Source organism: Amborella trichopoda, chromosome 1, assembly GCF_054954075.1.
Source record: "Amborella trichopoda isolate Santa Cruz 75 chromosome 1, AtrichopodaSantaCruz75HAP2 v2.0, whole genome shotgun sequence".
NCBI classification, from domain to species: domain Eukaryota; kingdom Viridiplantae; phylum Streptophyta; class Magnoliopsida; order Amborellales; family Amborellaceae; genus Amborella; species Amborella trichopoda.
Window position 1 is genome coordinate 31,742,492 of NC_142336.1, and position 131,989 is coordinate 31,874,480.

A 131,989-nucleotide genomic window follows, 5' to 3' on the forward strand; every position below is an offset into this window, starting at 1 on the left:
TGCTCATAGCACAATTTATTATGAAGTATTAGGGAAATCTAAAGTACTTCCTAGGTGTGGAAGTTGAGCATGCGAAACAATGACTGAAATTAACATAACACAAGTATGCATTGGATATGTTGAAAAATTTTGGAATGAGCAATAACAAATCATCACCAACGCCAATGGTCACTACAAAAAAATCATCTGCTAGAGATGTTAATCATGTTCAAGATTCAGAAAAGAATAGAAGTCTTGTTGGTGACCTACAGTGCCTTACATTCACTCAACCAAATATCACATATGTTATCAATCAAGTATGTCAATTTATGCATGATCCTCATAAGATGCATCTCATTACAGCCAAAAGAATTCTTCGATATGTGAAGATTACACTGGGTGATGGTCATTTCTTTTCCATTAACAGAAGATAGGTTAACCTTATCGCCTATTCTCATGCTGAATGGGCTGGAGATCCCGATATAAGAAGATCAGTATTTAGATTTTGTATTTTCTTTACCTGGTCTCTAGTTTCTTGGAGTAGTAAAAAGCAAAAGACTGTTTCACACTTAAATTCAGAAGCAGAATATCGAGCAATGCTTTCACGGCTGCTGAAATCACTTGATACCGTCACATTTTATCAGAATTTGGTATTAGAATTGAAAAATACAAATCTTTGTTGTGATAATCCGAGTGCAATAAAGCTTGCCTTTAATCCAGTTCTTCATGGACGAACCAAGCATATTGAACTGAATTATCATTTTATTCAAAAAAAATTTGAAAGTGGAGAGATTACTCAAGATTATATTTCAACTACAGAACAATTTGCTAACATTTTTACAAAAGGTCTTCCTACATAAAGGCATCGTTCGAGTGCAAATAAGCTATCCATATTTCACATTGACAATAGTTTAAGGGGGAGTAATAGGACTGATCTTGAAAGATATGATCTTGGAAAGAATTCTCATGATATATTGTAATTGTAACCTTTTTCTATATGTGTATAGATTATTCTAACCAAATACTTGATTGAGTCAATCAAGGATTCTTACCAAATATTTTGTGTGTAAAACTATTATAAATATAACCCAGATCCTTCTCTATAGGTGTGGAGAATTTCACACAAATATTGTGTCGTCTAAATTTCTTCAAGTTCGTGACTTCCCCCTATTCTTGATGTTATCAAATGTCTCCGTAATGATTTTTTAAGGAGGTCTCATCCCCTTTGATGACATTTTCTTGGCTTAGAAAGGCATAGAGTGAACACTCCCATTGCCTTAACTTATACGTCAAACCCAGTGGACCTTTGATGGATTTATTGATATGTTCACATGGGTTCTTGATACCAATGGTGATTTTAGCTCACATAACGCACATGAAGTGAAAAAATAACACTCAAGCGGCATATGAAAAAACTAAAATGTTTATGGTTAGCCTCCTAAAAGAGTAGTTAAAATGGAAAGTTTCTGAAACAACAACATATGTCACATTTGTAAGGCTGACAATACGACCCATGACCCCCTTATCCATCCCATGAAAATTTGCGAGCAGCATAATACACAATTATATTGTGGTGATTCAATACAATTACAATAGCTGGTCTAAGCATCCCAAGTCTGTTAGAAAATCTACAAATACATTCCTCGAAAAGTCACCCTTCATATGACTTTATGGGTCATTTGGCAAGAAAGAAATTACAGGTCGAAAGAAAATTGAACTTGGGAAAAAAACAAGAAAAGCATCCCTAGTACCATATTTGTTCTATGGAGGGATAAACATGAAAGAATCATTTATAGTAGATGAGGAATTAATTCCCAAACACACTTTGAGTGTATTGAGTGAGAAGATTGTTAAGATTCATGAGAGCATATATGTACAGATATTGAATAAATGAATAAATGGGGAGAGAAGAAGAGAGAACACAAAATTTATGTAGTTCAGGCCAAAGCCTTACGTCCACGAATCCAAAGCCCCAACAAGCTACATCTTCACTGATTTGTTTTAAATGTTTATATCAATAAGTACCTCTATATATAAAGGACAATCACACAATTACCAGAGACAAATATAATATGATTCTTGGATATAGAGATAAATAGTAAGAGGCCTTATCACTAAACTAACTTGATGACCAAGTAACTTTGACTTGGTCTCTTCTTATCTTCAACAATCTCCCTCAAGTTGGTGCGTGAAGTGTCCAGCTTGCCAAACTGAAACTGGAACTGGAGTCTTGAAACAAAAAAAATTGTCAAAAAACTTGCACTGTCATTGGCGCGCTTGAATAGTCTGCAAGAGCAAAGAGATGTGATCCGAGATACGTGATCACCAAACTTGGTCTAAAGACCCCTAAAAGTGCTACAAAAGCACAATAATGGCAGCTCAACGACAAATAAAGTGGCAACGAACACTGAAGATTGGTGAAAACTTCTCCTTGAAAAATCCCCTAATCATGAATATGCTCCCCCTTACGATGTCACTGCAACAATGGTGTTACGAAGTCATCTGCTACATGGCGAGGTGCTAGGAGCAAAAAACGCGCGAGACAACTGAAAAATGCCTCAATACCTACAGGAACTGATGTTTTTGTCCACATAGCAGTTACATTAGAGATGTTGACTTCATCTTTATATCTCCTATACTCTCCCCCTCAAATTAGGTTTGGATATGAAGAAACACCCAACTTGTAAAATACATTTATTTTTATTTTTTATTATTTAGTACAATGATATCAAAAAAATGCCAATGAAATTGAGCTTCTAGATAATAATAGCCCACATCATAAAAAAAAAGTACCGGCTGATATTCATTTTCTTTTTCTTTTTTTTCTGTCAGCTCAATGAGCTTAATTCAAAAGTATCTCTCTAATTTCTCTCTCTAAAAATGCAGAGCACTTTGAATTGGAGTGAGGAGAGAGATTAAGAATTATAGAGAGAGAAGGATTTTTGGAACATAACAGTTGGAAAAAAAAAACGGAGAAGCACCCAGGCAAATGGGAGACAATCAAGTGAAATCAGAGTCTCTGTACAGCAATGAAACACCAACTGTAGATCCTACAAAAATCAGATTGCTTTCCACAACATCTCTGTCCAAGCCCCTGGCTTCACTAACCTCCTCACAAAGCTACAAGGAAGTCACCATAATAAGTTTATTCAAGAGACCAAATTCAACTCAACTTCTTCTTTTACAAAAGTCAATAACAACAATATATCAAGTCTATATGTCTTGTATATCTGAACATATGATGGGGGCAAATTTCTTGTATATCTAAGCCTATGATGGGGGCGAATCAACCAATTGGTCCTAGATGGTTTCTGGTGCACCCTTTACAAAGTAAAATACTCCTCTTGAACCCTAACCTTCTCTCTTGGCTCCAGCAATGGCTTCGTCTGCTCTAAAAAACCCCTTATCCAATCTGTCGTACAAACCCTAAAAAGGTTTGTGAAGAAGCCATGGGAGATTACGGGCCCTTGTGAAGAAATCATGTTAAGATTCATGAGAGCATACATGCACAAACATTGAATGAATGGATGAATGGGGAGAGAAGAAGAGATAACACAATATTTATGTGGTTCAGGCCAAAGCCTTATGTCCACGGATCCAAAGCCCCAACGGACTACATCTTCACTGATTTTGGGTAAATGTTTACATCAATAAGTACCTCTTTATAAGAGGACAATCACACAATTACATGAGACAAATATAATATGATTCTTGGAGATAGAGATAAATAATAGGAAGCCTTATCACCCAAACTAACTTGATGACGAAGTAACTTTGAATTGGTCTCTTCTTATCTTCAACAAAGATTGTATACATAGAAGGCCCAGTTCATTCCTTTTTAATTCCACCCCCTAGACATTCCTCATACATCAATGCAACATGTGGGGTACCCGCTTAAACCTCTGGCTAACCTAGTCATGGAAAAAAAAATCAGTAGTGATCAATACCTTGAAAATTGTGAGAACTTGGGCTCCTAGATCTACTGTTGAAGAAAAACCAAAATTATTTTTAACAAATGAGGGTTCGAAAACGTTTATTTTGTCATTTTACTTGTAGATAGGCTCAAGCTCAAAATTCCTTAGATTGTTGTGATTGTCGTGAGTGTAATTTGCATACAATGATTCATCATTTTATTGTAATTTCCTTTGATACAAAGTCATTGCTCTGACTGTGCTTAAGAAAACGATTTCTTACCATGGTTGAGAAATATTCAATTCTTGGGCAACTAAGGAGTCACACTGACTTTCAAAAGAGCATGTAACTAGTTTTCCTAAAATTTAACACTATAAACATATCATATTTTGATTTAGGAATGTCCTATTCACTTAATGTCATTAAGTATCAGCAGCTACTGTGCAAAGAGTCATTATTTTTTGGAGTAGTTTGGTTGAAATCAACACTTTTTAGCCTCAAATAGCTAAGTCAAACTTTTCTTGCTTTGTCATGTAGACATAATTGTTCTCATGATATCGAAAAGAAATTTTAAATTTTGGGCGTGGTTAAGCATCGATCACATGTTTTGGCTATGGATAAGGCTTCAACAATCAGTTTAAAAATCTGTAATTTGCCTTTGTAGGATCCTATGACTAAGAAGTTCGATGTTGTTCGAGGTTGAGTTCTTCTTAAGAGTAAAGAAAGACCTTAATTTTTTTTTCTTTTTTCTTCTTAAGAAGTTCAGCATGACGGTTTGAAATTTGGACATGACGATGCAATTGAAAGCACAATAACGAATCGAGCCCAACCCTAAAGCCTAGAGAAGTTGTTTCCTTTCAAAGAATACTGCTGTCAAGTGAACCCTAAGGCCCTGTTTGGCAGATAAATTTGGATAGCAATGTTTTTCATACACCTATCTAATAGGGATAGGTGCTCCAACTTGTTTTGCCACTATTTATGAAGAATCATATTTTGTTGTCAACCTGCTTATGTCCAAAATGCGACCTAAACACCCCCGAACTCCAAAGAAAGAATAAATTTTGTTTTTTTTCTGTATCATATGAAAAGTTGGACTTCTTTGATACATGGAAAATTGTTTCATGTGGACAGGACCGCATTTCTATACATGCGGTCCATAAAATGTGAAGCATCCATCTTAAAGATGGATGCAAGTAGGTGTTCCATCTAAAAACAATGGAAACTACCTGTCCAAATGTTTTATTATTAGAATTATTATTTTTAGTTTTAAAATTTTATTTATTTATGGGAAAATTACACGTATATCCATTATATTTTGTGTTATTACGGATGTGCTGAATAGTTTTCGTTATTACATGTCTGTCCGTTTTTTACTTTTCATAACTCAAATTTTAAAAAAAGGCGACTTTACTCTTTTTCGGGTGTTGAACAACCGAATTGAAGGGTTTTTCGAATGTTCAACATCCGAAATCATTTTTGGATGTTGAACATCAAAAAATGTGACACTTTCGGATATTCAACATCTGAAAATGTAACTGCAAGGAATTTCGCAGTCACATTTTCAGATGTTGAAAATGTGACATTTTCTAAATAGCTTCCGTTATTAGATGTCTGCCCGTTTTTTACCTTTCATAACGTAAATTTAAAAAAATGCGACTTTACCCTTTTTCGGGTGTGGAACAATCGAATTAAAGGGTTTTTTGGATGTTCAGCATCCGAATTCAATGTATTTTCGGTTGTTGAACAATATCAGTCATATTTTAGAAAGCTTGCACTGCCAACATCCGAAAATATGACTGCAAAATTTCAGAAACCTTAAGGGTCAAGTCGTTTTTTTTTTTAAATTGTGTTATAAAAGATAAAAAAAAGGATAGACATGGAATAACGAAAACTATTTGGTACATCCATAATAACGTAAAGTATAACGGATAGTATATAATTTTTCTTTTATTTTTTCATATTTATAATCGCCATATTAGAGATTAAATGTCCTTAAAATTCAAATCTTAAAATCCATTTCAAAAATAGATTTATTAATAAGCCCGCATTTCTACATATGCGACCTTGGCCGCATAGAAATCGAGTACTTGATACATTGACCACTTAAGACCATTTTCATGATTGCTAGTAAAGGTAACCAACCCCTCCTTTTTATCATATTCTCTTCTTTTCCCTCGAAACAACCAAAGTCTTTGGCTTTAGGGCCTACCTCAAAGAATAGAGAATTACCCCCCATTAAAATGATTGTATCAATAAAACGTATATAAAACCTTTATATACATGCAAACAGTTATAAAACATACAACATTTTTGGTAAGGCAACAAGGAGCAGCATTCAAATAGTAGCTAGCACCTAAATAGTTAGGCCTTATTTCCCGAAAAGAAACCCAAATCTTTTTCCGATCAAAGTGTCAAACTTGTACTATAGGAGTAAGGTGCACCTCAAAACCCTCGAAAATGGTTGTTCCAACATTAAAAAACCCTGCTATTAACCATCTCGACCTCAAGCTGTTTGGATATGGAAAAAATAAAGTATTTCAAGTTTTGGAAAATGTACATCTTAAAATGTATTATCTGGATGATCTATTTTCATTATTTTCAGGTATTTGTAGATCTGCTTGATCTCCACCTTTTTTTTAACTTTGATTTTTATAATTAGGGGTGAACATATATTTTTAGACTATTGCAAGGGTTCCCAACACTGAAACTGCATTTTTCGGCAAGGCTTGAAGGTACGGTACTTCAATTATTTAAGATTGAAGCCTAATATAAATCGCATCCAGAAAAGAAAATAGGGATATTACAACGTCCACATGTACTAGAAGGGTGCATAAGCACTCTTCAACAATTCACATTAAAAGGAAAAAATGTATTGTATTTAAATTTTGATCTGGTTTTTTTTTTTTTTTACCAATTGGATTGATGTAAATGGCAAAGGAGCTTGTGCCACATTTGGGTGCGGCAAATAAAATATAAATAATAAATAAAAATAAATTAATCAAACTACTCTTAAAAATTCAAAGGCATTATGGTTAATTTATTATATACAAAATATTTTTTATTTTTTTAGTGTGACTGAGAAGGGTTCCGGACAAGCAAAATTTAAAATGAATCTAGAAAGAAATAGAAATAAAATATTACATGTAATCATGATTGTTTCTTTCTCTTTTGATAGAAAACATGACAAGGGTGCTTTGCATCCCTCAAGCATCAACACTATTAAGACAGTAAAAAAAAGCAGGTTTACCAAATATACAAAATTCAAAGGTTTTGCTCCATTTTTTCTAATACAAAGGAAAGAATAACCATGGACATTAACAAGACATTGTACAAACTGCCAATCAAAATTCACCAGTTTAAAAGAGAGGGTCTTGGTTGTTAAGGAAAAAGAATGTATTTCAAAAATTTTCGAGAAAAAGTGGTTGAATAGGAATGAGAGTAAATTACAAAAAAATAAAAAAAGAACTTTGTTAAAATATAAAAAGACTACATTTTTATGTTTCGTTTCAATTTTATCTCAAAAGAGACTGTAGAAAGCACATTTTTTCTAGAATTCCCTCAGCTTATTGGACTTTAGGGGCATGTTTGATAGAAGCTGGAAATTCTAGTTTATTATAATACTTCCTTGTCTGATAACATGAAGTGCTACAAAAAGCTGGTTTTAGGAAGTGCTATGTTCTATAAAAAATGCGAATCTCTAGCTTCCATCCCTCCCATGGAGTTTTACTTGTCTTGCTTATTAGGATATCCACCTATCGCGTTCTTTTATGCTTCATACTATCTAACTCTTTTTAAACCAATTACACCCTTTTCTCTAGCTATGCCCTATCTCTCTCTAAATCTTCCCCTTCTAACCATGCTTTTCCTATCTCTAACAAATCAACCACTCTAATTGGGCCCTTTTTCTAACTCCTCTCTCCATCTAAAAATGTGCCATTTTTCTCTTTAATGTTTCTCTTTATAAAACTCTTGCCTATATAGCCATGCCTTTTTTCTCTCTGACTCTCTCTAACCATACTCTTTTTCTCTCTAATTGTGCCACTTCTCTCTATTTCTCTCTAATTCCATTCTTTCTCAAGCAATGACCTTTATTTCTCTAATTTTTCTTTTTTTCTCCAACTCTTTTTTCTCTCTAATTGTGTCATGTCTTTCACGTATTCATGGATCTGCAGGACCTGTACCATTTTTGAACCAGGTTGAATGTTCTCATAAGTGGCCCCATTGAAAAGTTCCTCACAATCATTACCTAGCCTATGGTACTTTTTCAGCTTAATTCATAATGAAAATGCCCTTATAATGGTTGTTACAAAAATTAAAATAAACATTCATATTTCTCTCTAACTTTTCCCTTTTTATTCACATTTAGATTCACATCGCTTCCTCCGTTCCCCTTTCTCTCAGCAAAGCTCAAATCCATTTAAATCGTTAGAGAGAAACCAACAAACTTCATATATATATATATATATATAGAGAGAGAAACACTATAAGATGTCTATAGGTGAAGTTCTACCGTACTTCACCGACACCTTTATCATCAAATTTATCACTTGGTCACAGATGTCCGATAGTACTTTAATTTTTAATTTTTTTTTTTACAAATCATAATGATCAGAAATTTTGTAAGTATGTGCGCCTTAGTGAGATGCACATGAATCAAATATAAAATAAATAATTTGAATGATACAAATTACATAAAATACCCCTATAAAGTTTCAGAGGTAATTTCATCATTTTATTTTATGACTATTATTTTTTTAATATTTTATTTTTGTGCGACTTGGTCATATGTACACACACCCCAAATTTTATATAAATTTGATTAGTACCATAATTAGAAAAATTCAAATACTACCTAACAATTGTGACCATGTAATGAACTTTGAACGGTGATGAGGTGTAGATGAAGTATTGTAGAACTTCACCTATAGGTGTTTTGCTGCATCTTCCTATATATATATATATATATATGGAAAAGTCTTCCCAACTCCTATAGGCAAAAATAAATAATGATTTTGCCTACCATCGTCCAAAGTTCATCACACGGTCACGATTGTCTGGTAATGTTTCATTTTTCATTGTTTTTATTACGAATTAGAATGATCTAAAATTTGGAGCACGTGTACATCTTAGTAAGGCACACCTAATAAAAATTAAAAAAAATAATAATTCATAAAAAAAATGACCAAAATATCTTGAAACATTTCGGGGGTATTTTGGTCAATTTAGTTCATGCAAAATATATTTTTGATATGTTTTGTAGATTCATCTATTTTTTATAAACACATGCTCCAAATTTCATATCATTCTGATTTGTAGAACAAAAAATGAAAAAAAACACACTACCGGACAATCGTGACCGTGCGACGAACTTGGATGGTGATGAAGGTAGGCGAAATCATTGTTCATTTTTTCTTATAGGTGTTTTGTAGTATCTTCCAGATATATATATATATATATAATTCCATATAGGTGATGATAATAAAACACTAATGGATCAATTAATTTCCAAATTATCCAACTTAGAAATAAAAGATCCCAAACCCAAAGGAAATATTGTTATAACAGACAGCGATAGAGGAAAAACAAAAATCCCAGAGCATGATAATATGACTCTTCAGGAAGAAATAATGTTTCAAGAAAATAAAAATATTGAACCCTCAATCGCCAACACAATAACAAATATGCAAATAGCATTTTCTGAACATCATATTTCCCCAGATGCTATAAATCGAATCAATTATCAGAAAAATTGGCAACCGATAAATGCTCGACCATACTATAAGAGACCAACCCCAGTTGATATCCAATTAGAAGAAGACCTTACAAGTCATACATCCACATATACCCCAGTTGATATCCAATTAGAAGAAGACCTTACAAGTCATACATCCACATATACTGGTCGAACCATTATAGATTGGAACATTGATGGATTTTTCGATCACCGAATATTAGATACAATGAAACATATGACTATGTATGCTTCGGCATGTAAAATGGCTGATAGCCATGATCAAGAGATAGCCAAAGCCATAGTTTCAGGATTTACTGGATGGCTAAGAGGACGGTGGGATTCCTATCTCAATGATCAGACAAAACAACAAATATTAACAAATACTCGTCAATGGACAGCAAAGAATGAACACAACCAAGATATGGTATATTTTGAAAGTGATGCTGTCAATTCACTTATTTATACAATTGCTCTTCATTTCATAGGAAATACTGCTATACTTGCAGCTCGAACTGCTGATCTGTTATCTAAAATTTACGTTGTCCCACATTATCTCATTACAAATGGTATAAAGACGTTTTTTCTCTCGTTTACTTATACGAGAAGATAGTCATCTTGACCACTGGAAAGAAAAGTTCGTAGCAGAGCTACCATTTCTATTCGTCGAAAAGGTCAAAGAACGTCTAAAAAATAAAAATAGTGGTACAATCAATTATTCTCAATATACTTTAGGTGAATTATCTTCTGAAATATGTGCTGAAGGCTTAGCCCTATGCACAGATATGAAACTCAAGAAACAACTTGATAAACAAAACCTAAATGGTAAAAAAGAGTTAGGTGATTTCTGCCAACAATTTGTCTATCATATTGATAAGAATAAACCACATAAAATACATAAATTACATAAAAGGCAAAAACATCGTATTGATCGATTTGAGAAAACACACAAGTCTTTTCCAACCAAACATAAGAAATATAAGAAATTTACTAAATGTTTTACGTCTAAAAGATTCCATCAAAAAGGTAAGAAATTACCTGTTTGCTACAAATGTGGAAAAGTTGGCCATTATAAAAGCCAATGCAAAGTCAAACAAAAATTAGACTCTATTACATTAGATGAGCAAACCAGAAATAAAATATATGACATCATTCAAATATATGATTCATCAACTAGTTCAGATACAGACACTACTTCATCAAGTAGTGATACATCTTTTATAGGAACTATTCATAATGATGATTTTTATTGGTCTACAAATAGTAGTTCTGAAACAGATGAAGAAGTATGTAAATTCCCTATTACAACTTCTGATATTCATACGCTAACAAAAGAAGATAATCTTATTTTAGACTTAATAGAAATAATTTCTGACCCTGATGAAAAAAGAGAAATAATTACTCAATTTATTAATTTGACCAAAACAAAAACAAAACATATACCGTTAGTCAAACCTCCTGATAATTATAACTTTTTTGATATAATGAAACGTGTCAGTCAGCATAGAGCTGCACAAAAAGAACCTACTATTGCTGAACTCAAAGCTGAAGTAAATACAGTCAAGATAGAAGTAACTCAATTAAAAAATGGAATTCAAATTCTTGAACTCCATAATAGAACTTCCGAAATAGACCCTGATTCAGATGCCATTGAATTTTACCATTTACTCAAATCATATCATCCCAATGATTACATAAATCAATGGGAATCATCTACGAGGAAATCAGTAAATGTATTAAATAGAGTAATCACACAGAACTGGTTTGTCTTAGTAACCATTGTAATAAGTAATGAATATGAATTCCAAACTCTAGCCTTAGTCGATTCAGGTGCTGATCTTAATTGTCTCAATGAGGGATTAGTTCCTACAAAATACTTCGATAAAACTACTCAAATCCTTAACACTGCGGATGGGAGTAGACTATTTATTAAATATAAATTATCAAATGCTAAAATTTGTAATGAAAGACATTGTTTTCCTACTCCATTTATTATGGTCAAAGGACTCAGCCAGGCTGTGATCCTTGATGTACCTTTCCTCACTCTGTTATATCCAATTACTATTTCCCATACAGGTATTGAAACAAATATCCATGGTACCCCTATTAAATTTGAATTCCTTGATAAACCAAAACTCAAAGAAATTAATACTGTCAAACATAGTATCAAACAAAAAGAAGACTTTATAGGATCACTACAACTTGAAATTAAACACAAAATTGTCAGTGAAAAAATTCCAAAATAATGATATGATTCAAAAAATACAACAACTCAAAAGTCTTAATGAAAACGAAATATGTAATGATCTACCAACTGCTTTTTGGCGTAAAAAATATCGTTGGATTACCATATGAACAAAATTTTAGTGAAACAAATATACCAACAAAAGCTAGACCTATTCAAATGAATACGGAATTATTACAAACATGTCATAATGAAATTAAAGATTTACTTCACAAGAAACTCATACGTCCCAGTTTATCTCCCTAGAGTTGCTCTGCCTTTTATGTCAACAAAAACGTCGAACAAGAACAAGGAGTTCCACGATTGGTTATCAATTACAAACCCCTCAATAAGGTTTTACAATGGATTCGATATCCCATTCCAAATAAAAAAGATTTACTCGATAGACTATTGCATGCAGTCATCTTTTCCAAATTTGATTTAAAATCTGGCTTTTGGCAAATACAGATAAAAGAAGAAGATAAGTATAAAACAGCATTTAATGTCCCGTTTGGATAATATGAATGGAATGTCATGCCCTTTGGTCTTAAAAATGCTCCATCTGAATTCTAGAAAATAATGAATGATATTTTCAATCCTTTTTATAAATTCATGATAGTTTATATTGATGATGTTCTAGTATTCTCTGAATCTCTTGAACAACATTTTAAACATCTGCATACTTTCATCCATACAGTTAAAAATGCTGGATTGGTAGTTTCTGCTAAAATCTTTTCCAAACTAAAATTAGATTTTTAGGACATAATATCAATCAAGAGACAATTATCCCAATTGATAGATCTATTCTATTTGCTGATAAATTTCCTGATAAAATTTTAGATAAAACGGAATTACAAAAAATTTTAGGATGTCTAAATTATATAAGTGATTTTTACCAAAATCTAGCTCTTGATGCTAAACCCTTATATGACAGATTAAAGAAGAATCCTCCACCATGGACAAATGTCCATAAGTTGGCTGTACAACGACTTAAATTAAATGCCAAAGAATTACCATGTTTAACTTTATCTAATCCTACAGCTTTTAAAATAATTGAATGCAATGCCTCTGAATTAGGTCTTGGTGGTATATTAAAACAATCAGTTGACTCTACAGAACAACTAATATGGTTTACTTCCAAAGCCTGGAATCCTACACAAAAAAATTATTCTACTGTTAAAAATGAATTACTTGCTATTATTCACTGTGTTTGCAAATTTCAAACTGATATTCTAAACCAGCACTTTCTTATTCGCACCGATTGTAAAGCCGCAAAAGATATTCTGCAAAAAGATGTGCAAAACCTTGTTTCAAAACAAATATTTGCCCGCTTGCAGGCCATTCTATCTGCTTTTGATTTCTCTATTGAGCATCTTCATGGCTCTGCTAATTCTTTACCTGACTTTCTTACCCGTGAATTTTTGCAGGGGGGACCGTACATTACCCACACTTCCCACACTTCCTGAAGAAGATACTCTTCCATACGGTTTGCAATTATTTCTTGCCAATAAGAATACCAATATGAATAATCCTCCAAACAAAAGATGAAAACAACCCATGGACTTAGTACCTTGCAATATGCCTGGGCCTCTTATGCCCAGTTATCCCTCTTTGACTCTAATACCTATGTCACCTCTCAGTTCCACAAACATACCTGAATACTTGATACAAACTCCTCCTCAAAGTCCAATACAAGCCCCTAGTCCGGCATTCTCTCCGGCAACATACCCAAATAAGCAAACCTCCACTACTGCAGAATCAGTTTATATTGAAACAGCATTCTTGACAGATATACCTATTTCTGATAACCATACGCAAATTGACCCAAATAAACTGGCTCCCCTTTACCTTGTAAACCATTTAAATCCATCACACGGAGTTAAGACCCGTGAGTGGTATGAATCCATTCTCATGGAACAAGTTCCGTTTCTATTGTTCATTTTTATCAAGGAACCACTAAATTATATGCTTATTTTAAATTTAAAATAAAAAAACTATTTTCTTATGAAGATTGGGGCTGTAACCCCCTACAAGGGAAAAAGTTAGTAAACCCAGAATTTCAATACAAATATTATAAATATGCTGAGTATATAGAAGCCTGGCATAAGGTGTTCTCATACCAAAATCCAAATAATACCCATTCTTAGTACTTGCAATTCAAACTTCCTATTTACGAAAGATTCCCAAACTGGTTTCGCCACTGGTTCTTACTATGGGGATCCCAGACACAAATCCTACCAGACTCCTTCCAAGCCTTTCAGACTAAATTTGCACAACATAATACTTGCACTGACCTAGATGATTTTCATCTCTATTTCAAAGCCATCTACCAAATACCCTGGATCCTAAAATGGGATTATACCATTTCTGAAAATAATACGCATAATTATGAGTATATTCCTAAACTTGGCAAAACCATCAAGATTAAATGGTGGGATATCTTTAGTACTGATCCTGCCTCCTTTACTCTGAAACGAATACCTCATCAGAACAGTATACTGAATCTACAAGAACATAATACAGTCAGTCTACCCACATTCTCTACATATTTAAAAAAGATGAGACTAGCACACCCCAATGCTACTCTTGAAGAATTAGAACAAAATCTTCTCACTATTTTTGCTCCTAGTACCACAACACTTGCTACTTCAGAAGAGACTGTTCAATCTGGCAATCCACTGTTAGAAGATTTCAACCAACGACCCGACCAATAAAGTGCGACCCGATATTGCTCGACCCGACCAATAAACCAACGCATCAGCATCAGCTTTATCTTTCAGCATCAGCCTTATCTTTGATACGACTTAAAGCAGATTCCTGCTTTCACCTTTATACACGATATGACCCCAACTACAGTAACTCTCTCATCGAATGATCGTCACGTAGCCCCAACTATAGTGTCAGAGATTCTTCTGTGATGTGACTAAATATTTGTCACGTCAAAGACCGCCATCAATCCTTTGTCAACCAATAAGCAGCAACCACGTACCCGACAAATCCCGACATCCATGTGTCACAACAACATCCCTTCTTCTTTTATCGCCCACGTGTCCTTCGGCTTTCTGCTTTACATCGCATCCTTCGGCTTTACATCCCATCCTTCGACTTTACATCCTCTCACTGACGCAGCAACACCTTCCTTATCTCATAACAAGGACCAACCAATAAGAGGTGATACCTTCGGCACCAAGCTACCTCGCTCCCACTATAAATAACCCCATTTCCTGATCAAAAGACAGGCTTTCACAAGGACTTCCCACATATCAAAGAAGCTCAGCCCAGACCTCTGCTCTTTTCCCTTCCGCTCTATATATATATATATATATATATATATATATATATATATATATATATATATATATATATATATATATATATATATATATATATATATATATATATATATATATATGAGTGTAATTTCCATAAGGTTGCAACCTTAAACAATCCAAGTAAGGCGCACCTCCAAATTTTATCATAACATATAATTTTGATGTAAAATATTCTTTGGATTATCTCAAAATCTATTTTCATACTTAATTATAAAATTTTAAACTCCAAAAATAGTTAAAATCAAGTAGATCTATAAACATATGAAAAACTTGAAAATGGACGGTCTAGATAATATGTTGTAAGATGTACTATTTATGTAACTCAAAATCCATTTTTTCTTCATAGTCATAGATCTCGACGTCGAGATGATCAATTAGAGGGTTTTTCAACATTAAAATAGCATTTTTCAATAGATTTTTGAGGTGCATCCATAGTTCTACATTTTAAGGTTGCAACCTTATATAAACTTTTTCATATATATATATATATAGGGAAAGGCTGGCGTAAGCCCACTAGTTGATGGAACAAGGTCAGCCCAATGGCTCAGATTTAATATGGATTGATCCAATGATCACACCTGCATTTTATATTCAAATTTTACTTTTTTTTCTACAAATCTAAATCACTTGAAATTTAGAGTGTCTATTATTAAAAACTAAGTAAATCTAACAAAAAGATTTAAAAAATTATTTGTAAAATTTAAATAGACTAAAATACCTTTAAAATTTTTAGGTTTGTTTTGATCAATTTAAATTTTACGAATAATTTTTAAAATATTTTTATTAGGTGTATATTGATGAGAAGAATGAAGACTGCAAATTTCATGTAATTTGGATTTAAGGGACAAGAATGATTGTGACTTTTATGTATAAAAGATAAATGATCTCTTTGTAGAGAATCTCTTTTGAAAAAAAATAATATACGGATATATATTGGATTCTATTTAAAAAAATGTGCTCTTTTAAAAATCTTTTAAAAACACAATTTTTTTTAAAGGATTTCAGGAAAAATAGATACGTTTTGAAAAAATCGTATTTTTATGAGACTCGTTGATTATTATGCATAGAGTAGATATAATTTGTCCTTGTCAGCCTTTGTAGTTCACTAGGAAATAATCCGGTCATATTTTTATCAGACTCGTTGATTATTATGCATAGAATAGGAATAATTTGTCCTTGTCAGCCTTTGTAGTTCACTAGGAAAGGATCCGGTCATGTATGGTGCCTCAAACCACGTTTTGATGCTGTTGGGGTAGCATTAGGTGCCAGCCACTTCATACGTTGGTAAGGTGCACCTTCAAATTTTATCTTGGTATATAATTTTGATTTTATCTTGGTATATAATTTTGATGTAAAATGTTCTTAGGATTACCTCAAAATCTATTTTTATATCTAATTATAAAATTTTAAATTTAAAAAATGGTTAAAATCAAATAGATCTATAAACATATGAAAATCTTGAAAATAGATGGCATAGATAATATGTTGTAAAATGCATTATTTCTGAGACTTAAAATCTTTTTACTTTTCATGATCATACATCTCAATCTCGAGATGATCAATCAAAAGGGTTTTTCAACATTAAAACTGCCTTTTCCAATGAATTTTTGAAGTGCATCCGTAGTTCTGGTTGCAACTTTATATAAACTTGTTCCTTTTAGAAATACCATGCTATTTTTTAACTCTCTTTATGTACACTTTGGAATTACCATACGTGAGATAAAAAGAGAAAGGGATAGTATACTAAAACATTTATCTTTCTTACAAAGACATCACAAGTACTCCTAACTATTAGATCTCAAATTGGATGGCATATGAAATATAACACGTGGTTTGAGATTTTTTTTTTTTTTTTTTAAACTATGCATCTAATCAATGATAATGCTCACAACTAATTGCTTTAAAATCTGAAGGACAAAAGTGATGTAACCCTTTTGTATTCAAAGTAAATAGTCTCTTTTGAATACTTTTCTAAAAAGACCTGGTTTCTATACGGCCAAGCCACATATGTAGAAGCACGGGCCTCAATATAAATATATTTTTGAGATGGGGTTTAAGACTTAATTTTTAAAGACATGTAATCTCTAACATGGAGATAATGAATATGAAAAAATAAATATGTTTTAAAAACTAGAAATAATAATTCTAATAAGAAAACATTTACACCGTCAGTTTCCATTGTTTTTATTGCACCCATCTATTTTTATTGCACCCATCTTTAAGACCGCATAGGTAGAAATACGGTTCATTTTCCTTTCTAAGAAGAAAAAATACGTGTTTGATCCCAAAAGCAAAAATGCCGCCTTTAGAAAAAATTCAAACCATACATTTTCGATACGCGTGTTGCAGGCACTCAGGGTTAGCAATAATGATACAACTTCCTTGGCACATTTCTCATTTGAAAATTTTCAAACTTAAAAAGGGGTACCATTTTCTTAAGGAATTTTTTATTAAAAAAAAAAGCCCAAATAAATATTCTATATAATAGAGTAACCATCAGGAAGCTACTGAGTAAATGTATCCTCAAATAAAACTTTGGCAAACGTTTAAATAAAGTTGCAACCTTAAAATGTAGAAGTACATATGCACCTCAAAAATCCATCATAATCCATCACCATAGGCTGTTTGGATGTTGGAAATCCGTTTAATTGATCATCTCAGCATAGAGATGTATGAATATGAAAAGAAAAAAAGATTTCGAATCCAAAAAACTAGTGTATCTTACAACACATTATCTAGACCATCCATTTTCAAGATTTTCATGTGTTTATACATTTACTTGAATTGAATCATTTTTAGAATTTAAAATTTTATAATTACAAGCCATCCTAAGAATTTTTTATATTTAAAATTATATTTATGATAAAATTTAGAGGTACGCCTTAATGGATTGTTTAAGGTTGCAACCCTATGCAAACCTCACTCTTGTCAAAAAGACAACCAACTCCAAACGAAGATACTAGTGATGACAGACCATACCTATGCAGCTGTGGCCTCCGAGAGAAGATTTTTTTTGTGATGAAATAATGGGGCTACTCAAGCCTAAGGGCTATATAAATCATAGGAAAGTTAACTATGGAATTCAAAAGAGCCCCAAAAACGATGTTAGAAGAATATTTAGGACCAGCAATTTTACAAAAAGTACTTTGATTCACTTCGTGATCAATTCAATAAAAAAAAGGATTTTGGATATTAGAATTGTCGACCAGATCATTGCATGCACATATGAATAATGTCCATTGGCGTAGTTGGAGTAGGAGTCCGGGTTGATTGTTTTTGGCGCATCCGTTGCCAACACTGTAGAAATGGCCAGCCCCATCCATCCCAAATTTCCCCTTGCATTGTTTTAATCTCATTTGAAAAGTTAGTGGCTTGGTGCATTCATCATCAACTAACTCATAATGTGAATCAAGATGCTCAAAGCAAATGCCAATGTATTTTCTTCCAGAACTCTTATCATTCAGATGGCAGGAATAATTTAAACACAGATGTACAAATTGTTTGAAGAGTGCTTCCAAAGGGATGGCATATACATATCCAACCGTCTAGAATAGCACATACTAATTCCGCACTTGGGGATAAATGAGTTGGCAGGCATGCAGAATACTACCACACTCTTGTGTATGGTTTCAGCCAAGTGCTGGAAGAATTAACTAATTTCAATGGTCTGGTGTGTAAAGACTCTTCATCTCACCCATGAATAGATCAGGAGCTAGAAGAGGACATGGGGTATATCAACAGAAAATGTGGAATTTCATCTTGGCCTTAATGAATCACACACATCTTACGGAGGTTGGGATCGCAGGCATCATAGATTTTCAATACCATGATACTATAAACCTACTAGAATAAGCTTATGGCCCTCTCATCTTTCCAAAAACTTGTTTAATACAGACTTTCTAGACGGAACTTCATCTGTTTCCTCTTTCTCGGGTTTTGGAACTGTTTTAACAGCACAGCGGATGACGGAATTGATTACCTTTCTAAGTTGAGCATTGTCGATGAGAACATCTGTTAACATCTTGCGAACTGTGGTCTCATCATCATTGGCCCATTGCAAGTCCCTGGGCTCAACTGCTTTTGAGTCACTGCCATTAACTTGTAGGTTGGCACGAAATTCGTTACTGTCAACCTTTTGTAGTGCATCATTTTCATCCTCTTGAGCCAGTAGTTGTGCCTACAAGGAAAAAAAAAATGTTGGTGGGACAGCCAGCCAATATGACAACAATGATGTTGACAAAGAAGATATTAATGATAGGACAATGTGATACTGTAGAAATGTTATATACCTTGTCGCTATTAATTGAACAAGATTGGGTGGCCATGATGATGGTTGAAGAATCAGATAAATGACAAAGTAAATCCAATTGGCAATGACTTTCTCTTCATCTTTTCTTTTCCATTTCTTTCACTGGTGGCCATACACTTCTATTTATCATCAATGGCAATATTGAATTCAAAACCAAGCAGAAGTGAATATTCAGATGACGGATTTTTATGGAAAAGTTCAAAGACTTCCATAACAGTATTGATCAGTGTTTTAAAGCATGGATTGGTGGGGTTGTATTGCCCACCCATTGATTCCAATTCGAATGGCTGGATAAGAGATCCATATTAGGGGAATCAGTGATGGGGTGAAATAAAAATAATTTAAAAATGAAGAAAAAAAACTTGTGTACGTTTCTTTGATGGATTAAGATATTTCAAATAAAACAACGTAGATTTAAACATAGATTTAAGTCATTCCATTTGTAAATTACATATATAGGGCCAACACCAAGATTCAGTTCAAGAACCAGACTGCCGACCAATGATTTCCTATCCAGATCGGCAATTCTTTGGACACTGGTATTGATTAAGAGTGACATTTGCAATTGCCTCTTGCATCCAGTTAATGGAATAAGCAAAAGTATACAAATTAGTTGCTGCATTCCCAAAGAGTTAAAAAACAAGAACAAATTTAATGAATGTGAAAAGGAAATTTACCTCGGCAAGGAGAAGACCAATTCTGTTGTCAGATGTTGCCAATTGATCAAAAACATCTGTGCGAGAAGAAAACTCTACAGCAAACCTATCTTCATCTTCTGTAAGAATATTGATGCTGCAATCCTGAAGTCGACGGCAAAGGATTCCACATTCATGCAAAAGCTTAGCCCTAGCTGCTCTCGCAAATTCTCGCTTTTGCCTCTCTTCTTGGAGTAGCCTCTACATAAATACCAGTAATAAAACCAATCAAATACAAATTATTAAGAGGAAAAAAAAGTAGAGGATCTCATATTCCGATGCGAATAAATAGTGTTCATATGAATCTAATATAAGAAAGAATATGTGATGCAAAATACAAACATATGAGGTTGAAATTGGAAAAGATGATTATGAGTAACATAAAGCGAACAAGCTTCATGATCGAATGAATCATCCAAAAGGCAAATCTCCAGAGATAGATTAAACTAGAATAAATTAAATAAACACCAAGCTAAAACACGTGCAAAGAAATAACTTCATGGCATATCAGGTATAGCTAGTGCCTTTGCTTGACGAGAAGATATGAAGAAGAAATGACAAAGCAAATAAATAAGCCAAATCGTTCCTCCAGTGTATCCATACATTCGAGTAAGTGATAACCAGTGTTTGCAAACTCAGGTGACCACTAGTGACTTGCCCAAGTCACTCCGGCTCGGCACCCTGGCAAGCCTATAACTTCTAACTCGGGTGGCTATATATAATGGTACAGTACTCCAACAAATCACTGTTGCAACTCACATGAAAACTGTAAGGGTGTGTTTGACTTTTGGAAGATGTGGCTGTGGAAGCCACGTCTTCCAAGGAAGTGGAACCTACAACTTCCATGGTCCCCCATGGAAGCTGCATCTTCCTATTTTTAATGCTGTTTTGGGTGCCGCAGGATACCGCTGCTCCCAAAAAATGTGCAGCACTCCCTGTTATCAAATGGGGAAGTTCACCAGAATTAAGAAGTTGTGATTTCCAAAATCAAATGTGCTATAAATACAAGGGTGCAGTTGGCATACGGACTCCGTAGGTGTAGAGGTAAGGTGCCCTTCAAATTTTATCATGGTGTATAATTTTGACATAAAATGTTATTAGGATTATCTCAAAATCTATTTTTATATCTAATTATAAAATTTAAATAACCTATATAATAAACTGGGAGCAAAAGAAAGTGAAAAGATGTCTTCAAATTAGTAAAAATAAGAGTGAAAAAGCGTAGGGATCTAAACCATAATAAATGCATTAAGAGTGAGGATCAAAGGGTCTTGGTGAAAGATGACGAGGTCAATGAAAAGTAGAGAGTTCATTTTAAAAATTATTAAATGACGAACACAATGGAAACATAACGGTAGAAGGAATTGGTGGTACAAATGAAGGCAGAGATCATAAATACATTCATAGGATTAAGATGTTGGAAGTGAAAGAAGCTTTCAATAGGATGAAGATAGGAAAGGCTTTAAGACCATATGGTATCCTGATAGAGGTTTGGAAGTGCATGGGGGAAATTGGCATTGACTGACTGACGAAGCTGTTCAACAAGGTGTTGAGAACAACGAAAATGCTAGACAAATGGAAGAAAAGTATTGTGGTACCTATTTACAAGAACAAAGGAGATATACAAAATTATGTGAACTATCGAGGGATCAAGCTTATGATCCATACTATAAAGCTTTGGGAGAGTGATTGAGCAACGACCAAGGCATGAAACGAGTGTATCTAAAAACCAATTTTGTTTTATGCTAGGAAGGTCAACAACTGAGGCTATTTTCCTACTTAGGCAAATGATTGAGAAGTTTAGGCCGAAGGGAAAAGACCTTCACATGGCCTTTATTGATCTAGAGAAAGCTTATGATAGAGTACCCTGAGATTTTATTTGACAGGAGTTGGAAAAGAAAGGAGTCTCCAGACACTATATCGGCTTGGTGAGAGATATGTATGATGCAACGCTAATCAGTGTACGAACAACTAGTGGAGAGACGAGTGAATTTTCAGTGACAACAGGTCTACATCAAGGATCAGCAATGAGCCTATATCTCTTTGTCATAGAAATGGAAGACTTAACTAGGAACCTACAGGATGAGGTATTTTCGTGCATGTTGTTCGTAAATGGCATAGTTTTGATTGATGAGACCCGAAACGACGTCAACACAAAGTTAGAACTTTGGAGGGATGCTCTAGAATCCAAAGGTTTTAAAATTAGCCGGACTAAGACAAAATACCTAGAGAGGTCCAAAAATTTATTTTTAATTATCCAAAAATAATTGAAACATATTAAAACATATTCAAAGCGATTTGATGAGAATATGATCCATAGATTTATGATTACACAAATATACTGAGGATTCCATCTTTTCTAGAGACTATATCTCACCGCACCTTCTCAAATTGGCCTAATAATTCCTATGACCCACAGTCCTTCGCAAGGTTTCGTGATTGAACTATCAAAGTCAGTCAATAAGTGAAGGATACACGATCCTAGTCCATGGATTACAAGACAAGTCCAAGCCCCATTTCAGCACTATCCTTTATGGGTTCTTCCAACACAATCCAGTGTTGCAAGGAGTTATCTCTTCCACGCATGTACACGTCATACACCCTTATCCAAAAGGGCCGCTTCCTGAACAGGTATCCAGTGTACATGCCGTGTGATCGTAATGATGAAGATTTAGGCCCTTGTATTCTTCGGCCATCCATCACACATAAGAATCTCATGGAGTCCCTTGGCCTAACTGTCCTAGGCACTCATGGAGTCCCTTGGCCTAACTGTCCTAGGCACTCATGGAGTCCCTTGGCCTAACAAGTCCTTGCTATGAAGTTCTAATTTATATACCTAGTAAGTACTTAAGAGGCCCAAAAGATTCTTGATGAAGATGTGTCTTAAGAGAAGATAGAAATACCATCCCTTGTTACCACCATAACATCAACACAAACAAGGAGAAGGGTACCTTCAGGTCTGCTCTTTACAAAGAGGGAATAGTTAGAACTGCTTTTGTGAAACACAATAGCACCCATGGACTGGATGAATCAATCAAACCACACTCTGGGGACTGCTCAAGGTCATAAAGAACTTTCTTTAGCTGACAGACCTTTAGGGAGGCCTTGAGGGAGCCTAGCAAAGGAAGGCATCTCATACGTAGTTCCTCTCAAGTCATGATGGAAAACATTTTTGACATCTAGTTGAAGGAGAGACCAACCTCTACAGGCAACAATGGAAAGAGCACGAACAGTTCCCATCTTGGCAACTGGTGCAAAAGAATCCTAAAAATCAATGCCATACTTCTGGATAAAACTATTCACTACAAGTCAGGCCTTGTAACGTTCAATCCTTCCATCATGCTTAAAATTCAGCTTGAAGACCCATCGAATTCTTATTCCCATTGACTCCTTATTGCCTTCTTACTAGGAGAAAGATCAGCTTGAAGACCCATCGACTCCTTATTCCCATGGACTCCTTATAGCCTTCTTACTAGGAGAAAGATCCACTATGTCCCAGATACCATTTTTCTCAAGAGCATAGATTTCTTCCTCCATTGCTCTTCTCAATTTTTGGTTTTGATGGCTTCCTCACAAGTTGTGGCCTTTAAGAGAAAATCAACAGAAAAAAGGAAAGACTAATATAAGGAAGAAAGAATGGTATACGAATCAAAACATTCAATAGGGTGACACACTCTTTTTTCTTTTTGTATGACAATTGGAAGATCCAGATGAGATGAAGAAGAGGTAACTGGTGAGGAAAGTTCAGTCCCAGTAGACTCAGGAGGGATAATCACAGGATCATTAGTGGCTACAGAGTCCTAAGCAATGGATTCCCTCGGTCTTCTTGAATAGGTCAATATGGGCCTTTCCGTGATCTCAGGTTCACTACATTGAAGTGTGGAATAAGCCATTGTCTTTAGTTATTTTAAGATACGCAAATCAAGACCATGATGACTATCAACAGGACGTTTGGGATTTTCTTGAAACTATTGATGTTTCAAGAAAGGTCATATGCCTCAACACATGGCGTTTCTTTGTCTTTGGGTCATAGCATTTATACCCTTTCTAAGTTAGAGAATAACCCAAGAAAGACACTGAGCATGCATCCAATTTGCCTCTAGCTATATCATCAAGGTGCACAAAACATGTACAGCCAAAGACATGCATATGGACAAATTGGGTGCTTTCCGAGTTAATTTTTCAATGGGACTACAATGGCCAAGAATCGGTTCAGCCAATGTGTTTTAAACATAAGCTGACATGGAAAAACACCAAAAAGTCTTAGGTTCATGCATGTAAATCATCGAACTTCTCATAGTTTCAAGAGTATGTCTATTTTTTTATCTCTGCGGTTTTGTTGCGATCTTGCAAGGCATGAGGTCTGAGAATCATCCCATTTTCTTGCAAATAGTCATGCTTTGTTTACATACTCTGTTCCATTATCATTTGCAAATATTTTAACTTTCACATTGAGCTTAGTAATTATTATTTTATGGAAAACCATACAAATTTTGAACACGTCTGTCACAGGTGTAGGACCCCACACATCAGAGTGAATGAGAGAGAACAATACGGAACAAAGCACTTTATTTACAATGAAAGGCAAACAACAAATGTTTCGAAAGCTGACAGGCTTCACATAAGGAAATAATATGGTCTAAAAAGAAACATAAGGCAAAAGATTCCTATGGATTTGACATAACAGATACCCTAAATAATCCCACATATGTCCCTCTTTCTAATAGACACTAAAGCCGCTGATGCTTGCCGAAGACATAGAGACCATTCTCCGCATACCCCTCCCCAATCATCTTCTCAGTTCTCAACTCTGAAAGAAATAAGAGATGGAGAAAAATTTTATACAAATAAAATTTATAGTAATGCTGCTCATGTATAGTAAGTTACATAGGAAAGAAGGAACAATGGGGACTCATGATCAACTTAAGAGTAGGAGCAATGTTAACGGATCCACCCCCTCAGAGGGTGCAATAGAGCCTTTGCCAAGGGTAACTGTCTAGGAATCAGTAGGGTTTTCTTGAGGGAGGGCAAGTAATGCTTTGTTGCCCCAGAGTCAAACAATCCATTTTGAAGATGAAGCAAGGAGGGACTGATGATTACCTGAGTCCCAAGATACAACAGCAATTGTAGTGGGTTTAATGGATTCCATTCTCTGAAGGAGCACAATGAGTTGACTAATCTTTTCCCCTAATAAGTTTGTCAGTTGGTGGGCTGTGACCTTGGCGTGACTAGTTGGTGCTAACCCATGCAAGGCCCAACACCTACCTTGTATGGCCCAATCGATTGCAATGTTCACATTTAGGTCTAGTGGTTGTACTCAGATTACTTTCGCATCCTTTTCTGCCATGCTACTTGAAAATCAGTAACCCAGGCTGGATTAGGGACATTCGAAACAACCCTCATTACTTGCCCTATGGTTTTCTTCTCTTTGAAGAACATAGATAACATTGATTGATAGTAATTTTTCAGCAAATAATACATAAGTACCATCTCATAATCATCATTAAGGCCAGCTAGGAGTTTGAAAATATGCCTCTTCTCCATTCCAAAATGGCAGTTGAACGCTTGCATGGTGAGGGCTCAGAACTTTGAGCCTCAAAAAAAAAAAAAAAACCAACCCCAACATGCCTTTTAAGTGCTCTATAATATTCTGACAGAGTTTGCACTCTTTGAGAGCATAAGGCTGTGTATCTAAAAAAGCTGGTGCACTGGGGTAATATTATATTTTAAGAAATCTGCTATTTTAAGGTGTCCAAGATTTCTTATTAGGGCGAATCAAGGAAAGATAATCTATCTCTAATGGTTTCATCTATAGAAGTGAGAATCCATCCATAATAAATGAATGCATGCTCTTTCATACTCAGAAGTAGAAGGACAAGAGCACTTGGATGTTCCATCTGTGTGTCAAATCTTGTGAATTCCCTCAAGTATCATTGTGATCATCAACTTGGCCCATGCCGAATAGCTGCTGACATTTGCATTTATCTTGACAGTAGCGATGTGCATGGCTATTGGATCCACTGAGGATGGATTCCTTTGATCTACCATTTAGTGGTTAAGATAACTTCCCAGCAAAAAAGTAAGATAAATAAAGCTTATTAAAAGATGATATTACAAGCTTGTATAATCTCTAAACACTTAAAAGTAGTCTAGTTTACTTCTGGCAAAAGTCGCAGGTGTTTCATCACTGCAAAAGGGCAGAAAACCCTAGGGATCCTTCCCAACAAACGCGATAGGGCGCAGGTATTGATCGCTGCAAACCTTGCTCTAAGACCATGAAAGTTTTGTGCGCCTAGATCTCTAGGAGAGAAGGGAAAGCAAAAGAGGAAGATCGAGAGAATACACACTGGGAGTAGGAGGAAGAGAGAGCAGGAGAACACATAGAGAGAGAGGAGAGGGGGCATGTTGAGGGGCAGAGATTGGCCTTGAGTTTGTGTTTAATGTATTTGTACAGATAATAAGTTACAAGTCCTACAAAATTTACGAAAGGATTAACCAGTCTGGCGCAGGCCTGGTAGCTTGGAGCCAGGGTTTAGCAAGAAGAAAATAGTGAATATACAAAATTGGAAAAAGATGCACCATCAAGAGCTAAAGAAGGAGCACTAGCTACTCTAAAGTTTTAAATAAAGTCCATAATAAGATGTTTGATTATGCTTGAGTACATCCCTTTTATAAGAAAACCTTAAACAAGATTTTATCCTGGCCATCTATCGAATCTAATCATGGTCATTCATTATAAAGGCTTTAAGTTAATAGAAGACATAAAAGATTCTATAAATTATTACTTATGCCCCTAAGTGAATAAAATAATTCAAAAAATAAATAAAAGACCTAAAAAGACAGATTCAATGACTATTTTTCCCTTCTGCAGTTCCTTTGTAAACTTTAACCTTGTCTCTCTCATATAGAGACTCGAGAGCAGTATTCTGTGTTGCACCACTCCCCCTTTCCTTAAAAGAATTTGCCCTCAAATTCAGTGGCTCATTTGTCGCAGGTATCACCACGATATGCAATGAGATGCTTAACATTAAAAACATCAGAAGTGCGAATATGGTTGGCAAGCTTCAATTTGTAGGCATTGTAATTAATCTTCTGCACCACTTGACGCGGTTCAATCTTGCGCTAGCTCAACTTATGATATTCCCTTGCTGGGAACCTATTCTTAGTCAAGACCACCCACACAAAATCTCCAACATGGCAATATCAAAAATCATATGCCGGTGATGCTTGTCAGTGGCTGCATTATATTTGTCATTTGACTCTTCTAGCTTCTGCCGAACCTTGTCATGAACAGATTTGATGTGTTCGATTAAGTCCTCCACCTTGTCACTCACACTGCCTGTATGTGGAACTAGTGCTAAATCAAGACCATTCCGTGGGTTCTGTCCATAAACAATCTTAAAAGGACTAAAACCTATGGACCGATTCTGGGTCCTGTTAAAGCAAACTCAGCTTGAGATAAGGTCTTATCCCACCACTTAAGATTGTTGCCCACTCGACTATGAATCAAATTACCCATGTCCGATTCACCACTTCAGTATGACCATCTTTTTGTAGATGATACGTAGTGCTGAAATTCAGTAAAGTGCCAAGCTTCTTTCACAAGATACACCACAAATGACTAGTAAACTTCCAATCACAGTCAGAAGTAATAGATTTAGGCATGCCATGCAATGTAACAATCTCCGTAAAACAAATGTGCAACATGCGAGGTATCTATGGTCTCTCTTCCAGCTAGAAAATGAGCCATCTTAGAAAATCCATATTCCACAACAAAGACTGAGTCCATCACTCGCTGTGTACGAGGAAAACCAAGGACAAAATCCATGCTCACATCTGTCCAGGGTGACTCCGGAATGGGTAATGGCATGTATAAGCCAGCATCAGTAGCAGTCCCCTTAGAGATTTGACAAATATGGCATGTGTCCACATATCTACGCATGTCCCACTTTAACTTTGGCCAATGATATTCAGTACTAACCAAAGCCAAATTCATATCTCTGCAAGAGTGTCCCTCGCCATGTAGCTCTTGGACAATTTGTTGCCTCAAAGAACAATCAACAACACACAGATAATTCCCTTTGAAAAGAAGTCCATCATGCACAACATAATCATTATGCTGGCCCAAATCTACCTCCCGAAGAATTTTCCAAAAATGTGCGTCTGCTGGGATAAGGTCTCTAAAAGTGTCAAATCCCAACACTAGCCTGCAAAGTACTAAGCAAAGAGGCTCTCGTACTTAGAGCATCCACCACCTTATTTTGTGTGCTAGATTTATGCTTCAGGGTTAAAGTAAAAATCCTACAGCTATGCCACCCACATGGCACATCGATGATTCAACTTATGTTGGCCATTAATGTGCTTTAACGCCTCATAATCAGAATAAAGGATGAATTGCCACTGGATCAAGTAGTGTCTCTAATGGCATAAAGTATGCACAATAGCATAGACCTCAGCATCATAAATAGAATATCTCAACTTGGTGCCATTCAATTTCTTGCTGATATAACCTATGGGACCTGCCATCCTGACTTAACACTACACCAATACAGACCTTAGAAGCATCATAATCTACTTCAAAGACTTTGTTAAAGTCTGGAAGTACTTAGGTGTTGCCAATAGCCTCAACTTGATCTCAATGAAGATTTTTTCTGCTTGTGGGGTCCATTGGAAGACTTTGTTCTTCATACAACAATGAGCGGTGCCCTAATAGTGCTGAAATGATGTAGGAAGTGCCGATAGAATAAGGACAAACCATGGAAACTACACACATCATGGATTGACTTCTGCACTGGTCAATCTATTGCTCAGACATTGGATCCATTAGCTCTAACACCTTCTCCAGAAACTTCATAACCCAGGAAAACCACACAATCAGCCATCAAAACTGCACTTCTTCAGGTTGGCATATAATTTCTCCCAGCGTAAGCAAGCAAAACCTCGCACAAATGTTGTAAGTGCAAGCCAGTAGATGTGCTATAAAATAAAATATCATCAAAATACGCCACAATAAATCTACCAATATACAGCTTGAGCGCATGATTCATGACTCACATGAATGTGCTCTGGGCATTAGATAACCAAAAGGCATGACCATCCACTCGTACAACCCTTCTCGTGTCTTGAAGGTTGTGTTCCACTCATCTCCAGATCTGATCCGAATTTGATGATAACCGCTTCTTAAGTCTATCTTCGAGAACATCTGAGCACCGCAAGCTGGTCTGACATAACATCAAGCCAGGGTATGGGAAACCTGTATTTCACCATAGTTTTGTTTATGGCCCAAATGTCTACCACATCCTCTAGCTGCCATCCTTTTTAAGAATAAGAAGTGTGGGACAACTCAAGGACTCATGCTTTCCTTGATATAACACATGGTCAATAACTCTTCTACCTGTTTGCATGCTCTTGTGAGCTCATTCGATAGTGTGGCTCATTGTTTGAAAAACTGCCCGATCTAACCGGTAACTGCCCAGTTTGATCGGAACCGGCACCTTTCCGGTTCTGGTTTCGGGCGGTTTTGGTGATCGACCAGTATTTTAAAAATAAAAATTCAAAAAAATGTCTATAAAATGTCTATAAAATCCCAAAAAAAAGGAATTTTATTTGTAATACATTTTTTGATATTTTTTTACATTATGGTAAATATTAAAAATTGTTTTGGTCATTAATACTCACTTTTAAAATCCATTTTTTCAATAATTTTCAACTTCATTTGAATGTATTTTGTTTTAATCATTCTTTATATGCTTTTAATATTTTAGTAGATTTTTTTTCATCTTTTTTATTTTTTTCAATAACTTCTTGGCCGCCAAGGACTAGCCCGGTTAGAACGGTTGAATCGGCCGATTTATTGGTTAGGCTGGTTAAACCGCTTTTGGCCCCATGTCCGATTAACCATTTCGGTTCGATTTTGCAAACACTGGTGTAGCTTGCTAGGCAAGCTACCACCTAGCACTAAATCAATGTGGTGTTGCACATAACACAAGGTGGGCAATCTTGGGGGTAGCTCCAAGGTGAAAACATCGCAAAACTCGTCCAAAAGTGGTCGAACCATAGTTACCCGAAGCAATTCAAAAATCAAATCGATTTAGGAATCAGAAGCGCAAAATCACCTCCAGCTGGAAGATTCCTGTTTTCGGAATCGACGTCCATACAAGAGGAATCTTAGGAGACAAGATTCCTATTTTCAGGAATCGAGATTCCTAGCTCTTTGGAGTCAAGTTTTTGACCAAGTTGGAATCGACCAATATGGAACCGAGATTGTTTCATTTATGGAATCGAGACTCCAACATCTTTGACATCGAGAGGGAACTAAGAGGCAAATAATACATGTCTCAATCCATTCATTGATCGACATGCCATACATGCACGTTTACATCATATGTATTACATTATTTCTAACATCTTGAAGTTTCAATCTCTCCATTGGATTAATACAATGCATACTTAAATAATTAAGTAGAGAATATGGACCACCACTTTGGTTTCTATTAATCATTTCAAGACAAAAAAGACAACTACACCTTGTAGCTTGAGATCGAGTGCAGCTCGAGTAGTAGCCTTGAAAACTTTTAAATGTCACTTCTCAGGAAGATGCAAAAAAAAAAAAAAAGGGCCGGGAGTCAGGGGCCAAAGTCATAGAATTCCAATAAATAAAGAAACCAATTTCAACAAGTGTAGAATCAAGATTCACCAATTGAGGAATCGAGGATCAATAAATAAGATTCTATTAGTGTTGGCATCGAGATTCTAGACTTCACGAAAACAGATTCCTAATCGGAATCGCAACCTTCGGTGAGAGATTCGGGCAACTATGGGTTCAACCACCTCAGGGACAAATTACTCACCAGCTCCTCCTTCCCCACAAGTTCAAACACAACCCCAGCTTCCTTCATTTGCTCTATAATCTGGCTAAAGAAAAGAAAATCGGTATCCTCCCTGTGTTCAAGTTTAGGTCCAATCGCCTTAGATGGGACAAGAATAATTTTCATGTTATCTTTCCAAAACGTATAAATATTATTTCCCCATCATGTATGGCATGTCTATCATACTGCCAAGGCTTCCCCAACAAGATATGACACACATCTATCGTCACGACATCACACCACACATTATCATTATAGCGTAGGTCAATGGAAAAAGAAACTAGGTAACAATCAAATATTGTTACCTCATTGCCCTTTTTGAACTAGAACAATTTGTAGGGATATGGATGGTCTTTCACACTCAAATGCATCTTTGTCACGGCCTCCTTTAAGAAAACATTTTTACAACTGCCACTATCAATCACCATGGTACAAAACCTTCCTCCAATTGTACCTGAGGTGTGAAATATAGTGATTTGCAGCTAATCTTCTTGTGTGTCCTCTTTTGGTGCCAAGAAGCTCCATATAACCACTAATGCTACACAAACATCTCCATGAGCAACAACGACCTCTTCATCACCATAATCACTGAAAATAGGATCATCATCGACATCTTTATCAACAGAATCATCACGTTCAATCACTAGTTGTTTTCCCTCTAGGCTAGCGTTCTTCCTATAGTAATACGGGCTTGGCTCTCCGCACTTGAAACACTTTATTGCCAAACCACCAACCTGATTTCTCATGTTTTAGGCTTCACCAATATCACGCCCCAATCTGTTGGGCTGCGCCACCTCTCTAGACTTTGGATTGTTGCTGCCGGAATCTCCTAACCTGCTCCTACGCCTGTCCAATCATCAGCCCAGATCTGGCCCCTATAGCTGGCATATTTCCAGATCTGAGTTGCCCTCAGGTTTGTTATTTCTCCACCACCAAGGTATGTTGATATGCCTCATAAACGATCTAGAAGGTGTGGAGATTCAACACATCCTGTAGAGAATGCTTAAGACCTCCAATATATCGCGCGACCAGCTGGTCAACATCCTCAGAAAGCTCGTTACGAAAAAACGCCTCCTTATAGTCATCTACAAACCTACTTCCTAGGCGAAGATTATTTAAACACTGATACAGAGTTTGCAAGTAATTGAAGGGCAAAAGAGTGTATCTCATCTTATGCTTCATCTTCTCCCATTTTGTGATTTTGGACTGTCCTCTTCATGTACATGTCACCTTAAATTGTTCGCACTAGGCCGAAGCTCTGCCCTTAAGTTTTTTATGGCTTCTAAAAGTACTTTCTTTTTCTCAAGAACGTCATTGAAATCCAATTTCTGCTCCACTATATTCAGCCACTCAATGAATTCCTCAGCCATTAAACCTCCATAAAACTCTGGGATCTCAACCTTGAGACCGATTTCCCATCCTTTACCATCCCTATCCATATGATCACCTACCTCTCTCCTTGGATCTTGATCATGGAAGGGATTTATGGATCCCTCATCTGCCTAGATCTCATCTTCTTGAGATGGGGCTTCTATCTACACCAAATGCAGAGCTAGGGTTTCGACAATCTCCTCAAATTTGCAATCCCTTCTCGTGAACTAGCATCAAGGGCTTCTACTATTGCCACTTTCCTCCTCTACGTGGAGGCATGGTTGTTGATCTAGGTCACAAAAATCGATTGTACAGCATTGTCTGTATAGTGCTACAATACCATCTGTACAGTGCTACAATACTGTCTGTACACTACTACAATATCATCAGGTACATATTGTCGAGCTTTGATACCAACCTGGCACAGACCTAAGTGCTTGGAGCTAGGGTTTAGCAAGAAGAAAATAGGGAGATCCAAATTGAAGAAAGATGCAAAAACCAGAAATATATGGAGCACTAGCTACTCTAGGGTTTTGAATAAAGACCATAACAAGATGCTTCATTATGCTTGAGTATATCCCCTATATGAGAAAACCCTAACAGGGCTTAATCCTGGCCATCCATTGAACCTAATCACGGCCATTCATTATAAAAGACTTTTAGTGAATTGAAAGACATAAAGACACTAGAAATTAATACTTATGCCCCTAAGTGAATAAAATGACTCAAGAAAATAAATAAAATACATAAAAGGATAAATTCAATGACTATTTTTCATTTCTGCAGTTCCTCTTGTAAATTTTAAGCATGTCTCTCTTATCCAGATACTCAAGAGCAGTATTTTGGGCTGCAACACAATCCTAAAGAATGACAAAAAAAAATACTAAAGAAAGAGAATCCCACATATGGGTCCTTAGAACTACAAATACCAAATGATACATACTCTCTACAACCAACCATTTCGGTCTGGTCTTGATACCATACCCAGCTGATTTGACAGTTTGGAACCAACCGATCAACAGATCTGATCAATTCCAAGACCAAAACAAAAAAAAAACCTTGAGAATCAAGTTGAAATGGTCAAATTAGAAATGAAATGCTAAAAATTATTTTGACATGATTCGACCCAATCAACTGGACCAGTTGAAGTGTTCAAATGCTATTCAAAATATTTTAAATATGTGTACTAACCAGTCTGAGCAGTTGGACTGGCTCTTGAACAGGTTTAGACCGGAAAAACTGCCTTTACAGTTTGATGACTAGTCCTCTGAATCTCTGACATATTTGAACTCACCAAAGTACATGTCCAGTATGGTTATTCACTGCTAATTCTAGATCAAGTCCATGCATCTATTCTCTGAAGAATAGTTCAATGGTCATTATAATAGTTGGGTTTAACTTACACTCAGCTACCCTCAAAATTATCCTCCCACTTGACTCACTTTAGTGCATTATGACCAACAAATACACAATGATAGTAGAAAAACATAATCAATAGATGTCTAGCAGAGTACCTCTGAATGATAAGCATTTGATACATATTTTTCTTCTCATGGAAAATTTGAAATAAAAGGAGAAGTTTTGATTTAACTATGTACATTTCTAAGTCCCATATAAAACCCATGTATTGATATTAGAATCCTTGTCTGAGATTTTGATTGGGTAAAGGGCCCCATGTCATTATTGATGAAAAAATCATCAAAGGCATGCAGGGTATGAAGTTTAGAACTACCTCTAGTTCTGTTTTTGCCTGCAGAGACTGTTGTAGATCTTGTTTGAGTTCTGTTTGAGATTTTCTAAGGGATTTAACCTCCTTAACAAGAACCTTGGTGTCCGTCTTTGCTTTCAGCTCTAACTCTCTGTGATCCTTTTCCAAGTTCTTAAGTTGATCCCTCATATTATCCAGCTCATGTTGCATTTGTTCTTTTTCTCGGCTGGCAGTCTGATTTGCTGTCTCAGTGTGAATCTTTTCATCCTGAAATAATCAAGAGCACATGTGAACCATATCTTGCATGGATATCAAATATTCTAATCAAGAGGCCAAGAATGCGCTGGATGGAATGGTAAAACACCTGCACAGAATTCAACTTCGATTCCATTTCCAAGTACTTTCTTCGAAGCTCCTCCATGTCCCATTGCAATTGAGTGAGCCTTTCCCTTTCAATTAAGACAGCATTTTGCAGATTTTCTTTACTTTTTTGTTTAGTAGTTTCAAGCTCCCCATCTAAATCCTTGACCTGGATGAATCAAGATAACAAGAAGTTATTAAACAATAAGTTTAAAAATAAGGTAACGACCAACGCCCATGCCAAGGCATCCAACAGAACTTAGTAAACAAGGTATAATTAGGTTCTGAGCATAAACGTCCCATTTCTTTTACTTGATTTAGTAACGCTAGCAGGATTGTGATTTTCTTTGAATTCATAAAATACATGGAAGAGATTTAGCATATGTAAATATTAACAACATGTCCATACATTTATCCAAAGAAAAAATAACACATCCATACTTACAAGTTACAACTAAGGCCACATATACAAAAGCTATTAAAATAACCCAGAGACCCACTTGTTGAGCTGCAGAAGATTCACTATATTGTCCATAGAAGTCCACGATCCACTGCAAGATATCGATCTCTTTTCATGTAAATTCACTAGATCCCTCCTCCTAATTATTAAGGAATGTTACGATTTTGACAATTAACCAAATATGTTTTTGACATTTTCATATACAATATAATTTTTTCGGTCAAATAAATGTTCAGTTCGACACCAGTAGCTAACTGTGTGCAGTGTTGCACGAAAATCATAATAAACATGCTCCCATCCCACAACAGGTATGAAAGCGGAGCTTGTAATGACCAAAGTATGGTCACTCTCACAAAAAGAAAAATGGACACCAGAGTTTTATTGCTATTGGAAAATCTACAGCTTTGGATCTAAAAATTATGTATTCTCTATGGAGAAAAGAACATTTTGTAGCAAGTAGAGGGATGATAATTTCTTGGATTTGGATGCCTATTATAAGTTCACATTAGCCTTCGCAGAATCTGAATTTGGAAAGGAAACATGTGCTGCCTTCCCCACTGCTGGATGGTGCTAATGGGTTGGGCAAGGTAGATATGAATGAGAATAGAACCTCATAGTCCACCCAACAACAAACTAATATGACTAATAATTATAAAAATAGTAATAAAACATTAAAATAAATGCAACAAAATTTATAAAAAAAAAAATTTAAGGAACGAAAAAGTTTATATAAGGGTAAGCCTCTAAACAATCAAATTACGGTCACCTCAAAAATTTATTAGAAAAGCTTGTTTTCGATGCTGAAAAACCCTCAATCCGATCATCTCGATATCAAGATGTATAGACATGAAACAAAATAGATTTCTAGTCTTGGACCTCAAGATGTATAGACATGAGAACAAATAGATTTCAAGTCTTGGAAATAGTACATCTTGTAATGAATAATCTAGACTGTCAATTTTCAAGTGTCCATAAATCTGCTCGATCTACACTATTTTTGAACTTTAAATTTTATAATTACAGATGAAATTTTTTTTTCAGGTTATCATAAAGATTTCTAATACTGAAACAACATATTTTGGCACTATTAGAAGGTGCAACCTACTATGATTGTTTAAGACCTCGGCCTTATACAAACCATACCCTTTAAAGAAACAAGCATAAGGGATACAAATTGTTTCTAACCATTATATGGATGGAGATAGAAAGCTGGGGAACTAGAGAATCAAAGCCAATCACATGAATCCCATCATGGTGAAAATGTAGAATTTAGAAAAACCTGCCCTCACTATTCTAAACTATCAGAATGCTTTTTATCAATCCTTTGCAGAACTGCAGTACCTTGAACGATAAAACTCGAACTTAAGCTCTGACAGCTCACATATTAAGTTCTGTATAACATAAATATAGCAATCCCTTAGTTTATCAGTACCCAAATATAAACTACCAGAACTTTTTCTGTAGCTGTAATAGATGTTAAAGGGTTTACGATTTGATCAGAATTTTTGGAAAAATAATGCTAATGTGATGATTCGAAAAATATAGAAGCAAAGTTGAAATCAGTCAAGCATTGAGTTAAGCAAAGTTCCGCAATAGCTAAATTACACAAAATACTGCACAAAAAGTGCAGCAGTAGCAGATAATTTTGAGTTAAGATTGCCATGTGTTTCGAGGAAATTATACAGTTGCAATTAAAAGATATTGCAAGAGAGACTTCTAGAGCCACAATTCCTTTTTTATTTAATTCCACAAACGACCCCCCCGGGCCCTTAATGATCCTCAAGATGATACATGTGCAGAGTACATCACTTTCTTGTCGCCCCTTGCTAGATCTATATTGTGCTTATTGCACTTATCAAACAAGATTTGTCAATGCCTTCATGTCCCATACCAGTTGGGTCCTAAGAAGTAGAAAGCAATAGAGCTCAAACACAGTATCAAAAGCTTTAGCAGTAAGCTTAGCATCAAGCACATCAGCTAAAGCAATTGCTAGAGCGGTTAGCCCAGTGGCTTCAGCAGTTGCCAAAGCATCAAACAGTATTTTATATGCTTAAGTGAAGGATAGCTTAAGTTGCCAAAGCATCAAACAGTATTTTATATGCTTAAGTGAAGGATAACTTAAGGTGCCGTGTTATAAGTGATCACACTCTTTGATGGGGACAATAGCACAAGTAAGTTGCCTTAAGCTTGAGGCATAGAAGCAGGGTACCTCTGATCTAGTTATCTTGCTTATCAGCAAATCCCATGATGAGTTATGGACAATGAACTAGTTAACACAAAATAAGCTTGCTGAAGAATCAAAACGAGCAAAAGAAAATGAGGAGAAGTGCATAGACATGCACCTTGGTCATAAGATACTCTTTCACAGCTATTTCCTGATTCAATCTTGCTATGAGGTCTTCCATGTCTGTTTTCACAGTATTTAGTCTCCGTTGCATTGATATAACAACCCTATTCATCTTTTGGCGTTGATCCATGGGAAGTGCAATCTGTATGTCACTTAGGAGCTGCGACACACAACTGTTATAATCCTCAGAAGTAGAAAGCTTCTCCACAGCCCCATGAAGCTCTGCCTGATCACTCATTGAATTAGTGACCCCCATATTTGAACGTTCACTTCCTTTCAAGGAACAAACATCACTTGGATCACTTTCAATGGAGAGTTTCCGCGCATGTCGAAGTGCTTCACCCTCTGTTACTGGGAGATATTCCATCGTCTCACCTAAATTATAGGTAGCCAGTGGAGCAGTTATATCTTTATCTATTGTTAAATCATCGAATCCAACATCGACACCATGATTCCTTCCTTGTCGTGGTGTCCCAATATCCGAAGTTTCACATGTATTATCACTCCCATAATCTGGTGTCACAGATAATGCCCCAGATGCAACTGATGAACTCTCACCAACTGAAGCTCCTGGACAAGGGCGAAACTTAGATGAAGTGGTATTCAGTTCCAAGGACTGCTGAGCTTGACTTGCATCCTGAACTGCTAAAAACAACATATTAAATAAAATAATCAAAATACAACTCAGAAAGTACAGAAAACAAGCATAAAACAAAACAAAAATCACCCACATAATCTTGAAATATATGTTGCAACTCATGAAACATTTTATCATGCAGCAAATGAGACAAAGGTCACCAGCACATAATAGGCTCAAAACAGAAAGACAACTCGTCACTTGGCACATGCTACTGGAGATCAATCAGGCTCACTAGGACCTTCAGCATAGCCCTAGGCACAGCCTTCTAACCCAAACAATTTGTTTATCAGAACCCGGTAGAGGTTGCTACCACCCACGGGATGTTCAGGTTGGCTTAATTGGATGGCGTAAAAATTCCATACAGAAAGTATTTATTTGGATAGGAAACTCGAGCATCCATGTATATATCATTTTAACTCTCGCAGCAAGTCATATCAGGAAAATCCTTTGATTCTATCATAATTATGCGAACTTAATAATGCATTAGCACCCAAATTACTTTAGTTCATATTTAAGCACCTTTCATAAATATATATCCAGATACCTCAAAACATTCCTTTTAAAACTATTCTAAGGACCTATGGCCCTAGGATTCCAGCTTTTTATGTCAGACCTAGTAGATTAAGTTGACTAAACTCCTATGATGACACACGAGCAACTTCAGATTTATCACATTTCTTTTTTGAGATTTTTCAGAGGTGTAAGCAATGAGACTTCTTTTATCCATTTAACATGCAAGTGTGTTACTAGAAATGCGATCAGTCCACGTGAGACACTTTATTACCCTATTGTACCAGTCCCAATCAGTACCACTACCTTGGACATGCACAAAATTTAACTCTAATGGCATTTTAGCAAGTCAAGCGAGGTGCTTCATTAATTACTGATATCTTGAACAAGATTAAGGCCTTGTCTGATCAACTAGCAGCTATTAAAGATCCAGTTTCAGATCAAGATAAAATTATGTACACGCTTGCTGGTTCGGCACACTAATATAGTACTTTTGTTGCTTCAATCATGACATGGACTCCCACACCAATCTTTGCTGAATTGTGCACCATTACTCTTGCAACATGAATCTAGATTCATTTCTATGAATGCATGTTTGAAAGAATCAACCACCAATGAAGGACACAATGTGTTGATTGTCTCCAACACCTTTAGACGTGGACTTGGTCACAGTCGGTATGGTCGTGGCCGAGGGAGAGGGAGAAAACTTCAAAATCCTGGTCACAATGATAATGCTAATCACGGGCTCCTCCCTAAGCCATGGTCCTCAAATCAGTCCAATAATCAGGGAAGAGTCAACCCATCTCCCTTCCTCGTTTGTCAACTTCGTGGAAAACAAAATCATATCACAGCCAACTATAGACATAGGTATGATTCCACCTTCAACATACATAAGTTTGGTGCACAAAATCCTGTGCCTCAACCCACAAATCAGTATATATTGCCCCCGATCATGCATTCTCCAAAGTGAGTAACAGTCAGTTGAACAATAGATCACGGAGTCTTGACTGAGGAGCAGCCAACCATGTATTAGACAATGTGCGTAATTTCTCTTAGCTTATTCCTTATCATGTAGAGGAACTGTTGTCACTGGAGATGGAAATCATGGGAAGTTCATCTCATCACTCACAAAGAACATGCTCCATTTTTTCTTCTCCGCATTTTTTATCCCTCACAAATACCCTCTTGTTTCCCACATTAAGCCTAATCTTGTCCATTTCTCAGTAAGATGATAATTCCATTTATTACGTTGTTTTTACTCTTGTAAATGGGAAGAATCTAAACATGAAGAAAATGCTTGTTGGGGTAGAACGACGTGGGAATCTCTATTACCTGAAGAAGCTAAACCATCTCCAAGTAACTCGAAGTCCACTACAGTTTTGGTGTCTACAATTGGTCTGTCCAAGTTAATAAAGGTATGACCAATCCATGGCGTCATAGGTTAAGCCATTGTCAGCATCACCATCAACGCCTTTTTCCAATTAATTGGGGTCGACTACATGAATCCTGCTCTTTCATTCTGCTCTATTAAGGATCATACCCTCAGTGAGACCATAAGTCTTCATCTCACTACTTCCAACCATGTCCTTTTGGGCCTACCCACTACCTTTTCTGGGCCTTCCAATTGAACTGAACAGGTGTTGTACTAGGTTTGTGCCGCACAAAGGCAGCCCACTTAAGTCTACTTTCTCTCATCTTATCGCCTATTGGTGCCACACCAAAATTCTCCCAAATGTATTCATTTGAAATCTATCCCTTCTTGTCTTGCCACTCATCCATCTCAACATCCTCATCTCAGCTACGCTCATTCTATGAGTATGTTTTTTCTTGACCGCGCAACACTCTGCCCCATAAAGCAAATCTGATCTCACAGATGTCCTATGGAACTTGCCATTCAACTTCATTGGTATATGTGGCGATCATATAAAACTCCAATTGCACATCTCTACTCCGTCCACCCAGCTCTAGTTCTGTGTGCGACATCTTCCTCAATCTCTTCGTTTTCTTGGATTATCAACCCAAGGTATCAGAAGTGCGCTCGTTTTGGTATTTCTTAGCCGTCAATCTTAACTATTTCCTCTCTACTCCTATTATCACTAAACTATTATTCCATATACTATGTCTTTGTCTGGCGAAATTTAAAACCTTTAGATTCTAGAGCATCCCGCTAAAGTTCTAACTTTGTATTGACGTCGTTTCAGGTCTCATCAATCAAAATTATATTGTTCTATTTACCCAGAAAAAAACTATAATCTGCCAACAACATGCACCACGGTACCTCATCTTGCAAGTGCCTAGTTAAGTTGTCCATAACTAAGACAGAGGTATGGGCTCAATTGCCATCTTCATTGTCTAACTTTGAGTCTACTAATTTTTTATGTTTAAGTTGTCATTTATGTAAAAATCATGCATTTCCATTTGTTTTTCATAATAAATGAGCAACTTATCCTTTTGAGTTATTACATTATGAGGTGAGGGGGGATCTACAAAAAAATAATCCATTACTCACACTGAATATTATGCTACTTGTATTGATGATAATAGTCAACACACTTGGATTTTCTTTCTCAAGCAAAAATTCAATGTGTATACTATTTTCCATCAATTTAAATCCCTTGTTAAAAACCAAGTCTTGTATAACGTCATTAATTTTCATAGTGATGGTAGTGGTGAACTTACATCCAAAGAATCCACCAAGTTCCATGATGGTGGAATACATCAACAAAAGTAGCGTTCACGTATGGCGTGAGGCATTTCAAACAGCCACCTATCAGTGTTCCAAAAAATGCCAAACGGCGCATAGGCGGCCAGGGGGTGCTCGCCACCTCACACCTAGGTTGGCCACTAGGCGGCAAGCCAAGTGGAATAAGAAGGATAGGAGGCATCTGATTGAATTGTTTTAGGTCCAGATTCTGTGTAAAAACTAAAAAATGCATAATGAGGCATATAACACATTAAGATGCATAACATATTGTCCATCCATAGTCCATAATCCCAGCTTATATTATAAATCGACTGCTATTAAAAGTGCTTGGTAGGCTATTGCCTCATATCCTCTATGGACATAATGATATTATGCTTTCTTGAAAATTTTTAGTCACATTTTCTACATCTATGCTGATAGCACCTTGCGAAATAAAACTTTGCCACAGCACATTGATTTGTAGGCTACACCAATTATTATAAAGGGATTACTGTTTTAATATCAAATATCGGTGTATCTACATCTCTAGACCTGCCATTTTTTAACAGGAAAATGCCTTTTTTGATGAGGAAAATTTTGATTTGCTATTGGACCATCTAATCTTGGTATACAAGTAGTTGAATTTCCCAACCAGAAAATTAATTCTTCTTTGCAATAGTCCATAACTATTGCCATGCAGTCTAGGTTAAACGCTTCTAATGAAAGATGGTCATGCAGCAGCAACTCATCCTCTAGCTGTGCACCCCCTTGCATTTGTCTGGAAAGCATTCACTCCAACAACAGAGCCATGATGATGCAAGGGATGATTCTGAAAATCATGAGGTTATCGACAATGCTGGTGACAGTGATTCTGCTCCTCAGCACTTCCATAACACAAGTACCAGCAATAGTAACAACTGTGTGCCCCCTAGTTGGGCCAACCCTGTCATCACATATCAATATTGGTCTCATCCCCAAAGAATCTCAATCGCAACAGGTGGAAATCCCCACTGCTTCCAACCAAACCTTTCTCAACCTTCTTCCACTTCGGCACTTGTCCCCATTCGCTGATCTATGTGTGTGTGACGTTTGGTGGATAAGAGGTTCAGTTATGCCAATTTTCAGTTCATCAGCAAAACATCTTAACAAATGTTCAAAAACATGCTGAACCTTCCAGTTTCAAATTTGCATGAATGAATTATTGAGGGGTTGAAGCAATGAACAAAGAAATAAAACCGCGGCACAAAGGCCACACCTGGGGGATTGTAGATAGACCATCTGATAAGAATCTGGTAGGTTGTAAATGGGTCTACAAAAGTAGGCCGATGGTAGCATTCAATGCTTCAAAGCTTGCTTGGTAGCAAAGGGATATACTCCAGAAGGCTTGGATTATGATGAAATATTTAGCCATTAGAATGGATACAATTTGAATGGCCTCTCTTTAACCATCACTTACAGTTGGGGATCTTCAGTAGCTTGATGAAATGCCTTTCTTCATTGTGATATGAAGAGGTTTATATGGAACAACTATCTAGGTGCAAAATAGGTGACCCAAAACTATGCTGACTCATCAAAGCGATTTATGGACTTAAGTAGGCATCTCGAGCATGGTTTAAGAGTTTATAAAAGGAGAACCTCTCATAACTTTTAGCATAGTTAGTTGGATTACACATTGTTCATCTGTACTGATCCACATGGAATGATGGTCATACTACTTTGTGTTGATAATATTTATTACCAGAAGCACGCATGACCATAACCAAACCATAAAGAAGCTTTTAAATGCCAAATTTTATATGAAAGATTTAGGTTCACCAAAAACGTTCCCTAGTATTGAAGTGGACAAAACTTCTAATGCACTTATTGTCTCCTCCATAAGTACGCCTTAGAGTTACATTCTCACAATGGCATGAAAGATTGCAAGCCCATCATGACCCCTACACCTATTCTTCATAGACTCTAAGCAGTGGAATGTAAAATTCTTTCTGAACCACAACAATATCAGGCATTTTTGGAGCACTCCAGAACTTCACATCCACGCGACCAGACATTGCTTTTGGGGTGAACCAGGTGTCCCCCAATTTATGCATGTATTGTACTCATTTCAAAGTAGTGAAATGCATACCTTGATATAGAAGGCAATAAAGCCTACAATTTACTGAGGCCAAACCTCTTGCTAGTGTTGACTTTTCCAACACTGATTAGCTTGGAGATCTTGAATTTCGACACACCATATCCAGTCCTCGTGTCTTTATGGACAAAACCTAGCTTCAAGGAGTACTGAACAACAAAGTGCAGTGGCTAGGTCGAGCATGAAAACTAAATATCAACCTATGGCCGCAATTATAGTTGAAATATCACAGATTGGGCATCTGTGGACAGCATTTGGTTAAAACATCACTCAATCATTGCTTTAGTGTAAATAACCAAAGAGCTATTTCAATTTCTCTCAATCTGCCCCATCATGGAAGGACTGAGCACATCGAAATGGATCAACACTTTATAAAAGAAAAGATTGAAGATCAACAAATTGTGGCGAGATTCATCATTACTAAAATCAAATTACAGATATTTTCACCAAGCCACTCACATGGAATCCACTTTGGTTACTTAAGCCAAGCTGTCCATAGTCCCTACCACATCACAACTTGAGTAGGGCTATTAGCACCATGAGAAGCTTTGTCCTTGTATTGGGGCATAGTTGTAATATTCAATATTCCTATATCAAATATTTATGCAATGTCCCTCATCATCATCAGAGCTTTATCCCAACTATTTGGGGTCAGCGAAACGAATCTTGTCCCACCATTCCACTTTATCAAGGGTTATACTCTCAATGAGACCAAAAGTCTCCATATCTTTTCTCACTAATTCCATCCATGTTCTTTTGAGCCTTCCCGTTGCCCTTTTAGAGCCTTCCACTTGAACCAAATCGCACGTCCTAACTAGTGTTCTATTGGGTCTACGTTGCACATGGCCAGCCCACATAAGCCTACTTTCCCTCTTCTTGTTTGCCTATTGGAGCCACCCCTAACTTCCATCAAATGTATTCATTCTGAATTCTATCCTTTCTTGTCTTGCAACTTATCCATCTCCACATTCTCATCTTAGCTACATTTATCCTATGGGTGTGTTGTTTCTTAACCACCCAACATTGTGTCCCATTAAGCAAAGCCGGTCTCACAATTGTCCTATAGAACTTCCCTCTTAGCTTCATTGGTATGCGGTGATCATATAAAACTCCAGTTGCACACCTCCACTCCGCCACCTAGCTCTAATTCTATGTGCGACATATTTCTCAATTTCTCTATTTTCTTAGATTATCGACCCAAGATATGGAAAATACTCTTTCAAGTATTTTTTGGCCTTACTTCCTCGTTCCTACTCCTATTATTACTAAACTTTATGTCTTAGCCTGGCTAAATTTAAAACCTTTAAATTCTAGAGAATCTCTCCGAAGTACTAACTGTGCATTGACGCTGCTTCTAGTCTCATCGACAAATCTATCAACTGCGAACAACATACACCACGGTACCTCATCTTGTAGGTGCGCAGTTAACTTGTCTATAACTAAGACAAAGAGATATGGGCTCAATGTTGATCCCTGATGTAGGCTTATTGTCACTAAAAACTCATTTGTCTCTCCACTAGTTGTCCATAGAGGCTCAATGTTGATCCCTAATATAGGTCTAATATCATTAAAACTCATTTGTCTCTCCACTAGTTGTCCACACACTAGTTAGCACTCCCTCGTTTATATCTTTCACCATGTTAATTTAGCATCTAGAGACTCCTTTCCAAACACCCACCAAATTAAACCTTTAGGTACCTTAACGTAAGCTTTTTTTTAATTCAATAAAGACATGGCCTCAATTGTTAACCTCCCTGGCATAAAACTGAATTGATTTATGAAACACTCGTTTCATGCCTTATTCGTTGCTCAATCACTCTCTCTCCCACATCTCCATAGTATGGCTCAAAAGTTTGATCACTCAATAGTTTTCACAATTCCGTATGTCTCCTTTGTTCTTGTAAATAGATACCACAATACTTTCCTTCATTCGTCTGGCATTTTCTTTCTCCTCAACACCTTGTTGAATAGCTTGGTCCTCAAGCATTTGCCAATCTCCCCCATGTACTTCCAAACTACCGGGACACCATCTGGTCCTAAGGCAGAGTTTGATAACCCGTAAAGCGCGGAAAGTCCCCACTTTCCCGAGTTCAGTAGTTTCCACCCGTTTGGGAACAGGAAAAAGGGCGAAAGTCGAAACTTAACTTCTCCCTATGCATTGTTCCCTTTAAGGAAAGTTGTCGCTCAAGGGTACCCGTGTAGAGATGCTTTCAGTGAAAATCACAGCACTATTAAACCCTAAAACAAAACCGAGTACCTTGAGATTTTGGAAGCTAAGTACCTTTAGCCGCTGAGCTTCTGGGAGTGCCGCTCGATCAACTGCCCTCTCTCTTGCCCAATAGCCTTTGTAGCCACAATCAATAAAAAATTAGTGAGTACCTTGGGATTTTCTATTGTTTATTGAGGCTTTATTCTCCTTGTGGTAAGGTATTTTGATAAACACAAAATCTACAGAAACCCTAGCTTCCTTTGCTTCTTTTTTTTTGAGAAATTGTTAATTTCTACTGTGGTTCTGCTTCATTCTCGTCAGTTCACCAATAAAAAAATTGAGTCTTTATTCCAGCAAATTTATTTGCCGATTTCATTTGCTTATTGAGAGTGTTTTCTTTCATTAGATTTGAGCTATGGGTCCACAAAAAATTGGTTTCAAACGATGCTGAGGTAAATTTTACTACTGACAAAGCGGTATAGGTTATTCATTTGAAAAGATAAATGGGTAGATGTTCTCATAGTTTTTGATCCATGGTGTGAATTGGACTGCATCTTTCATTCACGTGCACAAATCTGGCATGGAATGGGATATGAAACCTACCTCACAATGGAATTGGGAAAATTTTGTGATGTTTCTTGGTGAAGGAAATGAGACCATAAAGAGTGTTGCACCACCAACAGATTGGGGAAGTGTTGGTCAGGTACTTTGCAGATTCACACTCCAATTCTGATAATTGATATTGTTTGTGAAATATTGCAATTTTGTATAAAATATTGCACATTTCATATGAATGTTGTTGTTTCAAGTTTTCGTAAGAGGTGATTTTGTTGTAATGATACCTAGAATACATTGAAATACTGAAATTTCTTTTTTTTCTTTTAATGTTCTTTAATCTCCATAACTCTTAATTCCTATAGCTTGGAAAAAGGAAAGTTACCTCAAGTATGGTTTCTTATATTTGTGATGTTTAGGCTTTGAAATGGTTTATGCTGCGTTAGGCCCTACAACAACTTTGTAAATGAGAAACGGCATTTCTGGTGTAATCTACACAAAATCAGATCTCAGAAACATGATCAAACCACCTGAGTAGTGAGTTAAAGAGAGAAGTAATAACTTCTATAGCCTGTATTGTGGCTTGAGGAAATCCGACTGCTTGGTAACTGCCCATAATCAGAAAATAACTAAACCACTGTTGAACGTATAGTTCAGTCAGTATGTATCCATTGCAATTGGCAGTTAATTGGGGCTCATCGCAATCGAAAAATTGTGAACCTCGTTTTATCGTTTAGCAATTGACATCCAAAAGATTCGATCTAATGAACACCATCGAGCAATGGTCAATACCAAACTATGTTAAGTGGTTTGGCATTTGAATTCATTAATCTGTGTCGCAGTAGAAATACGTTCTTCATCATTTTCTGTCTCATGGATTCTTATGCTATTAAACATTTGATATCGATGCTTCTCTTCAATTGTTGTAATAGCTTGTGTGCCTATCCATTACATTCTGAAACCCTTATTGCTCATGTTTTGTATTTGAAGTTGTAATTAAGAATAACCACATTCATCTTGAATTTTGATAGTAAGAAAACCAATTTTGTTTCTTAATGATGTAAAAATTTGTAGCATCAAAGAGGATTGACACTTTTATCAAGTCTCCAAGAAAAATAAATTATTCCTTGAATCTATGTACATATTTTGGTGTCATATTGGATGGATGGAAGGGACCTTTTTTAATAAGAAATGCATTACATGGATTGCAACAAGAAACTCTCATTCAAAATATGCATTTCGCACATCAAATCAACGAAATACATAATGAACTATTAAGACTGGCAAGTTTCAACTTTCCCAATGCCAAACAGGTGAAAATACCAGTATCACCGTTCATCAAACAGGGTTCCCAGCTTTCAAGCTACCAATTTTCACATGCCTCTTAGAGTCCAGGAAGTCAGTATTAGGGATTTCCCCAAAGAAATTGCATTGGAAGTTACCAAACACCACCTAAAGCCTTTCCTATCTTTATCCTCCTTAAAGCTTCTTTCACTTCCGATATTTGAATCCTGCGAATATATCTGTCGCCTCCGCCTTCATTTATGCAAAAGGTTCCTCCTAACGTTATCCTAAAGATTCCTCCTCATTTATGACATTTCGGGTCTCATCGATCAAAACTATGCCATCTGCAAACCACATGCACCACGGTACCTCATCTTGTAGGTGCTTAATTAAGTCGTCCATAACTAAGATAAAGAAGCACGGGCTCAATGCTGACCCTTGATGTAGACTGAAAACCAACTCATCTCTCAACTAGTTGTTCGTACACTAGTTAGTGCTTCATCATACATATTTTTCACCAAGTCAATGTAGTGTCTGGAGACTCCTTTCTTTTTCAACAATCACCAAATTAAATCTCAAGGCACTCTATCATAAGCTTTCTCTAGATCAATAAAGACTATGGGGAGGTCTTTTCCCTTCACCCTAAATTTCTCAATCATTTGCCTATGTAGGAAAATAGCATCAGCTGTTGACCTCCCTGGCATAAAACTAAATTGATTTTCCGATACACTCGTTTCATACCTTAGTCTTTGCTCAATCACTCTCTCCCAGAGCTTCATATTGTGGCTCATAAGTTCAATCCCTCAATAGTTTCAATAATTTTGTATATTTCCTCTCTTCTTGTAAATAGGTACTAGTGTAGGAAAAATCGAACTGGAACGGTTCACCGAACAAGGGGCCAGAAGCGGATCAACTGGCCTAACAAATAAACCGACCGATTCAACCGGCCTAACAGGGCAAGTTCCATGCGATCAAAAAAGTCTTAAAAAAATACAAAAAAATCTAATAAAATATGAAAAGTATATTTAAAGCATAATTAAACAAAGCACATAAGTTAAAAATTAATGAAAAAATGGATTTTAAATAACTGATTTGTGCCAAAGGGTATTTTTGAATTTTCTAAAAACGATGGGAAAAAGTAAAAATAAGTATTAATGGCCAAAACAATTTCGAATCTTTGCCAAAATGATGAAAAACATTTAAAAATACATTACAAAACAAAATCCTTATTTTTTGATATTTTATATATTTTTTTAATTTATTTTAAAAGGCCCAGCCGATTCCTCGAAACCGGAACCGACGTCAGTTTCGATCTAACGAGGTGCTTAGAATTTGAACCGCCCGATTTTTCCTAAACTGATAAGTACCACAGTATTTTTCTAGCATTCGTCTGGCTTTTTCTTTATTCTCAACACCTTGTTGAACAGCTTGGTCGACCAATCAATGTCAATCTCCCAATACACTTCCAAACCTCTACCGGGATACCATCTAATCCTAAAGCCTTTCCTATCTTCATCATTTTCAAAGCTTCTTTCACGTCCGATATCCTAATCCTACAAATGTATCTATGACCTCAGCCATCATTTATGCCAACAGTTCCTTCTACTGCTATGTTCAATTAATAATTTTTTTAAATAAACTCTCCACCTTTCGTTGATCTCTTCATCCTTCACCAAGACCCTCTGATCATCGCACTTAATGCATTTAATATAGTCTAGATCCCTACACATTTTCTCTCTCATTTTTTGTGATTGTTAAAATCCATTCATTCCATTTAGTAAAATGCAAGAATAAGATTATGTATTATGCCAACCAGTGTTCGCAAAATCGAATCATAACGGTTAACCGAACATGGGGCTGGAAGCAGTTTGAACCGGAACCGGACTAACCAGGGCAGCTAACTGGACTAACCAGTCAAGCAGATTTTTTAAAAAAAATGGGTCCAAAACTCCCAAAAAAAATAAAAAAAATAAAAATAGAAATACTTAGATTAAGTGTTATAATATTCTATTACATATATTAATCTTACAAAAAAAAAATCGAATCAACTTTTTACAAATTATTATTTGAATACTATGGTCCTGTACATGAAAATATCTTGGGATATTTTTTGAAGATATTTTTTTCATGTAACATATTCTTCCAAGAATTAACAAATTCATCCCAAATCTTACATTGAAAACTTTCTTTTTTTTTTGTACAAAAATCACTCACATTAGGAATGAAAGTTTATGCACTTTTTTGCAAATAACAAAAGTAGCTTGATGCTATTAAATCAAATAAAAATGCCAACTAATTAAGACAAGAAATGGAAAGGACCTCTTCCATAGTGTTAGATAAAGCATAATTCATACAATACTTTTAGGATGAAGTTAAATAGAGCATACTTCACAAAAAGTACATCTCATGTTATGCAAAAAAACGATAAATCAATGCACTGCATACTGATATGTTCTATTGTTCTTATATGTTCTTATATGTATCAACCATATCCATATCAGTGTGATGTGCATTGATTTTATCAAAAAAAAAGAACAGCAAAACAAATATTTGATCAAAAAATAATTTTATTAAGCAAAATAGAAAACACTTCCCATATTTATCATAAAACATAATTTTATTAACAAACCATAATTTTATCAAAAAATAATTTCACTAAGCAAAATGGAAAACCACTTCCCATATTCATCATAAAACATAATTTTATTAAAAAACCATGATTTTATAGAAAAAATAATTTTGTTAAGCAAAATAAAAAAACAGTTCCCATATTTATCAAAAAACATAATTTTTTACTAAAAAACATAATTTTATTCAAAAGATAATTTTATTAAGCAATATAGAAAAAAAACTTCCCATATTGATAAGAAAAGTATAATTTTACTAAACAAAATGATTTTTTTTTAGAAAAATAAATTTCTCAAAATGTGAGGGATGATTTGAAATTAAGATCACCTTTGTAACTCTCTCCTCTCGCTCTCTCTCTCTGGAATCGGGCCAGATCGAGATCGGCCAATGACCGATCCCGAGTTAGTCGGTCAATTTTTTAAAAACCGGCTGATCTTTTAAAGGCTCTTTCCATAACATTCCAAAAACCTTAATAGAAAAAGTCCAAAAAAAAAAAAAAAGATAGAAAGAGAAGAACCAAGCACATACAAGACGATGGTGTAGTGTTTCATTGAACATAAGGAACCCAAAATTTTTGCATGACTTAAAAAAACAAAATGTCCCATTTCTATCATTACAAATATAATTATATCATGCACTTAAAAAAAAATAATTAAAAAAATCGGGCGACATTATCATGCACTTATCAAAAAGATGAATCAATTTCATCAAAAAAATAATTTTATCAACAAGAATAATTTTATTAAGCAAAATAGAAACTTTCCATGTTCATCAAAAAAAGTAATTTTATTAAAAAAATCATAATTCTATTAAAAATAATTTTATTCAGCAAAATAGAAAAACACTTCCCATATTCATCCAAAAACAAAATTTTATAAATAATCATAATTTTACTAAAAATAATTTTACCAAGCAAAATAGAAAAACACTTCTCATATGCATCAAAAAACATAATTTTATTAAACAAAATATCGTTTTTAGAAAAATCGACTTTTCAAAAACCCCAAAAATCAAGCAACATTTCGAGCAAGAAACGACCCTCAATGTTTGGATAATCGAACAAATAAACATACATGCATTGTAAAGGCTTCGATCATCTTTCAAATGCACCAAATATCATCAAAAAATATTTGGTAGTTTTAATGTAATTGTAAAAAATGCGGAAATTTCAGATCTATGAAATTTTCATGATATGATGCAACGAAAAAATTCATATAACAAAATTTACTCACTCATAAATAAACATACCAATTTTATTTGAGACATGAAGCCTCAATGATCGAAATCCAGAACTCAATTTGATAAAAAAACCAATAAATGGATAAAAAATCTGCGCTTTTGGGTCAAACACAGGTTCTCTGAGCAGCAGCTTTTCGGAAAAAAATAAACCCTTGATTTTTCGTTTTCTGAACAAATTAGGACTTGAATCTAGTAAATACTTCGAATAGCAATCAAACCCCTCAAATTTCTTCAAGAATCATTACGTATTGAGGACATTATGAAAAGAATGGCAGAAATTTTCGAAAACCTAAAAACCCCGCCATTTCAATCCAAGAAACTCCTCTTTTTTCAATGTTTAAATCCAAATTACTTGTTTTATATTCATTATATAGTGATGTAAACCATTAAAACACAAAAAAAAAACCAAAAAATGGCCTCAAACCGAATCAAAAAAGGTGAAAAATTGGATTCATGGTTTTCCTGCTACATATAACGGTCCCTATTTCAAAATAATGCCGTTATTTATACATAACCGTTATTTACTTAAAAACATCGTTATATCGTCAAACCGGTCCGGCTAGCTGAAAACCGGCCAGTTTGACAAAAATACGGCCGGTTCGACCCCTAACTGGCCGGTTTTGGACCCGAAATGTTTTTGAGACATGGGTTAGACTACTGATACTACAAAAACGGGCCTAACCGGACTCATAACCCCAACGGTTCCGAGCTAACCGACCGGTTCCGGTTCAAACCGGCCAGTTTTGAGAACAATGATGCTAACCGAACACTTAAAAAGTAAATTAATAAAATTAGTGACTAAGTACAATGCAACATATAACCAAATACAAAAGAATCTAAAGTAATGTCCATTTTCGGTCTAAACTCTTTGCCCTATGAAACACTCAATAAATATTCAACTAAAATCCTTTAAAAACCCAAAAAAAAATCTACAAGGATTGCCGCAAACTTCAAATGAAAAAAAAACAATTTTCAAATATTGATTTTTAAAATATTGATTTTAAGGGCATTATTTGCCCATCAGCAGCATCCGCATATGTGGTGCAGCAGCATTTTACAAGCGCCTTAGGAGGCTATATGCATTGCAGCCAAAGGATGCACTGCTTTCATGTGGCCGCATGATGTATTATGCGGCTGCGTCTGATAACCATGGTGTTGACTAAGTGTAACTATGGATCTAATCCTAGTTTGACGTGGTGTTGAGTGTTGCCCCCAAATCCAACTAACTTCCCTCGTTGCCAGGCCCCATCAATCATTCCCTCTCATCTCCATTTGGTCATCCTCCTCCATCTTCATCTCATCTTCTCCCTCCCATCATTCACTCAAATCCAAGAGCGCCCCTCCACCATCCCATCTTCCAGGGGAGCACGTTCTCACCTGTAGCCTATCCATCAAAACCAGCTGATTTACCCATCAAGACCAACTAACCAAACTCTAAAATCAGCTACCTTTAATTACTTCATCCAACCCAACTCTATATCAACTCCATGTCTGCCACCCATCAAATTCCAAATCAGGTATGACAAACCCTATCCTTCGTTTCGCAAACCTAGTTTCAAGCCTCTCTATAAATCAGGGCCAACCAAACTCTGATATGATTCATGTAGACACCAAGCTTTTGGTTCTACCACAAATCTAAGTTCACATCACAGCCAACATTATTTACATGCACGAACATTTCAGAAATGACCATTTCATTTCAAGGAGGTCATTTCAAGCATGCTCGTTTATGTGCACGTCCGCACATGCACACAAAAACACAACACACATAAATACATACATTCCGGCAAATGTGGTACATAAAGACACTTACCTACATAGTACACATCATTTATATATGAACATGTAAAGCAAGGGTCTTCCTCGAAAACTGCTTTAAGAATAGAAAAATGTTCAACCCAGTTTTAACAAATCCAAGATGACTAGATCACACAATTTTCTTTCTTTTTCTCCAAAAATTCTTTGTGTTTATGTGCAATCACTAATGCAGTCCAAACCAATTGGAGTGATCAGTTCACTGGTTAGACTGGTTTGGAAATTATAAGAAAAAAATATAAAAAATTACAAAAAGCTTGTGAAAACTATCAAAGCTTATCAAAACGGTATGAATTGGCATGCTCAACCAGACCATCTGCTTGAATTGATGTTCAAGACGATTTAACAAATTGGCAGTTCAATAAATTGATCACACCAGTTCCCAGTCTGACTAGTTTGACCAGACCGTCCAACCTGCTCTTAATAACACTGTGTGATACACATTGTGTGCTACACTTCCTTTAGATTGGAACTGTACCAATACTATGTCATGCCCATGCCCTTACTGGCATTGAAACATAAGGTATCTATGACATGCCCATGCTGCACAGATCATGTAGCAAGGATGTAAGACACAAAACATGAACCACCCATAAATAAGGAAGGGGGTTGTCTACAAAGAGGCCATTTATCTTTTGTACATGGATGTCACATTTATTTTTGTCCCTTAAATTTCAAAATGGGTGGTTGTAAGAGTGTCATTGAATAGACACCGTTCCAAAAAACAAATCTCTGCCTTTGTAACTCACCCCAAGCCATCCAATTTCACATCTAATGGGTGGGAATGATTGTGACCTTCATGTACAAAAGAGACTTAGTCTCTTTGTAGAGAATCCCATATATAAGAGTTCTTTAAAAACACTCATTTCCCCTGATAACACTAAGTGGAGCATAGTTCCAAGTTTGTTAAACCTCCAATTCATATTGTGTTTGGTGGCCAATGTCTCACCCCCACTGGCCGAATATAATTAGTGAGTGGTGTCGGGACAACTTGGAATCATACAAGAGTTGAGGTGAACCATCTAAGATTTGAGGTTTAAGTTGTGTTTGCAGAGAGCAATTTTATATGATAAAATGCAACAGGGTTAAGGAAGCAATGGTAGTCAACAAGGTATAGTTTGCAATGCCTTAACACTATAGAGTAAGATATTCAAAACACAGTTTTTTGTGCCCCTTTTAAAATGCATTTAGAAAGAAGACCCACCTATTTTATTCTAATTGTAGGGAGCGCCACGCCTATTAGATATTAACTCGCTGCGCTTCCAAACCCAGCTTTATCCTCTCGAGATTATATTCTAGGAGACTAAACCTTCACTTTGAGGTTCACCCCATTAAATTGTTTTAGCAATAGAATACCTTCCCGAGAGATTGCTTAGTTTTGGTATAAGAATGACATATGCGATTCTTCAATATGCTAAGGAAAATCCAAGTAATCTTTTCTATTAATATAGATTACCCATGTGCTTAATTAACTTTTCCGATATTCATTCTTTTATAAGGATCTGAAAGGTGTGGCTATGTAGAACTCCAAAAGTATAAATTCAAAATTCAATTTTTTTCTCTTCTTTATTACTAATTGGAATTCTACTTGCATTTTCTACAATACAATACTAAAATAAACATACTACAGTCTAGGATCTCTAACTCTTACTACCCAAAAAACTTTTCTTCAAAAATGAATTCAAATTCTCATGCAATTAAGAATTCTAAATTAAGTAGGAGTCCTAATCCAAGTAAGAATCTCGATCCAAATAAGGCTCCTAATACAATTAGGACTTCTAAAACAAATTTGAATTAAGAATTAAAAATAAACTGATAAATAAAACAGGCAAGACTTACTGAACCTTTGCCTAGGGTTATCCCCTTAGGACTCAGCACATCCCACACCTGTTTATCAAACCGATAACACATTTGATCCTTAGGTCCAGTTGAATCCTCCAAATAGAGAAATACCTCTAGAATACCCTCTAAAAAACTTTGGGGGCTAAAAGCATGGAACACAACCGCGTATCTTTGCAACCCTTGATTTGGGGCATGCTACTATGTGGCATCACCCTACCCTAGGCTCCTATAGGTGGGGAATGCCACCCTAGAGAGAGGAGAGAGAGAAAGAGGCCTAAAAAACAAGGTGAAGAGAATGAAGGGTTGGCCCTCCTCTACATAGGCCTCAAGACTCTAGGGTATTCCAACTCAAATTAAGATTCAATTTGTTACAAGTACCAGGTAATCAGACTCTAGGGTATTCCAACTCAAATTAGGATTCAATTTGTTACGAGTATCAAGTAATCAGTGAGCTGAGAAAACAAATAGAGCCATCCATCCTTGAAATCAGTCATCATAATTATGGAGGAATCTTAAGAACCTTGTCCCCTGAATCGTTGACCCATATCCCCTTCTAGCCAGACTGGAACTAGATCTCCCATAGTCCCATAAAATTTTAACTCTTACTCACTAGAAATCAAAATCAACATGAAGATCCAATTCAAAGTCAAAAGGAAAATATTTCCAACCAACTAAATAGTTACAAGATCTCCTAGGAACATTACCTTGTCAAGGGGCAAATCCACCTCCCTTAAAAGAAACTCCATAAGATTTTGGAAACAAGAGGGCGTCTCACCTATGTGAGGCATGTGGCCCATGTAAGCCCTACGTCCGACACCATGTGGGTCCCCCACATGTGAGGACTAGGTCCATAACCCGCCATGCGGATCCCACAATGCCCCTCTTAATTTCTAAAATATCAACACTATCCTTTTTATGGTTTTTATCCATACACTAATTTCTAAAAACTCTGAAAAATATTTAAAAATCACAGGAGCATGAATGAATATGAAAACAATATTTTTGAAGTTCTTGAAAATTCTAAAACACCCATAAATCTAGAAGTGGATTAGTACCAATGGGTCAAGAAAAGTTACTATCAGCGGACTCCACCTATGCTAGAAACTATGATCAACGACTTTCTTCTCAAACCAACAACATAACCCATGACCCACAGTCATGTGCAGGGACTCATAATTGGCCCATCAAAGCACGCTAATAAATAGAGAAACCATGGTCCTAGTATGTGGATTGCTGGTTCCCCCTTAGAGCAAGTCACAAGTACATATCACTATAGTGTGCGGGGGGCTCTCTCTATAGAGATATTCACGTACCTTTACATGTTGCTTCCCAAAATGTGACTGTCATATGTATATGTTGTGCGAAAGTTTGTTGAGGATTTGATTCTTGCTCTCACAAGCCTACAACCACACACATTCGACCATGAAGCTCTCCTGGTCTACAAACATCATCATGAGTATCTCTCCACCCTCAACAACTGATGACCCCATAGGAAACTATCAACAATAGCGCCGATGCCTAGGGAAAAAGGTTTTAGACATTGATCTAGGTCATAGACTGCCCAATCCTAGGTCAGTCAACCAACATACACTCCCACTAAGTGCACAATTCACTACATTTACCATTTTTTACATGCTCTCAGGGGCTTTGAAGGCCACAAACCCCAACAGGATCAGTTTAATCTAGTGTTTTGATTCTGAAAATATCAACATTTGCTTTATGGATGCATAAAGGAGAGAGAAGTCACTGCTCTTCGACAAACTCCGACTCAAATAAATAATATTAAGAGATTAATGCATGCACTGTGAGGAACTACTAAAAGGAAAACCACCCACATGACCAAGCAGCAGCCTCTAGCTCAAGAAAGGATGCCATTGAAACACTTCGAGATAATTCATTGTCATATAGTAATTTGTTGAGCCATTCCTCCAAAGCAGCCCTCCTCTGCAATTAAATTAGAAAAAGTAATAAGATCTTGAGACCTCTTATAAAAGAATGGCACATTATGCAACTCAAACGCAAGTTACAACATGAGCAGGAAATAATATATGCAACGCAGTAAGTACTAGATAGCCGGACGCAAACATGAGGGGCACCTATAGCTTCTTAGTTTTCCAAGACACACCAATAGGTATTGACAGATGAAAATAAAAAGCGCTAAAATTAACACACAATTTGATTGAACAGTAGTTCAACCCACTATGAAGATTCAGAATCCACTAAATCCCAAAGGATTAGGAGCCCAAAAGTTACAAAATGGTGAACATTAGCAGAATCTACAAAATAACTTCTGTTCATCGCAACCATGGCCAGAACATGATGTGGATATTACAGCAAAAGATGATTCACATAATTAATAATGAGGCAGTAGAAAGAAGCACTGCTAATCACAAACAGAACCCCTGCAATAAGTCACAATAAGATCACACATCAAAGTTCAATATCAGATGATGCAATTAATTCTGAGCAAATCATGTTAAAAAGTCTAAGCAATATATAGTGGGGCATTGGCCAATTGAAATTGTTGAGTACAGGTTTTTTAAAATAAATTGAATAGAAATTTTCTTTTACCATACAAGAATAAATAGATAACCTAGTCAATAAATGGATAACAAAGTATGTCTAAAATCGAAAACACTTGGGATAACAAAGTACTTATTTTGACATCAAACTACATACAGTCAGTCATACAACAATTCCAAGCATTTCTCTCCTCTCCAAATCATCACCAACCCCACCTCAAAAAAAGAAAAAAATCCCTCCACCAATATCTTCATATTGAGAACATCAGTTATGGCAATAACATAGACTATCACCACAAGCCAATTCAAAGATGAGACCTCTGATGCATGTCGGACATAGGCTCCATCAAACTTAATGTTATGGTTTTTCCCTCAGTAATCCTGGTTCAGCTGTTCCAATATCACAGGACTCGGACCCTGCTTACCTTTTCAGGCCATATTGGTGTTGCCAGCTCCACCAAAGCTAAAACCATGGTTGTTCTAGAGGATCTCCTTAGATTCTGCATGCAATGAACCTTCTCTACCCTGATGGCAGAAAGACACTCCAAAAACTATCATCACCTAGACTTCCAAAAGCCAGCCTTGCCTATGGCCATTAGAAGACATCTTTGACCGCATACTCCATTTTTGCAAGAACATCTGGGTGGTCTCCCATCATGTTTATCAGATAATATAGAGAGAAAAGAGAAAGAAAGAGAGAAGAGAGAAATATGAAAAACATGAGAGGAAAGAGAAAGACATGAGGTTCAACCTACCCTCATGCAACTCCCAGCCTTATATTTTATTAAAAACTATGATATGGACAACAATTAGGTACAATAAGAACACCATTGAATGTACAATAACCTGTGATAAAATATAATTAATCATGAATACCATTTTGTATGTGGACAAATCTTAGCAAGAAGTGAACTCCCATCTCTTGTTAATGTTTACTCGTGCACTCAACGAGTCAATATATCTGCTTCTCCCTCTCTTTCTGACTCAAGTATTAGCGATGGATCGGCATTGAAAACATTTGTAGGGAGAGGTGATGGAGGCAGAGGTCAAGGACGTGGTCGTAACCCAGGAAGAGGCCGAGTCAATATCTGCTTCTCCCTCTCTTTCTGACTCAAATATAGTGATGGATCGGCATTGAAAACATTTGTAGGGAGCGATGATGGAGGCAGAGGTAAAGGACGTGGTCGTAACTCAGGAAGAGGCCGAGGTAGAGGTCACGGTGGCAGGGGTTGAGGAATTCACAAGTGTACACAATATGAGCATACAAATCATGCGGTTAAGTGTTAGGACAAGGTTAGTAAGCCTGCTTAGGCAAACCAGGTTATTACACATCTGGGAGTGATGAGCCTTATCTAAGTAGACTCGGTGATCACCAACAACAGTCAGATTTCCGCTAATGACTCTTGTGCTTTCCAAAGAAGAATATAATAAACTTGTTAAACAAGTACAACAGTCTATGGTTCTTCTTCCTCTTCTAATGCCACCCTAGCAAATTCGGGTACTTCTATGTTTCTTGTCTCTCAGAAACCTGCCCCCTGGGTTATTGACTCAAGAGCATGGAATCACATGATTAGTGAGTCCTCGATTTTTTGAATCTCTAAATAAGTGCAATCCCAATTCTTCTGTTACCCTGGCTGATGGGTCGCTATCCAGTGTGTAAGGGCAGGGTACAATTATGCCTACTTCACTTTCTTTGTCATCTGTACTATACATCCCAAAGTTTCCCTTTAGTTTATGGGAAATGATTCTATAGGACCCTGCCACTAATAGAGGCGTGAGACCCCAAAGCATCACCGTCCATCTTAACTCAAATCACAAGTTAAAATTTAACATGTTAACTTCCCCATCTCTCTCTCCCCATTAAAAGCACACTTCCTTTTTTGTCTCTCCCCGTTAAAAGCATGTGCCCGCACAACCTGTCCCCTGGCAACCTCTCTCTCTCTCTCTCTCTCACAAAAAAATGGCCTCAAAGGCCCCCTCTCTCTGCAACTCCCTTGCACCTCTCTCTCTCTTCACATCAATCTATACCACCTCTCTCTCTCTCCCTCATGGAAAAATACATCAACCTGCGAGTTTTCCGCCCCATTTTACAGAGAGCTGCTGAAGAATATGGTTTCCACTTCAATGGCGGTCTGGTGTTTTCTTGTGGGGTGGATTTCTTCAAGCAGTTGTTACTGACTTTCGAGAAAAACGAGCAGAAAATCAAGAATCTCAGTCTCGACAAAGCTTTGAAGCTCAATAATGAAATGGTTCCTGATGTGTTTTGTAAAAAGAATAGGATTAGCCCTGAATTCTGCCCTTTGTTGCAGAAAGCCAGGGTTTAATGGCAGTTTTTTTTCAGGGATTTGATGAGTTTTTTCTACTGGTTTTTTTTGGGGGTTGGTTTTGATTTGTAAAGAGGGGAAGACATTAGCTGATCATCCATGAATTCGTAGTTTATTAGTCTTGATGCTACACTATCCTCTACAGTGATCAATGGAGATACAAAATCAGTGCTCTTGTCAAACCAAATCCGTGCTCAGAAACAAAAAAAAAAAACCTTTATGGACACAGTGCACCAAACACTAATCTCATGACCCATAGTCAAGAAATTATGATCCAAGAGAGGTTTCTATAATTTTCCGAGGGAAAAACATTGTACGGAGATATTTGACCAATCACCAAACACCAAATCAGGGAATTGGTTGGGCTGCAAATTTTTGAAGTATTGCTTGCTTAATTCAAATCATGATAAATTTTTGAAAGACTAGAACTTGTCCTGTAGACATCCAACAAAATAGTCCATGGAAGAGCAGAAATGAACTTGGAGCATTCTTTATTTTGAGAACCAAATAAACTTCAGTAGAGAGAGAAGTGCATATACCGGTCACAATGTCACTAGAAGAAGGGAGAGAGAGAGAGAGAGAGATTTCAGTCTTATGCAACAAGACTGAGAAAAGCATCTCTGATGAATCCATGGACATCACAGGGATTGAGAACCAAATAAGAGTAAACCAGCTCCTCAACCTCAGCCCACTCTCTCACTTCTTTCTCTCTCATCATCTCTTAATTACAGCGATGTTTTCCTTCCATTTTTTTTTAAACTTTTTCTTTCTAACTTAGAGCTTGGGCTCTGCAATATGTGAGGCTGGTAACTTCAATGGAATGACTCTGGATACCAATTTTCCACCATTTTTACACTTTTTTGTCTGTTATTCTAATTTATATGTGTGTTATCATACCATTTCTCTACCTTTCTAATTTTTTTCGGTTAGCAATTTATCTGTGTTAGTTTTGTTGATGTTATTTTTCTTGAAAGTTATGAATATTTTTTTCTTGTGAAAAAATGACATTATTTGTAATATTTGTACTAACAGAAAGAGAGAGGAGTTATATGGGGACAGGTGGTAGGGAATAAGGTTTTAATGGGGAGAGAGAAAAAGAAGTTATGATCTTAAAATTTTAACTTGGGATTTGAGTCAGGATGGACGGTGATCCTATGGGGTCTAACACCACTATTTGTGGCAGGATCCTATAGGATCACTACTCTTAGTTTATTATCCGAGCAAATTAACCAAATCTCTTAATCAAGGTTTTAAAATAACACTAGGCGGCCCTTAGTGGCCAAGCTGGCACACAGGTCGGCACTTAGAACCTCAGACATCCTGTAGTACAAATTCCTTAGATGTATACATATATGTGCTGTCCAAACGCACATATATGCATATATTTGTGTCAATTTTGTAATTTATTGCATTTGGATATATTGTAATATACTTTTTTAAATACAAACATATGACATATTGCATGTTGAAAATAAACTAATTCAAAATTTCAAATTCAAGCCATACAAAATTTAAACATTCAAACCATACAAAATTTTAAAAAATTTAAAAGTCTAATAGACTAAAATTTAAACATTCAAACTATACAAAATTTAAAAAAGTTTACAAGTCTAATAGGCTATGTATTTAGTCTCCAACTCTCCATATTCCATAATAAGGGCAAAGTTTAGGAAGCTTCTTCAAACCACAAAAAATACTTTTGATTCTCATAAATAGGTATAGCTAAGAGATTGAGGGCTTATGGAAGTGTTCTTTTAACTTTGGAGGGTTGAAAATAACCCCCATAACACATTTAAACCTTTTTGGGAGTCAAAATTACCCCCTTTGCCCATTTGGGCATCTTTAAAAATAAAAAAAGACCCACGTCCCTAGGTGCCCGCCCAAGTACAGCTGCCTAGAATGGGGCTCCCAGATCTAGGCGTGCAATCAGAGGTGTCTTGGGCGCCTAGGTGGGGGTGGACCATATTATGAAACCTTGCTGTTCATTGCTCTGTAGCCTTTTATCCTTCGTCTTTCTTTCAGGATCTAAAGACTAAGAGGATGATTTGTGGTGGGTATGAGACAGGCAGCCTGTACTACTTGGATCATAACCTCATTGATGTTGCTCTTCACTCGGCTGATTCTCCTTCCTTACGGCATTATTGGCTAGGTCATCATTCTCTTAAGAACTTGAAGTTGTTAGTCCCTTCTTCAGAGTTTATGACTGCTTTAGAGTGTGAAGCTTGTCATAGGGTGTCATTTCGTCCTAGAGTTGACAAATGGAGATTTTTTCGGTTTACTGTGGTTCATTCTGATATAGGGGGGCCAGCTAGAGTATAACGTTTTCTAGCCATAAGTATTTTGTAACTTTTGTAGATGGTTATTCATGAATGATATGGTTATATTTAATAAAAGAAAGATATGAGATTTTCTCTATTTTTACATTATTTCACAAGGAGATTCAAACTCAATCCATAAGGATGTGTGTATTTTGCAATCTGATAATGCTAAAGAGTATCATTCTAAAGAATTTCATAATTATTTTGTTAAACATGAAATTTTGCACAAACTTCTTGTGCACATACTCCTCAACAGATAGGGTTGCTGAAAGAAAAAAAGAGAACCAATTGAATTAGCTCGTTCTCTGGTCATTAATATGCATGTTCCAAAGTTTTATTGGGGAGATGCCTAACTGACTGCATGCTATTTAATTATCCGTCTGTTGATCCACGTCCTTCTTGTGATGATGATGTACCAATTACCATATGCAAAGGTATCAGGTCTTGTACTCAACATCTAATTGCACATTTTATCATCTTTACAAATTTGTCTCCATCATATCAAAATTTTGCTTTAGCCCTTTCATCAATTTTTGTTCCTAAGACCTACCAAGAAGCACTTTCTCATACTGGGTGGAAGAGAGCGGTGGAAGAGGAGATGGATGCTCTTCACTCAAATGATACATGGGAAGTCACCGAGTCCCCAGCTGGAAAAAGGATTGTTGGGTGTCGATGGGTTTACAGAGTAAAATATCAACCTGAAGGCACTGTACAAATATTAAAGGCCAGATTGATAGCCAAGGGATATACACAAACGTTTGGCATTGACTACTCTAAAACATTTGCTCCTATTGCCAAACTTAATTCAGTTTGAGAGGTTATATATGTGGCAGCCAACAAGGGATGGTCGTTGTGGCAACTTGATGTCGAAAACATTCTATGGTGATTTACAAGAAGAGGTGTACATTGAGTAACCACCTGAGTTTGTTGCTCTGGGGGAGTCAGATAAAGTGTTTAAGTTGAAGAAAGCCATTATGGCCTGAAACAGTCTCCACGAGCATGGTTTGAAAAGTTCAGTGAAATTGTTATAGCATATGGATCTTGGTGCAGTCATGCAGATCATTTAGTGTTTAATTGGAAACAAGACTTCAAAATAATTGTTTTAGTTATCTATGTATTTTTGTTACTGGAAATGATCAAAAGGAATCAGTCATTTGTAGAGACATCTAAAACAATATGTTCAAACTAAAGATTTGGGCCAGCTAAGGTATTCTCTACGAATTGAATTAACCAGATCAAAGTATGGCATTAGTTCGTCTCAAAGAAAATATCTGACTGATTTGTTGAAAGAAACTAGAATGTGGCGTGCCTGACCAATGGATACTCCTATGGATTCAAATATGAAACTATTGGCTAATCATGGGGAGTTGTTTGAGGATCCAGAAAGGTACAAAAGACTGGATGGCAGGCTTATGCATATGACATCACCGAGCCTCATATTTCTTTTGCATTAAGTATTGTGAGTCAATTTATGCATGCTCCGAGGATTTCTCACTAAGATGTTTGTAGAATTTTAAGGTATCTAAAGGGAGCCCCAAGTCGAGGTGTGATTTACAAGCCAAATAGTCATTTGACCATTGAAAGTTACAATGCTAATTAGGCAGGATCACCATCTCACAGAGGATCTACCACAGGTTATTGTACATTCATTGGAAACTTAGTAACATGGAGAAGTAAGAAACAAAATGTTCTGGCTAGATCTAGTGTCAAGACTAAATATATAGCGATGGTGCACATTACATGTAAATTGATGTGGCTGAAAACATTGATGCAAGAGACAGACTTTATTGTTGTTGAACCTATGAAGATGGATTGTGATAACAAAGCTGCAACCTATATAACTAGTAATCCAGTGTTTCATGAAAGGACTGAGCATATTGAAGTAGACTATCATTTCATCCTAAGGAAAGTTGCTACTAAGCAAGTGCCTATTCCATATGTAAAATCTGAAGATGAACCGGCAAACAATTTCACCAAAGGCCTTGGTTGTAATATGCTCCAAACAATTTGTTCTAAGCTAGCATGGATAACATTTATGCTCCAATTTCACCAAAGGCCCTGCCGTTTGGATACCTAGAAATATATTGTCTGTGAAATATATTTCTGGCGTAATACATTACCTGCAAATTTATTACATGACAATAGTCTTGGGGGGCCTGAAAATCTATTACATGACAATAGATTACAAAGAAATATGACATTTCCACTGTTTGGGTACACTTTAATAGCAAGGAAATGGAAATAGATTACTCGAGATTTCCCCAAAAAATCACGAAACCCATTACGTGTGGTGAGGGATGAAAAATCCATTACGCGCCTTGACAGGTAATCTTTGGGAAATCTTTCGCGCGCCTCTCTCTCTGCCCTATCCCCTGCTTAAAAAAATGCCAACCCGCCATTTTCCCTCTCTTAAACTCGTCTGAAGAACTTACCAAAGCGACACTTCTCTCTTCACTGGTAAGCCCTACTCTCTCTCTCTTCTTAAGCCATAATAACTGTTTGCATAGGTACTCCCTCCCTTTCTAAGTCGCCCCCTCTCTCTCTTGAGCCCTAATAACTAGTTTGCATAAGGAGATCCCTCTCTCTTTAAGCCCCCTTTTTCTCATCTGGACTTTTTCCTTTCAGTTGCTAACCTGAAGAGAGAGGAGAGTCGTTGCTGCTAACCTGAAGAGTTCTCTCATTTGGACTTTTTCCTTTCAGTTGCTAACCTGAAGAGAGAGAAGCAGAAGAGTCGCTGCTGCCAAACCTGAAGAGAGAGAAGCATGAGAGTCCTGATAAGCCCTACACAATCATAGTAGAAAATTTCACCCAACATAATCCTCATAAAAGATTAGTAAAAACTCAATTGAAACAAGATACCTCTTTAGTCTCCTCCAATGCCTCAAAATTTTCTACTGCAATTATCGAACCTTTTAGTTTACTAATCAAACTTCTTCCCATTTTTTAACTTTCACTATAAAGATTTTGAATTTGGTATCACAAATTTATTGTTTATTTGAAATTATATAGAGAGACATTTGAAAGACTTCTATAAAAAATAAATAAAAATAAGGCTTATCACAATAAAATCATGTTATTCCAATCATATTATTCTAATGACTTATCATGTTGAAACCAAAGTCTAATCATATTAGAAGACATGTGATTCCATGTAAGTACCAAAGACAGGTAAAATAAGTAGGAAATGGTGTCATCATGACTTTAGAATGGTACAAGTTATTATTATAAAATCTTTTTGGAATGGTGATGATGTTATTATTAGAAAATCTTTTTGGAATGGTGTGATGATGACTTTAATTCTGTATTTCAGTAGAATATTGTGATAAAAAAAGAACGAAATGATAGTTTATAGGCAATTGCTGGTAAAATGATGATAATGCATTTCCCATATTTCTTCCAGACATAGCCAAATAGTAGCAATGTATTTCCCACGTTGCCTCTAAATACTACCCAAACAGTAACAATCCATTTGCAGGTAATGCATTACGCAGATTACACCAGTAATATATTTCACAAAAAATATATTTCCAGGTATCCAAATGGCCCGCAAATGGATCGTTATTGTTTGGGTAGTATTTAGATGCAACCTGGGAAATACATTGCTACTGTTTGGCTATTTGTGGAAGAAATACGGGAAATGCATTACCAACATTTTACCAGCACTTGTATAAACTATCATTCCTTTCTTTTTTTTTCACAAAACTCCACTGAAATGCAGAATTGAAGTCATCATCACACCATTCCAAAAAGATTTTCTAATAATAATATCATCACCATTCCAAAAAGATTTTTTAATAATAACTTGTACCATTCTAAAGTCATCATCACACAATTTCCTACTTATTTTCCATGCCTTTGGTACTTACATGGAATCACATGTCTTCTAACATGATTAGACTTTGGTTTCAACATGATAAGTCATTGGAATAATATGATTGGAATAACATATTTTTATTGTGATAGCCTTATTTTTATTTATGTTTTATAGAAGTCTTTCAAATTTCTCTATATAATTTCAAATAAGCAATAAATTTATGATACCAAATTCAAAATCTCTATGGTACAAGTTAAAAATGGGAAGAAATTTGATTAATATACTAAAGTTTGGTAATTGCAGTTGAAAAGTTTGAGGCAGTGGAGGAGACAAAAGAGATAGGGCTTATCCACACCAAAATAACTGGTTAAAGAGAGAGGGAGCACCTTATGTAAACTAGTTATAGGGCTCAAGAGAGAGAGGGAGCGGGCTTAGATAGGGAAGAAGCACCTTATGCAAACCAGTTATTAGAGCTCAAGAGAGAGAGGAGACGGGCTTAGAGAGGGAGGGAGCTATGTAAACCAGTTATTATGGCTCAAGATGAGAGAAAGCAAGGATTACCAGTGAAGAGAGAAGCGTCGCTTTGGTAAGTTCCTCAGACGAGTTTGAGAGAGGGAAAATGGTGGGTTGGCATTTTTTTAAACGGGGATAGGGCAGAGAGAGACGCGTGCGAAAGATATCCCAAAGGTTACCCGTCAAGGCACAGAATAGATTTTTCACCGCTCACCGTGCATAATTGGTTTCGTGATTTTTGGGGAAATCTCGGTTAATCTCAGATAATCTCTTTCCATTTCCTTACTATTAAAGTGTACCCAAACAATGGAAATATTATATTTTCTTGTAATCTATTGCCATGTAATAGATTTCCAGGTACCCAAATGCCCCCTTGAGGATCCAGAAAGGTACAAAAGACTGAATGGCAGGCTTATTTATATGACCATCACCGAGCCTCATATTTCTTTTGCATTAGTATTGTTAGTCGATTTATGCATGCTCCGAGGATTTCTCACTGAGATATTTGTAGAATTTTAAGGTATCTAAAGGGAGCCCCAAGTCGAGGTGTGATTTACAATCCAAATAGTCATTTCACCATTGAAAGTTACTCAAATGCTGATTAGGCAAGATCACCATCTCACAGAGGATCTACCACATGTTATTGTACATTCATTGGTGGAAACTTAGTAACATGGAGAAGTAAGAAACAAAATATTCTGTCTAGATCTAGTGTCGAGGCTAAACATATAGCGATAACGCACATTACATGTAAATTGATGTAGCTGAAAACATTGATGCAAAAGACAGGCTTTATTGTTGTTGAACCTATAAAGATGTATTGTGATAACAAAGCTGCCACCTATATAGCCAATAATCCAGTGTTTCATGAAAGGACTAAGCATATTGAAGTAGACTATCATTTCATCCTAAAGAAAGTTACTAGTGAGAAAGTGCCTACTTCGTATGTATAATCTGAAGATCAACTAACAGACAATTTCACCAAAGGCCTTGGCTGTAACATGTTCCAAACAATTTGTTCCAAGCTGGCATGGATAACATTTATGCTCCAACTTGAGGGGAAGTATTAAAATCCTTTTTTATTTAAGTTTGGACCAAAGACAAGTATATTTGTATGGCCAGTTTTGTCCATACCATAATTTTTAATAAAATATAAGGCTGAGGTGCATAATTATATTCTATCACAGGTTATTGTCCATTCATTGGTGGAAACTTGGTAACATGGAGAAGTAAGAAAAAAAATGTTGTGGCTAGATCTAGTGTCGAGGCTGAATATAGAGCAATGGCGCACACTACATGTGATTGATGTGGCTGAAAACAATGATGCAGGAGATGGGCTTTACTATTGTTGAACTTATGAAGATGTATTGCGATAAAAAAGTTGCCACCTATACAGCTAGTAATCCAGTGTTTCATGAAAGGACCAAGCATATTGTAGTAGACTGTCATTTTATCGGAGAGAAAGTTGCTAGTAAGCAAATGTCTACTCCATATGTGAAATTTAGGGATAGTGTTAAACTCCTTTGTTATCTAAATTTTGGACCTAAGTGTTCTAATTATATTTATATGGGCAGTTTTGTCCATATCATAAATTTTGAATATACGGCAGAGAGGTGCGTGAGGGTGGGTTGAACCTCACATCATTCTCTTTCTTCTCATGTTTCTCATATTTCTCCTTTCTCTCTTCTTATCTTAGTAGATCTTGATCCATACGAACATAACTGCAGTTAAAAAGAGAGAAGATCAAAGGAAAGTAGAAGATGAAAAGACAAAGAATTCAAGAAATAAATGATTCAAGAAACATAAAGGATCAACTCTGATCAATGTCAGAGAATATAGAGAGAAACGAGAAAGAAAGAGAGGAGAGAGAAGAGAGAAATGTGAGGAACATGAGGAAAGACAAAGACATGATGTTCAACCCACGTTCACGCACCTCTCAACGTTATAATTTCTTAGAATTTATAATATGAACAAAAGTGCCCATACAAATATAATTAGGACACTTAGGTCCCAAACTTAGATAACGAAGGAATTTAACAATGCTCATTGGAAGGCCAAACACTAGCTGACACACTCGAAGGATGGGGCTTCCAGGGGAACCAACGGTATCAGATGGCCTCAGCCTAACCCATATTGCCAATGAGGACTACTCCCACTATACCCACCCCAGTCTCACTACATAACCTGCTGCTTGTTGTCGAGGCAACTAAACTGTTTTTGTACATGCCATTTTTGGGTTTGTGTGAGTCTATACTTCTTTTTACATGTTTGAGCACCAAACACGTGGGTTGCCCCAATTTTGTTGTAAGATGTATTTAATATCCAAAGCAATCAAAACTCATCATGTTCAAAAAAAGAAAAATGGATTTCCTCTAAAACTAAGTGATTTATTTAGTGAAGAAATCAAACAAGGATCCAAACTATGGATCAAGAAGCTCTCCCTAGAAATGAAATTCTATCAATATCAATAGTACATTTGCAACTTATCCACTACAATTAAGCCTATGAAGGTGTAAATCTATGGAGCAGATTAAGAAATAGATGGAAAACAAGAATCCCCATTAGTCACTCTTCTATAGAAGGCAATTACCTCGATTACTAAGCAACAATCAAAAGAAGCAACATTATCTTGCCTTCATATGAGACGCCTCATCTAAAATAGCCTACGAAACCCCTTGATCTCAACTATGAAATTGCTATGGCTGTTAAACAATATGATTAGATGATTCCCAGGAATTTTATTTATGATGCATAGAATAGACGAACAATCCACAATGCATCCACTTGTCAGAAAGTAATAAGTCCCAAAACATCTTCTTTAATATCTTCACCATCCAAAGAAATGATCTCCGAGATGCGGCCTCCACAACTTGTCCATAACCCGGGGCCTTCCAAATTGCAAAAGAACAAACTATCAAAATCCATTAAACTCCTTCCATCGAAATTAAGCTCGTCTACAGAGCATGCCACATCTCCTAACCCCAGCAAAAGTTATGCATGCTGCCAGTCCTTTGTCTAGTCCTTCAGATGAACCATTACATTGTCCAGTATAACCAATTCAACAAAAACCAATCATGAACCTTTCCCTCCTCCAACCCCCCACCCCCACAAACCACAACACCTTAAAGCCCATTGAGTCTCTCATCAAGTCTCCAGTGAATGGCTGGGAGACTTATCTCCATTATTAATTCAGTTTAAGCAACAAGTCCCTGTATTTCAACCAACCAAAGGCTTAATAAAAGATTCAAAGCTTGTCGCAATTTACTAAAACAGAAAAATGACAAGCATCTGTCCGTAATAGAGAAAAAATAGTAAGATGAATACAGAAATAAAGAATAAAAAAAAGCAAGGATGAGTGCATACATAGATACATACGTTACCAACACAATACTACTTGCACCAACATGTTCTAACTGAACAATCAGAAAAACAATTATTATGCAAACCCAACAACTGGAACTTAAAAATTTCAATGTTCATAAGCAGCTAGCTAAATAAAGAAGAACAGCACCTTATGTGACAGTGATTAATTCTGCACAAGAAGATTAATTTTGCATCCAATAATAAGTTCAAAACACTTGGAAACTTCACCTCTTCAATGTGTTGCCTACTTGAGTTTATCCTTAGAAAAGCATGCTTTGGTGGGGCTGGGGGTAGATTCTTCTGTGGGAATACACGTTTAAGCTGCAGAACATAGTCCAAGATGTACAAAAGTCAAATTTGAACATGTCAAAGCATAATAAGATCTTTTTGACAGATTTGCTTCTATAGTCACAGGAAATTTACTCAAGGTCAATACGTTATTCCAATTATGAATTGGAGTTCCAACTCTAAATTTCATTTATGAAATTTCACTTTTGTCTATCAAGAGTATATCCATGAGCATCACCTATCAGCAGAAAACATGCCTGATGACCTAACATATATTCACTTTTATTTTTGTTAGTAGGTCAGAGTGAAACACAACTTCATTTTTTCCCCTTCTTTTTTTGTTTTATTTGATAAGCGAACATATGGGTTGAAGCAAACTTCAAGAGCCTAGTCAGGAAATCTTAGTTAAGTACAGACCGTTTTAGTTTGGCTCTACATTTGTTAAACAACAGGGTGTAAAACCAGAAACAATGATGGCATTGTAGCAGGCTGAGCAAAAGAACAGTTGTAATTTTGGCAAGCATATTTCTTGCAGAGGATAACAAGAGCCCATAGAGTGGAGCTCACATACAAGAGCCCATAGTGGGTCTTTAATGTACGAGACGCAGGCCTGTTATGCTACTTTCTGGGTATTAAAGTACCAAAAGTAAGCTCATCATGTTCTCAAGCAAACAACAAATTAGTTTCCAGGACAGTAGAGACACTACTTGAACTTAACTCTGATGATTTAATTCAATGAAACAGTTGAGGCAATCAGGGGATACGGGGCAAGGGTTTCTACTGCATCCATGATGGGAAAAGGCCCGCGAAAGGAATTATTGAGGGATATGGACCTCGGGTTGGATGAGCATTATTTAGGGTTCTTAACTTCAAGATAAAAGTATCCCATAGGGATGTATTGACACAATCAAGCAGCCATCCAGAGACAATGAAAACCATTTTTCATGAAAGAAAAACACATTGAAGTAGATTGTCATTTTGTTAGAGAGAAGGCGACATCCAGGTCGTTCCTAGACCTCATATGAAGTGATGCACCCATAGAGATAAAGATAGGAAAGTAGAGTAGGAATATTTTATTTTTATGTTGAGATTAGGAAAGTGAGATGTATTTTAGAAGTAGTCCTTTCTTTTTATTTTTATATATGTTTGGATGGAAATAGTCGACAGTAGGATTTAATTAGAAGTTGCATTTATTTTGATGTTTTACATATAGTTGTTGGGATCTCCCAAGCTAGATGGCAATCCTGCTCTAGAATCTCGATCCAGCACTCTAGGAAAGGAATCTTTAAGGGATCACAAATTTAAAATTTTGGAATCTCTATCCCCACTATTAGGAATCTTGCCTTAAAGACCAAAATAACAACCAAACTAATGATTTTTTTTTTCTTTTAATCTATAGCCAATTGGCAATGCCACTATACTTTTAGTATAGTTGCATTGCTTGTCGGCAATAAATAAAGCAATTCCTTCTTTAAAGAGCATATGTAGTCCTAGATTCTATATACTCTATAAGGTTGGGATCAAGAACCCCAAAAGGTTGGGATCAAGATCTCTAACATATACATTGTGCAAACAATGGTCCAAACCACTAAGGTCTTCTAGCCTTTTGTGAACCCCCAATCTAAATCCGCTCCTAGTCCTGCTCCTAATTCCAACAGCAATGGTTTTACATGAGATCCAATTAAGGTTAAAGTCTTCTTTTATTTATGATAAGTTTGGAAGTAAAAAAAATATAGAAGCCTTTTTTGGGCCCATGAAGTGTTCATTGGGGTGGTATCTTCTTTCTCTCTCCCCCCAACATCAGTGGTATCAGAGCTTCAGAAGATCATATATCATGATGTAACCAGAGCATGCTTCAATAGTCATGGAAATGATTTAAACTAGCAGTCACAACAAAGTATAGAAAATATGGATCAACCCACTGAGAGATTGAGAAAAGACTTTTGCATACAAATATGCAAAACTTAAGGAGAGATTGGTAAATTAAACCAGTAGTTACAACAATGGATGGTATACCATCTTCATCATGTGGATGCTCAAATAGTACACAAAAACCCTCCAATGCTTCTGCATGATATATGTACATATGATAGCCGCATTCTGGGAAGCAAATCCTGCAAAGGGATACACGTAAATGTACACAGAGAGTCCCCCATGGACTATAGTGATATGTCCATGTGACTTGCTCTTTTGCAGGAACCTATAATCCAAATTCCAGGACTGTAGTTCAACTATTTACTGGCCGACTTTGACGAGCCAATTATGCACCCCTGCATGAAACTCTAGGTCAAGGGTCATGTTCGGTTGGTTAGAGAAGATAGTCGAGGATCACGGTTACTGGCTCGGGTGGAGCGCCCCGACAGTCACTTTCTTCTTGACCGTTGGTACCAATCCACTTCTAGAGGTACTTCTGAGTGTTTTTGAGCTTTTTGAAGAACTTCAAAAATATTTTGTGTTTCAGCTTTATTTATGTTTTTCAACATTACAATGATGATGATGAAGCATTTATATGGCATATAGGATTGAGGCATACAAACTATAAGAGAATGGAGAGATTAAAGAGAGGAGGACTTTTGAAAAACTTGAATGGAGATTCAACTAGAGTTCGTGAATCATGTTTTCAAAGAAAGTTAGTCAAGAAATCCTTTGCGAAAGATCAGAGAGCTCATGGCATTTCAAAAGCTATCCATAGTGATATTTATGGACCTATGAATGTGGCCACTAAGGGTCACAAGAGGTACACTTTCATAGATGACAACTTCTATTTCAGCCATGAATACCTATTTTGGGAAAAAGCAGAAGTCCTAGACCGTTTAAACAGTACAAAACCGAGGTAGAAACCCCAAAAAAACCAAAAAATTATTCTTAGAACCGGTAGGGGTGGAGAATATTCCTCACAACTATTCAAAGAGCTTTGCACGGAGCATGGTATCGTACACCAATATACTATGCACTACCCTCCCAAACAAAATGAGGTAACCGAGAGACGAAATAGGAACTTGGTGGAAATAGTGAGTAGCATGATAGAACATGCTAAGCTCTCCCTCGAATTCTGGAGGGAAGCCGTTTAAACAACTGGTTACATTTTCAACCAGACTCCACAAAAGTTGTCCCCATCATGAGATTTTCACTGGAAGTGCTCCATCACTTGACCACTTAAGTGTGTGGGATGCTCTGCCCATTTGCTAATACTACATCAGAATAGGACAAAATTAGAACCCAAAACCGTAAGTGCATCTGGATACCCACCATATGGTAAGGGATATCGGTTTTACAACCCTAACATAGGGGTTGTCCTAGAAACTAGGGATGCCCATTACCTTGAGGACGAGTTCCTTGAGGGACGTGCCACTCGTAAGCAACTTGATTTCTATGAGATGATTAGTGACACAAGTCAGGCCCAAGATCTTGAACCACCTCGTCCAAGGACAAGTAACTGAATTAGGAGAAGACCTAAATTCTACAGTTACCTAGGAGAATGTTATGAGAGAATTGAAGAAGAATCTTTACATGAATCACGTGCCTACCAAGAAGCTATTATTTGTGCAAAAAAGGAATAGTGGCAAGAAATCGTGATTGATGAACTTAACTAAATCAATCTAACCAAGTTTGGGACCTAGTGAACTACCTCCTGATAGAAAAGCCATAGGCCGCTAGTGGATTTTTAAGAAGAAACTAGAAGAACTTGAAGGAGTGGGCATTATTGGTGAAGAGGAAGCAAAAAACTGGGGTTTATCAAGACCAATGTTACAAGCTTCCCGAATCCCATGGGATCTTCGTAAAGTCGATCAGTATGAGTGTTACAATGAATTTGATTGGGAAGTCCAATGGCAAAAAGGAGACACATTAGCTCTTTATTTAGTACAAATCATTGAAATGATAGAATCCATCAAACTTATTCAGCAGGCTCTCTAGAAAAAATTCCGATGGGGGGGGGGGGCTATGAAAATTTAGAAGCCCGATGCTTTGATAGAGTAAGAAATATAGAATGGAATGATTTTGAACGATGATTTATTAGTAAAAAACCTTCTCCCACTTTTGAATTGTCGAAACAAGAAACCCTATGTGAGAGTAGAAGCTCCAAAAGGGGAATGGAAGATAATAGTGTTTTTCCATGGAGATGGAAAATTCGTCCACCTTGTCATATCAATTTGCAATTTCTTCCTCAGCTAGTTTACCTCCTGATAGAAAACCAATAGGCCGCAAGTGGATTTTTAAGAAGAAACTGAATTCATAAGGGAATTTAGAAAAGTACAAAGCTAGATTAGTAGCCAAGGGGTGTATCTAGATAGAAGGAATAGACTATGATGAAACCTTCTCCCTGTAGCTAAGTTCCCATCCATCAGGATCCTTATAGCTATAGCAGCCCATTTCGCCTTCGAACTACACCAGATGGATGTTAAGACTACATTTCTAAATAATGAGTTAGAAGAATAAATCAAAGGGCTTCATAAAGAAGGGAAAGGGAAACCTAGTGTGTAAAGAAATCTCTTTATGGCCTTAAGCAAGCATCAAGGCAGTGGTACATTAAGTTTCAAGAGACCTTATTAACAATTAGTTTAACCAAAAAGACTATTGTATATTTGTCAAGAATGTCGTTTTATTCATCTACCTTTACGTGGATGACATGTTGATTGCCAATAGTTCAATGACTCTTGCTTGTCACGGCACTTCAATATAAAAGATCTTAGAGAGGCTTCATATGTTTTGCGAATCAAAATCATCAAAAATAGAAGAGAGAGCACGATTCAATTATCCCAAAAGAAATAATGCAAGAAAATATTGGAAAGCTTTCAAATGGAAAATTGTCGGCCAATATTAACACCCATTGATAAGAAGGCCAAGTTAAGCCTAGGCATATAACCCACAACTTCAGAAGAAAAAGAGGCCATGCAGAAAATCTCATATAGAAGCGCATTTGGTCATTGATGTATGCTATGTTGGGGAAGAGACCGGACTTATTAGCGGGTTCCAAAGTAATCCACATATAAAGCACAGGAAGGCGATTAAAAATGTTATGCGATATTTGAAGGTAACTGTTAATCTCGTGCTCACTTATGGAGGAGGCTCGAATATTCAGATCCATGGATATTCACAAACAAACTATCAAGGTGATCCAAATGAGATGAAGTCCACATCCAGGTATATCTTTACACTTGTCGGTGGAACTATTTCCTGGTGCTCAAGTAAACAGGAGGACGTTCCACTCTTGACTATGGAGTCAAAGTATGAGGCTTGTTGTCTCGCAATAAAAGAGGCAATTTAGTAAAAGAAGTTCCAAAATCAACTCAGATTTGATCCAGCAAAGTGTCCATGTGTGAGGATCTTTTGCGACAACCAGACAGTAATTTGTGTGGCTAAAGATCCACTATTTCACAAGAAAATCATGCACATTAGGGCAAACTATTACCACATGCGCAATGAGATCTGAGCAAGAGAAATCGAGGTTGCTTATCTCCCCATAAAGGCTATGTCAGCAGATCCTTTGCAAAAGGATTGGGGAAAAATTGATTTGGTAAGCATGTACATGGGATGGGCTTGAGAGAGAATGACAAAGAAGTGATTGTACGGCCTTCAAAGGCCAAGTGGGAGATGTAAGAGTTTTGTGGCCGTTAAAGCCGTGAGAGCATGTAAATATAATAATTATAATGAATTGTGCACTTCAGTGGGAGTGCATGTATTGGTTGACAGAGCCTAGATTAGGCGATCTATAGCCTAGCTCATGTCTAAAGCCCTTTCCCTGCATTTAAGCACTACCGTGGTTTTCAAGAGCTTCATCTCTTCTTGAGGTCAGAGAGATACCCAAGATGGTTTGTAAGCTGAGAGAACTTTATGGTCTCCTGTGCGTGGTTGTAGACCTATAAGAGCGATAACCAAAATCCTCAAAAAACTTCCACATGGCATGTACATATGACAATGTTATTCCGGGAAGCAACCCTACAAAGGAATACATGTACATGTAGAGGTAGCAATCAGGTAGGGTCAACCCACCAATCCGATGGGTCGACCCGCACTGGGTTCTAGTTCGGGTCCAAGTTTTGGAGCAGGTGGATTGGGTCCGGGTCCAATTGACTTGGACCCGACCTAGGTCGGATCAGATCGGGTCGGGCCCAGGTTTGGTCCAGCTTGGACCCCTATCGGGTCAGGTCGGGGTCAACCTGACCCAATATTAAATACATAAAAATATATATTATCCTGGAGGGGTCCGAGTCCACATGGGACCTTGTTGGGTGTGGTCCGACTTGGGCCTACCTGGACCCCTATGTACATGTGCATAGAGAGACAGCCCCCCCCCCCCCCGCCCCCCCCCAACCTTTGCACTATAGTGATATGTATGTGACTTGCTTTTAGGGGAACATGTATCCATATTCTCGGATTGTGGTTCTATTATTTATCAACCAGCTTTGATGAGCCAATCACGAGCCCTTGCAAGAAACTGCGGGGTCTTAGTGGATTAGTTCGAAAAGATAACAAGATCACAGTTACTAAGTCAAGTGGAGTGCCTTGACAGTCACGTTTTTCTTGACATATTGATGCCAATCCATTTATCTGACTATTTTAAAGGTTTTAAAGAACTTTAGAAATATAGTTTTCCAATTTATGATTTTTAAATTTTCCAAAATTTTCTAAATTTGGTTTAGTGCTTAAAACCTTAAAAAGGGTAGTGTTGTGATTCCCAAAAGTTCTAGGGCATCGTGGGACCCACATGGGGGGCCAAGGGCCCAGCCCCACACATGGGTGTGGGACGCGAGGCCCACATGACCCACACATCCTAGCCTAGTGAGGGATGCATGTGCCTTTTCTTTAGTCATGTCAAAAAGGATATTCTTTTGATTTGGTAAGTTGTGTTTTAACCAAAATAGTGTTCAATTAGATCTTATTTTGACTTTTAATTTCTAAAGATATTAGAAGTTAGGATAAGGCTCTAAGATTCCTCCTTGACCATGATGGCTGATCTAAGCAATGGATGGCTCAGATTTGTTTCTCTCTCATATATTTCCTAAGAGTCTTATGGCCATGGGGAATTCTAATTCAGATAGGCATACCTTAGACCCCTTGAAAGCTACCAATACAGGGTGGCTCTCCTCATTCTATTCATCTAATTTCTTAGTCTCTCTCTGTCCTTCACTCTCCTCCATGCCCTTCTCTTACTTTCTCTCATCTCTCTCTAGTGTCTCTCTAGGGGGTGGCATGCACAATCTTAGAAGCCCTAAGCGGGTGGTACGCACCACCCAAGATCACAGAGGGAGGGACACCTTGCACTATAAGGTTTAAGAGGGTGGTGCCTTGTGGTATGCCCTAAAAAGAAACCTAAGGGTTCAAGGAATCCTGGCTGTTAGCTTATGCTCTCTAAGCCCCAGTTCTAAAAAGAAGAAGCATTGCCTAGGTACTTCCAACTCGGAGAATTCAGCATGCGCGGATGGGATAAAGGAGTGCACCATCGGTCAGGGTAATCAGGTGCAGGGAGTATCAAGTTCTAAGGAATTGACCCTAGGCAAAGTCGAGTAAGTCTTCCCAATTATTTTTGTTTATTTTTCAGTAAATATTGCTAGCATTTATTGCAATTTCCAGGAACATTATTTGTATTAGAATCACAATTAAAGCTGGATTCAACCCTTGGATTGAGTTATACTTACTCGTCAGTAGAAGATCCTAGCTTGTATTTTAGGGTTTGTTTTAAATTCACAACATCATTTTTGTGGCACCTATAAGTGGAATTCAGTTCTAGTAATAAAAGAAAAAGAGAGTTTTTTATTTTATTCCCTTGAATTCCACATAGCCACTTCTTTCTGAACAAAACAAGGCACCATTTTTTTTAATATCCAAAGAAGCAATCTAAAATTCACTTGGCGAAAGGACTTGATGGAGTTAACAAAGAAAATCATTACCCAGAACCTTGTTGTAATACAAAGAGATAGAGAGAGAGAGAGACAGACTTTGATACTAGTTTTGACCTTGAAAAGCTCGAGGTCAAGATTCTCTCAACCCTAGGTGAATGATGCACCAAATACATAGCGATAACAAATCATTATAATAAAATTTTAATTTTATGTTATGATTAAGAAAGTGAGTCACATATTTTCCTGGTAATCCTTATTCTGCGTTAATACATGTTTCGATGGAAATAGTTGTGGTAAAATTTTATTAGAAAAAGCTACTGCTTTGGGGTTTTACGTGAAGTCCGATTAGAGTTACAACCTTTTTCCAATTTTTTCTTATACATATACAAGTGCTGATAAGGAGTCGCTTTTTGAGCAAAAGCCATGAAAGTGAAGCAATTTTGGCCCTTTTGCTACCCCACCAAATGTAGCACCATCTCATTGACCTCATTGCAGGCCTTCTCCTCCACACTAAGTATTGTTTAGACTCATTGTTTAAGGTACCAAACTTTTGAGTTGTCCACTGAAGGAAAAAGAATCATAGGTGAAGAGACTGCTACCACATCCTAACTGTGTTGTCGCTAACAATTCTACGGTCAAGGACGGGGCGTTCCACTCATGTACTTGTCACATTGGATGTAAGGTTCCAAGTTGCTACTTCTTTCTTCATTGATAATGATAATGTTGCTTCACAGGTCTATGACTCTATGCATTAAAGAATCGATCATGGTCTGGCTTTATGAAACTAGAAGTGGTATCACCCATTTGTAGTGCTGCTAGAAACAATCTAAAGCCCTTGTTTCATGTGTCGAAAGAATATAGCTTTCCAGGTTGGTGGATGGAGCAAGGGTAATTCGAAAGTATAATGTTGGTGGTCTAGCAGGCTTACAAACTGCACTAAACCTATATCATTTTATAAGGGTGTGTTTTTATTTGATCCCTATGTTGCCACAGGCGAATATATATTCAAAAGTGATTTATTCTTCTTCACCTGAGGGCGGTTTTAACACCTATTTTATCTGAAAGACTCTGTATACAATATTTGCAAGTTGGATCACCAAAACGTCAAAACTTTGCCTAATCACCTAAAATTTTCTTTGTAACTGATGTTTGCCATAAACAAATCTAAACAACAAGTCACCGAAATTTTGGCGAATTTTAAGTGAAAACAAGTATGGCACATCTTCTTATGTTACATTATTATATATTTAATTATAATGTAATATTATGTTTTATAACATACTATGTTATAATAGTCACATAGTTAATAACACAATATTGTATGATAACATATTATGTTATATGTATATATCAAAGACGACAAAACAGCCTCACGTGAGGCCTTATATAATATGTAGATTGTAAAGTCTTTCTTTAGCCAATTAATATAGGCTGTCCATTTTAATAAGATGCTTTGATCTAGGCCTTAGAAGGATTTTTTTTGATAAAGTTAACTATGTCATTAGATTAACCATGTTAAAAAAGAAAAAATTGATTTTGAATTTGTAAATGCGTAGATCTTGAAATTCATCAAATAGATGGCCCAGATTCATTGTTGGAGGGAACTCATTTTGACCATATTTAGGGTTTAAATTGAATATTTAAAACAAAATTGATTATTTGTATGGAGAGAGTGTGTGCAAAATTTGGGGTCAAATAAATGCTATAAACATGACTTTTTAGAAGGGTAGTTTCTTTATGTTACAATGACATGGTGACATGATATCATTTCCCTATTATATGCTTATAAATTATATAATATATTATATAAGGTATATAACATTACGTAATATATTATGTGATATTCCATAATATAATATTATACATTATGCAATAAAATTTATGTATTCTTCTTATATTATATAATGTATTGAAAATATAGTAATATAATACCATCTATCAAAAAACATATATTGTATAGTACATTATAATGAAAAATTTTCAAGATATTTTTAAGAAGGGTTTTACAAAGGTCAAGAAAGAAAATATTGTATTATATAATATAATCAAGAAATTATAGGATATATATATATATATATATATATATATATATATATATATATATATATATATATATATATATATTATCATCATCGTCGTCGTCAGAGCCTTTTCCCAACTAATTGTGGTCAGCTACATGAACCATGGTCCGCATTCCAGATTCATGGAAAGTTTCGGTAAAGTTTTACATTGGCTTGCCTACCTAACACTCCTATACTCGAGATTGGGAAGAGTTCAAAAAAAGTTTAAGGTCCTCACGCTTTTTATATAATATATATTGTATAATGATATAATATAATATAATAGATTATAAACAATCTATAATATCTATGATACATAGTGGGTCACAACTTTTGTGAAATTTTTGGGAAATAAGGCAATGAAACTGCTAGAGATCCTGACATTTTTCTCAAGGCCAGCCATTACGTCTCTTAGTTGTTGGTTGAAGCTCTGCATGCTAAGAGTTTTAGAGACCTCAATAGTCATGTGTGTCCCTCTTCTCTTCTTCCCATTATGTCGTAGGTGGTCGAGAAAGGAACAATCTTCACTTCCTCAGTTTAGGCAAAGATCTGTTCTATCTCTCTTCATCTTAGTTGCTTTGCATTTGATGACTAAATAATGAAGTACCAGTGTTTAATAGTTTTATATGATCTCTCTCACTTCCTATCTCTCTCTTATTTTAATCTCTCTCCCTCCTCATTTTCAGGGAAGACTTTGTTCTCTATATATTCTAAAAACGCAATAAGTTCAGGTAACTTCCTTTTCTTTCTTTCTTTTGTAATAATCTGAAATTGGGGAAGAAAATTATAACTTTAAATAGAAAACTTCTCATTTATGTATGTTTTAGAACATCGATCAGGCACGACTATTCCTATTCTTTGTATTTTTAGAATTGAGTTTTGTGAGGTTTCTATTTCATCGTCTTAACAGAAACTTGTGTTGCAAAATTTCAAGAGCCCATGCATACAATGTACTATTGCGATAAGATCATTATTAAAACTCTTTAACTGAACCTCCAAAGGCCTATTTATTCAACAATTACTATTTGAACAAACTAGATGGACAATTCGAGTTTGTTAGTAATAAATAATAGAGGATTTCAATTGATCATGTTATTAAAAAAGTAAAGTATAGGTTAAGACTTTTTGCTTTTGGTACAAATAGGTCATAATCACTATCGACCATTGGATCTCAAATCATGCGGCTTAGAGTCTCCATTGTCTTGGTTCAATGTCCACAAGAAAAAATTTTGAGATTCATGACATAACCCAGGCCATTGAATTTCACATATGATAGGTAGATTTGATTATGACCTCCATGCATTATACGTAAATGGTTTCATACATATAATCCCTATTAAAAAATGTAATACATATTTTCTATGAAATACAGTTTAAAATTCTTGAATTAACAACAAAATTGCTAAAATATTTATCATTTACTATGGTATCTATGAATGCATCAGCTAATTTGTTGGGTATGATAAAATAGAAATATCCAAATATGTATAACCTAAAGCACGTGTGGAGCATGTATCTTCGCTAGTACATATAATACATATATATATATATATAAGGAGACCATTTATTTTTCATACAAAGAGGTCACAATGATCACTGACCGCTAAATTTAAAATCGGGTGGTTGAGGATGAGTCATTGTTTGGGCACAAAGTCCAAAATAAAATTTCTCAAATGTTGTGACACACTTTCATCTATTGGATTTCACATCCAATTGCTAAAAGTGATTGTGACCTCCTTGTACCAAAAAGTAATGTTCTATACAATCCCTATAGAGTGAGAAAGAGAGTATATAAGATTTCTAGACTGTCTATTCTAGAGATGAGAAGAGATCAAGTAATGAGCCTGTCAAATGGTTTTCAATAAGAACTTCTACTGTTATTTTGCCCTTTCTCTAGTTCCCCATTAAGACCCTCCCCCTTTCTCACTCCCCTTTTCACCCCCTACCACTTCTGCCCCTCTCACAGCAATATAACAGTGGATGTCCAGAAGGAGAATTCCATCACCTTTTTGGGTCATTTTATCAATTACATCTGTCAGTCTACCAAGCAAATGGTCCTCTTTCTCTCTGGAGGGGTATCTAGATGGATTAAGGTCTCTTTCCAAAGAATGAACCTTTTGATTCTCTCTCTCATTCACAGGCCACCGCTCTCCTCCCCATAAGATCCTCCTCTACTGTATTCTCAGTCAGGATACTCTCCCCAACTAAAACCCAGAACTCCAATAACATGAATCATATTTTCTTTACATATAAATAGGAGGAAAGAGCATAGTGACATACAGGGTTCTCCCAGTTATTGACCTTCGCAAAACATTCCAGCCAAATGGGTCAGCCTACTTGTTTCCCAAAATTCCCTTCAAATAAAGATTTTCTGGTGACTTTGGATGACAATTTTCCGGCAACCTCACAAATAGTCATAGTTTCTTGAGTACGCCAGATTTTTGGCATTTTCATCAACCCTACATTGATTCTCCGCAAGCAAATCTTCAATGTGAAAAGGTCCTCTTGCCTTACTTTATGAATCTTTCATGTTAGTCAGAGAGGGCAACGAAGAAAGGAACCCAGTGGCAGTTAATGAAGCAAGGAGAAACAGAAATCGAGTGAAAAGAGGGCAGAGGAGAGAGATCCACTTGGGGGGGAAAAGAATGGTGGATAATTGGTGGTGCGAAGAAGCAGGAGATTGTTTTGCGTGATAGAGAAGAGGGAAGAGATTGAGAAAGAGAGAGAGACAAAGAGAGAAAAGGATGAGGGAAGCTTAAAGGTGGAATACAAGGCTTAGAGAGAGAGAGAGAGAGGCAATGAGGGCTCTAAAAAGTTCTAATAAAAACAAATTAGTGAAATAAAGGAGTGAAAAGAGATTTTTTAAAAGAAAGGGCAAAAGGACTCTATACAAAGTCTTACGGTGCATTTAAAATACACATGATCTCTCTCTCTCTCTCTCTCTCTCTCTCTCTCTATCTCTCTCTCTCTCTATATATATATATATATGAATGTATATTTGGAAATGCGAAGAGAAATACGGAATACTAAGAAAATAGTAATGCTAAGTGTAAGGCATATGATGATCTATACAATAAATTGAAGACAAAAGATGGCAAAAAAGATATAGAAATGCAAAGAGAAACACTAAGAAAATAGTGAGGCTAAGTTTAAGGCATATGATGATCTATATAATAAATTGGGGACAAAAGAAATTGAAAAATATGTCTTCAAACTAGCAAAAATGATAGAGGAAGTCTAGGGACCTAGATCATGTTAAATGCATTAAGAGGGAGGATCAGAGGGTGTTAATGAAGGATGACAATGTCAATGAAAGGTGGAGAATTTATTTTCAGAAACTATAAATGACCCACTTTGGCACCTCAGGGTTAGGAAGAATGATTGACATAAATAAGGACATATGTCATAGATACTTACCTAAGAATTGAACTAAAAGAAGCTTCAAGAAAGATGAAGATAGGAAAAGCTCTAAGACCAAATGGTATACCAATAGAAGTCTGGAAGTGCATGGGAAAGATTGGCATGTTCTGGTTGAGCAAGTTGTTCAACAACATTTTGGGAACAAAAGAAATGCCAGATGAATAGAGGAAAAGTATTGTAGAAGTTATTTACAAGAAGAAAGGAGACATACAAAGTAGAGTGAACTATTGAGGGATTAAAGTTATGAGCAACATTATGAAACTGTGGGAGAAAGTAATTGAGCAATGACTAAGATATGAAACCGGCATATCAGCAAATTAGTTTGGATTTATGCCAAGGAGGTCAACAATGGAGACTAATCCCCCCACCCCAAAAACAAATACACACACATGCAAGTATGCGCATGCGAGCGTGCCCATACACACATGCACACAATCATATGCACGCGCATGCAGACGCACATAAAAAAAAAAAGGAAAAGAAAAGCTGGGATCTTGGGAGTAGGCAGTATCCAAGGGTAAGATAGTACTTACAAGGGTGCAAAACAATCCTCTTTTTTCAATGATCAACATTTATTCTCTAAAGAAAATGAGTAGACATCAAGTTGTACTCTGTGTACAAACAAGACGTAACCAACAAGCAAACAAAACTGAAAAGTGAAAATGATAAGATCATATGAATATCTAGGAAAGGTGTCAAGCCAAATAACAGTTGATAAGAGGTGCTAGTTTCCTATGCAGAGACTCCAAAAGCACCCTTTGCTGACAAGCAGAATCGACATCACAATTTAAAGATCAAATGGTAGAGAGTCAAACAGAAATATGCCATGAAAAGAAGAATGCAAATTACAACTTCGTCTTAAGTTGCAAACACTGACATTGTGAATGGAAAACTTTCAAGTACCAAAACATGCATAGAAATTATATACTTACAGTTGTAAATAGCTTCAGGAAGTCACTGAACCTTCGAAGTATTGACCGGGTAGTACTTACTCCCTGCGGAGATTCAATAGCCACTTGGACCCTGTAAAACTGTCCCATTCACAAAGTTCAAAACTGAAATAGCAAGGTTGCAATGACAACTTTACTAGAATTACATAAATCATTCCAAAAGGATTACATCTATACAAATACATAGATAATACATGTGTGCAACAAATGAGTACTTACACAAATAACATATGAGTAAGAAAATTGCTGTCAAACATTTTCACAAAAAAAAAGAGAAAAAAATACATGTGTGCAACAAATGAGTACTTACACAAATAACATATGAGTAAGAAAATTGCTGTCAAACATTTTCACAAAAAAAAAGAGAAAAAAGAGAAAGAAAGAAAGCCAATAAATCTCCGCATCCTATAAATTAATCATGATTAGTGAAGAGTAGAATGCACTGTGTTATATGGACCTTAAAGGGTATGGAATCTCTAAATGTTTGTACACATATATCTTAAACTACGGAAGATCGTAGGATCTATCATTCTGCAGCCTAGCATCTCATTTGAATAGATACTGTGTCTCGAAGAAAAGGCAAAGAATGATAATATGAAAAAATCACAGTATAATCATCATTCTAAAGCATGCAAAAGACGTTCATAAGAAGGGATCAACAATTTCCTTTTTTTTTTTTTGGGGGGCACCTGTTTCAGTAAAGTATGTTATCAGTTTACTAATAATGTTTCCATAAAGTTGGTTAATTAACAAATGGGCATGTCATATGGGCTTAGCTATACATATTAGACAGCAGGAATCAAGTAAAAGACTAAACAATGCAGGATTTCAGTAAAATCTTACCACTATAGGATTAATCAAACTTCCATCAATGGCTCTCGATTTGGGCTGAACCGTCGTAGAAGGAATTGTAACACTGTAACTCCATCCAGATTCAGGATCATGTAGCCAAAATGCAACTCTGCCTTCCTGGAAAACAAGTAAAAAAGTTCAAGAGAAAAGGATACAAAGATAAAGTTCAATATCAGCATCATTGAACAATTTCATAAATTAATCATATAAAGTAGTTTTAACAGCAGCACCATAGTCTTATATGCGTGAAGCTTGGCCATGTTTTAATATGCGCAACAGTATTAAAACTTCAGCCTTACTATGACTTGTGAGATTAATAAGAATAAGATCAAGAAAAAAAGAAACTGATAATAATTAAATAGTTCAATCAACTATACAGGCTTCAGTATTTCTGATACTCGAATCTCTTTATCAGAAGCAAACATTTTATTATGCAAATAATACAACAACAATCCTGAAACAAAGTTGGACCAAGGAGATCTCTAAAATTGTTTATAATCTTAACCAAGCCTTTAAAGGTCTCTTAGGTCTCAAGAGTAAAGAGTCCTGAGGTCCGTTGAAGCATCCTAAAGCCCTGAAGCCCGAGAATCCCCAATGGGCAAGCAAAACTGTTTCTGATCATGAAACGTATCTATTGTTTGCCTATGTTGGGCCATCTAAATATGCATATAAAGCATAGTCATCTCATCAAGCAAGTTCTGCGCTTTCCAAGATCCAAATCATCTATCTTCATCCACTCATAAGATTGAAGGACATTGTCACCCATTTTACACCTTTCATCCATATTTTGAAATAGGTAAACCGAACACTCCAACTTTCAAAAGATCGGGAGACTGTCTAAAGAACCTTACCATGGCTCCTCTCTCTATGCCCCTCCTATCCTTTGAATATGCAAAGTTTACAACACTCACCTTATAAACAGGTGGGACATCAAAGAACTGGTTTACCATTTCAAGAAGGGTTAGTTCTTATAAATAGTAAGTTGTATTTTGACCTTTCTGTGGTCCTTTTTTTTTAAAATGTGAACATATTTAGTGGTCAAACAACAACCAAATGCTTGTATGGATATCGTCCAATGTTAACCTAATAAACTGTATAGATATTTTTAAAGGTTAAACACTCAGTCAAAACCATTTGGACACTGTAAATAAAGTTTAGAACAGCTGTGGAAGAGAGAACCAAACATCGAGTAGAGCCAACAACAGACATGGAAATAGAAGCATGACATACAGAGTAGAAGTATTAAAGATGGGAGAATATAGAGCTACATAAAAGGACCTTCAAAAATGGGTAGTTTTATGTCCCATTTTTACATGCAGGAAACTCTTGGCATAATGCTGAACAGAATTGGATATTTGAAATGAATCAAAACTCAATAACGTGGACTATTCATGCTGTGTGCCAAATGAGTTAAACAGCACACAGGGGTGTCAAAAATTTCAAAATCATGAACCTCTATGCTGCATGCAATCAATTGGGTGTCCAAACCATCAATTTTAGTTACATTTTTTGACTGAGAGCTCATCGAATGGATGGACTGACCCAATTCCGTAAATGGCTTATACACGAACATCTCATTTTAATTAATGGAAGTGAGGTTATTGATCAAGAAAAAATAATACTGCATATGCAATTTTGTTAAAAGCATGGCATGATAATCATTTCGGAGCACAACACTATCAAATAAAACTATCAGTTTGGGGTATCACAAACTTTTGATAAGTGAGAAAGTTGTGAATACAATGAAAACAGTTGATAAAACCAATACAAAAGGGAGATCAGATTTAAGGAAAACAAGATATTTAATCCAAGAAGAGTGAAAGAATTAGGAGCATACAACTAAGAAAAGTATAAATTTCAGAAAAAATATGACGAAACCATGCGGCGGTGCCAATTCGCTAAATTTCAGCGTGATTATAATACGAAGAAGAACAGAAGATCAAATAAAACCCGAAAGCGTGAAGTGAATTTACCTGCTGATCGACGTTTGGAATTTGATCGTGTTTCTCTCTCTTAAAATGCCGATCCATCCCTAGATTTCTTTCCCGTCGATACGCCTAAACTTCCGATTCTCTCTCCTCTCATTTTAGTTCACATCTCCTGTTTTCTCTTTTCTATTTCTCTCATCTCCCCTGTATTCCTCCCAACCGGCTGGTCATCTTTTTTCAAACAGAATTTGATCGTGTTTCTCTCTCTTAAAATGCCGATCCATCCCTAGATTTCTTTCCCGTCGATACGCCTAAACTTCCGATTCTCTCTCCTCTCATTTTAGTTCACATCTCCTGTTTTTCTCTTTTCTATTTCTCTCATCTCCCCTGTATTCCTCCCAACCGGCTGGCCATCTTTTTTCTAACAGCCCCTTCTCACTCTTTCCCCTTCTTTTCGTCTGACTCAACCGTCATCTACTCTCCCGCACTGGTGCCTTTTATTTCCGGGCAAGCTTTCAACGCTTCGCGTACAGCATAAACCTGTTTCTCCTATCCAACCGTCCATTTTAAATGGACGGCTTCAATGGCCCCAATTTTGAGCATCTACTCCTCTACACTATTTTATTTTTAACTTTTTTATATAAAATATTTTAATACCAAATTTTGAGCATCCACTCCTCCTTCGCACCTATAAAAAAATATAAAAAGAATGTTTCTATTAAAATAAAATAACTAAAATACCCTTGAAAATTTTAGAGGTATTTTAATCATTTTATTTTGGAAAATTGTTTCATAAATGCTAGACCACATTTCTTCACCATACAATCCAGAGGTATAAAGCACCTATCTTTAAACAAGTGTAACTAACGGTCCAAATGTTTTTTAATATAATTATTATTTCTAGTTTTCAATTTATTTTTTTTCATATTCATGATCTCCATTATATATTCTTTGAAAATTAAGATTAAATTATATTTAAAATATATATTTATTGCCAAGCCAACGTTTGGGTTAGCCAAATATAAACCATTTCTTTTTATCTTATCAAAAATATTTTTTAATATTTTATTTATGTACGTCCTATTGAGATGATGACACATACCAAATTTCATATTCATATGAGGCATTGGATGTAGATTAAACAGTCTATGGCTCACTTGATCTAAAATTGGACGGCTGGATGAAGGGAAACATATATATCTTTTATGTTGTAAGAGAAACATAGAAACCTTTCCCTTATTTTCCACCAAGAAAAAAGAGAATCCGTTATTGCACAATTATCATCTCACTCAACTACTTTCTTGCTCCTCACTTCCTTTGTCTCTCCCCCGTTGTTGCTTTGGTCAATATATCGGCAAATCAAAATATAGATGATAAATCGATTTTACTATAAAAGTTAGAGGCAAAAAATCGGGTAAAAAATATGAATCACCAAAAATTAATTAAATTAGAAGATCGTGAATATTTCATATTTGGCTCAGAAAACAGAGTGAAAAAATCTGATATGCATAGATAACAGTTTAAGATTAAGAGTTGCCATTATTATATAGATACATGAAAACCATAGAACTATAATTTTTATGTCCTTACTTAGTATCTTTAGATGATCTAAGAAGTGTCAGGATCTTAAACTTTTCCTAAACCCGTCCCAAGCCTGAGTAGAGGAGGTGGGTTGTGTCAGGTAGACAGCCAATGTAAAACTTTCCCAAAACTATTAATGGATCCTAAATAATACATACTCATGCTAGGGCTTTCCTCTTAAGCGACACATTGTACCGGAAATTGGGCACAGTGAGAAATGAACAAGGGTTAGCTAGGGAGTACCCTAGAAGCAGCGGATCACAGCACTGCCTTCATGCGACATTATGGACACGTGTGGATAAAGAAGCTAGTCCAAGAGAATAAGCTTCTATAAATTTAGTAATAATAGAAGTAGACAGAAGAAGTAGTTACGATTAATGATCAAGAAATACCAAATAGATGATACTTTCAATATCTTGGGTTGATAATTCAGAAAATTTGATATATAGAAGAAGATGTTGCACATAAAATTAGAGTTAGGTGAGCGAATTGGAGATGTACAACCGGAGTTTATGCGATCGCCGCATACTAATGAAGCTGAAGGGCAAGTTCTATAGGACAATTGTAAGACCAGCTTTGCTTTATGAGATGAAATGTTGGGCAATTAAGAAGCAACATATTATAGGATGAATGTAGCTGAGATAAGGTTGTTGTGATGGATAAGTGGTAAGATAATAAGGGATAGAATTCAAAATGAATACATTCAGAAGAACTTAGGTGCAACACCAGTAGGCAAAAAGATGATAGAGAGCAAAATTAGGTGGGCTAACCATACGCAACGCATATCTAATACAACACATGTTAGGAGGTGTGAGTTAGTTCAAGTGAAAGGCTCAAATAAGGAAAGGGGTAAGACCAAAAGGACATGATTGGAAGTTGTGTGAAAATATATGGGGACTCATGGCCTCATTGATAGTATGACCTTTGATAAAGCAGAAGGGCAAATCAAGATTCATGTAGCTGACTCCAAATAATTTGCAAAAAGGCTCAAAGGATGATGATGAATTAGTATCTTCAGAGTCATACTTATTTAAACTTTTGATAAATATAATAATGCTTACTCTATTGTTACGACACAAAATATGCTAGATTTATTGAGAGCAAACAATAAAACAACAACTCTAAAACTAAACACAAGGACTACATTAACAAGCAACAAGAACGGGACCCAAGGTATAGAATTATTGTTGGAAGAAAAAAACAAAAATCGCTTGAGGATTTTTTGGTTGGAAGAGGGGCGGTATCGTGGGAGATTTCGTTGAAAAGAAATCGACACACCTTTGAGGGGATATTTTTCAGTTGGAAAGAATTGAATAAAAGATTTTACATGATTTTTGGTAGCGGTATTCTTTTACAAAAAAAAGTGTTGGAGTGTCTAAGGTGGATCTTGTTCTTAATCTAAAAAACATGCCCTATTCCATTTGCAAACCAATATGTAGGTGGACTCCACTACTGATGAGAAGTGTTAGGTTCAATAAAACACAACCCAAAAATGTAAAATAGTGCTCTATCCAACTTACTATATTGTATGCAATAGTGAAATAAAAAAAGTGCAAAGATGAAATTACAATCTTATGTAGAAAGCAGCAAAATTTTTTTTAAAATAAATCCAAATATTCAAAGCTCACAATGAATTTCTAGATGCCTAAATCTTTAGTTGTCTTTTTTGCTATTTGTAATGACGCTTTTTATTTAGAGGGAAAAAATATTTTCTGTTTAGTAACTCTTCCTCTAACCTAAGTATTATTTTGAGATATATGGTTGTTTTGATGGATTACTTTTGGACAATATATTGCATTATTTTTAAGGGTACATATTAGAGGAATTTTTTTATGGAAATTTTTGTTAAATAGAAAGCTTAATTTTATTCCAATTTTGACATGCTTATTTCTAAGCCAAAATACAAAGATATTAAATCAATGAAGAGATAAAGTTATTGGGAAGAAGTTTTTTTATAAGTTTTTTTTTAAAAAAAGATAAATATGGATTTATATCAGTTCCATTAAAAAAATATGATTTTTAAAAGATCTTTAAGGATTTCATAAAATGGAAGATGTTTTTAAAAAATTGAATATTTTTTTAAGAAATCATGTCTTAAATGGAGGCTTGCTCTCTCCGTTTCTCTAAAGATATTTCAAAAAAAAAAAAAACAGAAAAAACTACTTCCATATAACTTGATCTCTTCATATATTTAATGTCTTCAAATTTTGGCTTAGAGATAACATATTAAAATTAGAAGTGAATTAAGAATCTTGATTTAACAAAATTTTCCATTAAATTTTTTTTCCAATATATGCCCCATATATTCTTTAAATACAAATCCATCAGAACAACTATTTATCTCAAAATAATAGTTAGAGTTAGAAGAAGAATTACTTAATGAAAAAAAAAAAAAAATTCTCTAAATACTGAGCGTCATTATTAAAGAGCAAGAGAGAGATTCAATGACAACTAAAGATTTGGGCTGCTAGGAGTTTGGAATGGGCTTCAAATATTTGGATTTGCTTAAACACTATATTGTTTTCTTTCTACATATAGAAGTTTCATTATTGTATATAACAATTTGGACGGATTGCTATTTCACTTCTTCTTCCCTCTTTTTTTTTTTGTGTGTTTTAGTATACTGAAGGTCATTTATATTTTTTATCTTCCAATAATAATAATTCCATTCCTTGGGTCTCGTTCTTGTTGTTTGCTAATGTAATTCTTGTGTTTAGTATTGTTGTTGTTGTTTCATTGTATGCTCCCAATAAATCTAGCATATTTTGTGTCGTGACAATAGAGAAAGCATTGTTATATTTATTGAAAGATTAGATAATTATCAATTATAACTCTAAAGATACTAAGGACATAAAAATTAATATTTCAATGGTTTTAATATATTTATAAAATGTTCGCAACTCATAATCTTATACATGTTTTCTTTGCATATTCGATTTTTTCACTTTGTTTCTTTAGCCAAATTAAAAATAATTACGATTCTCTAGCTTAACTAATTTTTTATGATGGATAGTTTTGACCTGATTTTTTTGCCTCCGATTTTGCCAATATATTGTTATTCCCCGACTTGCTAATTATGCTCCAGGTCACACGGATCAATCCCCATGATCTTGGTCCTTGTTATAATCTCCTCCAAATGGGAAGCATAAGATGATAAAACTCAATTACGATATGCAAAGAGCATGGGAGGCAACATGGTTTTGTACACCAAGCTAGATTGCCCATTTGGGCCACATGTGTAGGCTAGAGAGAAGAGTCTAGGGCTAGGGTGGGATTGCTGAGTGAGAGAGAGAGACGAAATTTAGAGAGATCAATTTGTATGAAATTCACCACGCACCCAAAGAGGATTGTGGGTTCTATAAATAGTAAGTGTATATTCAACAATTTTGATAAGAATCCTTATTGACTCAATCAAGGATTAAATTACAACAACAGGTGGATGGGTAAATATTACAACATGGTCTACGATTACAATAATGTCAAATATATGACGATGATCTTTGTATATTATTTCCACTACCCCCTTTAAATTGTTGCCATTGTGAAAAATTGATTACTTGTTCGCTATCCAATAGTGTTGAGAAATACGGAGACCATTTTTGACAATGTCCCCAAGCTGTTTTGTGGCTGAAGCCTGACAAGGAATAATCTCACAACTTCTGACATTTTCTTGCATAAAGTAGTAATCTAGTTCAATGTGTTTAGTTCATGCATGAACTTTAGTGCATTTTAATTATGGGTGCAGTTTGCATACTGATGCATCCACAGGTGTAGAGGTAAGGTGCACCTTAAAATTTTATTATGGTATATAATTTTGATGTAAAATGTTGTTAGGATTATCTCAAAATCTATTTTTATATCTAATTATAAAATTTTAAAATTAAAAAATGGTTAAAATCAAGTAGATCTATAAACATATGAAAATCTTGAAAAGGGACGGTGTAGATAATATGTTGTAAAATGTACTATTTTTGAGACTTAAAATCTTTTTATCTTTCATGGTCATACATCTCGATGTCGAGATGATCAATCAAAGGGTTAAAATGCACTATTTTTTAGACTTAAAAAATCTTTTTATCTTTCATGGTCATACATCTCGATGTCGAGATGATCATTCAAAGGGTTTTTCAACATCAAACAAACTTTTTCGATGGATTTTTTAGGTGCATCCGTAGCTGTAGAGGTAAGGTTGCAATCTCATATTAACTTTTTCCTTTAATTCTTATAACAGGGAATTCCATGTTGAACTTTGATGTCATCATGTGAACTGTAGTCATAATTGAGTACAATTGTTCTGCATGAAAGCTGAAACATCCTTGAACTAGATGACGATGCAAGGGTAGAGGAACCAAGTTAGCTTATTACTCTAAGACTGAACCCCTCCATCCTTTCAAGAATCAGAAATTGACCTTCCAAAAATTGTAGGAGGGCCATATTTACGATATGTTTTGAATAACCCACCTAAGTGTGATGAAGAACCAAAACTAGAAAGCCTAGCTAAGCCACCTTCTCGAGTTAATTTAATAAATGACCCACTAAAAGAAGGAGGAGCTCTTAGAAGTCAAGAGGGGTGAGGATGTGTTTGTACTAATAAGGGCACCCCAAGGTCAATAAAATCAACTTGATGGGATTCAAGCCCCCACCATTGAAGAAAATTTGATAAGGGCAGCCTCATCCAATGAATCGATGGGGATGGCCTCATCTGAGGATGATAATATAATAGGGGCAGTTGGTAATGTCAAGGCCTCATCTGACAAATCCCAAAATGCCATGTGACACTCAAGTGTCAACACCATTGTTCGCCTTGTCTAATGGCTCAATGAGACTTGAGTATTGGAGACAAACCTATTATGGAATTAATTCCTTAAAACAACCCCATGTTCTAACCCAAAAGGACCATCGAAAGGGAGTAGGGTGATTATTCATCCATTTCAAGAGCCAAGTGAGGCATTTATGCCCACCTAGACTCATATTCCAGTGCTTTTCCACATGGTTTTTCAAAAATAAAAGAAAGAGGAAAAAAAAGGGGGTTTTTTCAAAAGTAGAATGAGTACATCAAGATCGTAGACCTTCTTCCAATCTTATGTCTTCATAATCTCTAGTAAAAGCACCAACAAGCACTATGGGGTCGTGGATCCATGAATGGGCTAGTACAAGGGTACCTTCTTAAGCACCTTGCACACTTAGTCTTTCTACATATAGTTGGAAGATATTTTTCATCATCCGGTCAATAAAGCTTAACATACAATAAAAATTTGGACAGTCTCAGAATAGGCTCAGAACTGGAAATGATCTTCATAAGGATTCTCAAAAGTCTCCTGCCAAGTTTCGTCGCATTCCGACATAACTAAGGCAGCGCAGACTGAAAAATAGTTTCGGCAGAATCAGCCTCGAGAACCCTGAAATGGACCCTATAACTAGAGCTATAGTTTCGGCACTCTGAAACGGACCCTATAACTAGAGCTATATTTTAGATGTCTCAATTTGCTGTGGGACCACTGTCATTGGATCCGACACGGTTGAAAACCCCTAGGAGTCAAATTTCAGCTTAAACAGACATCCCAGGAAGAAGTTATAGGCGAAAGAGCGAAACAGGAGGAGCCGCATGCTATTCCCGTGCGGCCACCCTGCAATTGAACTCCATTAAAGGGGCAGTCATGACCAGTGACTTTTAATGCTTATATCTCCCTCTTTCGAGATTGGATCATGCTCAAACAACGTTGTGCCTCGCTCGAGCAGCCAAATCATGCCACTCGCAAACCCGATCAACATGAAACCAATTCCATCGCGTGCGTAAGGTCTAGGTATATCTTTAGTCGGAACCCCATACATGATAAACAGTTGGATTTCGCACATGAAGTCGACGAAATGACTGTAAATTCTATCTTCGAAATTTCAGATTCCAGGCAAAACTTCAAAGTTGCAAAATCTTCGTCCGAACACGGAATTGAGCTGCGTTTGTTGCCTCGCGATCGTGACGGTATGCTCAGTGCATTCCGGCAAATAAGTCACAGAAAAACATCAAGGAATGAGCATACAATCGATCCAAAGTTTCAAGATTCATTCAAATTTCAAGTCACATGATCGTACCCTAAAAACACGATCCATGGCTCAAAGTTGGTATCAAATCGATCGTCATGCCAAGCCCTACAAGAAAACAACCATCTTTCGATCAAACGGGCATCAGAACGATCTCGGATCATCCATGAAAAATCATGCACATTCTAAGGCAACACAGGGACTGTCTTTGAATTCCACAACTTGTTATGAAGGGGCAAATCTGTCAGTTTGCATCTTATTTTCAGATTTCTTTTAGTTCAGTTAAGTCTTAATTTCTTGCAATTATGTTTAATTTTGATCAATCCACCCATGTTTGGGCACAATTCTATATATACCACGTACCATCATTGTACGCAAAGGCTTGAGACCCTTCTCTCTCTTATTTTCTTTCTTCTTCTTCTTCTTCGTTTGGACCTCCCTCAAAGGCCATGCACGGCAGTGGCAGTGTCATGCATGCCTCTTTCTTTTCTTTTTCTCCTTCCTGTGGTTTCACAGGTCACGCATGGCAATGGCAATGCCATGCGCGAGATCCTTTCCGCCTTCTATTTGCGCATCTCTATCTCTCGATGAGATTTGCAGACGGCGCTGCTCATCACCATCCGTAGAGGTATCCTAGACGTCTCAGCGAGGAATGCGGGTAACGAAGCTTATTGCCGTCCGCGGGGGCTTCACCCTATCGCGTGACTATTGCAGGTGGCAATATCCATCGCCGTCCGCTAAGGGTCTCGGCAATACCCATCGCCGTCCGCGAGCTTCTCTTTTACGCTCGGTGCCTATCTCCGTGCGCATGCTTTTTTCGCTTGCTTGGTGCCCATCGTCGTGAGCAGGCTCCTTTCACACCTCTCTACGCCTATCGTCGTGCGCATCTTCCCATTTGTCCCACGCCTATCGTCGTGCTCCCCATGAGAGGTAATCGTCGTACGACTTATGAGAAATTATCATTGTGCGCCTCGTCGGACGTGTTGCCTTCTCGCGTTGCCAACGACGATGCTTATTGCTGTTCGTGGGTTTCTTTCGTGTTCCACGCCTAGCGTCATGTGCCTCATGGGGAGTTATTGTCGTGAGCCTCACCAGAATCCATCGCCGCCCACAAGGGATGTGGTGTCTTCTCATGATGCCAACGATGATGCACATTGCCGTCTAGGTTCTTCCTCCCTCCGTTATTTTGATCTCTCTCTCTCTTTGTTCCCTTTTCTTCTCTTCATTCTTTTCTCTTCTCACTTTACTGAGGGTAGACTTAGCCTAGCACTACCATAGCAGTCTGATTGTCGAACAATATTGCCGTGGTGCTGGTCTTAAGTACCATGCTCGTCTTGCTGCTACATCAGATTGGGATAGTTCTATTGCCCTCGGTTTCAAGTAGTATTGTTGTCGCGCTGGTCCTGAATACCATGCATGTCTTGCTACCACTCCGAGTCGGTAGCTTTCCAACTGTCATGCTAGTCTCACCCCTTCATAAAGTTCTCTTCTCTTTTCTATCTTTATTTGAACCTTCCATTTCATCACTCTCTCATATGGATGAACATTGCCGTAAGATAAGGGTGGGTCCCTTTGGCCCACTTATCATGCAAATTAACCATAGTAGCGTTGTGTAGAAAACAAGGAGATTGCAGGTTAAGGGAGGCGATTTCGAACCAACTAAAGCACCTGGGGGGACTTTTCTTCGTGATCTAAGAGGGCGCCCATGTGAGCCAGCCCGAGTAAGTCACGGACTCAAGTGAGGGTGGTCCCCACCTCACACCCAAAATTCCTCTCTCACTAGTTGGATACCTGCCCTTGTTCTTGAACGAGGTTCTCGACATAACGATCTCAAGTCCCATGTTTTCCAAACCCGAGACACATGTCACCCGATCACCTAGATCTGCGGAGACGAGATCAAGGCACCTAACCACTGAGTACACTGACTCGCACCTACGGTGGGCTCTACACTCTCTTCCCTCCTTTCTCTCCTTTACTCTCTCACTCGGGTTACGGACCTGTGCCATAGTTGGGTGTGCTCCTCTCCCTTCTCTTCTTCTCTCCCTTACTATCTCTCCCTCTCCCTCTCACTCATATCACAGACCTGTGCCATAAGTGGGTCCGCTCCTCTCCCACTCTCTCTCATTTGCTCCTCTCTCCCTTCCTCTCTTACTCTCTCTCCCAGTTGACGATCCCATGCCATAGGTGGGTCTGCTCTTCTCTCTCCTCCCCTCTACTATCTCACCTCCTCTAGAGCTCAGACCCGCACTATAGGCGGGGCCATCTTATCCATCTCTTCTTTCCTATCTCCCATATTCTCTTATTCTCTTTATGTAGATCGGACCCACACCATATGCGGGTCCATCTCCTCTTCATCCCTTCTTACCCTTTCTTACCCCAAGCTATCCTATACGTAACCTGGACCCACACCTTAGGCGAGTGCATCATTCCATGACCCTATTCACCCCATTTTCTCACTTTCAAGCATTCGCTACTCTCTCTATATCATACCCCAACAACTCATTCATTTTTATTTTGTTTCTATTTCATTTTTCTTTTGCTTCCCCATTCACTTACTACTCTTTCACTTCTTGGGCACTCGAATTGGGATCGTCTTGAGATAGTGTCTTAGGATTCTAACTCTTAGATGGCTACTCTAACCATCAGCTCGTACAGTGAAGTTGGGCCATAAGAGACACCGATTCTCTTACGCTCAGTCACTCGGGTTGGGGTTTTCCTGAGTTAGCTTTCCTTAGAGTTCTAACCCTTTCACTATTCTACCCACCGAGTCACACAATGTTCGGGTTGTGAGAGGCTATCATCTTTTTCTTTCTTTCTCTCTCTCATTTTCTTCTCTCCCCTAATTACATTTAAGGGGCTCTTTGGTTTAGTGACATAGTTATAAGCTCAGTTCTTTAACTCCACTTTCCAAATCCTCTGGGTACCAAGACTTTGAGCATGATGCTTTACGTTGTCTTCGGTAACACCTCTTAGGAGAGGCTACGTCGAGAGGCTGCCCAATTCTCAAGTCATCATCTTTCTCTTCTTCCATCTCATCATCTTCTTCTTCTCTCTAATCTAAACTCTCCATCAATTCACTCTTATTCTTCTCTTTCTTCTCTATCTTTTCTTCTTCTTCTCTATTACTTTAACCCCTAGGGTAGATTTCTTAATCTACCAATAATTACTAATATCCCAAAAGGTATGACCTGAGTGTTGTGCAGTGAAGCGAGGAAGCCAAATTCAAACCACACTGTAAGGACAGCCGAAGGGCTTTTGGAAGGATCTAAGGGGTGAATCACCCAGACCTGTGTGTGCGTGGGCCCTGTGGTTGTTTGAGAGATGATTCCTCCGATTACGCCACCCAAATCGGGTCGGCTCGGGAAGACGAGAAATCAAGCCCGACCAGAGAGTACTTAAGGATTCCTAATTCCAAATGTCTCAATTAGGGTTGGCTCAGTTCATAAGATATAATTTAATTCAAACCTTAATATCAAATTTCCACCATGGGGTCACAAGTGGTGAAACGATAAGGCTCCTATTATAAAGGAGGAGACATTAAGACTTCAAAGGTTTCTCGAAGAAGATGCATGGGGAAATTTGGTTTCCAAAAATTTAGCTTCTAGCTTAAGTTTTTAGTAGATAAGATTCCCTAGATTTTTTTTTTTTTTTTTTAAAAGAAAAAAACAAACAAACAAACAAAAAACGAGCGAGGGAATTCAAAATTTCACCTAAGGGGTCACAAGTGGCTAAACTATAAGACCCATCATTTTCAAGAAATTTTTAGAAAATCTTTTTAAAATCATTCCTTTTCAAAAATTCTTTCAGAAAAATTCTCAAGATGTCCTCGACATGACGTTTGCGAGTACGTTCTCAACATTATGTTTAGCTTTACGAATACGTTCTCCGCATCAGTTAAATTGTGAAAAACTGTCCTCGGCATGACAAGACATTAAGTTGTATGAATACATCATCAGCATGACATTAAACTATGTTAATACGTCCATCACTGCATGACGTATAACTGCTTGGAGGACTCCATTGTTGTATAAGCTTAAACTGGTAACTTTTTACAACTCTCCCCTTCTTCAATATTTTCTCACATCATTTTTAAAAATATCGTATTGTTGAAAACTTTATAGTTTTGATTTCTTAATTTGAACTTTCCATGTCCATCTTAGGAACAATCGCTATTTGGATCTTTTCAAACTTTATGTCTTATGATATTAAAAAAAAAATGCAAATATATATATATATATATATATATATATATATATATTTAAATTGCAAAGTCGACACTATGATCTTTTCAAATTTTGTCATCCTTTTCCAAAAGTTTTCTTAAGATGTTTTAAAAAACAAAGGCGTTGGAGTGGCCACTCAGAGGTGATGACATGTTATGTTGTTAGGTCAATAGTATGAGTACGAGATCCAAGAGTATTACTTGAAGTAGATAAGCATCCATAAGACTATTTCACACACTACCTTTTTGAGACCCTTTTTAGGTAAACCTACCAAATAAACCCACAAGCTCTGGAAAAACCTTATAAACCTGAATGTATAATGGGAGTTCAATTAGCCAAAAGCCAGTTTTTTGTTCATAAATCTTTCTAACCCTCATTTTTTAGTTCAATTGAAAACTAATGCCTAGGTTGAGGTGAATCGGCACAACTGGTGGAGACCTCTCAATGTAAGAAGTCCATCCACTTGAAGTTTGAAGTCTTACAGATCATGATCGTCGAGGTGAACCGACAAGTGTTATGAAGTATCACTCAACAAAAAAAAGACCATCAACTAAAAGCATTGGTAGTTGAAGTCTTATAGATATTGACGGTAGCACCTTCTGTAACCTTTAGTGTCGGCATTTAAGGGAATAATGATTCATTTGTAAACTCTGGTATCACATGTATCTACTTCTTTAAGCCTCACTTGTTCCTCAAAAAAATGAAAAGAGTGCCAAAGAGGGGCAACTATAGGCACTCCCTTAATTTTGGCTAACTAAGCTCCTAGAAACCTGTAATTCTGAACAATTGAAGATTGTACTAGTATAGTAGACCATGACCATAAGGGATTGTCTACAAAGAGACCATGTATCTTTTGTACATGGATGTCACTGTTGTACATCATTTTTGACGTACTTGCACCTCCCACACGAGCAAAGAGAGAGCCAGCAACAGTCTGGTCCTACGGGTACACAAGACACCAGTATGCCAAAGTTGTACCGTAAAATAAAGCCTCAAGACATACGACCTGGGTACGGTGCCATCGCACCAAAGAAGAAGCTTACAACTGTAGCTATATGCTAGCGGCTTAAAAAATACAACAGACCACCGCCATAGCATTCAGAATGTTGAAAAACTCGAGGACCAAATTTAGGCTCAATCAGACCACCTGAAAGGGGTCTACGCCCATGCGACCTCACAACAGGCGGGTTTCACGTTAGCTCGGTGTGGCTTCACCGAACCAGTCCCCAAACATGGAGACCGCGACATCGTGTTTTAGCAGCAGCTTCAAGGACCCATGGCGCCTTACGCTGAAACCAGGAAAAGTCCAGATCTAGATATGTCCTATATCACACCAGCATCGTCACTTTGACCTAAGGCATGCACTGTGGCGCGACCTAGAGTCAAACTTCTCATGAAAAGAAGGTGCCTGCAAAATTAGAAAACCAGGGTTTAAGAAGCATAAGCCTCAAATCCAGTGAAGCATAGCTCGACATCCAAGTATCGGATCACGGCGGGGATGCGTTCAATACAATCACCTCGCAAAGAGCTGCAAACTAGTATAACTCTTGCATTTAATCCAAGTTTGGATGGATGCAAGTCCCCAAGTCACAGAAGAAGTAAATCCGCCCGGTTGCCAGAATCCCTCTTTCTAGCAACCTCCCAAATTAGGTAAAAATGTAAACCAGAACCAAATCAGCCCAAACTTGGTGCAAAATGACTGCGAATGTCTCCTCTCTCATTTACAAGCAGAGCCAGGAGTCAGAACATTGCAGGTCGAGCTGCATTGACAAGCAAAGTTCACAAATCTGACTGAACTTCTAACCCTGGAAAAAAGGCCACCCCAACACGATTAAATGACATCAAAATGCTCAGAATCGCAAGGATATTGAAGATATGCTGACAAATCATCAGAACCATCGCCACAAGTTGCAGAAAAAGCTTTCAAGATTTGGCCATGGCAGAACAACCTTCATGTAGATATGGCTTCGTCATTAGCGAAAAAAATCAGAGGGACATTTTGGTCATTGCGCCTAATTTGGAGATTTATTCCTAATTTCTTAAATTGTAATTAAGCTTTGTTTTTAGTGTTCATCCCTGTTTGGTGAATCCTCTATATAAGCAAGCTTAGCTCACTTGTAAAGGGAAGACCCCCCCTTTCTTTACGACCTTTAACCCTTTGGGCGGAGTATTTACCCATTATAAATAAGGGCATTACATTTTTCCCTCTCGTTGTTTTCTTCTGAGTCCTCAATTTCGTCGAGAGGAGAGAGAAAACTTTGAGGGAGAGAACATACCCCTGAGTGCGTGAGTCTGCGAACACCTTCGAGTGCGTGGACCCATCCTCCCTCTCTCTTAAACCGGGTCACACCCCAATTTCTCTCTCTCTCCCCCTTACGCATCACACCGTCTGTCCCCAGCGGCAACCCATGCCCATAATAGGCACGTGGACATGAGCGAACCCACGGGTCCCAACTATCGAGTTCTCTCACACCCCTCCATCAGTCAGCCAGAATCTCCCCCCACGAGGGGATACTCACAAGGAGGGACACAGGATCCCATACCAGTTCTAAGTGGTAAATAAAGAGAGAGTAGGGAGGTTGTGTGCCTGAAGAGAGTCTTTGTCCAAACCGCGTTGACACACGTTCAGAGGGCTTCGTGATTGTTTTAAGAGGGCAGACCACCTGGATGTGTCCCCTTAAACCCCAAGCAGCAAGGCTAGCGTCCCAAAGCACCCCTACCTTCGAAAATCAATCTCGTTGTTGGTACCTATCCATATAAAGGAGCCCTCACGTCCATGCGCACCCCATATCGGTGCGCGCCACCCACATCCACATGCGAGCGACCCTGAGGTTGTCTGAGAGAGGGTTCTCGGCCAACCAACTGGTGACTCCATTGGGGACACGTCACCCTATCGTTGGCTTGGACTATTTTTAGGTATCAACCTCTCTTTCTTCTCTCTAAAGTTGATATGGGATCCCACTGTCCCTCCTTTGTCTAGATTGGGAATTTCTACATCCCCATATCCATGACCTCACCCAGGGCGAGCAGACCTTCTGGTCTTGCTTCCCCCGCATCTTACTCAAGAGGCCTGGCTGGCCCTGCTATCCTAGTCCTGCCTAGGAAAACTCGGGGCATGGGCTCACAAGCCCCCTGCCCCTCCTCTTTCAGCGTCAAGGGAAAATCCCTTGATGTCAACTGCATGGGCGACACTACAGCCACCCCCTCGCACAAGCACCTTGTCACTGGCGGACACCCTGCCAATCACATGCCTCAACGTGGTCCTTGTGCCACTACTCTTCTTCGCCCGATGGGTCCCTGCAAGGCCACCGCCTCTACGGGTAACCAAATAGTGACCCCGCCCATGTTGCACAGAGGCTTTGCTAGCACTGACACCCTTATGAACACACCGTATGCTGGTCCGCATGGCCACCTAGCCACTACGCACACTCATACATACATCATCGCTAACGGTCTAACTACCACTTTGACGAGTCGGCGTAGGCGACAGTCCACCCCACTCTCCCAAACTGTTTCGGATCTCTTCCGATCCACATGCAACATGAGTGGTCCTAAGACCACCCACAGCATGCATGCTAACCCTATAGCATGGGGTAGCCCAAAGGACGAGGCCCTATGAACACGTGACTTTCGAGACAATTGAAGGTCTAATGAATAAGTGCATACGCATGTTCGAGGCCCCGAGGCCTCACCAAGTAAACAGGCTAGTACCATAAGTACTCCATCCCTCACTCCATGAAGGGTTGGTCCTAGAACTACCCCAAACACCTCCATGGACCGTTCACACACCTGCAGGTCCAAAGACACTGCCAGCTATAAAGAAGAGCAAGCGTCCATCGCTCCATCAACTCCTTCCAAGCCTCATGCTATGTGGTACTCTAAGAAATTCCCTGCGAGCATCATCCTCGCCACACTGCCCTGAGCCCACGAGCCGGCCCTCAACGTGAGATTCGAGGGAGAAGGATGCTGCATGCACACTCTCTCCTCCCCGAGCACTACATTTTGCCTGAATTGGTCAGTTTTGATCACATATCAGTCGAGCGGTCCTGCTAAGATGGAGATTGGAATCGTTTTCATTTTTAAGGAAGGACTCATTGGAATTTGCGGCTCAAACAAGCGAAAGGGATGGAAGTTCTGCTCCCACAACGAAGGGTGGAGGCCACCCCCTCACAAGGTCTGCCAGAACAGAACAGGTTTGAGCCATTGCGAGGCACAGAAAGGCCTGAAACTGACAATGTCGCCCACTACTGTGCCACCAGGACACGAAACGGGGAGTCCTGCCCATCTGCCCTGCGGCCCTAAGGCCGTCGCTAAAAATCAAGGAATCACGGCCCCATGGCCATCATGAGTCCAACGGACCCAAATGGCTCCCCTAAAGTCTTCAAACACCAAGACCAACGGTAGCAAAGGGGCAGCAACCCCTTAAGTCTGGTCAGAGGAAGGCATTGAGCAAGTTTGACTAGGCTGGCCCCTCTAGTGGCGAAGCATGTCACATTCTGGTTTTCCATCAAGGATGCACAACACCTAAGTGGACTGGATGCGACTGCAGTCGGGAAGGAGGCTAAAGTTGGATCGGAAGCCCCCTCCATCCAAAACCCTGAAATACCTCGGCCCACCGCCAATCCCTTACTCGGAGCTGACCATCTCCTTCAGCAAACCACCCCTTCCCCTCTAACGCCCAGAGACTGCGCCGACTCCTCGACTGGCTACCCCTCTCCAAACATCCACGTTCGAGTGGTCTCCTCACCATCTCGCTCCCGCTGCACCTGTTTCGACCGCTCAGTGCAGCCCACCTTCCCCGCATGAACCTGTTGCAGCGGCTGTTGCTCCCCTGACAGCCGTGACGGATCCTACTCACTCGAAAACCATCTCAGCATTATTTGCCCCTCTCAAGACAAGAGAGAACTGGGGAACTACCCTTCCTGAAGCTGACAAAGTTAGATACGATGTGGTCAGACATCTCAGGGAACTCCCTGCCCTCTAGAGCATCTACGATGCCATCATGTTGTCTAATGACCTTCAAATGGCCCTGTTGCAAGCACTCTCCAATCCCGAGGTGTATGACACTGAAGTCGAGCAAGTTGAGGTGGACCCTGCCACACTCAACAATGGCATGACCGTCACATTCTCAGATGATGGCTTACAACTAAGTGAGAATCGCACAACTGTCCTCTCTTTGTGATATGGGAGCTGCACGACTGTCACGTCAACTGCATCATGCTAGATGGAGGGTCCACGGTGAACCTGATGCCCCGAAGGATTTCAGGATTGGTTTGAGCATGGAACAGCTTGAACCCACCAGCCTAACAATTCAAGGATTTAATCAATTCGGGGAAAATCCGGTGGGCACGATTTGGCTCAAGCTCAAGATCGGGGACTTGAACAGCATCACCATGTTCCATGTCATCCACACCGATACCTCTTATAACATTCTGTTGGGTTGCCCTTGGCTCCATGAGCATGGCGTGGTTGCATCCACGCTTCATCAATGCTTCAAATATAGTCGGGATGGGAATTAGCATGTGGTTTACGCTGACAAAAGGGCATTCCTAATCGCTAAAACACACTATGCAGGCGAAAAGTATTACTTTGCAAACCCGATGTGCCCCCAGGGGCCCGTGTTGCCTACAAAAGCCTGAACGGACCCAAAATTGAGGGAAATTGCTCCAACCTCTCATGAGGATGTGGAAGACATGACGAGGTCACTTAATCATCTCTTTCAAGAAGAAAGGAGATGCGGAAGAGTAATCCCCTTGACTCCTATCGACAAGAAACTCTCTGTGCCTTCAAAAGACCCACTAAAGCCGAAGGGACAAGGGAGACACATTGCTCCCCCTCCCATCCGCACAAGAGGCCCTGCTAGTAGAGGCCCAAAGTAAACCTGACGACAACATAGTTGCAAGTTTAAGCCCGCCAGTGCCCGCGCCCACTTGCTCTCAAGGAGACATGATAGTGCTCGCCAGGGCCCGCGCCCAAAGCTGATGCGACACGGACAACTAAAAAAGAATCAAATGCTAGTCAAAAAATCTTACGCATCTTGTATTCTTTAAGAGGCGTGTGTTTGAAGACATTTTTCAGCACTTGGGCCTCTGATGCGGAATAAAAAGAGAAGCCGGCTAATAAAGCCCTGATGTACAGTGGAATTCCTGACATTCTCAAAATTTCCCCAAAATGAGTCAAAATCTTCCTAAGCACTCCAAAAATTCACCTGCCAAGTTTCGGCGCAATTCAACATATCTAAGGCAACGCAAACAAAGAAACAATTTCAAAAAAATCAGCCTCAAGCACCTTGAAACGAACCTCATATCTAGAACTCTATTTTTGGTTCATCAGACAGCTATGGAACCACCTCCATTGGATCTGGCATGATCGAAAACCCTTCAAGGTCAAGTTTCAGCATAAACGGATGTTCCAGGACAAAGTTATAGGTGAAACATATACCCCTTAGTATGTGGGTTTGCAAATGCCTCCGAGTGCGTGGACCCATCCTCACTCTCTCCTTAACTGAGTCACGCCCCAATTTTTTTTTCTCTCTCTCTTTCTCTGTGTGGGCCCGCCCCCCCCCCCCCGCGACGCCGCCCACAGCCCCCCCCCCCCGCCCCCCCCCCCCATTACGAGTCACACCGTCTGCCCCGCATAGCAACCCGCACCCATAACAAGCACGCAGACACGAGCGAACCCACGGGTCCCAACCCTTGGGTACTCTCACACCCCTCCCTAAGGAGATAGTCACAAGGAGAGACAACCGGATCCCATGCCAGTTCTAAGTGGTAGAGAGAGAGAGTAGAGAGGTTACGTGCCTGAAGAGAGTATTTTTCCAAACCGCGCTGGCACACAGCCGGAGGGCTTCGTGATTGTTCTAATAGGGCTGACCTCCTGGACGTGTCCACCGGCCATCGAAAATCTCTCTCGTTGTTGGTACCTATCCGTGCAAAGGAGCCCCACGTCTGTGTGCACCCCACACCGGCGCGCACCACCCACGTTCATGAGCGAGCGACCCCGTGGTTGTTCGAGAGAGGGTTCTCGCCCGACCCCTGAGAACCAGGTCTGACCAGTCACACTCATTCTTGTCCCTTAACTTTCGAAATGGGTGGTTGTATTAATGCTATTGAGTAGACATAAAGTTCTAAAAAAAGTTATTGGACTTCGTGACTCACCCCAATCCTTCCAATTTGACATCTAATGAGTGTGAAGGATTGTAACCTCCACGTATAAAAGATAAATGGTCTCTTTGTAGACAATCCCTAATCATAATCCATAATCCATAGGAAATCCTTAAAAGATATCTTAAAACTGCCAAAACTATCAAGATATATTTAAATCTATTCAAATCCGTCAAAATCTATCAAAAACTATCAAGATATATTTAAATTTATTCAAATCCATCAAAATTTATCCAAGTCTATCTAAACTAGCAAGACGAAGCCTAGAAAAAGCATAAAAATCTGAATCTCTACCCTAAAAATGCATTAGAAACATATAGAACCACCACCATTGGATTCCATAGGATCTCTAGCATTGTCTGATGGTAGTTGGGTCCTAGTGATGCGATGCGTGTTGCTGGCAGTCACGTGGATGACATTGTTGAAGCCCGAACCTTTTGGAGAATCTTGGATGAGATTTTCCTTTTGTAAGATATTAAAAAGATACGTAAGGACACGTTGCTCCACACGAAGATGCTCCTTACAATGGATAGGATGGTCATGTAGTAACTCCTACATATATTAGCACCATAGAGACTAAATGTCCGACAAGGACTCTTTTCCAAATATGTTGTATGGTACCATGCAGCAGCAACAACTATCACTAGCATGGCCTCTTGTTGGCTTTCTTCTTAAGATTCATAGTTTATAGATATAATTTATCAATTTTAACTTCAGTTCACCCTAATATATAAATCATCTCATAAACATGGGACCTTCTTTCAATAATCTAATTATGTCATTGTATAATAACAAGGAGGATAAAGCAAGAATAACTGAACATTTCTAGCTAATCAATTACAAATGTAACTAACAAATCTCAAATCCAACTAATCACAAGATCATCATAAATAAAATTGAACCAAGTTTGATGGAGTTCAGAATATTATGTTCATATTATCTAGAAAATAACGCCTAGGTTATACTAATCACTAATTTTTTAGCGTAACCAAGCTGCACAAATTAATTCTTTTAGTTTCTTAAATGCAACTCTATTGTTTTTATCCTTCAAAATTTCTACCAGTTCCAACATCTCAAATGCATAAAATTCTTGCAACTCTTGCAATTCCTCTAAGCAGGTGCGATAAGAACAATCTTCTTTAGTAGCCTGTATCATCTTCTCTTGATCACAATTGGTGCTTCACTTTATTATCTTATCCAAGACATTTGTAATACGATAGCCAACACCCAAGTGACTCTTCCTTTTATGGTAATGGGTGGTTGATATGGTGGTAACCTATTGTAAGTTACTTTGAGAAACTTCCTCCTCTATTTCAGTAATGTCAGGTTCATTATGTAAATCAGGTGATTGTGGTATGAATTCATGTGGGGAATCTAGAGCCTCAGATTCATTTCTAACTTACCCTCTTTGCACTGGTTGGATAGTTGACAATGTGTCTCTTCCTTGTGCAACAGTACTTATTAAAAGTTTGGGCCTTTCTATAAGCATTGAAAAAAAATAAAAATAATAGTAAGCCCTATAGAAACACTTATTACAATTTACCTTCGAATATCTCGGCCAATTATTTGTATAAAGGCTTATATCTATATTGCTTATGCGTTTGCATGTATATCACAATAGCCTTTGTTATCCATTATAGAATTCTAAAACTTGAGTAACGGAAAAAACAATCAAGAATAAATAAATTAGACACAATAAACTTATTTTGATATAATCCTCACAAACTTGTTCTGAAACGAACATGAGTTGCAATGCATCATTACACGTAAATCCACTTTATCTTTCTATAAGCATTGAAAATAAAATAAAAATAATAGTAAGTCATATAGAAACACTTATTATAATCTACCTTGGAATGTCTCAGCCAATTATTTGTATAAAGGCTTGTATCTATATTGCTTTTGGGTTTGCATGTATATCACAATAGTCTTTGTTATTCATTATAAAATTCTAAAACTTGAGTAATGGAAAAGACAATAAAGAATAAATAAATTTACACACAATAAACTTATTTTGATATAATCCTCCTAAACTTGTTCTGAAGCGAACACGAGTTTCAATGCATCATTACACCTAAATCCACTTTGTCCATGGAGTTTCTTTACTATCTTATATTGTTTTAATAATTAGTTCTTATGACTCTTTAACTGTTGGACAATGAATGATGTATTAAAGTTACAATTAAATTTGCTCATAATAATTTTTTAAACTTCTTTAATACATCCAATATCACATCACTTGCCAAGATCAAGTTGATGTTTAGGAGCTTCAATAAAAAAAGCATCGTGTTCTTGTGTCCAATCGGCCCTATTACAGTATTGGAATCCAAGAGCAGTATACAACATATTTTGACACCTAAATTTTTGTAATTTTCATTATGTCAAAAACCATATGGCAGCATTTGGTAATTAGAAAATGTCAAGTGTTACCATGCCAAGATCCCATAGATTTCATTGATTTTCTCAAAAAACATATTTTGAGAATGGCTTAAGGCCTTGGCGGTAGTATTGTCGAGCCCCATGATGAGATCTCTAACTCCATTCTCACCACAAGGTAGGGGCCCAAATCTCCATTGACTTACCACTTCTACTTACTCAAAAAAACAAACATTACAATACCAAGGAATGAGGAGGAGATCATCCAATATGTTTATCTATTCCTTGGCCATGGCACCAATTTCACTTAAAAATAAAAATTTACAAAGAAATGAAGCAGTCATATAATTGAAAGGAACTAAGACAAACCATACAAAACATGTCGTGCCTTGGAATGAAATGAACAGAGATACTAAGCATGTAAATGTAAGTATGTACTTGTACAATTTTATGCATTCATCTATAAACATTCTTGACTGGTATCCCAAAATTTTTAAATTTATAACCAACACACCCAAAAACAGATTGCATGCTGCAATCCCTACCTATACATTCGAAATACAATTTTTGTTGAATTAACTATAGACAAATCTTTCCAAAAGTCACATACATTACTCAGAACAACGTATCTTGAAGGCTTATAAATGAATAATGTATATGAATACGAATTAAAATGTCATAAATTACATAAAGAAACATAGATATGAGTCCTACTAGTAAGCAAAGGTACTTACACCTGTGGATCTCAAACAATTGAGTACAAATCATTGCAACGAGACCATGTCTAGATGTGCTAAGGACCAAAAAATCATCTCCCTCGAGGTTATGAATGAATCATTTAAGAAAACAAAAAGAGAACAAAATATTATCAACTCAGATTAGACCAAAATAAAAGGTAAACAAAAACAAAGAACCTCAAATGCAGATGGGCAAAGACAACAAGTAATTCATCATAAACTGCAAGAATTAAAGAAAAAATAATACAACTCCCAATCAACACCAAATCATGGAACTTCAACAAAGATATCACAAATTAAGCAAGAAACCGCAAGCAATAAAGGAAAAACAATACAACTCCCTAACCTCTTGCGTCTTGAGCCTACGTACAGCAGAGAAAACCAGGAAACCCTCACTTTTGTTATTCTTCTTCTTCTTTCAACTATCTATTCAATAGGTGAGGCATCTGACTTCCACCATTGGACATCTCACATTCCACCATGCAAGGCATCCCATCTTCCACATAAACAAAGAGAGAACACCAATGGAGGGAGGCTTAATTTTTTACGTGAGAGAGAGAGGGAACAATCCCCTGTCGATATTTTGATGGAGAAACACTAACCCTCAAGTTAGAGTTTTTTCATATTCTCTAAAATTCAAGTGAGACCTGTTTTTTTGGGGATTCTATTTTTAGGTGATATTTGATAGTGGATACAAAGACTAAAGAAAATTTTCAAGCCAAAAAACAAGGCAAAATATACTCCTTTAACAAGCCACTTGCTATAATCCAAACTAAGTGAATTAGTTACAATCCTTTAAATAACAATTACAACAATTTCTAACCTTGTATAACCACTGTAAATAAACTAAAAAACCAACCCCTTATGGGGTAATTACATATAAAGCAAAATTAGCTTATGAATTACACTTTCATAGACTATGTCCCAAAGCATAAATACATCATGCAACTAATCTAAACAAAATTATAAAGAATAAAATCAACTAAACAGGGAATTAGAATGCCAAATTAAAATAGGGAGGCCAAGTTTTGAACCCCATGTGTCGAGGCCATGCAATCGAGCTCTATAAGGACTTACTTTTGTCCTTTCAGATTGTACAAAAGTGGTTCAATCTCACAAGAGTGTCTAATCCAAATGGGAAGAAATTACAGACCATAAAACCACTTCTTAAGATCTCAACACACTACTAATATCATCTAAAATAGAATGCAAAAGGTTTGAAGCAAATATGATAAAGAATAAGAGAGTTATAACCAAACTACATAGTGGTCCTGCGGACCACCAAAACAGTCTTGTATGGAAAAATTATGAACCCCCCATAGGTAAAAACGTGATGAAAAAGTTCTGGAAATTGAGTAACACTCTGAGAATAAATTATTTGATGGATTTGAAGCAAAGTAAACAATGGATACCATGCATGATCATGGATTCTCATGTATATATGCTATAACTCATGATGGACCATACTATGAATAAGTATGATGAAAAAGATGATCAAATGGGGATTCTAATATCGATGAAACTTTTCTAAATTCAAAACTCCAGAAGCTATAAATATCAAGAATATTATCTTATGAGAAAATAAAATTCAATGGAGTTTACTTTGATAAATGCACACATGGATGTAAGTATAAGAAATGAGGACCACCATCAAGATCACCATTAATGGAACTCTAAAAGCTCTCTCTCTTTAATTTCCTCTCACTAAAATTTTACAGAAGGAGGGGAATAACAATTTTCCAAAATGGTTCAAGAGTTGAGATAGTTAGGGTTTGAGATATCTTGATGTGCTTTTATAATATGAGTGTAACCTTGGACTCAATCGATACCCTTGATGCACTAATCCAAAGGCACATAAGAGGCTAATGTACCTAGCCACCCATCCCCATCCAACCATTAGAATAAAGGGATGAGATTTTACACCATTATCACTCACCCTAACCCTAAGTTATGCCACTTTACCATTTTGTCCTTGGCCAATGTTTTTGTTCCAATTGTATCCAATATGGCCTTACAAAAATACCCGTAGTTTTTTAATAATGTATTAGAGTAGATAACCACAAAGGTTAAATGACAAATAAGTAATTGGAAAAGCTCACACATGTGGAGATATACTACTTTATCAAACTCAATTACTTTGTAGATCTAAAATTTCAAACCAATCAATTTAAAGATAATGTCCCTTCACACGTGTGTGAAGATATTTTTCAACTCAAATTTAAAAATGCATTTTCTCTTTACAATCAAATAAATAAATTAATTAAACTTCACATATGTCATGCATAACCCATTTGTGAATTAATTAAGACATGTGATAAAAAGAGGGTCTTAATTTATAACAGTATATAACAAAATATAACAATATATAACAAGACGTCATAACACAACCCCTTATAAAAGAAGCAACCAAATGCCAATCTAGTCCCCCGCTTAGGGATCAATGCCTAGCTGGACAGTGATCCTAGAGTGAGGTGTGGGGTGCCACGTGGCAGCCTTATGGCCATTCGAACTCCACATGACACTACTAGGTCAGGACTAAAGTGAAATTTGAGTCAAACAATTTGAAAACCCTCATTTTTTTAGCAAATAAAATTCTGAAAATTCTCTTAACTTCACAATAAATATTAAAAGTATTTTTAAGCAATTATTAGTTTTTCTCATCATTATAAAATCGGACAAAAGGTATAGTGAGTTCTCAGGCTAATAACTATAGCTATAAGAGTACTTCATTGGGCTAGTCTCGAATGATGTTCCGTCGAGTTTAAGATGGACCCAATAGACTTATGTTCCACTGTCTAAAGTAGGGACACATAATTGATCATATCAAAGCTGCTGAGCCAGTCTGATCATTCGGCTCTCAATGGATTACAGGTGTACCGTTGTGGGACATGATCTAACTCAATTACAGGGGTCCTCTCAAAGTAGATGTGCACTGGCTCTTCCAAACTCGGATAATGCATTTAGAAAAGTGGCTTCCCTTACGAAATGAAAATGCACATGCTATGCAATGGTCTCGTGTCAGGTTACGGACTTATGTCCCATAAGTTTTGACCATACAAGGTGAATACTTAATAAGTATTTGGGTTCTATTTTTCTTGTTTGGATTCTCCAAGCCCTGGCCAATTGCAGATAAATATGAGGTTAACCTATAAAATCCTGACTAGGAAGTGACTCTCACACCTCCTTGAGAAATTGTTTTCTCAACACGTGAACTCTCGATGCCTCATGCGTACTCGAGGTAAAAGAATCTGGGCTCCAATTATCAAAACGTCAAGATTTCAATCTCTCAATCGCTCCCATTGAATGAGAGACAATTGGAATTTAGGCCTTGATAGGCCATATTTCCAACATTCTCTCACTTGGACTTTTGAGGCCTGAATCCCTATATATCTCTATCTCATTATCGTTCGCAATAAATCAAAGCACGCATACTCATCCATAGATTTATCATTCACAAGCAATAAACAAAGTAATAACAACTATGTCAACCTCCTTATACTCATCCCATGCACATGCCTCACAAAATCATTTGCCCCCAAGCCTTTGGTAAATGGATCTGCATGCAAAACCTCAGATGGAAATTAATCAACTTCTACTTCACCAGCTGCTATCTCTTCTCTTACTCTATGATATTGAGCTTTAATGTGCCTTGACTTGTTGTGGAACCTTAGTTCAACTGCCACTACTATTGCAACTTGATTGACACACATGATTCTAATAGTTCTATGTTTTAGAGGGTTAAAGTTAAGATGATTCAAGAACTTTTTAATCCAAATGATTTCTAAAGTTGTAGAACTTCAAGCCATATATTCGGCTTCCATGGTAAATAGGGCTACAGTGTCTTGTTTCTTGGTGCGCCAAGAAATGACACCACCCCCATAAAGAAATAGATAACCCGAAGTGGATCTCGAGTCATCCGGGTCTCCCATAGTCTGTGCATCCCAAAACTTTAAGCTCACTCACATTGTCATAGGTTAATCCATAATCAAATATTCCTTTCAAATACCTCGTGATTCTTTTCACAGCTTTCCAATGTTCTAATCCAGGATCACTTTAGAATCGACGAATCATGCTTTAAGCAAAAGCTAGATCGAGTCTAGTTCCCATGATTAAATACATTAGTGATCCCTACAGCACTCCGATACGATATCTTTTCCATCTCATTTCTCTCAAGATCATTGTTTTGTTTTATATTGACATTTAATTTTCATCTCCTTTCCACAGGTGTATCTATAGGCTTGGATTCACTCAAACCAAATCTCTCAAGAACTTTATTGCAATATGTAGATTGAGATAATTGAATAGTGCGGGCTGCTCTATCTCTTATAATATGAATCCCTAACACATACGAAGCCTCTCCCATATCTTTCATATCAAAATTACTAGATAGCATTGGTCTAGGGTGCTACTAGCTATTAGAATGTCATCCACATATAAAGTCATGAAAGTAATGCCGGTTCCACTGAACTTATGGTACACACAATGGTCATCCTCATTTGGTTTGAATTCATATCTAATCAGGGTTTGGTGAAACTTGAAGAACCATCTTCTTGAAGGTTGTTTGAGACTATAAAGTGATTTGTTAAGTATGTACATGAACTTTTCATTTCCTTTCACAACATAACCCTGTATATATCCTCTTCTAGGTCACCATTTAAGAAGGAGATTTTCAAATCCATTTGATGCAATTCTAGGTCAAGGTAGGCTGTCATGGATATGATCATCCTACCTGAAGGCATTTTGGCAACAGGTGAATAGGTATCAAAATAATCTACCCCTTCCTTTTGAGCAAAATCTTTTGCTACAAGTCTTGCCTTGTATTTTTCAATATGCCTTTCAAAGTTAAGTTTCTTTTTGAATATCCACTTACATCAAATGGATCTAAGGTTAGGTGGTAATCGGACTAACTCCCATACATGGTTCTTTATGATTGAATTTATCTCATCTTGTATGGCTTCCTTTCATAACTTATGATCCGGACAAGACATAGCTTGTAGGTAAGAATAGATTCATCATCGAGTTCTTCATTAATCCTCTCATAGTCCTCCCCAAGGTAAGTGAAAAAGGTAGGTGGTCTCGTTATTCTCTCACTTCGCCTAAGTGGGATGGTTTTAATTTCTGTGTTAGGCTGAAGCTCATAGAAGTCTACTCTCTTTTGGGTTGATTCTCTCTCAAGGAATTCATCTTCAAGGAAATGGGCATCAAGGCTTTTAATCACATTACGATTCAAGAGGTTATAAAACCTAAACCCTTCTCATGACTTGGGTATCCTATGAAAACACATTTTATGGTTTTAGGATCAAGTTTGGATCTATTTTGGGATGGTATGAGAATATGGGCTGAACATCCCCAAACCTTGAGGTGCTTTATTGAGGGAGGTCGGCCCATGAATAGTTAGTAAGGAGTTGATTGAATTGCTTTGGTGGGAGTCTAATTAAACATATGTGGCGGTTAAAATCGCCTCCCTCCAAAACTCTAATACAAGATTAGCGGTACTCATCGTACTTCGCACCATCTCAACTAGGGCCATATTCTTTCTCTCGACAACCCCATTTTGTTTGGGTGAGTAAGGCATGGTGGTTTGGTGGACAATCCCATATTCGACACAAAGATCTCGAAAGACTTGGGAGGTGTATTCCCCACCCCTATCTGATCTAAGGTTTTTTATGGTTCGACCTAGTTGGTTTTCAACTTCCGCTTTATATTGTTGGAATTTGGTTATGGCCCCACTTTTGTTTCTCATGAGATAGGTGTGACCAAAACGGGAATGGTTATTAATGAATGTTATGAAGTACCTCATGTGCCCCATGGTAGGCACACTCATAGGTCCACACATATCTGATTGGATTAGTTCTAAAAGACTAGAGACCTTTTCGACCTTTTGGTGGGACTTTTTTACCATCTTTCCTTTAAGTCAAGCCTCACATCTATTATGAGAATCGATAGTCATTTTATCAAGAAATCATTCTTTCATCATAATATGCATTCTAGATGGATTAATGTGGCGTAACCTTAAATGCCATATAGTAAAGTTTTGTAAATCATCACCCAAGTAAGCAAACTCATTTTTCATTTTAATTTCATAAAGCCTTTGAACCAAGTGGGCTACAAAAACAAAGTCTCCATTAATAGAGCCATCATGCACATAGATCTTTTCCTCTTTGAATAAGAGTACAAACCCGGCTTTACTCATCTTGAAAACGGAGATGAGATTATTCCTCATCCCGGGTGCATAGAGGGTGTCCTTAAGCATGAGAGTCTCATCATTAGTGAGCTCCAATATATAGTCCCCTTTTCCTAAGACCTTTTCCATTTGATTTCCACCCATATAAAGATTAAGGGTACCGGGTTTGACATCATAAAACCTTCTAAAGCCCTTCATTGTTACATGGATAGTAGCCCCCAAGTCAAGAACCCACACATCTGCCTCCTCATTGGCAATCAAAGTCTCATGGACCATGCAAACTCTCTATTTCCTTGGTCCTCCACCGATATTAACTTGAGGCTTACCGGTATTGGGCTTAAGAGCAAAATGAGGGTTCTGTGGAGGAGGAAGACACCGACAAAACTTTTGGGTATGCTCGTACTTCTTGCATCTAAAGCATTGCACCTTAGAATAATCTTGGTTTGAGGGCCAAACCGACCTCCCACCTACCATCATGGGTGTGGGTGGTGGTTTAGGCCTAAAGGGCATAGGGCTAGCATAGTTTGGTGGGTGATATGGGCTTTAGGAGGGTAAGAGCTAAATGGATAAGGGGAGTAAGATTTTCTCTTTTGCTTCCCCTTCCCTTTCCATTGGCATTTTCCCTTTCTTTTTTTGTTCTTAGCATTATCACTCCTACATTACATGTATTCACCATAGATGAGTTAGAAAGAGAAGAAGAGATAAGAGTAATGAGTAAGGAAGTAGAAGAAGATATGGGTTGGTGAGATTTTACCACATGGACCATGAAAGATGGTCCATCCATTGTCATCCTTCTTTGCTCTTCCCCTTCCATGAAAAATGCAATCTCCTATACTATTGTAGGCGCATATTTGGCCATCAAATTAGCCACAAAGGTCTCTCATAAGGGTGAGATCGAAAGGACAAACATCGTCTTTTGTGTCATCTCATCATATGTGCGACCGGCTCTCTTACTTTCTCTTATACAACTCTTGAACTCTCTTAAATGATCACCCACTTTGGTGTGATTATCCATTTTGCAACACATGAGATTCCTGATTCTAATGATCTTTTGAGCTTCATTCGGTGTGTCGTATTTCTTTTTCATGCTCTCCATAATATCTTTGACACATACAAAATTATCATACTCCTTAACAAAGGAATCACTTATGATTGCAAAAATAATATTCATGGCACTTTGGTTTTTGTCATGTCATATCTCATATGGATCCTTAACAACTTGAGGAGCATTGATTGTGGGCGGATTAGGTGGTCTAGAAGTCAATAATGGCAATAGACTATCTTCATAAAATACATAACCAATTTTTCTTCTTCATTTGGAGAAGTTGGTTCCATTGAACCTCTCCTCCTTAAGCAATTCGGTGAGTATCGAACGGGCTATCATGGGTTCTTATTTGGCACTCTATAATCCCTCTAAAGAACCTAAAAGAGGCTGTAAATGAGCCTAGCTCTGATACCAATTGATAGTGGATACAAAGACTAGAGCAAATTTTCAAGCCTCAAAACAAGGCAAAATGGACACCTTCAACAATCCACTTGCTAAAAACCAAGCTAAGTGAATAAGTTACAATCCTTTAAATAAAAATGACAACCATTTCTAGCCTTGTATAACCACTGTAGATAAACTCAAATACCAATCCCTTATAGGGCAATTACATAAAAAGCAAGACTAGCTTATGAATTACACTTTCATAGCACAAATTACATAAACTATGTCCCAAAGCTCAAATACATCAAGCAACTAATGTAAACAAAATTCTAAGGAATAAAATAAACTAAACAGGGAATTAGAATGTCAAATTAAAATAGGAAAGTCATGTTTCGAACCCCTTGTTCTAGGGCCACGTAATCGGGCCCTTTAAGGACTTAATTTTGTTCCTTTGGATTGTACAAAAGTGGTTCAATCTCACAAGAGTGTCTAATTCAAATGGGAAGAAATTACACACCTTAAAATCACTTCTTAAGATCTCAACACACTAGCATTATCATCTAAAACAAAATTCAAAAGGTCTGAATCGAATCAGATAAAGAACAAGAAAGTTATAGTCAAACTATACACGGTGGTCCCTCGGACCACTAAAACAGTCTTGTATGGAAAGATTATGAACCCCTATAGGTAAAAACATGATGAAAAAATTCTGAAAATTGAGTAACACTCTGATAATAAATTATTTGATGGATTTAAAGCAAAGTAATCAATGGATACTATGCATGATCATGGATTCTCATGCATATAGACTATAACTTATGAAGGACTACACTATGAATAAACATAATGAAAAAGATGATCAAATGGGGACTCTAAGATCAATGAAACTTTTCTAAATTAAAAACTCCAGCAACTATAGATGTCAAGAATATGATCTTATGAGAAAAGAAAATTCAATGGAGTTTACCTTGATAAATGCACACTATGGACTTAAGCATAAAAAAGGAGGACCACTATCAAGATCACCATTAATGGAACTCTAAAAGCTCTCTCTCTTCAATTTTCTCTCACAATACCTTATAAGAAGGAGGGGAGCAACAATTTTCCAAAATGGTTCAAAAGTTGAGATAGTTAGGGTTTGAGATCTCATGATGTGCTTTTATAACATACGTGTAACCTTAGACTCAATCAACACCTGTGATGCACTAACCCAAAGGCACATGAGAGGCTAATGTACCTAGCCACCCATCCCCATCTAATCACTAGGATTAAGAGATGGGATTTTACACCGTTATCACTCACCTTAACCCTAAGTTATGCCACTTTACCATTTTATCCTTGGCCCATTTTTTTGTTCCAATTGTATCCAATATGGCCTTACAAAAATACCCTTAGTTCTAATGGATCATTTAAAGATGTTTAAGTGATGTCTAGAGAGAGAAATTGAAAGAGAGTGGTTAGTTCTAGCCTTGAGAAAAGAGTCGAGGAAGTGAAAGTATGAGAGATAAATAAGAGCTAAGTGGAGTAGAGAGAAAGAGAGATAGAAAGAAATGGCGTTGGAATCATGTTTGTTGAGTTGATGAAGTAGAGAGAGAATGAGAGTTAGTGAGAGAAAATATTTATAGAGAGAAGTGAGAGGTGACTGGAAAAGGTGAGGTATTAGCTCTACTGAGATGATGAAGGGTGTAAAGGAGAAGCCATTTGTGTTTTGCATAGGAGAGATCGAATCTACTTCGAGGTTATCATGTTCAAAGATCATAGTAGAGCGATCGGAGGTAGAAAAGTGTTTAGACACGAAAAATTTCCTTGTGACAGGTACTTTCTCACCTCCTTTAAAAGATTTTTTTGGCCTTTTTGATTGGGCCCAGAGAGGCTGGGCTTTGTCGTATCTTCCTGATATAAAAGGTTATTGGAGAAAATAATATTGTTTTTAAATTACGGTCTTCAGATGAGGTTCGAAAGGCTTTGATGAATAGCTTTCGCAGGGTGTGTGGTTGCCTTCTTTCCTTGGACACTTGGAAACCCTCATACCATGCATCTTTTGTCCAGAAGAATTCGTTTTGGATTAAACGTTGGGGAATCCCTTTACACGCTTGGAGCTTACAGGTCATCAAATAGGTGGTTGAAAGTTTTTGTGACTATTGTGATTTAGATTGGGATTCGTTCTTGAGTCCAATTTGCAAATATGTGCATGTGAAGATATGGGAAACCTCGGGTGTGCAAATCCCACAGAAAGTCTGGTTACACATTGCAGATGATTGCTTTTCTATCTTGATTACCAAAGATAATGGGCAGGCGATATCTATGAATAAGGTCCAACATGTGGTGAATCATTCCCAGCTTCATTCAAAGACTGAACCTTTGTCGAAACATGTGAAAGTGGAAAATGGTGATAGAAATTCTGACCAGCAAAGGTTTCGTTAGAATGAGAGGCAATATTTCAAGAGAAATAACCAACATTTCAATTCTCAAAATTTGAGTTATAGCCAGTTTTCGAAGAAGTCTATACGGTGGGTCCCTATTAGCAGATTCCTTGATTATATGATAGGGCTTTCGTCAAGATTTGCTTCTATTACTGAACTTGGGGAACCGAAAATTCTTAATGCCTATGCGATGAAGGATCATGATGATTTGTTTGATACTGTGGGTCCAGCATCGATAGTAGACAATATACCCACCTTTTACACTGAGAAGTCAGCGGACTCAAGTCCCATGGAAGGCGGGGAGATTTGAGGCAGAGATTTTTTAGGATTTTCAAAAAGCATGTATCCTTTTGAGAACGCGGTGAGTCAAGAATCTATTTCCCAGCTTTGGAAGGAGTTAGAAGCTAAAAGAAACATTATGGACGTTATCTCAGCGGAAATTTTCCTTCTGGGGTGCTTGGCGCATAGAAGGCTCACAGTGTGGTTGCAACAAAGAAACTTCTGGTGGCTTGTGGTGATAGCCCTTTGCTCCCTGAAAATGTATCCCTTACCTTATCGTGCGATGACCACCAAGAATGCCAAGAAAACCAGGCCTAAATTTGACCCCCTTTTGGTAGAACCCCTTGCAATAGTATTGATGGAAGAGGAACAGGTACAGGGGAGTGAGGCAGATGAAGAGGAGTCTCGTTCTCAAGTTTTTGATCGTGCCTTAATGGTTTGGAGGACCTCCCGCTAGAAACTTTTCCACAAGAGGAAGCTTTGCCTCTTGCTCTATTATCCCATGAAGGAGTGTTAATCCTACAGAGAAGCACTTCCTCTGATCCTGTTTTGGACGATGGGTCAGAAATTGCTAGTCTATTAGACGAAATGGGGATGGACGAAGTTCCTCTTGGAGTGGTTTTGGAGGAAATCAAGGTTCGCAGAAGTTATTGACCTTCGTCTATCATAAAAAAATCTGTGACAGGTAAATCTCAGAGCATGGCTAGTAAGGAGAAGGTGCTCAAGACTTCGGCCAACAAGGAGAATGCAGGCAAAAAAAAGAAGATGGTTGCAAGTGGGGTGAGATCTTCAGCACGTTTGGAGGCTAGAGGAATTGTTAAGACGGGTCCACCTAAAGGGATTGAGTTTCGTGAGCCGGTGCTAATGGACCTTGACTTTTCTTCATCGAGTGGATCATCAAGGGATGATGATGAACTAAATGAAGCCTTGCTGCTGGAGGAGCATTATTTTGGAGCAGGTCCTGATGGACCAGGTACTTCTTCTTCTAACCCAACTATTTAATGAATTGTTTATCTTGGAACATTCGGGGTTTGGATCACTCCCGTAGGAAAAATGATGTTTTATTTTTGGTTTTCAAGTTTAAACCTATTGTTTTACTTTTACAAGAAACTAAACTTCCTAGGTCAAATTTCTCAAGGGCTATGGAAGTTTGAGGTCCTGGGGCAATCTCTTTTTGTGGGATTGATGCAGTGGGTGCATCAGGGGTGTTTATGGGTGTTGTGGGATCCTTTGGTTTTACATAATTTTGAAGTCATTTTGAAAAATAGTTGTTTGCTTTTGGGTTTTCATGGACCCCGATCAGGCTTATCCTAAGGGATGTTGAATGTGTATGGACCTACTGATCCTGCTCTTAAAGATGATTTTATTACTGATTTGAACTCTGCTATTCATTCCTTTAATTTTCCTGTGGCATTGGGGGGTGATTTCAAACTTATTAGATGGCCTGACGAGGGTCTTGATGCCACTTCTATTAATGCTTCAATGCGACTCTTCAATGAGTTTATTGAATATAATGCCTTAATGGATTTACCTATTATTGGATCACATTTCACGTGGTCCAACAATAGCTTGATCAGGCCAGCTATGTTTAAGTTAGACCGTTTCTTGATTTCGATGGAATGGCTAGAGGAATTTCCTTTAACATCGGTTAAAACTTTGCCGTGACCTAGTTCTGATCATCAACCAATTTTGCTAAATACTATGGTGTGGCATGTTGGTTCAAAGCCCTTTCGAGTGAATCTGGAATGGTTGGAGGTGGATGGGGCTACAGATCTTATAAAAAGGGCTTGGACTAACTGTGTGGTTGAAGGTACTGTGGACTTTCAGTTTCATAATAAACTGCTGAATATCTAGCGCAAATTGATTGACTTGAAGATGAAAAACAATTTTGATATCAAAAGGAAGATGGATGAGGTTCTTCGTGATATTGAAGGCTTGGATCATAGCATTCAAGAAGAGGGTTCCTTTACTGAGCAGTTCTTTGTGGATAAAAGTGAGAAACTGAAAGAGCTTAATGACCTTAGAAGAGCGGAGGAAATTTATTGCAAGCAAAGATTGAGATCTAAGTGGCTAAAAGAAGGGGATCTCAACACCAAATGTTTTTATGCCATTGCTAGTGCTAGAAGAAGACAAAACGATATCTCAAGCTTGACCTTTCAAGAGGGTTGATCTAGAAAATGATCACGCCATGGAGTTAGCTATGATTAATCACTTCGAAAAAGCTTTTTCTAAGGAAGTGAATTTTACCCCAAAATTTGAAAGAGTTCAATTTAAAGTGTTACCTCATAATATGCAAATTCAATTGGTAAGAGAAGTCACAATGGAAGATGTGAAAGAAGCTGTATTTGCATTACCTGGGGATAAAGCGCCTAGACCAGATGGCTTCCCTTTTGCCTTTTTTCAAAATTTTTGGGAATTGGTTAAGGGTGAATTGCTGGAAATGGTCAGGGGATTTATGATCACGGGGCAACTGTTTCGTGGGGTAAATTCTAGCTTTTTGGCATTGATCTCCAAAAAATCTGTCATTTTGAAAATTTCGGATGTTAGGCCGATTATTTTACTCACCAGCCTATGTAAAGTTGTAGCTAAAGTGCTGGTTGAGAGACTAAAAAGAGTTTTACCATTTTTTATTTCTTGTACGCAGTCAGTTTTTATTGAAAATCGACAGATCACATATAGTGTCTTGCTGGCTCATGAATGCATACACTTAAGGGTGGTTGAGAAGCAGTCATGGGTTTTGCCGAAAGTTGATATAGAGAACACCTATGATAGAGTGGAATGGGGAGCACTATTAGAAATTATGAAGATGATGGGTTTTGGAAACAGATGGCGAAGTTGGATCTGAGGTTGTCTTTCATCAGCTCATTTTTCAGTCATATATAAAGGTAGTCCAATTGGTTTCTTCAAGGCATCTAGAGGATTGCCCCAGGTGACCCCCTTTCACCCTTTCTTTTTACCAACTATAGTGAATGTTTTAGCTTGATGCTGACAAAGGTGGAAAGGGCTGGATATTTCTCGATATTGCGAACTCATCAATTACAATTTCTTATTTTCAATATGCAGATGACTCTCTAATTTTTTGTGATGTAGATATCCATCAATTGAAAGGTATTGCGCGATTTTTAGAGTGTTGTGAGGTAACTTTGGGTCTGAAAGTGAACATTAACAAATCCTCTATGATTGGTATAAATTGTCCTCAACCTTTAGTGGAGTTTTTGGCTAATGCAATGGGGTGTAAAGTTGGGTCTTTTCTTATTGTTTATCTTTGCATACCCATCTCAGATTCAAGGTTATCAATTACTGTTTGGGACAAGATTATGGAAAGAGTACAACTAAAGCTTGATTTATGGAAGCCAAAATATTTGTCTCTAGGAGGTAGGGTAACTTTGCTACGCTCATGTTTGGCAAATTTATCAGTGTATCAAATGTTGTTAAATTATATCCCAAATTCGGTTGTAAAAAAAATTGAAAAAATGATGAGGGATTTCCTGTGGGGTAAGTAGCTATAGAGAGAGTCAGAAATATCATTTGCTAAGATGAAATATACTTTGCACCCCAAAAAGAGAAGGAGGCTTGGGTATTCGCAAAATCAGAGCTTTTAACCAAGCTCTTCTATGCAAATGGTGGTGGCGCAACATTCATTTGAAGGATCCTTTGTGGTACAGAGTTTTATGTGCGAAATATGGTTTAGACAAATCACTTGTGTGGTTGGGGGGTGGTAGAAGAAAGAATGTTTCACCGATGTAGAAAAATATCTTGAACTGTAGACCAATGATTTTTGGTTACCTTCGGTGGAATGTGGGTAATGGAGTTCAAGTGTCTTTTTGCCAGCACAAGTGGTTGGGGGATTATCCATTGAAATCAAGGTTTCTTGATCCTTTCAAAATGGGGGCTAGACCTGATATGCTAGTGAGTGAGGCAATTGAAAGGAGGGGCCAAATCATTTCTTGGGATATCTTTGTAGCATATAGTCGGCTGAATAATACATTATTGGCTCAATGGTGTCAATTGATGGAAATGTTGGACAAAGTGTATATCTATCAAAATGCTGAAGATTAATTGATTTGGGAGATAGAAAGTGATGGAATATTCTTGGTGAAGTCTTGCTATAATTTATTCTTTCATGATAGATGGAGAGGGTCATGCCCACACATAGCACAAATATGGAAATGACCGATCTCACATAAGGTCCAAATTTTTATATGGCTGGCTACACAGGACAGAATTCTTACGATTGATAATTTGATTAAAAGGGGGAAGATTCTTCTAAATGTATGTCTCTTTTGTAAGGATGATGGTGAGTATGGGGCACATCTCTTCATCCATTGCTCGTTCACAGTGAGATTTTGGTATTGGCTCTTTAGGATGGTTGGGATTCAGATTCCACTACCCCAAAGAACTAGTGACTTGTTGTCCTCTTTGAAAGCACCGTTTCTACCAAAGACTGGGCGCATAGTATGGAAAGTTACAATTAGAGTGATTCTTTGGGAGATATGGAAAGAAAGAAATAGAAAGACTTTTGAAGGTGTTGTTTGCTCTATTGAAAGACTTATTCACATTTGTAAATGCTCTATTTGGTCGTATGGGAAGATTTTCATTGGAAGGCATATGGGAAAATGTTGCACGATAGAAGGTGATTCTTTAAACGTTATCAGATGGTGTAAGAAGGAACAAAAAGTCCCTTGGGAACTTCGACCTTTATGGTTGGAGGTAATGGATTTGGCTACTAATGAAATGGTGTCCTTTGCTCATGTTTATAGATATGCTAATGATGTAGCCGAATTTCTTGCTAAGGGGGGGATTTCTATTTCTGCTCTTTTAGTTTCTGATGATGTAATTTCCTTTTCGTAATTGAATAAAAGAAATACCCTTAGTTTTTTTAATAATGTATTATAGTAGATAACCACAAAGGCTAAAGGGCAAAGAAATAATTGGCAAAGCTCACACATGTAGAGATATTCTACTTTATCAAAACCAATCACTTTGTAGATCTAAAATTTCAAACCAATCAATTTAAAGATAATGTCCCCTTCACACATGTGTGTGAAGATATTTTTCAACTCAAATTTGAAAATGCATTTTCTCTTTAATATCGAATAAATAAATTAATTAAACTTCGTATATGCCACACATGACCCATGTGTGAGTTAATTAAGATATGTGATAAAAATGGGGCCTTAATTTATAACATTATATAACAAAATATAACAATATATAACAAGACACCATAACACAACCCCTTATAAAACAAGCAACCAAATGTCAATCTAGTCCCTGCCTAGGGATTAATGCCCAGTCGAACGGTGATCCTAGAGTGAGACATGGGGTGCCACATGGCAGCCCTATGGTCACTCGGATGCCACATGGCACTATTAGGTCAGGACTAAAGTGGAGTTTGAGTCAAATAATTTGAAAACCCTCATTTTTTAGCAAATAAAATTTCAAATTTTTTTCTAATATTCATAATAAATATTTAAAGTATTTTTAAGTACTTATTATAATTTTCTCATCATTATAAAATAGGGCAAAAGGTATAGTTAGATCTTAGACTAATAATTATAGGTATCAGAGTACTCCATTGGGCTAGTCTTGAATGATGTTGCGCCGAGTCTCAGATTGACCCAATAGACCTATGTTTCATAGTCTAAAACATAGATACATAATTGGCCATATCAAAGCCATTGAGCCAAAACTTCCGTTCATTTGGCTCTCAATGGATTACAGGTGTACCCATGTGGGACACGATCTAACTCAATTACAGGGGTCCTCACAAAGTACATGTGCATTGACTCTTCCAAACTCAGATAATGCATTTGGAAGAGTGGCTTCCCGTATGAAATGAAAATGCACGTGCCATGCATTGGTTTTGTGTCAGGATACAGACTTATGTCCCATAAGTCTCGACCATTCCATATCGGGCGAATACTCAATAAGTACTCGGGTTTTATTTTTCTAGTTTGGATTCTCCAAGCCCTGGTTGATTGCAACTAAATATGAGGCTAACCTATAAAATCCTAACTAGGAGGTGACCCTCACACCTCCTTGAGAAATTGCTTTCTCAATACGTGAACTCTGGATGCCTCATGCGTACTCGGGGTAAAAGAAACTGGGCTCCATTTCGCAAGATGCCAAGATTTCAATCTCTCCCACTGAATGAGAGACTACTAGAATTTAGGCCTTGATAGGCTATATTTCCAATAATATTCAAATCTTATGTGATCTATTTCAGTGTTATCAAACATCTCTTTGACCATATTTAATCAGGAAAGTTTAAGATCTTATAATATTCTAAAATATCCTAATATTGTAGGCCTCTAAAACATACCCTTATGGTTTTTACAAGATTTTAAGCAGACCCCAGCTGATGATCTACAAGGAGAAGATATGTGCCTGTGAACTCACCTTCTTATATGTTGTAATTTCCTCTATCTATAATGATTTTAATTAGTTTAGTTTAAACATAAATCAAAGATGATTTCTTCTTGGATATTTCTGAATTTGGTTGTAAACGTTCACAATGCTAAATCAGGCGTCTGCTTGATAAAGTATGTAAAAACATCATCTTTAGGTGATTAAGTCTATCTCAGAGGACCAATCCTGAAAGGAGGTAACCGGTGACATGTGATTTTTAAATTTTGGCACAATGAATTTTGTCAACAGATCTTCAAAATTTTGTGAGGGTTTCTTACACAAAGGCTTTAGGGTTTAAGAGGTCATGAACTCACATTCTCATAAGAACATCCTAAAGGACTTTCATGGCTCCCTACATGTTGACTATATAAGCTATCAATACCCAAGCAATTTGATCAGTGTGTTGGTTGCCTAACATGAACTGATGTGTCGGGAAGTAGATGACTCGTTGATAAGCTAGCTAACTACATTGCCCTGATTGTTAGATTTGGGGACCCGAGCAGGCTAGATAGACTGGCTATTGAGTGATGGGGCTACCATTGTTGTTAAGATGAACTTGTTGGGGCCCATGATTTGGTGTTCAAATAGTATAATATTGACTCACAAAGTTTTGAAAGAAAGCTTGCAAGACAGGATTTTTACTAGCCCATCACAATTGCTATGGTGAATGGGGGTTCGACTAGGGGTAGCCCTTGGTTTGAGGGGTCTAGATGTCCTTGACATGAAAGCTGATGTCTAGCGATAGATTCTTGACTAGATACTTTACTCCTAGTGAGCGAACCATGATTTGAATTATTAGATCATAATTGCCGAATTGGGTTAGCCTAGTTTGGGTCAGCTGGCTCAAGGTTATCGAGGCTTTGTACTTGTGGCCTAGCTTGACCATGCTGATTGTTTCATTGGCTAATTCTTGTATCTTAGAAACTTGCCCTGGTCAAATCCCGTTACTATTTAAGGTAGTCTCCATCATACAATTTTGGTGATCTTCAATTCCTAAATGGTTGTTATGGGGTCTATTGATATGGAAACCATGATTTTTCTAATTATAGTCCCACATGGGCTGAGGTCTAGCTCACTTAATAGAATGTATCGGGTGCGAGGATGATGAAGATCAAAGCACAACAAGCAGCCACAAGTATCTTATTTTGTATCGGATGCTAAAAGTTTTAGGATTCAAAATTCTACGATTCTAGGGTTTCTTCTAAATCTATCCAATAATCACACAAGAAGGGTCTATTTACAGGCCTCATACTTCTAGAAACTAGCACCAACTTTCCGAAAGCATCTAGAAGGCCCGTGGCTTGGCAATGCGGCATGCATCACTAAACCGTGGCTCCTGACCATACGAGAATCCAACAACTTCCATTATGTGGTGGGCCAGTCAATTTTGCACTAGTTTTTAAGGTACCAATTCGCGATTCTCCATATATCTAGTTTTTATCCTATTAATTTGGATCGATCTGGATAGCTTTGAATAGATTTGGTAATTTCATGTTATCTTCTAGATATTTCCTTGGGCTTTCCAAAATGTGTGGACTATTGTTATGGTCCTAGGGATTATTGTAATAGTATGGTCCCTAATGGTTCATGTTTATGGGTTCCCTTAGCTAAGTTCATCACGTCGGGGGTGGTGGTGGTGGTGGGGAGGGGGGGGGGGGGGGGGGGGGGGGGAATTTAGTAAGTGTTCACGGTTGTGAAACTTGAAAATTAGCAGTTCGACTGACTTTTTTGAAAATTAAATGCAGAACTTGAAGTTTTGAACAACTTCTTCACTGAAATAATGCATAACTTAAGAGGTCATGGATTTAAAGTTCCAAACCACACATACACCCAAAAAAAAAATACAAGTGTCCTCTATTTTGAAGAAAATTTTTGAGTGAGCAAGTGGTGCAGAAGCTCAAATTATTAATTTTCAAGAACTTGATTTCGAACTTCTAGTCACGATAACATGGAAAAAGATATCTTCGAAACTTGAAGATATGAACTGAAGCTAGTTTGAGACACAGAAACAACTTGAAATTAACAAACAGAAAACAAAGTGATTACATAAATAAGTGATCATCTTTTTGAATTTTGTTCTTCTTTTTAAATTTTGTGTTCCTAAAATAGGTGCGTATAAACACACTCTCTCTATTCCTCCTAAATATGGGTATGCCCCCATTTCTCTCTTAAATTTTGTTTATCCTAAAATAGGTATACACATTCTCTTTCTCTTCCACTAGGTATAGGTACACATCTCTCTCTAAATAGGAAAGATGGCGAATGTGATCTACGATCACTAAAGCACAAGGTGCTCTCTTATTTTCATAACACGTGTCCACTCTTAACCCTGATCTCTATAGCATAACGTGCTTTCTTATTTTCATAACTACTATCAATGTACAAACAAAAACATATTGAACTAAAGGGTTGTTTGAATCTCTAGATTTTTCAATCTTGGGAAAAGTCAATCCTGGAATTAAGATTTACTGGAATTGACATTTCCTGAAATCTGATGTATGCGGTTTGGATTGCATATGGGAGAAATCAAGAAAGTGCAAATTCCCTATTTGGATTGCCTGGAATATCTTTTTTTTAAAAATGCAAATCCTCTCTCTCTCTATAAAAATTTTGAGATTGTTTATCTCTTTAAAAATTTCTCTAAAATTTTAATACTCTTTCAAAAACTTAAAATTTGAAATAGTCTCTAACTAAAATTTTTCTCTCAAATTTTTTTATTACTTTCTCTCTCTAAATTTTGATATAGTTTCACTCTCTAAAATTTTGAGATGCTTTCTCTCTCTAAAACTTAAAATGTGAGATATTTTCTTTTCATAAATTTTTTGAGATAATTTCTCTCTCTAACCAATTTTATGTAGTTTCCCTCTCTAAAATATGATATAGTTTCTCTCTCTCTAACTTTAAGGTACTTTATCTATCTAAAACTTAAAATTTGAAATAGTTTCTTTCTAAAAATTTTAAGATGGTTTCTCTCTCTAAAAAATTTTAAGTACTTTCTCACTCTAAAATTTGATATAGTTACTCTCTCTAAAATTTTGAGATGCTTTCTCTCTCTAAAAATTTAATTTTGATATAATTTATCTCACTAAAATTTTCAAGTAGTTTCTTTGTCTAAAATTTTAGTATACTCTCTCTTTAAAACTTAAAATTTGAGATATTTTCTTTATCTAAATTTTTAAAAATAGTTCCACTCTCTAAAAATTTCAGGTACATTTCTCTATCTAAAATTTGATATAGTTTCCCTCTCTAGATTTTTAAGATATTTTCTCTATTTAAAATTTTCAAATAGTTTTTTTCTCTAAAATTTTAGTATACTCTCTCTCTTAAACTTAAAAATTGAATTTAGTAAGTGTTCACGGTTGTGAAACTTGAAAATTAGCAGTTCGACTGACTTTTTTGAAAATTAAATGCAGAACCTGAAGTTTTGAACAACTTCTTCACTGAAATAATGCATAACTTAAGAGGTCATGGATTTAAAGTTCCAAACCACACATACACCCAAAAAAAAAATACAAGTGTCCTCTATTTGGAAGAAAATTTTTGAGTGAGCAAGTGGTGCAGAAGCTCAAATTATTAATTTTCAAGAACTTGATTTCGAACTTCTAGTCACGATAACATGGAAAAAGATATCTTCGAAACTTGAAGATATGAACTGAAGCTAGTTTGAGACACAGAAACAACTTGAAATTAACAAACAAAAAACAAAGTGATCACATAAATAAGTGATCATATTTTTGAATTTTGTTCTTCTTTTTAAATTTTGTGTTCCTAAAATAGGTGCGTATAAACACACTCTCTCTATTCCTCCTAAATATGGGTATGCCCCCATTTCTCTCTTAAATTTTGTTTATCCTAAAATAGGTATACACATTTTCTTTCTCTTCCACTAGGTATAGGTACACATCTCTCTCTAAATAGGAAAGATGGCGAATGTGATCTACGATCACTAAAGCACAAGGTGCTCTCTTATTTTCATTACACGTGTCCACTCTTAACCCTGATCTCTATAGCATAACATGCTTTCTTATTTTCATAACTACTATCAATGTACAAACAAAAACATATTGAACTAAAGGGTTGTTTGAATCTCTAGATTTTTCAATCTTGGGAAAAGTCAATCCTGGAATTAAGATTTACTGGAATTGACATTTCCTGAAATCTGATGTATGCGGTTTGGATTGCATATGGGAGAAATCAAGAAAGTGCAAATTCCCTATTTGGATTGCCTGGAATATCTTTTTTTTAAAAATGCAAATCCTCTCTCTCTCTATAAAAATTTTGAGATTGTTTATCTCTTTAAAAATTTCTCTAAAATTTTAATACTCTTTCAAAAACTTAAAATTTGAAATAGTCTCTAACTAAAATTTTTCTCTCAAATTTTTTTATTACTTTCTCTCTCTAAATTTTGATATAGTTTCACTCTCTAAAATTTTGAGATGCTTTCTCTCTCTAAAACTTAAAATGTGAGATATTTTCTTTTCATAAATTTTTTGAGATAATTTCTCTCTCTAACCAATTTTATGTAGTTTCCCTCTCTAAAATATGATATAGTTTCTCTCTCTCTAACTTTAAGGTACTTTATCTATCTAAAACTTAAAATTTGAAATAGTTTCTTTCTAAAAATTTTAAGATGGTTTCTCTCTCTAAAAAATTTTAAGTACTTTCTCACTCTAAAATTTGATATAGTTACTCTCTCTAAAATTTTGAGATGCTTTCTCTCTCTAAAAATTTAATTTTGATATAATTTATCTCTCTAAAATTTTCAAGTAGTTTCTTTGTCTAAAATTTTAGTATACTCTCTCTTTAAAACTTAAAATTTGAGATATTTTCTTTATCTAAATTTTTAAAAATAGTTCCACTCTCTAAAAATTTCAGGTACATTTCTCTATCTAAAATTTGATATAGTTTCCCTCTCTAGATTTTTAAGATATTTTCTCTATTTAAAATTTTCAAATAGTTTTTTTCTCTAAAATTTTAGTATACTCTCTCTCTAAAACTTAAAAATTGAGATAGTTTGTCTATCTAATTTTTTTAAATAGTTCCTCTCTCTAAAAAACTTAAGTACTTTCTCTATCTTGAATTTCATATAGTTTATCTCTCTAAAGTTTTAAGATATTTTCTCTCGTGAAAACTTAACATTTGAGATAGTTTCTCTCTCTAAACATTTTCAGGTAGTTTCTCTATCTAAAATTTGATATAATTTCCAATCTCCAAAATTTTAATATGCTCTCTTTCTAAAACCTAAAATTTGAGATAATTTATCTCTCTAAATTTTTTGAGATACTTCTCTCTAAAATTTTTTAAGTAGTTTCTCTCACTAAAATTTAATGTAGTTTCTCTCTAAAATTTTAAGAACTTTCTCTCTCTAAACTTAAGATTTGAGATAGTTTTTCTCTCTAGAATTTTAATACGGTCGCTAGTTTTTCTCTCTAAAATTTTAATATGGTATCTCTAAAACTTTAAATTTGAGATAGTTTCTATTTCTAAAAGTTTGAGATAGTTTATCTCTAAAAAAATTCATATATTTTCTCTCTCTAAAAAAAATTGTATGCTTTCTCTCTATAAATTTTGATATAGTTTTCTACTCTAAAATTTTAATATGTTTTCTCTTTCTAAAATTTGATATAGTCTCTCTCTCTAAAATTTTAATACTTTTTTTGTTTTGTTCTTCATCATCAAAATGAGTCATTTCCATGAAATATCAATTCATCATCAAAATGAGTCATTTCCATGAAATATCAATTCTACCTATATTTCCAAAATTTAGGCTTAAAATTAGCATATTTAAATATCCCATGAAAATCTCAAAAGTCATACTTAGACATTTGGCTCCAAAAAAAAAAACCAAACCGGTCCTGAAAGAGATATTTTCAAAATGGGTGCAATTGGCATACAGAAGCATATGCAGGTGTAGAGGTAAGGTACACCTTCAAATTTTATCATGGTATATAATTTTGATATAAAATATTTTTAGGATTATTTTAAAATCTATTTTTATATTTAATTATAAAATTTTTAATTTCAAAAATAGTTAAAATCAAGATCTATAAACGTATGAAAATCTTGAAAATGAACGGTGTAGATAATATGTTATAAAATATACTATTTTTAATAATATG

At 36.9% G+C, this 131,989-nt stretch overlaps 2 protein-coding genes across 6 annotated transcripts; both read right to left on the bottom strand.

The window, feature by feature from the left end:
- Window positions 1-18,592: 18,592 nt before the first annotated feature.
- Window positions 18,593-87,497, bottom strand: LOC18428357 (Phox (PX) domain-containing protein). Of its 5 annotated transcripts, none has more exons than XR_016046535.1 (11): window positions 87,071-87,497; window positions 85,089-85,214; window positions 84,228-84,326; window positions 69,915-70,007; window positions 56,668-56,776; window positions 37,292-37,938; window positions 34,494-34,658; window positions 34,154-34,396; window positions 20,165-20,383; window positions 19,468-19,606; window positions 19,113-19,355 (listed from the first exon to the last, which is right to left on the bottom strand). XR_016046535.1 is itself a non-coding variant. In XM_011622930.3 (10 exons), the coding sequence occupies exons 1-10, from the start codon at window positions 87,125-87,127 to the stop codon at window positions 19,044-19,046; spliced, it is 2,070 nt and encodes a 689-aa protein (XP_011621232.1). In that variant the 5' UTR covers window positions 87,128-87,497; the 3' UTR covers window positions 18,593-19,043. The 5 variants fall into 5 exon arrangements, 3 of the variants coding, with proteins under 3 accessions (XP_011621232.1, XP_020519379.1, XP_088710766.1); XR_002279986.2 differs by having other exon boundaries at window positions 37,292-37,941; XM_011622930.3 differs by lacking the exon at window positions 19,468-19,606 and having other exon boundaries at window positions 18,593-19,355.
- A 27,609-nt stretch (window positions 87,498-115,106) lies between these two features.
- Window positions 115,107-115,604, bottom strand: LOC148783782 (uncharacterized). Its single transcript, XM_088872265.1, has one exon. The coding sequence runs from the start codon at window positions 115,602-115,604 to the stop codon at window positions 115,107-115,109; it is 498 nt and encodes a 165-aa protein (XP_088728391.1).
- Window positions 115,605-131,989: the final 16,385 nt, after the last annotated feature.

Coding starts and splice junctions, on each gene's coding strand:
- LOC148783782 (XM_088872265.1), bottom strand. CDS start 115,604: ATGGTCCATGAGACTTTGATTGCCAATGAGGAGGCAGATGTGTGGGTT.
- LOC18428357 (XM_020663720.2), bottom strand. CDS start 87,127: ATGGATCGGCATTTTAAGAGAGAGAAACACGATCAAATTCCAAACGTC. Junction 84,327..85,088: donor GTTTGATTAATCCTATAGTG/GTAAGATTTTAC, acceptor TGAATGGGACAG/TTTTACAGGGTCCAAGTGGC. Junction 70,008..84,227: donor TCCTGAAGCTATTTACAACT/GTAAGTATATAA, acceptor TATGTTCTGCAG/CTTAAACGTGTATTCCCACA.